A 119,174-nucleotide genomic window follows, 5' to 3' on the forward strand; every position below is an offset into this window, starting at 1 on the left:
TTTGCATGCATAACCTTCTTTTCAGCAATACAATCTTACCTGAATAGCCTTAGATTTTAGCAATTACTTTCTTTCAGCTTAAAAGCAACAAAGCTCTCAGAAAAAGAGGCAAAACCACTTTGCTATTCAACTGAATTTAAATAGCATCCAAAGTATTTACACACTTTAATAGAATCCAAAAGCAAATCTGTACTGTTCCAAAGTGATTATTTCATATTATATTTACTGCATATGACTTGCTGTTCCATAGGAATGGCCACACTGAGCCAGGCTGTCCGTGAAAACAGCAAGTGGTAAAGAGCACAAGAACAGGGCAAGCATGAAGCAATACACCAGCACAGTAATCTGTTTTTCAGGCACTTTTGAAGCCATAGAGGACATCTTTGCCTTCAAAAGGCCCTTGTGAGCTTTCATTTGCTTCATCACTTCTGAGCCCAAGCCTACCCAAGCATAACTACCGCATGGCAACAGGTTTCCCAGAATTATCTTTCCTTCTTGTGCATTTCTAGCCTGCCACCTCCAATCCTTGTGTTATGATAAAGTGTGGTTACTTGCTCCTTAGTCTCCTTTTCCACCCAGGATTTTACAGTCTTCTGTCATGTCCTCTTCACAGTCTCATTTTCCCCAGCCTTAAGGAGGCCAGGTTAACCAACTGGGGTTTGTGCGGAAGCCATTCCACATCTCTGAGTATCTCTGCCACTTGCCACTGTGCCTTTTGCAATGTGAAATTAGGAAGTGAACATCAGAAGTGCGCTGAGTTTCAGATGGGAGGCGCAGAGGTGTTTTAAATAGGCATAAGCCCATTAACTCAGTTTCTCAGTCAAGGCTAGAAACTTGGCAATCTCAGCCTGGAACTGGCTAATTCTAAATGAACTAGCCCAAAGACAGGGAGCAATTCAGCAAATTAGAGCAGCATTTTGCAAGTGCTAATTAACCTAGTTTAAATTTTTTAAGAAGCAGTCTGAGCTAAGTAAAACAAACATGTTTCACACACATTCTTCTGGCCATCTTTTCTCCTAGTTTCCACTCTCCCAGAAAGCTGTCATAAAAGGCTCCCTCCCAGGAGTCGTGCCCTGTTTTAGCTCCACTTGTCTTTCCTCCCCCATACTACAACACACAGAGAAACAACTTCTGCAATTCCTCTTCTCCACCTCTCATGCACCTGGCTTCTGCCCAATACTTTTATAGCAAGGAAAAACCCCACTTAACTCTTTTCTGAGCTTTGAACTTCCAGATTTCTTCCTATTTCTCTCTGACCTACAGTTGTTTTCAAATCTTAAAAATGAAGAATATCATGAGAGATAGAAAATAAAATTGAAGGTGGTAGGAGAGATATTTATATACAAAAGTTATTAAGCAACTATTTTTATGACCCCATAAATCAAAAATAACTGAAAAAAATTCAAGGTCTATATCATATGGAGATACTCTGAAGTACATAAATCACTCCCAAGTAGCGTGGAAAAATGGGAATTGTGCCTGAAGCAAGTTAATGAGATCAATACTGCCCATTCCTAGGTTCAGGAACTAGAATTCAAGACTAGAAAAATTATCCTTATCCGTCAGGAGTCAAGAACTTCTAAATAAAGTAGTAGAGGCCATAAAATTGCTTCTCGGTTGCACTCCTAACATACAACTTGCTTTATATTGAAAGAAGAACAAATTTCACAGTCAAATTTTCCAGTCAATATTTCATGGCACAAAGAAGGAAGATTACAGTGTAAAGTGCACAAATCTCCATCAGATATATTCTGAAGGTATGACTTCTTCCAGAACAGTAACTGTAAAATGCTAGCAAAAGTATGTCATGGGTTTATAACTTTGTGACCTTAAACCAGAACTTATGAAAGGGCTTCTGAAATGGTCATCTCATTTCATTAGTAAGGAAATTATTCAGTTGTCTCTCTTCTTCTCCTCAGTTCTTAAATTCACCTTGCAGTGCCTCCACAGGAAGACACACACATACACAGTTGAAACAGAAAAACTAGGCAGGTTTTTGAGCTCCTTCACAGCAACTAAATGTACAAAACCAAACCTCAACTCTGTTCATATGTTGGAATTCTCTATTAAAAGCCCTGAAGATCCATTACTGGAGTTGTCTCACTTGCTATTGACTGTGCATCACTTAAACGTGTTTCTCGCCCTTACACACACAGCTAGTGAGAAGTGGGGATATTCCATATTGCAGTTGTAAGCTACACACACTGGGCATGAACAGGATGACCAGAAATCTTTCAGGATTTAATTTACAATGTTGTATGTTGTAAGCCCCTCAGGACAGGAAACTCTCATGTTTAAATATCTATAACACAAAATGCATACATACCTATGACACTGTATAAACAACAGGATCAGATTAAAACCATCTGCAGACACTCTGGTTGATCTATTGCCTTGCTGCCTGCTGTCTCTTCATAATTTTTGATGGCAGACAAGCCATTTCATACAACAGGAATGCTAGTGGTGCTATTGCAGCTACATATTAATCTGTAGCAACATGTTAACAAGAGCTCTGATGAACAGAGAAACTAAAAAATAATAATAATCTGTCCTTCAGGAATGACCTCCTGACAGTTTTCTATTTGATTTTTGTTTACTTTTGGCCAAGAAAATACAGGAAACATGGATAACTTGAACAAAATAGTTTTGGAAATGTGGTAGGAGGCAGTAAGGACATTTCTTTGATCCTAAGACTGTTGTGATACAACTTTGGCTACCCAGAACTGTCAACATCTGTCCATCTACTGTAAATTGCTTCTGTGAAAGCAAAAATAATGTATGTCCCCAAAATGGTGATAGTCACAGATGATATAAAGAGATTCACACACTGTGCAAGTACTGAGTTCAGAAATAATGCTAAAAGGGAGGCAGACTGTTATTGATACCAAGCAGGGAAGAGAACAACTACCTTTCCAAGAGAAAGGCAAAGAGGAATCCTAAATTTAGAACAAAATTCAGAACCAAAGCCAAGATACTATCACCACCAGAGCTGCATGAACATCTCACAGAAAATCCTTCAACAGTGTTAAACTCAGCTCACTTAGGTATAGAAGAGGGGAAAAAAAATCAATTCCCTTCATGTGAATTGTCTCTGTGTTCTTCAAATCACCATCTAAAAACTAAAACTGAAACACTTCTCTTTCTGCCCAGCTATATGCTTTTCTAAATTGATTACAAGCCTTTTCCTGTGACTCCATAGTCCAGCTTCTAGCAGCTGGTCACACGGTAGGTCTGCTGAATTGAATCGGTCTGCTGAATTGAATCAGTCTGCTATAACTATATACCCACCTCAGGCTGCTTTCACCAAAGACAAGCATTAATTAAAAGTCACTCCACCTAATAAGAAACTTCTCTTTTGTAGTGAGGAACTAAGAACAGTTTGAAAGATAGAGGAAAATGTCAGAATTGTGAAACTGTATGACAAATGTTTTCTTCAAAAATGAGATATTGTCTGTTTCACATACAAGTACCTCCTTCCACCTTTCCATGTTATTCTTTCAGATCTATCCATATTTAATATCGTCCATTTTCCTATCTCCTTCTACAGTTGTATGCAAAAGTGTGGTATTTCCTATTCAACTTCTACCACTGTTTTCAAACACTTTGAAGTCTAACAGGAAAAAATTATTCTGGAGCAGAACACTTCTCCCCTTACTCTCCTGGGAAGAGAGAGCTGGGCATATAGGCACATGTATGAAGACGTACATATAGAATCCGCATAGCTTCCAAATGTAGAATATGTGAAGCGTTTACGTTGGTAATGGTTTTTGTCTTTCATGTCACAAGTCTGGATACCAGAGACTTTTGTTCTGCAAAGAAGACAGGATGATCGGTTCAATCAGGACATTCACTCAGTAAACATTTTTCATAAAAACTGAGATTAGAGTGTGTTTAAACTGTAATCCTGCCTGCTTTTCAACCAGAGGGTGCCAGGCCAGCTTGCTAGCAAGGGTTTAGCAGGTGTAACGCACATCTGTTGCAGTTGGCAGCATTTTATATACTGCTGCGTGACTGCAGGTGTACTTAAATGCTTCTTCCTCAACCTCCTCCTTGTGCCCAAGAATGGACTGACAAGGAAAGTAAGTTAGAAGCTTAGACAGTATATTGCTTAATCTAAGAGATTTTTATTAAAACACATGAACTGCAACAATAAAGCACCTTAGTGATTAAGGACAGAATCAGGTTACTACTTGCACCAGCAAAAACAAGAGAGACTCTGTCATGTTCCTGCTGCTGTTGCAGAAGCAATTGGAAAAGGAAAGAGCTAATGAAAGCAACTGAGTAGCTTTGAAAACATCAACACTGAAAAGAATCCTAAATTAAAATCCCACAGCACAATACAACCTCTCCTGCTACACACAGTACTGTAGCATTTACTAAAATCAGACTGTGCTTTTCAAATTTATTCCACGTTGGGAGTTCTATTTATTTGGAAGAATTGCAGACCATTAACTCTGGGTCTACTAGTCTCTTTGGATCCATCCCAGACATGTTGCAGGTTTGTCCATATACCTTTTTTTTTCTTTTTCAAACCCTAGAGAAAAGAAAGCTCACAATTTAGAGTTAAATTCTCAAGAATACCAGAAACAGTTCACAAGGACAGCTGAGCATAATAAAGCCTTATTTATAAAACACATAAGTTTCTCTTTGGAAGTCATGAATTTAAACAAATATATTTTGAATTGTCCCTTTTTTAGGGCTTTGAGATTAATTTCAATGAGGAGCACAAGCATGTGTTCATTCATTCATTCAGACTGAGATGGTGATCAAAGAGACTTTATTCAAACTCGGCGCTCTTTTTATCCCTTAAAACCATGTGACCTTGTGACCAATGGGGTTGTCTATTCTGCCGAATGTCCTTTGGGCTTCCCTGCCCTTGGTGTATCTCCTGCACCCCTGGACACGCCTCCTACATTACCCCCTTCTTAATTATTTAAGACAGTCACGAAAACAGTGCAAAAACAACAGTGCAAACAACAGAACAGTACATTAAACTACCAAAGCTTGCAATGACCCAGCACATCACTTGCTTTGGCTTCTTATACATCTATTGTAAACCTTTTAAAACCTTCTTATATTTCTAAGGAGTAGTGCAACTTGGAAGAATAACTTTATTAACCTAGGGGCCTTAGCCCAACCGTACATAGACTTATAACTTTTATTAATCTGGGGGTTCAATTTCAAAAACAGGGTAAGCTTAGCAAACTAAATTCTCTTAAAGTGACCATGTGGTGGAGGTAGTGTTATTTTTGTGAGGTGTTTGGTGTTTAAGGCACTTGTCCAGTCAAACAATTCTCTTATTCATTCACTCACACATTCACTGACGGCTGTCACACTCATGGGTTTGGTATAGACTCTGCTTTTGCCACACTGGTCATCCTTAAATGTAAACCTGAAACTTAAACATTATTACTAAAACATAACCATTTTATAACTTCTGCGTTACTCTGGTTCTTGCTGCTGTGGTTGTGTACTTAGGGAGGGTCTAACACACCTGGAAGGAATCCATTTCAGCTCCTTTCCTGTAGCCACACAGGTGTAGCCTCGCCCCCAAGTCATAAGATCTAATGGTCCCATCCAGTGCCCTGAAATCAGATCTCTTACTATGACTGGTGGTTTTGGAGAGGCAAAAGCCTGAGGCCTGTGCTGCCTTTCGTGCCTGCTTCTTTCAGCACTGTCACAATTTAAAAAGTTTATAACATATGTGGCTTTCTACAGATGCTCTTGCGGGCTACAGACTGATTCCCCCCTTTTTTGTTTAGTTAACATGTCTTTCAGTGTGCGATGTGCCCTTTCAACAATTGCTTGACCACTAGGTGAGTGTGGAATAACTGTGGTGTGTGAGATTATCCAATCTGATAGGAAGTTTCTTACCTTTTCTAAGATGAAAGCTGGCCCATTGTCAGTCTTGATCTGTTTTGGGGTACCAAGGGTAGCAAAACAACTAAGCCAGTATCTTATTACATCCTTGGCCTTTTCCCCAGTGTGTGCTGTGGCAGTTATGTATTGTGAATGGGTATCTACTGTTACATGTACGTATTTTAATGTGCCAAATTTGGGGATGTGTGTGATATCTGTTTGCCAAATCTCATTTGCCATTAACCCTCTGGGGTTAACGCCTTCCTGAGATGGCATGGGTGTGATTTGCTGGCAGTCTGGGCATGATATGATTATGTCTCGAGCTTGATTGAGTGTCATTTGAAATTGTCTCTTCAGTGAACGTGCATTCTGGTGGAAAACTGAATGAAACAATTTCGCTTGCTCTAAGACTCTAGGTACAGTGTTAAACATTGCTGCTTTGTCAGCCTCTCGGTTCCCGTCAGCTATTGGTCCTGGCATTTCAGTGTGTGACCTTGTGTGCATTATGTAAAAATCAAACTTTCTGTGATTGACAATAAACCATACAGAATGCATTTCAAGCAACAGGTGAGGGTTAGCGACATCTCGAAGAAATGAACTTTCAAGACGGAACACTAACCCTGCAGCATAACAGGAGTCGGTAACAATATTAACAGGTTGTTCAGAAAATTTTCCCAAGGCAATACCTATGACAGCCAGTTCCAGAACCTGCACAGAACCTCTCGTTCCCATTGTCCTGTGTCAGGGTTTACCCATGTCACTGCAGCTTTTCGTGTCCTCCCAGATGCATCTGTGAAGACTGTAAGGCCTTTCACTGGTTCATGTTTGCATCTGGTTGTGGCTTTTAAAAGTAAACTACCGACTTCTGCCCACAATCTGTTTAGGGAGATGAACTGAAATGTAACCATCAAAACCTGCCAAGGCAGCCTGGAATCCTGCGTCCTCAGCTAGCATCCAGTCAAGGTTGTCCTTTGTAGCTGGGATGTAGATGGTTGCAGGATCTCTCCCATCCAGCTCCCGCAGCCGTCCTCTGCCTTTAATGACAAGCTTGGCAAACATTTCATTAGTAGTCCACACAGAAACAGCCACTCTAGAATTTGCAGTGGGTCTTTTTCAGTCTGATCCCACTGAAACAAAACTGCAAATAGCTGGTACCTGCTGGGTACGAGGGCAAGGTAGATTTGCAGTTCAGGATTTCTCCTTCTGCCTTGCCTTGGCACAAATGTCTAACGCCTGCTTTGCCTCTGCTGTCAGAGACCTGCTAGATGTAGGTCTGAGTCCCCCTTAAGCAGCTCAAATAGAGGGTGCAGCTCCTCTGTGGTTATGCCTAAAATAGGCCTTAACCAACTGATGGCTCCCAGAAGTTTTTGCAACTTGTGTAAAGTTAAATTGTCTTTTACCTCAAGCTGCAGTGGCTGTGGAGAAATTTCCTGCTGTGTGATTTTCCATCCAAGGTATGTGATTGCTGGATCTTCTCTGAAGCAACCTGTAACCCTGCATCTTGGACAGCACAAATTAGGGCAGTAAAAACAATTTGCAGTTCATTTTCTGTGGCCATGGTAATTAAAATGTCATTCATATAATTATATATGATGACTGAAAGAAAATGCCTTCTGATGGGATGAACAGCATTTGTCACTACTGTTTGACATATTGTAGGACAATTTTTCATCCCCTGAGGAAGGACAACCCAGTGATACCTTTGCATGGGCTGTGCGTTGTTCAAGGCGGGGATGGAGAAAGCAAACCTTGGTGCATCCTCAGGGTGTAGGAAAATGGTAAAAAACCAGTCCCTTAAATCAATTACCATTAGTGGCCATTTTATTGGAAGCATAGCAGGTGAGGGTAGTCCAGGCTGCAATGCTCCCATGAGTTTTATGACTGCGTTTACTGCCCTCAAGTCCTGCAGCATCCTCCACTTCCCATTTTTCTTGGGGATGCAAAACACAAGAGTATTCCAGGGACTAGTTGTTGGTACAATGTGACCTGCTTCTAGCTGTTCCCTTGCAAGCTCTCTTAAATGTTCGGGCTGTTGTCTTTTGACGGACCATTGATTCACCCAAACTGGCTGCTCGCTTTTCCAGACCAGCTTAATCGGTCCTTGGGATGGCTGGTCAATGGCCCCTATTGAAAAACCTGGCTGCTTGCAGGAGGAATTTGCATGACTGTGCTGAACTGTCCAAGAATATCCCTTCCCCATAGTGTACACGGAATGGGAGCAACAAAGAGAGCTATCTTGGCTAATTGTCCCTCTGGCCCCAAGACAGTGAGTATCTGAGCACTCTGTCTGGGCCTTTGTGTGCCTCCCACCCCTTGAATGGTTGCAGCTGGGCAAAAGTGGGCCAATTAAGTGGCCATTCGAAGTCCTTTATGATGGTAACATTGGCTCCTGAGTCCACAAGGCCTGTGATTCTGTGCCCATCGATCATGAATGGCTGTGTGGCTGTGATGGCTGTTGCCCAGCAAATTTGTGGTTGTCCTGTGCTCCCAAAGGCCTCTGAACCCCACTCCCCCTCCCCCGCAGGCGAGGCACTGTAGAAGGGGATTAGTTGGGCAATTTTTTGTCTCTTAGGGATGAAACAAGGGGGTAAAGGGGTCCAGGCCATTATTTGAATTTCACTATGAGAGTTCGAGTCTATTACTCCAGGCAGCATGAATAAACCCATTTTGGTTGTGGAAGATCTCCCAGTCAGTAGTGCATGCACCCCTGGGCTAAAGGGACCCCAAAGCCCGGTTGGGATTAGTACTACTTCTGTGGAAGTTATGATGATTGATTCTCGGTTGGATAAGTCCAACCCAGTGCTGGCTGAGGTGGAGGGGCACAAATCGCAAGCCTGTTCCCGTGTGTCACATTTATTTGTTGTACTGGGGCGCACGACAACAACGCCCCTCGCTTCCAGTTTTTTGGCCCCCCGCATTTGGGTGCTTGCGGGGTGCTGCTGCTAAGGGTCTCCTTGGGCAATCCTTTTGAAAGTGGTCAGGGGCACCACTTATGTAGTAACCACTTTTGGGTCTGGCTCCTTCCTGCACTCTTAGCTGGGCACTCAGTGCTGTTGCTAAAGAGGTAGACTGATGTCCTAAGGAGCCAACCCCTTGGCAAGCGTGAATCGGTTCAGCAATGCTGCAGCTCTCCCTTTTAGGAAGGGCCTGCAAAGCTCTTTTACAGTCTGGATTCGCGTTTTCAAAAGCCAGTTGCCTGTAGAGCATCTCTCTGGCTTCGTCATGCTCAACCTGCCTGTTTAAGACAGATTGCAGCCGATCCAGGAATTGTGAATAAGGTTCAGTAGGACCTTGTAATATTTTTGTGAATGATAGGTTGCTATCCCAGTCTGAAGTGGGCAATTTCCTCATGGCTCTCAGGGCATGTTTAGCTATCACTTCATATATTTCTCTACGGTGCCCAGACTGAGCATCTATTGAGCTGTAATTTCCCTCTCCAGTTGGTGCGCTGTTATGCCTGCTTGTGGGTCGTTAGCATACGCAGAGCAATTCTCCTGAAAATCGGTTAACCACACGTTGTACTGAGCATTCGTAAGAGTTATTTTCAGTAAGGTTTTCCAATCACGTGGTATAAAGACATAGGTGGAACTTAGTGTCTCTAAATACGCAAGGGTATTAGCTGAGGACATGCCAGTTTCCCTTACCAGTTGCCTCAATTCCGTTGTCAGCTCATGTGGCAGAGGATGGAATTGAGGGGGCTGATGTTGGCAAAAAACGACTGGGCATGCTTGTATAACTTGCAAATCTTCCACCCAAATTGCCTCCTCCCAACATAGTTCCCACCTATCAACCGACCTTCCCCCGTTTGCCTCCTCGCTTCCTCCCGGTGGAACCATCCCTGGTCCCTCCTCCTCATCCCCCCATGCCTCCCCCCCTGTGGCCACAGTAAACCCAGTTCCCTGTGGGGGGGTGGTGGTGGGTGATGGATGCAGCGTGGGGGAGGGGCCTTCCCCCCCCCATGGCGGCGGTTGGAGCAGGGCGGCGCTGGGGTCAGAAGAGACGGATTGACTTCCGGTCCGTTTGGCGGGCAAGAAGGCGGTGCCCACGCGGGTACATGTGGTTGCTGATCATCTACAGCGTGGGGTGGCAAATTGGCTGGGTTACCTCCCTCATCGCTGCAACAGAGCCCCCTGTGTTGATCCGATGGGTCAGGATCCCACGTTACAGGCTCCATTCCCTCCCGACGACCTGTGTTCCTGTGGGTATCAGCTCCTGATCCATAACTTAACTCCCGAGCAGATCCCTTCCCTCCTGGTAAACTCCGTGTGTTTGTGTTTCTATGCCTAGGAGTTGGGTTATGGTTAGCAGTGTGGGTGGGGGGTTGTGAGTTGGTGTTGGATGCTTGTACCGTCCACTCGTGGGCTCTGTGTAGTGCAGACATTACAATTTGCCAGGCTGAAATGGTGTTTTTAGCTTGGGGGTCTCCCCCTTGAGCTTTCAGTTTCATGAGGTCTCCTATCCTGTCCCATATTTCTATGTGCAGAGCTTCCACCAATGGCAGCTTAGGGACTGTTGCTTTAATGAAACGCATAAACTCTGTTAGTTCAGCCCTTGTGATTTGTATGTGGTAAGGTCTTAGCAGGATAGTTAATGCATCTGTGTTTTGTGAAATCTCAGTGGAGACAAAACTTCCCATGTTTTTACCTTACTCTCACCACTGTAGATGCACGTGTACAGAGGGGTTCTTTGTTCTGCGGCTGTTGAGTTTTACTTTTGGTTTCTGGATCGGTTGTTCCTCGCGGCTTTTTTCCTTTTGGTGTCTCTGTCGGCGTACGTTGCTGTCCAGGTGTCGGCTGCTGCTCCGGTGGCTTGAGGGCAGCAACAGAAGGGGGGGGGGGGCTCCCGGCATGGTGTGACAGTCGCAGCAGCAGCGGCAGCGTTTGCGTTGGCGTCGGTGCATGAAGTTCCCTGACGGTCTGCAGCGCTTCCGCGGGCTGGTTCAGCGGTGTGGATGCTGCACGCAGTGGCTACAGGCACATGTGGACCAGTAGAAGGTGGCTGCGGGGTCCCGCGATCTGCTGGGCGGGGCCTCCAGTGTGCCGGCGGGGTTTCATGGTATGGTTTCTACGGGTTCTGCGCGGCTTCTAGCATGGACATGGGGCCAGTAGAAGCGGCAGGTGAATGCGGGCGGGCAGCAGGCTGCACGGAGCTGTGGCGCTTCTCCGATTGGCGGAAAGGTGCGCCGGTGGGGGGTTCGCGGAGTCTCATGGTGGGGCTGGGAGTGTTTGGGCAGCAGCAGTACCGCTTTTGCATGCATGGCTTAGCAGTGGCAAGTGGCAGGGCGGCAGGGGCTTCCCAGCGGTTTCGGTGTGCTCTGCCGCTCGAGTTTCCGAGCTGTGGGTTTGCAGCTGCTCAGGGAGCAGCCCTGGCTGCAGTGTTGAATGCAGGCGCTGCGTTTCAGCCTCACTCACCGCTGAGATGGATGGTCAACCCCACTCCGTTTTCTCCGGTGTTGCCGTCCCGGTTTCTCAGCTTCTTCTTTTTCTTTTCTTCTCTCTTTCTTCTTCTCTGTTCCTGTGCTCTTTTCCCTAATATTTTTGAGCCCTCTATACTAACTGCGTTTCTCAGATTTGGCTGAGACAACGGTTTAAAGATGTCTAGGGTTTTTTTGGTGAAAAATTCCCATATTATAAAAATTAATACAATAGCTGGAATTTACCAATATTCCTCTGATTCAGGGTATTCTAATCTACCTAATTTAGGTTCTAAGCCCCAGTTCGGTTTGCCACGTGTCGTGTGGTGTCTTTATATGATAAAGAAATGCAGTCAGCTCTCCGATGAGATGGTAATCAAAGAGACTTTATTCAAACAGACTTTATTCAAACTCGGTGCTCTTTTTATCCCTTAAAACCATGTGACCTCGTGACCAATGGGGTTGTCTATTCTGCCGATTGTCCCTTGGGCTTCCCTGCCCTTGGTGCATCTCCTGCACCCCTGGACACGCCTCCTACATTCCCTATTGCTCATTTAGAAAAATCGTCTCAACCAGCTCTTCAAGTAACTAAGACCAGTTAACCACATGCAGTTATTCATCCATTCATCCATCCAATCACTACTGGAGCTACAGTCACTTAAAACAGTTGAAAAATCTGACTCCCTGTGCCTCTTGCCTTGGAAGTTCTTAATAAAGGAATCCTTTTAATACATGAAGGACTTGAGGTGTGGAGTTACTGCTAAATCAATTCCCTTCTGCTGTGGTGCTTCAGCAAACTAGCTCTGCCCTGCACTGTGCCAGTACTTTCTGTCATCCTGATATTCTTCACATGACATGTGGTGGGTTGATCCTAGTTGCCGCTCTGTCATTCCCTTCCTCAGCTGGGCAGGGAAGAAAAAAATGTAAGGAAAGGCTCATGGGTTGGGGTACAGGCAGGGAGAGATCACTCACCAATTACTGTCATGGGCAAAACAGACTCTACTTGGGAAAATTAGCTTAATCCACTACCCACCAAAATCAGAGTAGAATAATGAGAAATAAAACCAAATGTTCTTCCTCTGTTCCAATTCACTCCTGAATTCTCTACCTCTTCCCCCCAGCAGAACAGGGGATGGAGAAGAGGGCCTGCAGTCAGTTCATCATAGGTTGTTTCTGCCACTCCTCCTCCTCAGCGGGAAAACCCCTCACACTCTTCCCTTGTTCCAGTGTGGGGTCCCTCCCATGGGAGACAGTTCTCCACTAACTTCTTCAACATAAGTTCTTCCACAGTTCCTCATGAACTGCTCCAGTTGGGTCCCTCCCACGAAGTGCAGTCCTTTAGGAATAGGCTGCTCCAGCATGGGTCCCCCACAGTGTCACAAGTCCTGACAGCAAACCTGCTCTGGCGTGGGCTGCTCTCTCCATGGGGCCACAGGTCCTGCCAGGAGCCTGTTCCAGTGCAGGCTTCCCATGGGGTCACAACTACCTTCAGATACCCACCTGCTCCAGCATGGAGTCCTTCACAGGTTGCAGGTGGATTTCTGCTCCACTGTGGACCCCCATAGGCTGCAGGGGCACAGCTGCCTTACCATGGGCTGCACCATGGGCTGCAGGGGAATCTCAGCTCTGGCACCTGGAGCATCTCCTCCTCCTCCTTCTCCACTGACCTTGGTGTCTGCAGAGCTGTTCCACTCACATATTTCCTCCTCCTCCTCTGTCCAGCTGCAGTTGCTGTTGCAAATTTTTCCCCTTCCTTGAATCCCAGAGGCACTACCACCATCACTGATGGGCTCAGTCTTAGCTTGTGGTGGGTCCTTCTTGGCTGGTATTGGCTGTCGGACAGCAGAGAAGCTTCCAGCAGCTTTTCACAGAAGCCATCCCTGTAACTCCCTGCTAACAAAACCTTGGCATACAAACCCGCTTGACATATACGCTTGACGTGTATCTTCTGTTTGCATTATTAATCCAGGAATGCACGGCAAAAGTTTTAGCTGGTGAAAGGTTTCTGCCTTTTCCTAAAACAGCAAAAGACTGTTGTATAAGCAGAGAAAACAAACTAAAAAGTATCCCAAGGATGAGTTTCATTTCCCTCAGACAAAATACATAATCATCCCCATTCTACATTTGCAAAGTTTAAACATACAAAATGCCACAAAAATCCATAGAAAACTTTAACACATACTCACTATTAGCAATAAATGATGAAAAACATCTGCATGTGAGCACATATGACGGGAAACACAACGAGTCAGGTTTGCTCTATGATTGATTCTAATATTGGGAATTGCAGGATGGAGGCTTTTAATCAGATGGTTTCTAGCTACTGTGCTGCTGCTTGGGAAGTAAACACATGCCCAAATGTTTTTTATTAAGGCATGTGCTATAAGATGAGCCTTCTTTTTGCATCTCTTTATGTCACAAAATAAGTTGACATTCATCACAGCTATATGCATGTAAAGTTACAAAGGCTTTGATAGTTTCAGTCCTGCTTGCACTGGTAATGTACCTGACCCATTTGTGTGTGTAAATTTAGATACCAGCTTCCAGAACACAGAGAAAGGCAGACACCAAAACTTTAGTGAAGGTATAAGGATTTCCCAATTAATTGTTTCTGCAGAAGGAGCATAATAAGCTCTTTGAGATACAAATCTGTCTTTATTTTCATGTGATATGTAGCATGAAGCTGTCAATGATAAATCCTAAGAGGGGAAAATGAGTAAATATAGCAATTGATTCCATCTCAGCTTTCCTCTATACTTTTAGCAAAGTGAGAGGAAACCCTTGGATACAGAGTTCGAGGGAGTTTGGATACATTTGAGGGAGACATAACTACTACAAAGTAATGACAGAATAAATAAGAGGAAAAGCTTGATGCCACCCAGTTCCTTCATACTTCACAGTTTGGGAGACTGGAACTGCTCAATTGCAATTCGGTCATAGAGCAGAGGCCATAGTGCTTGTTGGCTCGTACAAAGAGATAATCACTGGGATCTTTAATGACACACTGCCACATTAAACAGGACAACACAAACTGAAATATCACAAAGACTAACACAGAAGTACTGAAGATGAGCAGCCCAATCTGCTAGTGTGAAAAATAATTGGCAAGATGAAAAAATATTTTCATGTGTTGTACATATAGGAAGGAGAGGTGAATACAACTGTCCAGGTTTATGGCTTCCTGTTGGAAATACAGCACCCTGTAATAAGCAGTACCGGAAAATAGTCTGCGATGTGTCACATTGTTTAAATGCTAGTTCAAGTACAAATTCTGACCTTCTAGATCCCAAAACAGTTTTAAGTAAGGAAGATGCTCCAACTTCAGCGAATTCTCTTCCATTGCCATTTCAATCACAGGTTCTCAGGATTTCTAAGCATATTTGTTCTCCTTGAATATAGTACCACAAAAATCCAGAGGCATTCTGAAGAATTTTCTTTTGTTCATCCAACTATAACCTCTAAACTAGCCCCTATTCAGCAGTTTAGGCACTCTAAATGTGTTCTGCACATTATCAGGCTAGATACACAATCAGTGACTGATGAGCCCAGTGCAAGCCTTTCACTAACCAAGCTATTTTTTCCTTACCAAAAAAAATTGCCATGTTTTATAACAGGGTCCCAAATTCCTCTGTACAAACTACTATCCTCCAGTATCAATTACAGTTTTTTATCTGAGAACCACCATACCCTTCAGCTGCAGTAATGTAGGTTACTCATACCATGTCCTCTGCACAGTCACAAATTATAAAGGAAACACTGTGTAGTCTCTTCGACTAAAAAAGGTGTCTGTACCTTACGTGACAAACCAGGACTATCTAGAGCACCATCACTAGATTTCTCTGCCTAAATGCTTAGGAATCTCAGCTAAATTCACTGTCATACACTAACTAATTTGTACAACAATAAAGTTGTATTTCTGTCTTTTTAATAATAGGATGCAGATTCAATAATAAACTCAATATTTAAAATAACAGAAAACTGATTACAAAACCACAGAATCACAGAATCAGCTAGGTTGGAAAAGACCTCTGAGGCCATCAAGTCCATCCTATGACCCAACACCACCTTGTCAACTAGACCATAGCACTGAGTGCCACATCCAGTCTTTTCTTAAACACCTCCAGGGACAGTGACTCCATCACCTCCCTGGGGAGCCCATTCCAATGCCCAATCACTCTTTCTTGTGAAGAACTTCATAATGATTAATCAACCACTGCCAAAACTACTCAGACCACAGTGTCCATGTAGGTCAAGACCTGCTATTTCTTACTTCTCTTTTCAAGTACAAAGGCAAAGACTGGTACTTCTGCTGGGTTCCTTTACCAGATAGTTGGTGGTTGCCTAGAACTGAGACAATCTACATTCACAAAGGGAGGTGCTATTGAGTTCTAAGTGTGGATGAGTTTCTACCAGAGATCCATCTGGAAGGAAACAGCTCATTTACTGACCCATTCTGGTCAAGAACAAACGGATTGTTAAAATGGGTGTTATTTTCCTATTGTCACCACTGGGGGGAGAATGGTGGCAGGGGAGATGAAATTGCAGAAGCTGAAGAAGGGACTCCCCAAGAATGAGGGCGGAGGGAGAGTTCCACAACATCTGGTAGGGATAAAAAGCGCTGTCATTTCGCCATTACTCTCTCTCAGTTTGCCTGTGTACTTGGGGGTTGCCTGCTGCTGCAACCCACCCACCTCGGACCACAATCTGCAATGATCCCGGCAGCACTGGTTCCTGCAGTCCCTGCGTTTCTGCCCTTGCTTCTCAACTGCTCCAGCTCAGCACCAGCTAAAGTGGTGCCACTTTTCTCCAGAGCCCAGTGACTCCGTGGCTGGTCCCAAGCCGCTGTAGTCAGAGCCCCTGTGTTTCCAGCCCCTGTGTTCCCAGGCCCCGCAGCAGCCACAGGCCAGTGGGAATTCCTGTTGTGTGAGGTGAGTCTGCCACCACTGCAGCTGTGATGAGGGGACTCAGCTGAGAGCTCCCTTTGTTGAACTTTCCATGTGCCATTTGCCCAGGCTCCATTGTGGTTTCATCGGCCACGGAGAGAGAGCCCACCAGCGCCGCCTTCTGGACACGGCTGTGACTGCACCGCAGGAAACTCCCAACAGCCGGTTTCAAGAGACTCTCTCTGAGTGATATTCTTCCCCTATACTGTGTGTTTGTAGTTTATTTTTTGTCTGGGGTTTTTTTGCCTTTTGGTTTTCAGTAAAACTGTTAATTATGTTTCTACTTCATCTCCTCGTAAGTTGAAATTAATTTTTGAATTCACATTAAATTTGGGAGGTAGGAGTCCCTATTCCATCTAAGGTCCCATTTCCCTGGTAAAATCTGTCTTAAAACTGCTTATGTGCTGTGTTGAAGAAAGTCAGACTTGGCACATTTTTCTCATTAAATGTGCTAAAGCAGCTCAGTTTTTCTAGAAATTCCTAGATTCTCCTTTGCAATAGGGTAATCTGAAAGGCCCTTAACTTTAGCTCTTCAGTCTGAAAGGGTAGCACATACATAAGCAGTGCTGAGTAAATGCTGCTGAAATGTCTATGATTATGTGGAATGCTAAAGAAAATTGGCTTTCTTGACATATACAATGTCATTAAAATCTTCAAAATAACATCTAAAAGCAAGGAAGTCTCATAGATATTTGTGTAATGCATTTCACACATGAAGCATTCGCATTGCCATCTTATACACCTGTCAGTGCAGCCAAGTGACACCAGGATCCAGGATCCTAGTCACACAACTTATTGCAAAATGGTCACAGCTAAAAGCTGGCCCGTCTGCAACACAGTATGTTGTCTATGCCCAAATTTTGGGCCTACGTTAGAACATTTGCAGGATAACCCTAGAACCCGGACATGCACAATTTTTTTTCAATTTGTTACTACTTCTGAACAGGGAGAAGCAGTGTGGGCCAAATACATGACATAGTTTATCTAGCACTCATTATAACAAAAGTGCTGTGTGCTTTCATCTGACTTTCTCATTAGCAGGCAGATTAAATCACTTTTGAACTGTTTGCTTATTTGTTGAGAACAGCTTTCAAGATGAGGTAATTGAAGGAAACATATCAATTTAGTATATATTTTCAAGTTAGTAATGTTGACATACTGTTCAAATAAACCTCCAATTTACCATAATCTGTTTTTAGACAAGCCCTCCATTTCAACCTCCAAATGGAAGAAAAACTAAGTGACTTCCTCATCTCACTTAATAGACAACATATACTCAAAGATACTACTGTGGGCTTGTTCTGAGAAGCTGTTCCTCCTCTGATAGAGATGCAGGGAGCTCACGGAGTAACACCAATACATAATGAATGGACACATTGCCATAAATCTCATGCCCAGCAGAGGTCACTTCAGAAAAAAAGAGATCACTGATTGGAGAAACACACACACACAAACAAATGCACCCTGGCCACAGTGAAAAAAGAAGCTGGTGTAGCCCATGTAAGCTGGAAGGATCAGAACTGTCACCTCAATCCTAGTTTTTTGGGGGAGGTTGAGGTGTAGTAATGAAGAGACAGAGAGGTTGGAAAGAAGAAAGGGATCTCTATCACCACAAAGCAAAAGAAGCATCTCTAACATAGAACTGTTTTAAATCTTTGCAGCACAAATTGTCTGGAATAATTTGAGATGGAAATGCTATGGTAATATCAATGATAATTTTCATTTATTTTATAAATATTTATGTAGCTCAAAATTATTTTTATAACTTACAGAAAGGATGTAATTATCACTTGCTCCTCCAAGTCTCAACTTTTCAATCTACAAAAAAAGGACAATTCATCTGCCAAGGCCATTGTACTTGATGCTGGAAAAGCCACTAATAAAATTCACATTCCTTGTATCCCAGATAATTAATTGATTCATCAGACTGTGCCCATAAACAAGCCAACATTTTACTTGTATCAGGAAACAAATCAAATCCCCTTCATTCTATTGTGCTCAGCGCCATGTCCTCATGTCGCTAAGGTGGGGGCCATGTACAATCACTTACAACTAGTAATAAAAGAAAAAGTAAGATTCATCACCAGACATAATTAACATTTAGTTGTAGATTTATCAGATCCTACACAGCCATCAAACCTTTCAAGTTCATCCCCACTAAATCAAACAATGAAGTTGTCTTAGCAAAAAAGAAGCAATAAAACTGTATGGTTAGAAACCGGTCATGTGAGAAACCTGAAAGCTACATTCTCTGCTCATTCTGTGCAAATCATCACTCACAAAAACACATTCAGAAGTTGTTTTTTAGATTAGACGAATCCGACCTGGTACGACACAGCTAACATAGCCTAGACCATGCTGTCAAAGTCACCATTTAGAGCCAACCTTATCAGTTCAGGATCAGTCCTTGTACCTCCAGCTGACAGGCAGCACCCAACTGCACAGTATCCCAAAGCCTGAACACCTGGAACAAGGAAGGGTAAGCAGATAACGACAGAGTCACAGATTGAACAATGTAACATTCACTTACGCATTCAGAAGGACAAAAACAACAAAGCAAATAAACAATCCACACACACCCCCATCACAAACAAAAGCCTGTACACAGATTTTGCAAATAAGCCTTTAATAGTGAAAAATGAAGCTATTCTTACATCTTGGGATTCCTAGGCAGAAACATACTCAATAGCTCAGTAATTTAGACATTCATATAGGCTCAAAACTTTTCTTGGCCCAAGATCTGAACGCCAAGCCACTGTTCTTCTGTTGCTGCTGTTGCTGTCCATGTCCTAAATATTTATCAAGACACAAAGAACAACAAGTTGACCCCTCAGCATGGATGCCAGAAGAAGAGGAACAATTTAAATGCATTTAACTTGTGTTTGAAACACAGACCCGAGACAGAGCCTGAATTTTCTACAGTATTTATACACAATCTCTTGCTCCAATACAGACTCAGAGCTCACTGCAGATCACATTGAAAGGGAAAGTTTAACCTTATGCCAACCCCTGATGCAGTGATAACCAAAGCTGCTGTCTGTATGAACACTACCTATTCAGACCAATTTCTCAACCACATAAATTTTGATGCTTCAAGTCCCAGCATATGATAGATACGCAATCCTGAGCTACCTTTATGTAAAACAGAGGTTCAAAAATGAAGTAGGTGGAATGTTGCACTCCACATTCCTAGGTAAACGTTCCATACATATTCCTGAAAGGTTACAACCTAAAACGTAGAAATTGGACCACAGAAACAAAAGATTGATGAAGAGCAGTTCACACACACACACACACACACACACACAGAGCAAGCAAGCTCATTTGCATATTCCAAAAGGTATTTGCAGTTTTGCAGTTTTTAAAGTCTTGCAATATTTTTATGTCATGTTCCTTTTTTTTCCACCATGTCCTTGGTCCAGTCAGGACAGGGTTAATTTTTTGCAAGACCAGGATTTTTGTGAATTGTTTCTTTTCTCATACTTTTTGTTATTAATACTGTTGCTGTTCCTGTTTGTTTTCTTGTCTCATTGCTGTTTTCAGTAATCTTATCTCAGCCCATGATCTTTGCCTTTTGTGCCTGCAAGTGGAGGGCAGGGTGGTTTTTAGTGGGGGTACTAAATTGGAGAATACCATTCCTAAGCCACGACACACGGGCAGGAATATTACAAAATAATTTGAAATGTAAAGTGGTTTACTCTGCGTTATTGCTTGGAAATCCTCACCGATTACACACAATGAGGTGCCTGACCTTAAAAACAAAGTTTGGTATATCAGGGTGAGGAGATTACCTGTAGCATCAGAACATAAGCAGAAATTTCTCCAACCAGGATGAGTTACTGAAGAACCAATCCATAAGCTCCAGCTGGTTTGTCACAGACATTTCTTCAAATATACAGAATTATGTACCATTAAGCCACAGCCCATTCTTCAACAAACATAAAACCTTGATAAATGCAAAAGTTATTGACACCAAAAAATGACACCAAAATGACACCAAAAAAAGGGCAAATTAGTTTGAAATGAAATTGCCATAAAACACACTCTAGGTTTTTATAACTCAAAAGACAAAAGACTTTTTTCAACCATTTGGGAGACATTTTTGTTTTAGCAGAACAATTTGCAGTATGCCCCTATAAAAGGGATCAGTCTGTCCCAGTAGATTTTACTCAGCAAAAGGCAAACAAAGTTAGGAGTAAGAGAGAAATTTAGCCAACTTCAGCTGCCACTGCATGCATATTGAAAAGCTATTTATTCTATTGCTCCAGTTCTGAAGTAGTATTTTAAGGTTTGTAGAGAATAATGTCCTGGGAATTCAGTAGTTTAGCTGCAGATGCTTAATGTAGTACTCCTTGTCAATATTCTACCCCCAACATAAAGTGAGCAACAGAAAACACACAGTGAATTGTAGGCAAACAGTAAATCTGACTGCAGAAGCCATGCACCACCTTCATTATCAGGAGGACTGAAAGGTATTTTGGAATCCTTTTTATTCATAGAGAGGTTCCAGGTCACTCTTATTGCCAGAATCAAATACTCCCAGGATTCAGGAGCTTCCCACTCTAGAGTATACTCTCCTTAGCTCCTGGTCATATACTCAGTCGAGTAAGTTTCAGACCACTGTTCAAAACAGTTTTTAAAAAATGGTACAATGTAACTTCAGAGAGCGGAAGACTAAATAGTGCTGATGTTTCACAAATCATTCTTTCCACTGTTTTCTGTGTGTTTGAACATAATCATAATTACTATCTGAAGTTTAGGTAAGTCAATAAATGAGACAATAAGAATGTTTATTACTATTTATAACAGTATAAATTGTGAAATTAAAAAAAATAAAAGTCTTTGAAGATCTGGAGCCCAATGCTTACAATACCATCTTTTATATCTGGTACTTTAAATAGAAATTAAGATAATCCAGAAGAGAAATGGTAGTCAGATCTAGTTTTTTTAAAAGGGTTAGTATAATGTGAAGCAACACATTTTCCAAATGCTGTATGCATCTAAATATCATAAACTTTTAGCTGACCATTAGGAAATACTCAGACACATTAAAGTTTGCAATACCCTTTTCAAAGATGATTCATGGCCACTATTAGGAATTATCCATATAGTTAATTCCCACATTTGCCAAAAAATTTTAACAACATTTTCTTTTTAAAAACTAACAACATCAGGAATCAATTATAAGCTATAGCTCAAGTGACCTTATTTTTCCTTGTTGCGTGATACCAAAATGGGCCTGATTTTCCCTCCTCATCTGCACAGTTTCCCTTCTACACTGTCTATTAAAGCCAAGCTGCTGGACCAGCCAGCTGCAGGCTCCTCTGACTTAGAGACCTAGCAAAAACTCACTTCCTTTTTGGAATGAGTCCCTCTCACCTCTCTCATTTTAACAGTCCCAATGTAACCATGAGGTTATTCTCCACTCTCAAAACAAGATTTGGCCCTTTGACATTTGAGTCAGGCTAAGTAGTCCATTTGTCTTCAACAAGATTACCCCTTGATTATTTCCTTGGAAGGCAATTGATCAGTCAATACCAATGAATTCATTTAGCCAAAGGATCTTGTATCCAAATGCATATATTTAAAACTGAATGTTACATTTACCTTCAAGTTCTTAAATATTTTTAGTAATTAGTCCACAGAAGCGGATAGCTTATTAGGTGCCAATAGTTTCGTTACAAAATATTAATCACCTTTATGGTTTCTTCATATTAGTGCCTGAAGTGAAACTGCTTTGAAATATGGACAGCAGAATTAAGAAAGACTGATTTCCTACAGCTTTAGCTTTCACACTGGATTCTGCCAGGTCTACAAAAGCACTGAACTGACAGAAGCAATCAGGGCACTTCATACCATTGCTGCCACCTACAGATAATCTGGTAACTGATGACGGTTGAGCTGACACGCGCTTTCCTAATGAGAACACTGATAGATAGGTGGGAAGGAGAGATGGAATGTATTTTCATGAAGCTCACAGAAATCAAGTAGCTTAAAGATTGTCAGCTTCTGTTGAAATTAATGAATGGCATCAAAAGTTGTTAGGGGATGGATGAACACCAAGAGATTACACTCTTACTCTCCTTTCCTAAAGAAACAAGGCTTGTAATGTTTAGTTTATTACCACATATTACCTTTCAAATAGGTTCCACCTGTTTGATTATTATACATCATACTGCATTTCAAATTTTTCAAATTGTATTTACTTTAGGAGAAACTGAGAACCTTGTCAAATAAGTCTGACCTAGTAACTGAAGGAACCTCACTGGGCCCTATTCAGCAAAAACAGCCAACTGTTGAATTCCTTACTCTGAGGAGTTTAATTCCCCTCAGTAAAAATACTCAAAACGCTGCAGACTCACTGTCCTGCAAATACTTGCAGTTTCCCCCTCAGCTCACAGAAACCTCAAAGATTACCACTTGGTTGTCATCCCAGTGGAAATCTTATTCCAGGCTGGCAAACTGACTTTTTCAGATGCCTCAACTTCAAACACCATTAAAAAAAAAAACAAACAACAAAAAACCCAAAAAACAACAAAACCCCAAAAAAACCCCCCCAAACCACTAAATAATAAAGAAAACTACAAGTTGTGTGAAAGTGCTACGTAGTATGAAAGCAGCACATGCCTAATTAACCAAAGTAAAATGAACCAGGCTCTCACTATAGCTGGCACTGCTGCAGAAACAATGGTAGAAGTCAGGCAGTGGTGACACATGATTTCACAGACCCTTCTCAGGTGTTGAACATAGTTCTTCAAGAGAGAGTAAAAAGTCCTTTTCCAGAGTTTCTGGTCTTAATCTCCTCTCTTTAGAATCTCCTCTCTTTACTGAACACATCAGTAAGTGTTTTTTTCTAATCTAAGCCCAGATTCCTCTGGTTTGTTATACTTGGAACCATTACATTCCTGTATCAGGGATATTATCCCCTTTCTGAAGACCATCCACATCCACTTAGTACAGTTTTAAATTAATAAACACAAGAATCAAGTATCAACTATGCAAAACTTCCTTTTTCATTTAATTTAGAACTCTTAGTTATACTATTCCCTTATACCTTTATACTTGATTTCCTCCTTTTAAACATATTCATGGTATTCCTCTGAGTCAGGCAGCTTTCAGTAAAGCAGTGGTTTCCAGTGTCCCCAGGCATTACTTGGAGCCAGACTATCCCATGCCCTGAAGCACAAGGCCAATGAGTCTCAGAAAGCCTTTTCACCAAGTTTCCCCTCCATTATTCTGAAGGGTGTGACCAGACCCATTTTAGGACATTTCTGAGGACTGTTTGGGAAGCCTGACATTTACTAAGCTCCTGGTACACTGAGATTTCAATTAGTTTATTTCCCTTTCTTCAGCAGACAGCAGCTAATCTTCCTCTAAACTTCACTGAGCCCTGTCCTGAAGGAGCTCCTTCATGTCTTTGCCATTAAAGGAAACCTCAAAAGACTAGGATTCCAATTTTGTCCTGCTACTGATTTACTGTAGTCATTTGTTAGTGATGTATTTAAAGAGGTCAGCATAATGTACTCCTAAATATATTAGTATTGATTTCCTCCTCTTCAATAGCAAAGTAACGTTGGACAGACTGTTAAAATATTAATTTGTTTTCTCTGCATTTTTCCCTTCCTAAGCTTGATTCCAACAGAAAGAGTTCGAAAATTTCATCTGTCGTCTCCAAAAATGTATTCTGCATCTAGGTGTCTTACTGTTTCTGCTTCCTGGTATCTTTTCCTTCCTCAAACCTGGCTTTGAGCTCCTGATAGCTATTTGCTTCAGCACTAAACTCTCTATTCAGCGCTTGCCTTTCCTTTCAGGTGTTGCCAGTGAAGAATCTACTTCTCCTCGGTGACAGGCCAGATCAGTCCTCATCCAACTGACTGCAAAGACATTTTAAGCTCAAAGTGCTTTCGTCAAATACTCACAGAAGTGTTTTTCCCAGGAAACCTTATCATTAATGTCATAGTTTTTGGCTAAAACATGTCAGCTAGCATCTGTTCACAAGCCTACAAAAACACATTCCCTGTTTTATACAGATGGCATTATATTCTTTTTATCAGCCTTGGTATAAGATAACACATTTTCATCCAGTTTGAAGTAGGTAAAGTGACCAATGTATTTCCACATCTCGCAGACACAACAGCAGCTAACCGGGAAGAATCTTCCCTTCAAAGCATCATGATCCACATGTGTCCCTTACAAGCCAGCTTAAGGTTTGCTAAGTTTTCCATGAGGCTACATTAAACAGTACAAAAAAAAGAAAAACAAATGAAAACTCCAAACAAGAAACCAATCCACAAGTACATCTTTTCTCTTTCCTCCCACAGGAGAACTCCAAAATGGAAAAGGATCATTTGGAAACAGCAATACTAGCATGCAGAATTTTCTTTAAATATAATCACAACCATTATTTATTTGTGAGTACTAAAGATAAAATTCTAAGAATTCAGGAAACCCAGAGGATACCACACCAACAGTAATTTCAGTTTTGATGCTCTACACGCATGTAATGTTTTCTGTACCATTTGGTGTGTTAACCTAAAACATAAATTAGAAATACACAGTCAGGGCAACCCAGTCAGCCATCTGAAACATCTATTTTCTCAAGTATGCATCACTAATTCCATGTTAAATTTTATATTTTTAACATAAGCTAGGAATTTTCTCTCCTAGTTTACTAATTCTAGTGTATTTAATTAGCTGCATTGATAGACATTTCCTTCCAAAGGATCTGTTCTTAATGAGAGTGGAATAAGCCTCCAAAGCTCTGTGATAAATTGTTCTGAAAGCAGTCTGCTTTTCCCAGCCTCTTTTAACTGCCCTCTCCTTCCATCTTGTAGCTTACTCTTAAATATTTCTAAACTGATCTTGTAGTAAAAAAGCACAGTCTAATATTTCACAGGTGCACTTGTGCTCTTGAGGGTAAATATATCACCCTGTCACCACCACGGTCAGCACATTCCTCACAATCACATTATCAGCTGCTTGTGTTCTTTCTGTCCTTATGGGGTGGTTGGAAACACACAGAACTTCCATGTGAAAGACTTCCAGGTGCAAGGTTATAGCTTTGCATCTGTTTTTCTTCTCATGAGAGGGATTTTTTTCCCTCCAATCTTTATAAGATTTCCATGTGGCCTTATGTTATCACTAGCACATGAAATATACACAGCCTTTAAAAGAAGAGTAAATACTATGCTGAGTGAGCAACCCTGAATTACAAGATTAGGGTGATTTTGCCAGGGTTTCATTAACAGAAACACTTTAAATAAATTAGTCCAGTCCTATATTTCACTACGATTATGCTATCCAGCATTCTCAGCTATCCTTCATTGTCTTTTTAACTTTCAGTTATGTATCTCCAAACCTTCTTTTAACTAAAACTCAAGAGCTATCTTTCTCACAGAACTTCAGGCTAAAAGGCAATCACTTAGACAACTTGATATGTGAATTGCCAAATAATTTCTAACACCACTGCCAATTCTCCATTTAATTTTAAGAAAAAAAAACATCCCTCTAGGATTTTAGTGGCAGTTGGGTCCACATCTGGACTTTGCACCCTTATAAAAGATGGGAAACAAAAGATATATTCATCTTCTGGAAGGTGCATCTGCATTCAAAAGTGTAGTGCCTCACAGACGTCAGACTGAAAGTCTGGAAACACGCTGGAAATACTGTAATGCTCTCATGGAAGACATGACCTTGAAAGCGGTGATGCATATTTTCCATAGCTACAATGCTGGGTATGACAGGGTTTTTGCTTCGGCTACCAAATTGGTGAGGACTTTCACATTAATTTTTCTGACAATATATAAACTTTATCATCTCACTGTGCCCATGGACACCATGCCCAAAAAGACATCCTTTGGTCCCCTCATGTATGCAGATGCACAGTCCTTCTACATCTGAATCCAAGTTCCCTGGAAGTTGAGAAGAGTCTGAATCAGCCCAAAGCACATTACCAGCAGCAGATTCTAGATTATATATCCTAGATTACAACTGAATAAGGGAGAATATTACTGCAAGTACAGAAGCAACGCACAGTTAAATCTGTTTATACATTAAGGGCAGTTGTCACAGAAGGTTACAACTGAAATCTTGAAGCTTTTAAAAGAGAAAAAAAATTATTCTAAATTAAGAGAAATATATTTACATAACTCTTTCATTTTCAAGCCCTATGCAATTCATTTGTTGCAAATGGAAGGGATTTTTGTTTCATCTGAACTTACTTTTAAAGGGTTCCTTCCCATCAACTTCATTAGCACCTCAACAGCATTAACTGCAGGTTTTCACGGCTAAACAGATAAATGGAAATTTCATGACAAATCATAAGGTTTTGTCAGTGAGCTTTTATAGAACACCACAGACTGTCCCTTACTTGTCCCACCTATAACACAGTTTGTTTAATGCAATTCTCTTCATTCTTCACCACATGAGGTAGGCAAGTACAGTGCATTGGCCTTCTTTAACCTCTTCAAGTACCTTCATTCTCTAGAATTCATTCACATATTGAAGTTGAAAGGTGAAGATTCTGAAATTATCTCATAAGCAGACCAGAACTTCTACTACATATCAGAAAAAAAATCAAGCTCTTTTTAAAAAGTCAGTGTATATTTTAAACTCTCTCCAGTGAATATAGCAAAGATCCCTAAAATTCATTTGTAGGTAGAAGTCCTCGCACCTCGTCACTCAACTAAACTGCACATGCAGTTTTAGAAGCTGTTACGTTAGAAAACACGACTCAGAATTAAATTATGCCATAATTGGAGTCCAAGAGATTTACAGTCTGCCAGATTGCATACAATACTCTTGTTACAGCTAAACTACAAGCCAAGATCCAATGAATATATTCTTATAAAATGGCTTGAAACTCTATAACATTAACCCTGCTTTGGATTTCAGACTCTGCTAGTGCTCCCTGACAAATAGCTTACGCTTACAATATCAATTTTGCTGCTTGTAGATCAGACTATATAGTGATATTTTCACTACAATTTAGAGGAAAACTTGTAGGAACAGAAGAGAGATGCTCGGAGAGACCTGTTTTCTCTCAGGGCTTATACAGTTTGACCAATACTCAGTATGACTGAAGAAGCTATTTTTACTTATGAGAAATAATAGGATAAAATAGCCACCAACATAAAAAATAATTTTCTGAAAGTTATATACTTTGAGTTTTAACTACAAAGGAATTTTGAAGATTCCTCAATATTAGAGTCATTTGAATAAAAGAATTAAAAGGGACTACATTCTTAAAATAAATATTTTTTAATAATAAAATCTTCTAATTCAGTTGAAAATTAAGAAAATGTGAAATAAAAGTATTATAAATTTAGGTAGAATATGTTCCATGTATACGAGCAATATTAGCATAAAATAGTTGAACATTTATATGCAAAATCGAAACCAACTTCAACAAGGGACTTCTGAACAGCTTTAAAAAGCATGTGTAACTAGCACTAAAATCCTTCTATCTTTTGTGGATACAAGCCATTAAAGAACAACTTCTTGTCATATACTTACAAACACATCTTTTGGAAAACAATTTTATTCATTTTGCCTACATTTCACCATCACTGTAACAATACTGAGATCTAAAAGAAGCACAGTAACAGGTAGGTATAAATACTACTCTAGTTCTCCTTTTTAAAGAGGCCAATCACGTAACACGTTGCTTTCATGTAACAAGTTACTTTCATACATAAAATAATTTACCACCATCTGAATTAAAAAAATGGCACTGTTTTGCATTGAACCATCTTACAATGATTTTTTAACTTGTTCAGGGAAGACTCACATGGCACTGTTTTGCATTGAACCATCTTACAATGATTTTTTAACTTGTTCAGGGAAGACTCTTACCTCTGTAATTCATCCTTTAGAGGGCCCATTGAGTAGCTCAGGAATTCTGAAATACAACTAAGACCAAGCCTCTCCTCAACAAAACATTAAACAAACCCAGCCACTACACTAATCATAGAGGGAGGAAAGGAAGGAGCGTGAGTTGAGCAGCCTCTGAAGCCAACCAGTAACACAAGGCACAGCAGGAGCTGTGTTGAGCTGGGAGTATTCTCTGAGAAAGGCTGTAGATTTAGGGAAAAGTCTAGGGTAGGTTAGAAGTAGCTTCTAGATAAAGCATCCTGAAATGAGGTCCGGTGTGGCTGAGAGCAGGTTGTGGTTTAGTGAACAGGCTCCTGGGATTAATTAGATTGGAAGGGGACAAGTTCTCTGAAGGGTGGGACAGGGCCTCTGCAGGCAGCTATTCTCCCCGATGGAAGTTTTGATCTGGGTTCTGACCTTTTGGGACCCTGAAAATTCAGGAAATCAAAATATCCATTGTAAACTTTGAGCTAGTCCTCATGGAGAGCACGGTCTGGAAGTACTCAAGCTCTTTCTGGGTTAAATAAAGGGTTTGAGGCCATAACATGATGTTGTACTTGCATCTCTACTTGCACTATGATCTTTTTATGAAAGCTCTTCTGTTATCAGGGTCTCCTACTCCATTATCTGTTGCCCCCGATAACAGAAACAAACATGCCTAGTTAATTCTGTGAGGGCTCACAGCTCATTTCTCATTCCAGTGAGCTTAATAAAACTTGTTGGATAAACTATATACAAAGTTGAGAAAAAGTAATATTTACATTTATTTCAATCCAGTTTGACCATAATTTTTTAATGTTAATTTCTGTAAAGTTTACTTGGATGGATAAAGTTAACTATTCACTCAATTATACACTTTAAAATTTATTTTATTATAGATACCACTATATTTGCTAACAAAAATCACATACATCATATACACCAGGGACAGAAGTTGGTTAGAGACTGGAACATTCCCAAATACCTAAGAAGGGTCATTCTAGATCCCTAGCAAGGTACTTTAGTAGACAGTGGGAAAACTTTTGTTGCTGCTAATAATGAGGTAACTACATTGTGACTAACAAATTAAAATACCTTCAGGGTTGTAAGTTTGTTATCTGTAACCCTTTTGTAATGGAAGTTCTTATAATCTTGGAAGAAATACAAACAAGATGTCATTTCTATGGATCAGGTTCTTGCCCTATCATGTGAAAATCAGAAAATGTTTGTTACTGCAAAAATCAGATGATGTTAGCAAAATTATTTCATACTATGCTTGTCATTGTCAGTAAACAGCATTTCTATCAATAATTTAAATTAATCATAAACTAGTATAAATTCATAATCTCATGGGTATGTAGCCCATTACAGTTTAGTGATTAACAGATAATTTACACAAGCTTCTAAAACTACATTCTTGACATAGGTAAGCTGTACAAATCATAGCAGAATCTCTATGACAATGAGAAAAACAAAATGAAAGCTCCTTCACATTGCACTGAAAAGAAATGCCAAAAGATTTTTTGGGGTACTACAAAACCTAGTAATGATTCAGACCTCTGAATATACAATATCCCTTAATGGCACACAATAGCAGCAATCAATCTCTGATGCTATGGCCCAGTAGTTAAAGCTAAGACCTTAAAGAAATCACAAAGCTTCTTCATCCATGACACAATGCAAAGGGCAAAATAACAGTTTATCTTCTGTGGCCATTTTTTTTTCTGCTGAGAGGAAAATTAATGCTTCAAGGAAAAATAGAAGGGAAACTGCTTCCTGGGGAAAATAAGCATTCTTCTTTCATCTTTAGACTACATTTTATAGTTGTAAGAAAATAAAATCCTAATCCTGTAGGAGTTTATCTGGTTTTGGTACCTGCAAAATATTTGAATTACAATGTTCTTATTTGGGATTTTAAACTCATTCCATTATGTGGGATATTAAGAAATAAAATTTCTCATGGCTTTAAATTGGAGATTCATATATTCATACAGAGCCATACTACTCTGTATTACACTGATTATTATTTAGTACCAGGTTTTCATATGCAAATCCAAAGTCAGGTGAATCCCTCCCCATACCTTTCACATGACAAGCTTTTACAAAGTAAAATAGTATTGCATGCTACCTGTAAATCTAAATTATAAATCTAAGCCTACCCTGTGCTTAAGCACTTCAGCCAAAAGAAAATATGGCCTTTGGCATATCTGCATTTCAGAATCTGTATTTCTTAACTGGAAATACTTGACTATGTCCCAAGTTCATTTGCTTAGTTGTACCAGTCTGGCCTAATGCAAGAAAACAGGTTAGTTGCCAAGAAAAGAATCTCAGTGTAGAACATCCAATTCTGAAAGTTATGATTGACAGGAAAAGACTCTCACAACCAAAAGGAACAGAAAATGAGCTGCTACATCTTTTAAGAAAATCTATTTCTACTAAAATTTTACACATTACTGAAGAGATTGCTGGGAAGGATTCATTGTTGGTCTTCTAGAAGTAGAGAAAATTTTTTCTCCTGCTTCTTTTTTTTTAAACTATAAAATTTCTTATCTACCAATTACAAGAGAAAGTTATTCCGTGGTCTCAGTATACTTAGCTTAGATTGTAAGTAACTTCAATATAATCTTAAACAGTTACCCAAGAGGCAGAACTCACAAAAGTTAGAAAGTTTTTTGCTCTAATCAGTGGGAATGGACATTTATCTTCTAAATTATATGTCTTTCATATGGATTACAAAACAAGTAGCAGATTCCTCCTTCTTGGCATAATTCAAGAAGTTTGGGTTCTGCTGTTAGAATCATACAAAATGTAATTTAACACTGAAAACCACCAACATGTCTAAAATGCTGCTTATTTCAGGCAGTCTATTAAAGATGTTGACAGCTATTACCTGACAGTGAAAATAACAGACCTACAATTAACTAAGCATTCCAGAATTCAGACTGTTAAGGAAAAATTGAAGACATTTGAATAGAAAAAGCTTTTCCTGAATCTTTAAAAAATCCCATCTAATATACCAAACAGTAAGGTGTCTGAAACACCAAGCTGGATAGATCTTCACTTTTTGATGCCCCACACTAAACAGGATGATATACATGCTAATTCTATTTAAGTTTGTGCAAACATATGAGAGGAAGACTATTGTTTTGTGAGCAAATGTAACTCCAGCAATGCAGCATTCCAAGTATCTGACCAGAATATATTGACACTGGATGTGACTAACCACACAGTAATGCTCCAGGGGTGAGGGGAGAAAACTGGGGGAAAGCATACACAAAACCATCCGTGATTCTCTCACAAACTGTTTGTCAGAGACAGCAAGACCTCCACACAAGAAAGGAGTTCTAAATTCATTGCTCTTTTATGGGTGCTCTGAGATCAGAGCCTCAGTATGTGGAGACCTGCTCTAGAGATCAGGGCCCTCAGTAGTGGACTCCATATGTCCAATCATACCAAAGATGTGGGGGGGTTGTGGGTGTGGTAAGAAAACTAACTCTCTTTTAAGCTGTTTTATCAAATTGCTGTTCATATCTATTTCCAGCCATTGCAGAACTCCCAGCTTCCTTCTTTCAGGATTTCTGCTTCATCCTTCCCATACCTATAGCCCCTCTGAGAAACTCATGCTGTGCTATGCAAAGGCTATTGAAGCAATCTTTATTGACATAAAGTACCTTGGACCAAAAGAAATTTTTGATGGGCACAGGCAGGAGACGGTCACGTTGAAACAGCCAGAGGCTGGGGTTTTTTAGCAAGGATTTTAAAAGCATTATAGACATGCAAAATCATATTGCAATGATCCCACGTAACTCATAAACTGGGGGATACCCAAGACATCTGCCTTTGCACAATGCAGAAGGGCTCGCAACAGGCATGATCTCTGCAACCTCAGAGAGCAGAGACTTGACCACAGACTGCAAGTCACCAATAAAAGGAAGTAGAAGGCATCATGATCATAATTCAGTCAGCCTCCAGTTGAAGAAGGAGAAGGAGAAGAAATCTACTACCTCCTTACTACATGATAGAGTACGCCTCAGAGAAGTGTAGACACTTCTACAGATGTACCAAGGAACAGTCTCTTTGATACAGAGATTTCCTTTTCAAGGGAGTGCAGCTCTTCACTGCCTCCTGTGAAATATTATTAGAAGAAATGTCCAGGATGGATCATAAAACTTTTCACAAAAGAAAAATCATTAGGTGAAAGCACAGAGCTTCTTCATTTGTCAAGTATTTGTTTGTAACAGAAACAACACCAACCACTGTGTGGTAAAATTAGCTGTAATGAAGAAGTATATGAAATTGCATCCCTTAGAAATTGATATCTGGCATTTTTATTGAAATAAGCCATGTCACCTGTAAATTTGCAATTACATATACTAGTGGCAAAATGATGTCAGACCTGTAAAAGAGAAAACCCTTAACATTTGGAATAAGTCATGTTTTATTCTCATGATTTACAAGTCATACGTACAGGCAAGCAGATACATTGTATCTGGGAGTATATCTGTAGTGGTTTTGAAAGTTAGGATGAACTTTAATGGTGAGATTTCCATAGGAATACACAATGCCAAATCTCTGTTCCCTCAAAAGTCCTGAAGTACATGTTCAAAATCAAATATGAGATTTGTACAGTGGAATATATATAAAAAAACCCCTAACTCCTAATCCCAACCGTAATCCTAATCTCTATCCCTACCCCCTAACTCTAATTCCTAACCCTGCCCCTACCCTTACCCCTAATCCTAAACCCAACAATATTATTGCAGTTTTATTCAGACTCACAACAGTGCAGATGTATGTGACTGCAATCTTTAGAGACTGCTATCCTGGACAGAGTTTTTAATTATGTCCTTATTTAAAAGAGGTGTCACAAATAAAAATGACCAATAACCCCACACTCAACCACAAGAGTAGAAACCAATATCCTCAGAAATTGACAACTTCCAGTATGATACAAAAAGCCAGCAATATCCATTCATTCCAACAGATACTTAACACATAGGATTGTTTTTCTTCTGTGAAAAAGATCCACATCTTTCATTCTTCTGAAGTCAATAGGAATTTTGAATAAAAATACCCAGGCCTTTTCAGATTGCATTTACTACTTCCCTATATGAATTACTGAATTTCACTTAACTTCCTATTCACATGTAAGATTTACATACAACTCTTGTTCTAGGGAGAAGAGGAAAAATGCCAATTCTGAAAATTTCCAAAGGTCCTACTCTCTGTAAATAGGAATTGAAGGGGAACAGACACTACTTTGCTCTGTCAGGCAACAGGAGACTAAACTAGCATATTTACCTTACCAATTTAAATCATGAAGTACTTAAAGTGACCACTCACCTCTCAGGGGTTATAATTTTTTTTAGGAGTACCTGTTGCAACAGGACACGGGGTAATAATTTTACACTAAAAGAGGATAGATTCAGACTAGATATAAGGAAGAAATTTCTCATGATAAGGATGGTGATACAGTGGCACAGATTTCACAGGGAGGTGGTGGATGCCTTACTCCTGGAAACATTCAAGATCAGGCTGAACGGGGCTTTGAGCAACCTGATCTGGTTGAAGATGTCCCTGCTGTTGGACTAGATGACCTTTAAATGTCCCTTCCAAACCAAATCATTCTATGATAACACTTTTGTGGGAAAATGGGGACACTGGGGATTTTCAGACAGCTAAGAAGCAGACTTGGGTTCTTTCAATAACCGCTCTTTCTCCTCCATTTCCTTGTAATCTTACATCCCTGCAGCCAGGAAAAGAATGTTTATATGAGGATTCCCCAAGATACAGGATGTATTTTCAGTTTGGTGACAAAATTTTTGCAAAGTTGTTCTTCTTTCTCAGAAGCCAGGGATTACTTTGACTGCTGCATGGGACTCTTATGGTTATATTTTCAAAGCTATGCTTGTGTTGGAAACACAAATCCCATTACTGTTACAGGATTAGTGCGCATAACTTTCCAAATGCTGCCTTAAAAATGAAGCCAAGGAATATTAGTTGTGTGCTTTCTGGAATTAATGTAGGCTGTGATTATTGGGCAGTCTTTACAACAGCATTGTTATATATGCATTTTTGATGTGCTGTCTCTAGACACTCATTCAGACCTGTCTGTATTTCTTTAGTAGTTGGATATTTATTAAAAAAAAGGAATGACATCAGTTTCAACATACCTCTAACTCTCCAGATGAACACAATTTGTCTTGACTTTGTTAACACTATTTCTTGGTGCCTTTTTAATGTCTCTTAGGAAAAAAGAAAAAAAAGTTAACAAAATTATTAACATAATCTTTGTTTTCCTTAGTTCCACTAGAAGCTTCAAACCTGTGTTGCAGTGATGGAATCGACATGGTGCCGACATTACCAATTCCCCAGTTTCTTGAGTCTGATTAAACTTTTTCTGCTGTTCTGAACTAAAACAGATTTTGTATCTTATTACATTGTACAATTGCCTCAGGTGAGAACTAGTTTTTTCCTTCTATTACTATGCAGCATCTATTGCAATCACAGTGTTAATTTTTCACACTGTTAAATGCTTAAAATGTCCCTATGCTTGTATTATCAACTTTCAAATGAGATCGGGCCTTTTAACCATTGTTTTAACCACTAAAATCATTAATAATGGTCTTGACACGGAAAGAGATGAAAGGAAAAGAATGTGTCTTATAATAGAGAGAACATCTAGTTTCTGTATGCGGACTATGAGGTATGGCATATGTTGTCTCTCCAGCACTATGAAATCTCAAGCAGTTCCAGACATGCCCGTTGACATATCAACAGGCACAGTTTGAGAAAGCCTAGAAATTGGTACCACATAAGCAGGCATATTCAGGTTTCTAATTTTTGGCTTTAAGTGCCTCATTTTACATTCAGCATACTATATATACTATACTATATATATACTTATCCTGATTTGGTTTTTATTCCTGACATTGCCATTTTTTTGTTCTGTTTATACAATAAAGTAGGAAGTTGGATGCTGTTGGTTTCCTGTGTATCAGCAGGGTGAGAAGGCCTCTTCAGGAGAGTAATTCATTCATTCATTCAGTAATTCAGTAATTCAGTGAATCCTTCCTCTGAATTGCCCTCTGGGTGGTAGAAATCTCTTTCTCCTAACAAATTTTGAGGATTCTAGGAAGGCTAACCAACCAACACAGGCACTTGCCATGGAGTGCCTTGAATCAGGCTGTGTGAAAACCACCCAAATTACAAAATAACACCACCCTTGCACGGGTAACCCGGCAATATCTGGTTTTTATAAAAGTAGGTAAATTATGGTAGTTGTCTTCTCTGCTATTGTCGTGCTCACATCTAATATAGAGCTGACATGCAGTCAATATAAAAAAACATTTATCCCACAAGACGCATTTCAACTATTTCCAGACTGAATCTATCACTGACTTCAGCTTTCATCTTCCTCTTTTGTCAAAATTTTCTAGGCTTTAAATATAATCCAACTAGAAAGAACAGAGATTATTTCTTCAGTAACAATAATTTCTCTTCTGACGATGTGGTATAAATACAGACAGCATCCAAAAGTCTTACAGCCACTCATATAATAAAGTTCTTTTTCAGTGTGATTAAACATCAAATAGTTTTTAAAGTACCCATTTATAAAATTTGAATTTCAAATATTTATTTCACTGCCAAAAAATCTTATCTTGTGTTCAGACAACTGAACCATAAATCCTCCCAATCCTTAAACTGCACTGGCCAAAGTACTATCATTCATTAGATAAGGATAGTGACTACCTCATTTAAAATGAATCCTAGTAGATGACAGGCAGTGGAGGGAATATATTCTAGTGTGATATGAGACAGAAATACAGTTAACTAAAGGAAAGAGCATTGAGGGGTGGTAAAACAGGGAAAATGCCTGCATGATGATGTTTGTGAAGGAGGCCATTCAGAGCTTCTACACACACAATATTTCTTACATAGTCTTGGCTACAGTCCAAGACTATATACTCAAACACACATATATATGTATAAAAAATGCACAGTCCATCCTGGCATATAATTTAAAACATGTATTATAAATACTTACATATATTAACCCAATAGTTGTGGGCTACTTACTATCAAAGTCCACTGTTATATGTAACAGGGAACAATATTTTACTGTATTGTTTAAATAGATTTGGTCTTGTGATATATAGAAAACTGATGGTGTAAATCAGGATCTTACGTCTCATTTGGCAAATAGTAGACATTTCAAATGGTTTTAATCCTCTGAGGACAAAGTAATAATTCTGTTCTGATTTTTACAAGTTATACACGTGCCTATTGCACACAATATAAAAAAGAAATCAATGCGAATGTTCACATTAATAGATTTTAGGCATATCCATAAAGTTGGAATAACTATGGCCTTAGTATTTACATGGATAGAAGTAGTTTACAACAAAGTGAAGAATGGTCTGTAATGACTAGACATGTTCTCCACAGAACCTGGAATAAAAAGCAAGGACTTAAAATTGAACAAATGCTTCAAAGTGATACCAAAGTATAAATAATAACCTTCAGGTTTTACTTTCTCTATATTTGCAGTTGACAATATGTTCCTGTAGAGAAAACAGTGAAGTCTTCAGACTTTTTTAAAATAAAAGCTTGAAGGTTGGGGGTTTTTCATTAAAAAAAAAAAAAAGCCAATCTTAATACAAAGCAGTACAGGATTGAAAATGGGAAAATGAGAGCGACTTCTATCACACTAACCTAAAGTGACTTGAGTGGTATGATATGTTCTTCCAGGGCATGGCTAAAGCAGGAATGAACAGCTTAGTTCACATTCAGTCTGGAAACAAGAAAAATGCTTTCAGTTACATTTTGGTCTTGTCCAGAAGAGTTCTGTTGGCATTCAGTAAGCATCCACAATTACAAGATCTGGGGTACATCCCGTCAGTTGTTCACATGCAGTTCAGCCCAGAGCACAGCAATAAGGTCAACAGAAGTTTAGAATTTATTACAAAGAAAAGATTGCTGCTGTGGGACCTCTCTGGCATCAAGCCTCAGAGAGCCAAGAGCAGCCCCCTGTAACTGCTTGTCTACACAATCTCCATTGTTCTCTCAGGTTTCACAGCTGCAGAGGTTACTTTCTCTTCCAGAAAGTAAGAGCTCTCCTCCCTGCAAAGTTGCAGAGCAGATCCACAACAGGAAGGATTTTGCTCTTTCTGTCTCATTTTGGAGAGGGAGGGATGCTGATCTTGCAGGCTCTTCACTGCTTATATCACCCTGCCTGAACCAATTAACTTGGCCTTAATAAATAGCCCAGTGGGTCTCAGGTGGCTGGGGCTTGACAAGGCATTTCCTCTCTGTGTGCTAGTCTGGATAAAAGTTACTCGAAGGACACACCTCCTAAATTGTGTAACCTTTTTATATTTAATCAAAAAACAACCTTTGCCTTATATATTAGAATCTGAAGATAAGCCAAGAACATATGAATTGAATATTTTAAAGTCCTTTGTAACTGATTAACTGTGTTCCTCAGAGACATTCTTGCTAGTTCCAAAGAGGAGCCTTCACCTAACAGTTTAATAGAGGGAGCTCAGGGTAAACATTTTTCCCAAACTTTTTAGTAAATTGATCCCTTTCTACACTGGAATTCTCCTACGTCCCCTAGCAGGAATCACCCGCAATTCCCAACTGATGACAGTCTGAAAGGTAGGATATTTGTGGCATAAGGAAACTAGAATTTGAACAAATCTCTAGAGTTTAAAAAGGGATCTATCCATGCTATAAAGTTGGAGCTGTAGAGCTGATGTCCCAACACCCTGCTATGGCGTACTGCCATCTCATGGACTCCAGCAGCTCCTGGCAGAAAGCAGAGGAGACAGGGAAGGCGGAAAGGACGATGGAGAGAGAACAGGTGTTTCAGAAAAAAAACTAACCCCCGCTTCATCTGCTCTGTTCCTGATGTAGTAGAGCATTCAAAGCAATGTAGAGGCATCTGATTACTTAATTACCATTGCATATGTTTATCCTTGAGTGTCTTAATGGTCTTTTCACGCAACATGGATATGAAATGGGGCTGTGACCACTCCAGAAAGCTCAGACATAAAACATGTGAAGACTGGGCCCAAAACTTGAAGTTAAATCATGAGTAATTCTAAATAACAAAGGCATTAAAAAAACCCTACTAAAATAAAAGAGATCTAAGGGGTTAATATAGTCCTTCCATGTAATTACTATTGGGTATTATTAACTATTTGTGCATAATTGTTCATATTTAATGCAGTTAAAAATTATTAATTTACCCACAAAACAGCTATGTAAACTAGGTACCAGGGAAACCTAGAAAAAACTTGTTTTACTTCACAAATTTGGCAGTCTAAGAAAGACAATATGTCCTTGGTTTGTTTCTGATGAAGTGATTTCACCGTATTTCCAAATGAACCTATTCTACTCCAATGGGAAGTGAAACAATGTTTGTTTAAAATGATTTAAAATCACAGACTTTCATTGGAAATCTAATCTGCCAGGCTTCTGAATTCCCACTTTGACTGTGCACAGACCCTACTTTGTCAGTCTGGTAAGCTTTTAATTACTTCCCATAATAACGCATCACTAATCAGCAACTACTAAAACAACACTCAGTCTGAATCTAACCTTTTACAACAAAGTAATAATATATTATCCAGATTAAGAACTACTTTGTTTTCCTAGGTAGATCATAATCTCCTTCACTGCTTCATTTAATTTGTTTTCTGACATGACTGGAAACTATTTCGTTAAAGGAAATATATCTGCCTTGATTAGATTAGGATTTGGCAGCAAACTCTGCAATAATATAGTCTGCCATATCAGATGACACCAGGGCTTAAAACTTTTTCACATTCCTTTAGTTTGTAGCAGAGCTCTGCACAAATTCTCACATCTGAACTTTTAAAATGCCTCATTTTTGCTTTCTGCCTGATGCTGAATGAGTACAAAGAACACTGGCATTTTATTTTGCTGAAAAAACTCAAGTTGCTTCTAGAGTAGAAAAACATTAACTTGGCTTACTTCCATCATGGATGTGTGTGTTGCAATAAAATTCACTTTCTTGAGAGAAGGTACCCAGAGTCTCCATAAAACACAGGAAATTCAGGCATACAAACCAGTAAACTTAACAGACAAAGCTACCAGTAAAAGATGACCAAAAAAAAGGAGAGGATCTAATGTATGTCCCCCCAGAGACAATTAGGGGCTTATTCAGGATTCTCAGCTACTGGCTCTCCTCTAGAACTGCTGTCCCATCAGCCCCTCCTCATAAAAAATAAGACAGAGGATTTCACAGTGTTTCCCAATTTGCAATACTTGGTAACTTAATAGTTAAAGCATTTATTAAGATTAATAAATAAGATTAAGAAAGTACTCACCTCCCTTTGGCATCCAGATCTTATTCCAGCAGGAAATCACACCTTAATGTAACCGATCCTGCCAGATACTTCATTGTTTTCCATTAACAGTGAAAGTGGCAGGCATGTTCCATCACAGATCTTCCCAAATGTGTTGAAATGAAAGAGAAAAAAAAGAGGTGTGTTCATCTACACTTGTGAGTATCTTCTGTTGTTATAATTAGTATCCTTTATTTTTAGATGCTACACATGTAAGAATTTGCTCTGCTCTGAACTTTTTAGGAGTTTCTTTTTGTATGCTTATTCTGTATTCCTGCAGTCAAAAAACTTAAATTATTTCACCAAGATCTATATTTTAAAATATCATCCTAATATATATGATGAAATACTATACACAGATAAGTTTCTGGGCATTATTATTCCATACAGTATAGTGCACTTCTCTGAAATGTGCCTAATTCCAAAAATATTATTAACATAGTGTTTTTTAAAAGCAACCTAGTGGGGGGGGGGAAAGCCCAAGTGTAGAAAGATTTTACTAGAGATAAGCCAAAGTGTTTGAGGGTTCTCTTCTTATCAGGCTGGACCCAGTGACAGGACTGTGTCCAATGCCATGTGGGACTGCCAATTTTAAGCACAGTATCACAATGCATTGTGTTCAGTCAAGTTTTTGCATTAATCTGGAAAGCAATATCAAATCAGTATTTTGTAGGCTTTTTTCCTTTTTCAAACTAACATTTCCTGGATATAACTGATTTATTGTTCTATTCTGTGAGTTACCATTCAAGATTTCCAAGGGGAAAGGAATGATATTTTTGCCTTCAGGACTGCTGTAAGAAAACACCTGCATTTATAATAAGAAACTTTATTAAACTATGAGAAATTTTATAGAACTATTGTCTAGGGTACAAGTGGAAATATTAAAAGTTATATCCCATCTGAGGCTGAAATGTTTCTCTTTTGCACACATGGAATATGTTCAATATAATTCTCAATGCCTGTAGACTTCCTAAAAGCCTGAGATAAATTTAGTGTCAGAAGAAGGAATTGTGTAGTCACACAGAAGTAATTACTTTCAGTACTAATCCACATTTTAGCCTGAAATCTAGTGAGTATTTTTGTTGCCACCACAGAGAATCTGACATAAACAAAACATCTCAAATTATCCCACAACCTCTAGTTTATTCCATGTACACCTGAAAATCACAGCTGAGCCACAGTGCCTCTGATTTTTGCCAGGGCACTATATTTTAGTAACAGTATTACAAAATATTTTGTAATTTCTCGGAACTTTATAAAGGCTAGGGAAGAATGGTGGTACAGGATAACCAGGTCCTCATAATGGTAGTTATCTTTATTTAATTTTTCAGATTTGAGGTAGAAACATGTTATGGGATTTTGATAGATTATTGTATTATTTAAAATAAATATTCTCTGATAAGACACACCTTGCATTTTAGCAATGCCACAAAAGTAATTCAGCCTAGAGGTCTTCACTCTTTCATAGACTGACTGGCTTTTGATCCAGGCAGACACTGAGGTTTTGGTCTAGACCTTTAACCTCTGAAACAAATTATGCTGTTTACAAGCCTAAAGCTCCTTCAGACTAACTATAGGAAATACGCAACATCTTTCAAAATGATCACAACTGATTTATTATGATTACTATGCTGCACAATGTGAAAAATAGATATTTCTAGAGAAACAAGGTTATTATTTGCTGTGACTGAATTTAAGCCTGAAAGCTTTGACCCATACACAGGACATGCTGTTATTTTGTATTTTTCATTCAGACCACAACTCTTCCTTCTCTGAGTCAGAAGCAAATACAGTTGGGCATTGCCACACTGATTCTGCCTACAGGTTTCAGAGTAATCTGCACTTTGCAAAATCTGGCAGTTTGCAAAATATATCATTTTTTATTACTGAAGCCTATGGATAATTTTTCAGGAACAAAGTTCAGTTTCTTTTTTTCTGAATATCATTTACTGAGATTATTCCTTCTTGGTTACCACTGATCGTATGAAAATCTTAGATTCTTAGTCTTTAGAATTACTTTGTGTTGCACTGCCATGAAAATAGATAATCCTGTTATTCTTTATTACATAATATGTATTCATTATATTCCTAACCTGCCTGCTTAAATCTGTACTGTACTAACGTGTTTTCTGGTTTTATACTTCAATTTCTACACCAACGGTATTTTAAAGTCCAAGACTGTTCTTTTTAATATCCACTTGCAACAGCATTACAGCCAGTAAATGAAATGGATTATATTGAATAGGTTCAGAATTCCCGTTTTAGCTACATCCATGGGACACAATTTTAAGAATCTGTCTGTGGCCACGACAGAACAGGACATCCTGTAAATGTTTATGGTTATCATTTAAGTGTCTAAGTTTGATTTCTCCATTAAATACCATTGGCTTTCTCTTCTCTTTATAAAGGAGCCCTGCTTCACAGGGAATAGAAAAACAGCAAAACAAAGCAGGACACTAAATTCATCTCAGGGTTGTGCTGACATCAGAAACCACTCAATCTTTGCTCAAGAGACTCTTCATGTATTTATAACCCTGTAATTTACAGTTTCCTTCCATTTACTCTCTACATGGGTGACCTACTGAACGAATGCACAACAGCCAATATGGATCCCTTGTATGCTGACAAGGAGCTGCCTATGCTAGCACCCACACTCCAGTCAGGTTTGAGAATGTCCTGGACAAAAACATTTGTCATGTAGCAAAAACTACAGGAGCTGCCTGCTAAATACTACCCATAAAAACAAAACTATTGAAAAGTGAGGGGACCCCTGGTGGTCTAGTGGTTAGGATGCAGCACTCTCACCGCTGCAGCTCGGGTTTGATTCCCGGTCAGGGAAACTCCCCCGGGCAGATGGAGCTCATCAACCCTGTAAGGTCATCCGTCTAAGAGAAGGTCACTCTAAACAAACCTACAACCTGACCTCACTGCCACTGTCCAAGCTCGCTCGGCCCCGGCAGATGAACCTTAGGATTAAAGGGTGGGCTCAGCTCAGCGCACGCTGTGTCTCACCTAAAAAATCCACTGCGCAGCTCGAAGGGTAAAGACCTTTCCCAAATCTTCGTTCGCGAAGACTGGCCACACACATATTGAAAAGTGAGGCTGACAAGATACAAGTAACTTGAGAGTCACCTCAGAGATGAGAAGAACATTTCGTTTGTGCACAAACAGTGCTGGTTTTCTTTATTAATTTATTTCTCTCACATAAAAATAGAATAATTTTCTAATCTTATTCATAAAAGAGTTCAGTATTATTCATGTTGAATAAAAGCTTGTTATTAAATGGGCTTGACAGAACAGTTTCTCTTAACACCTCTTCAGAGGTAAACTGGGGCTTATAACAGGAATAAATTAAATGCCACTGGACTGTTTTTGTAATTTGTTAGGAATAAGATTTTTCTAGATTGTTCACTATAGTAAAACACTGCTTAGTTAAAATAATCCCACTCCTCTCCATTGCAATCAGCCCTTCTGCTTCAAAGCTAGCTTAGTTCCTTGTGTTTCTAGCTGTATCCAGGTGCTCTTTGAAAGGCACAAAGTTACCCACAAAAAAGACTACTAAAGCATTACGATAAGGTGCGTCCCGGTGCCAGAATTCAGGTTCTGAAAATCCTGTGCCAAGAAAGGAGCTACAGGGCAATTTTTCAAAAAAATTTTTTATATTTTTTTAAGTTGTAGTTTTTGTGGTGTGAAGAATGAAGTAGCATTCACTATAAGTGGGAATTGGGATGACTGAGCCTACACCACTCTTGATGTGTGCCCTGAATCAAGTAATTGCTCTTTGCTACACTTCCTTCAACTGTAAAATGAGCATATTATGCTACCGTCCTCAGAGCAGGGATGCAAAAATAACCAGTTATGTAAACATGCAAAACATTTTGTGATCCTAAACTACACACTTCTAAAATGAGAAGAGTGACATGATTGGCAGTCTTTGCTATATGGATTTTTATTACTACAGTAAAATTAAGAAACTGTATAGAAATTACAAGAACTGAAAATCACCTGTTGTTTAATCTTTCACCAAACAGTTGTCAGTTATCAATTTCTGAAGGCAGGATTACGGGAGAATAAACAGTTCTTAGGACTGGGTGGGTACCCAAAAGTCTTACAGTTTTGTCAAAAGATTAATTCAAGGGAAGACTAGAACCATACAGGACCAAACACACCACTTGGTACTGCCTCCAAACTGCAATAATTAAGAACCAGTTTATGACTCATCTGTGCTATGCTGTCTCTTCAGTCTGTGCTTTGCTCATAAACAGATGGACTGTAAATATTCTTGAAACAAATTTTTCAAAACTAACTTCTAACCTCATAACAAAACATTCAGCTCCGTGAAAATATAATTGAAACAGATCTCTGGGAATATGGAACATAACATCATAAACCCTGACTAGACTTCTTAAAAATTATTTTAGAATTTGAAAGACACTACTAAATGACATAATGGTTTTGCAATATGGTTTTTGCATAACAGTTTTGCAATGCCATTTGACAATCCTTACTAAATTGGGCACTATTGTGCACAGCAGAAGATACAAAAGATTAGGAGTGCTCGGTTTAGAAAAGATGAAAGAAAATCCGGCCAAAGAAATATAAATGGCATATTTTATATTTATTCATAAGGGAAGAACAAATCAACAATCATAATTATGACAGACTAACATATGCCTAGAATGTTTGTGCTGACCTGTAAACTCAATTCTGTGACCACTATATTGTCTGAAAAGCTTCTAAATTTGTTTGTTCTTTCCTTTTGCATTTTTCCACTTTGAATTAAATACACATCAAATGGTGAAATCTTTCCATGCAGCAAGAACTACGAGAAATATGCCAAAAAATGGCAATTCTAATAATTTGGTTATGTTCACCCTAGAAAAAGAGGGTGCCTGCAACCCCACCAGGTTGCAGAAAACTGCTTTGCCTTGTTTGCAGTTGTTGGGAAAGGGCAGAGTTGAGGTAGGCAATGGATCTCATAACTTCTGGAACTGCTAGAGACGTCTGAAAGAGAAACTAGAACAGGACAGATTTTTTCCATACTGATGTGTCTGTAACAACCTATCAGCTGAGTACAGGATTGAGGATGTTCTGCAAAACCTGCTAATGGGCTTTGTAAATATTGTGAACTCTGACAGGAAGTGTTTGGTATGCAGGTATTCATCAATCTTGTTTTGTTTAGCTAAAAAACTATAGCTGATTTGGAAATAATTTTCTAAATTTGTAAATTCCACAGTTTTATTTGTAATCTCCTCATTGAGGGTGTTTATTGATCTGTCACATCACAGGACATGGTAAAATGCAGGGCCATGATTAACAGAAGAATGCTGCAGTATTAATATTGCTCAGACAAAAAGCATGGAAGCTGGTAGGGTTAAAAAGTGGGCTCTACTATGGCCTCAAGAAAGGTACATCACCTTTACAGTTCTTTTCCTATCTCCAGTAAAGAGCTCAGAACAAATCAGAAATACATTATATTTATTCTTTGTCTTCTCATGAAGAATAATAATTCACTAGAGGAAAATAGTTTCCTATATATTTAATGGAATGAACAAAACCAAAATAATTTACTGGATGCCTCTGGAAAGATTTGTAGCTATTGTAATGTACTAAGAAGCGGAGTCTTTTTGGTTCTGGTAAATGATATAGTCATAACTGACACATGAATAATGAAACCCTAACACTGGCAAATGCAAGTAAAATAAAATAACCAAGTGATCCTCTGGTTGTACTCAGAGGAAGGAGAGGACAAAGGCAGTGTTATAACAACAGCTTTTGTGGACTGATCAAGCACACAGTAGGGAAACCTATGTTGTGCTCCAACTAAATTATGCTGAGACTCACAGCTTACAGAGAAAGGAGAGCTAGGAGTTCATTCAGTGGTTCTATATCATCCAGCTCTATACTCTTACAGAGGAAAGTGAATTCATAAGATACCAGCCAACTTCGTAAAGTGAGAACCATGCAAAAAACTGCTAGAGTGGGTTCCAGAGATGAGTCGAATGTTTTCTGCATTCATTTTCCAAAGCCATCTCATTTTAACTTAAAGTTCCATGAAGGCCCTATGTTTTCAGGTCTGGGGAGTACTTAGGCTAACAAAGAAGGTATATATTTATTGCGGCCCTAGTTAAAAACAAACAAACAAAAGAAAACCAAACCTGAAAGCAGAGTTTCTGTAGCAGATCAAGTTGCATTATATTCACAACACACTGACATTATCTATTTTATAATAATCATTGCAGTAAGAAGGAATTGTAATATTCTAATTCAAAACTCTGTTACTAAAACCAGATATCTTGTTGGAGAGAAACTGCTAGAGTTTACAACCATAGTAACCTCAGTAGTGGCAATTCTAGACCAAAAATAATGAAGATTTGAAATGTATAAAACACTGGAAAGAATTATAAAGGCAACTGTTGTACCACAGCAGGCAATAGGTACTACGTGGTTGTTTTAACAAGCACAAGTACCTGCCATGACAGTATCTTACACACACTTCTGCAACTTTCTAGGGTAAAATTTATTTATAAAGATAGAAAAATGAAGCTCTTAATTTTTTTAAAAGCACTAGATTTAGGCTGGTGTTACAAAAGTCATTCTGTATGCCTTTTTATGCCTCCACAACCTACGCACTAACTGAAGCAGGGCTGGACAAATTATATGCTACCATGTAATTGTAAGCTATATCATAATGTATTCACTCTAGAAGGCAAAATTAAAGATTCGTTTACTTTCATGGGAAGAAAAAAGGTAGTAATGATGGTGAACATTTTAGAAGCCTTTATTTGCCAAGAACAGAGAATTAAAAGGCTTTTAGCAAATGGGCTTTTTCTAACTGGTAAAAGTATTCCACTGATATTCTCTACAGTTACAACTTCAGCGCTGGTAACAATAATGGAAATGATGTTAGAATTAGGGCTCAAGGCACTGAGGCTCAAATTGCTGTCATCATCAAGGGGAAATGCTACATCTAATGATAGATTCTCAAACAATCAGCTGGCCTGATTTAGTCTGATGATCCATCAAGATTCAGTACTGAACGTAAGCAGGATTTTCTGGAAATAGTCTGTATAGAAATTCTTAATGTGACTTCTGGTACACACTGTTCAGATCTTGTCCTCTTTACATTCAGTTTTTTAATGACTTTTTGTAGTATCTCATGCCATTTAACAAAAACACATACTTAATAATTAGAAGATGTAACTTCACGGAGGTTTGCTTTAGTATGAACACACACATGAGATCTAAGAGGATGATTCACAAGAGCTAGCCTAGCATTCACAATGACCTCAGTTGTCTCAGGTTCAGAATGAAAATAAGCTAAAACTTTTCACTCAGAAGGTTTCTGTTCCTCACTCTAGGAGGTAATTAATTTAAATACAAATAAATAATCATCAGCTTTTATCTTGTCCCTGTTGCTGGAACAACAAATCAATTCCCAGTATTACTCAAAGGGTACTTTAGAGATATAGATCTTCTTATCAGCAAAGGTTGGGAGTATTCCAGTTGTACATTTCCGTTTACATTTATTTCCAGTAATAACATTAACTACACTACTTAATAAGCTAATTTGTACAAAATTGAAATTTACCCTCAAAAATATGCAATTCCCATATGCAGCCACTGGATGGACTTACAGAGCCAGTGAAACTTTCTGATTGTAGACAAGATGCACAATTAGGTGAGCAACTGGGAAGAAATTTTCCTTCTGGGCAGTAGGAGAAGCTTTCTGTAAAAAAAGGTTTGAGCCTAAAAAGCAAGGTACAAGAAGGGATTTTAGCTTCTCTTAAATCAAGTCCTTATTTTTCAATACAATTAGTTTAAGAACAACTAGATTGCTGAAATGAACCAGAGTGATAAGAAAATTAGTTTGTAGAACACACAGATCAGTTCCAAATGTGATTATTTGGCATTAGGGTTTTAGGGTAAAAGCACTAAAAATTGTATTGAAAAGAAGCTAGGGGGTTTTTGATAGCTCATTTGCAAACAGAAGCAGATCACAGTTATTTAAAGTTCTGCTTATTTAAACTTATGCTACTTAAAAATGACCATATTCTTTAAGAATAAGTTAGAACAGTATTTGCTTAAGCTCCCTTACCTTTTCATAGAATAGGAACCTACTACTCTGCATAGTAAGTGTAAAACAAGCCCTGCATTAAACAAGAGTATGATCATCCATGAATAATAAAAATTTATTACAGCTGGCTGTTGCAATCACTTCTGAGTATTTTGTGTGGATTATATTTAACTATATCACAATTTCTTTAATGTACTTCTTTAGACCAGTTACTATTTCACTGTATCATGGCTAGGCTTTGCAAACGAAGATTTGGGGAAGGCTCTACCCACATTTGTCACAAGCGCGCTTGGTGGCTAAAAAGGCCAATACAAGATAGGCACATCTGGTGAAGAATCGTTAGGGTTCTCCTTCAAGAAGAACAAGGACTGGTTTGATGAAAACAATCAAGAGATCCAGGAATTGTTGAGGAAGAAGAGAACTGCTCACCAAGCACATTACACTGTATACAAAAGTGATAAAATACATATGTGATTCACTGTGTTTTGATGTTGTATAGATAAGACTAGTGGTAGGTATCAGTTGTAGCAGGAAAAGTCAGTAAATTTATCTCAAAGAAAGTAAATAGGGTTGCTGTGGGGAGAACCAGGTGAAGTTGGAGAACGAAAGTATAGATGTATAAGCCTAGGAGAATGAAGAGCTGTCGCATGGATCTCCCCATACTTGCTGTTCTCAATCAGTGACAGTGACAGGCACGGTCCCTTCGCTCCCCCTCTGCAGGTACACTCAGTTACAGAATCTAAATGTGGGTCATGTGATTTTGTCACTGCGTCAGTCTGCCCTCACAATTTAGAATGGCACCAAACCTAGCTATAGTTGAGGCTACTCTGCATGCCTGGATTTCTTTTGTCTTTGTAGTGTGAAGGTCATATGCAGAGTCTGTGTAGTGAGTGAATGTCCTCTGACTCTTTATGTAATTGCATGGGATAGTCTTACTGGCTACCTATTATAGCCAGGATGAAGGAGAAACAGTGAGAAAAAAGCCTGTGAGCAGGGAAGGAAGGCTGTGTCAAGTTCAGTGCTTCCGTCTATTGCTTTCAGTCCTCTTCTGAAACAAATCAAGGGACTACAAGACGATTCTCAGCTAACAACCCCTTTCCCAGCCTAATTCACTTCTGAACTGTGTGTAACAGTAACTCTGTGGATAAAAACAACACCTGCAGAAAAATCATTCTGGATCTCACTGATATTTTGCTGCTTTCCACCGTATACTTTAAATTTCTGATATTTTTTAGAAAAGCAAACAAAGCCTGTCATAGGGCCCAAAGAAATTAACTGAGTAGCCACATTTAAAGTTATGCATGCATTTTAACACCATTCTAAATCAGGAGCTGATATCCATGAATTAATTGCCTGCAATGATCACACAGACCATAGAACAGGATGGAATGACACCTCACAATAATCATGGTGCCCATCATGGGACACAAAATGCATGCGATGTGTCTCTGGCACGCCAGGACTGCTGAATCCCACATGCTGTCCTGACCTCAGATGGGGAAATACCATCTGGCATAGAAGCCCCACAGTTGGCACTGCAGACTGCAGGCTCCAGGCTCCTCTCTCTCCCTCCCCACTTCTCATCCTACCCCTCTGACAATTACAGAAACAGCAATCTTGCAGGAATGAAGTCAAGCTACAAGAATATTGAATGACTGAGTCAGAGACTAGGAATGAGGCTGGCAACTTCAGAGGCTGCTTGACATATACCATTGCCTAAAAGGAAAACTGTGACAAATCAGGTTCTCCTGTACCACTCACTAGAAAATGAGATCCCTTCCCTGTTCTTCCCACTACATGCAGCATCATGTCACAGGTGTGCACTTCCCTGCTAAAATCCTCCCAGAAAACACCACACCTCAGGCAAGAATGCTTCCCCCTGCAAAGCCCCTGAGCACAACTTACTATTCTTGGCTTGTTCTGACCTCCTTTAATTTCCTGACGTTGTTCTGGAACTAGGTGTTGGTTACGCCAGACCAGCCAAGCAGCAATCTTCTCATACCAGTGCTGATTTAGAAAGCCTTTGCTAAGCTCCAACACTGGGAATCTTTTACCATACAGAGATTAAGTCACAGACTTCCTTCCAGGGTAGGTGGCACCAGGAGCTGTCAGCTCCAAGCTAGGACAGTAAACTGGGTGGGGCAGCACCCTAATATTACATAGGGCAACATAGACAGAGCCAATGGAATTACTAGTACCAATAATCTAATCATCTATAAAAGCAAATCAAGTGAATCATCTCCATATAATGATGGACTGCCTCACACGAATTAGATTTTTAAAGTGCTTCTAAATTACATGTTACAATTCAAGTTGCTTAGAGACATAAGCTCCGTTTGGGAGTGGTCCTCCTTCAGACCAATTTCATATTCTAGATGAACTACTGAATACCAAACTGTTTATTCCTACAAATAGAATATTTATCTATAGTTTTAAAACCAAATAATTGCAGAATAACACCATTATTCTGCTGCTCTGACAAATTTTTCAAACTAGATAGGAAATATGAAGTAAATATCTATACCTATAATGTTGCTTTTAAATAGAGCTCTGCCAAGCAATTAGATCCACAAATGACAAAGCTGATGCAAAGCTCTGAATCTTTTTACTCACAGATTGTTTGGTAAATTGCTTTATTTGCATTGGATGCACCACTAAAATCATTCAAACTGGTAACCAATCTGTTCCTGTTACTGTACACCTGAAAGCGTTACAGCAAATCTATCCTACTACAGCCAAATGACAAATACCAGGAAAACTGTTGCCAAGACTGCCTGATTTGTCTGTATTGAGGCCTGTGGATCCCACCTGCTCTGTGCAGTGCCACTGTGTATATTATGTTGCAGCACAGGCTAAGCACAGCTTGGAACACTGACAGGCAACATATGACATCCAATATGAATTCCCCTCACTTAATTAACATCATGTATGTTCTTTGACACACAATAAATTATATTTTTAAAATTTAGAAATTTAGCTTTGATTTCTTTTTGGCCATTCATGTGTGCCATTCTGAAGAAGTAACAAGATTATAGTACAGTGCTCAAGCCTGACATTTGAAATGTCTAAACCTCACGCCAAATTATTTTCTGCATATCCAAAGTGCTTACATATCCTCATGCTGATGGTGTTTCTTATCTCCTGACATTTCAGTGTTCATTTCAGATTAGCTTTTTAAAGGCATAAAGACTACAAGGACATGTTTCTGTGTGTTCTGTAACATATTTCTATTCAGTTCAGAGTTTTATTTCTGATACCATACACATAGCCTTTGCTTACTGAAAGCAAATAGCCATGCAAATGTGAAGGAAGAAAAAATCTGAAAGGAAAAATAGTAATTTGCAACTCTTGAACAGATGAAAACATTGATAAACCATCTATCTTGGGGAACACCTGCTTTTATTTATGCATAATCAAATTCCAAAGCCAAAAGTTGGTAACAACAGATCTCTCTCCCCACTAGCAAATGTGTATCCAGAGGTGACCAGTGACATTCACAGGCACATGCAAGGAAGCAGGTCATGATCCAGGGTAACCCTACCTTTATTTTACTGGTCTCAGTACTTTAAGACTCCTTGCCCTGTGTCCCAGCTATCCGTGCCTGACTTTGATCCACAATGCTTTACAATGAGGTATGTCTTTTTATTAATTGGTTCTTTATTTAAACCTATGAAAATGAGATGTGAAAGTGTGTTGCAAGTGTGCTTTCCCCTCAAAAATGTGAGTCTCACAGCACTTGGTAATGTGCAGATTGCATGCTGTAAATCCACCATCATTAACCGTCCAACCCAATCCCAATGAGGGAACAGATTCCTTGAAAAGGAGTGAGCAGGACAATGCAGGGTATTAATTTTATGCACCAGTATGCATTGGTATCTACCAATATGCATTCTAACTTCATGCACCATTATGCATTTCCTTATCTGTGATTCAGAGCCTCTGGATGAGCTCAGAGCTAATGGTGACTGAAAATCAGTGGAATAGTCTTTATAGGTCCACTTGAGACAAATATAGATGGAAATGGAGGCCACAATTACATAGTGAAGATGTACATTCATGTGTGTCGTGATTAAAGAGGAATAAAGTGGTCTAGCACAAAACTCACAGTACGAACAGAATGGAGAAGTGTAACGTGACCTTTCTTATAAGATATTGTTCTTGTATTAAGGAGATGAGTGACTTCTAAATATAGCTGTGTTTTGTAGCAAGACTACTTAACTGGAGTGACAATGCTATTTCATCTAAATATAGAGCAATGGTTCTCCCTCAAAATACCTAAAGCCTGTACCTGTGGTTTCACAAGCACCTGAAGGCAATCTAAGTTTGCACAGTCATGAAAAGCAGCTGTCCTCTCCTCTCCTCTCCTCCCTCTCTGTCTGTAAGGATCTGCTCTTCCCTTGCCAGGCACTAATGCTGTAACACACCATGCCATCACATAGATGTTCCCTGACATCTGGCCAGCTCAGACAACACTCAAACTCAGTGACCATTTGTACAGAGATAGAATTTAGGTTTGATATGAATGAGGTTTGAGTGAGTCTGGAATTCAGAAATCCATTTTCATGCTCAAGTTCCTAACACAGTGCATGCTGCACACCTCAAAATGAAATTCAAAGCAACTAGTGAGCTGATCAGGAAGTTACTTGAAGCCACTGTCTTGTCTTAAGAAGTACTTCCCTACAGAGGGAATTGCCAGTGCTCTGTTCCATCTACTTGTGTGTCACCCTGCAGAATTTGCAGAAGGAAGTCAGGACAGGTCATTGTCCTCTGCTTGAGTGACCTAACAGGGAAGAACACCAAGGTGATAGTGCTCTGATTTACAAAATGGTATTAATCCTTGGTCAGAGGTAGGAAATTTGGCCTAATTCCTTCCTTGGCCAAATCAGCTAAACGCAGACCTCTCTGAGGTGTGCTCTGATCATTAGGCTAACATTTTGCTCTTGGATGAGGGCTGCAGTAAAGGTCAGGCACTTGTGGTACTTGAAGTTGTGCCACTTGAAGAGAAAAGGGAAAAACAGGCTCATTGGGCAAGACAGGAAACATGACACTAATCCTTTAATCTAAAAAGAAACAAAGAAGGAACTCATCTTCATGACATGATGACCAACTGTAAGAATGGGAAACACAGCTCTAGAGCTGAACTAGGGAAGAAAGTAGCTTTCTTACATGTGAGCTAATTACTTTCAATTAAAATAAAAAAACAAAACAAAACAAAAATACCAACCCCAAATTTGTCTTATAAAATCTTAAGAGTCCAATCTTTTTTCACGCACTCAGGTGGAACCTGCATGTTTATTATTAATTTAGTTTACTTTATCCAGTATTATAATTACTAATTTAATGTAATTTAATTACATTAATTTACTTTATCAAGCCTACAGTTCCTAGTGCAAGATAGCACTCACATAGCAGCCCCTACTTTCATCTCTGCAAAGTTATGTGACTAATGACAGGTATTTCTAAAATGTAGCTTATATTCTTCACAAAAATTGGATTTGTTACCTGATGTGCAACAAGCCAGTAATTACACATTTGAAAGAGACATTGATTATTTCAGAGTTGAACGAGCCTGGGTACTCAGTAGTATTCCACAAACCAAGCACACCAACTATCAAAACTCTTTACTACTTATGCACTTTAGCAAACAAAGGAATTAGTGTTTATTGGCTACAAGTTACATAGTTCTCTATTAATTAGTATTCTATCTTCTATTGGTTAATGATTCTCTCACTTCTCATGCTAATTAGTCTGCACATTCAGTCTTTCAGTAGGTTTCTTGAATCAATGGTCACCATCTCCCCCCACCAGAATTACCTTTTCCCCAACTGGAGCTGATTTCAGCACAATTGCTGAGTTGGCTTTATTAGTTTCTTCCTTATCTTGGGAGTTCTGTCAGACGTCCTTGTGGTCCATAAATTCTGCATTCTTTGTGTCCACTGTCAGTGAGCATTCTTCTTCCCAAACTTTGTTAACCTCTCCCTAGGTCTGAGATCACTGAAGCACGTTCAGCCCTAAACCTTAACAAGGCAATTCTATCAACAAGTAATTTGCTTTCTAACATCTGGACATCACTTAGAGATTGTTAGCTACTGTTTCATGGACTAAATCTCCTCCTTTCTGATTGTTTAGCCTTGAAAGTATACAAGGATCAAACATCAAAGAACATCCTTTCTTAAGAAAATTTTACATATTTCACATTTTTCAACAATCTGACTGTGTTTTCACTGTCTCAATCAGAACGCCTCCAGGTCAGATAGCAGAGATGCACTGCCATAGCACCAGCTGTCAGACTTTTGAAAAGGTACAGACATCACCACTCCTATTTTTGAGTTCCTCTTCCCTGAATAGCACAAAAGAGTGATGAGGCTAGAGAGCAATTTCTGCTTCTTTCCCTTCTTTTGAGCTGTAGTGATTGCCTTTCATTTTTAAGATGCTTCAAAATGTAAAGACCAAGGAAAATAGATTTGCTGTTATAAAGACTGTAAACAAGGAGACTGTTTGAAAACCTGTGTCACGGGTCTTCTGACATCTTTCCACAGACATCATGCACAGAATTTTCATACTCAGCCTTTAAATCAGTCAAAGCCACCTGAAGACTATTTCAGAATGGACAGTCCTGCTAAACCAGTATCACTGCTGCTCTTTTCCTAAGAGCCTTCCTATGAGTTGCCAGTCAGGTCACCCAAATTTTCAGTTCAAAGAGCAGGAGAATCAGCTACCATGTCCTCTGATTTCCACAGGAGCTCTCACACCAAGGCAGAACATCTCACTTAGATGAATTTCCGAGTGCAAATCAACAGAGAGGATACAGAGGAAAAGATCAAGTATTACCCACAAACTCTGCTGATCACCAGCTTTGTCTTCAAAGACAATCATAAACTGCCCATTCTAGTTAACGTCTGCATTCAGTAATAGAGCTTTGTTTCCTTTTTTCCTGGGTAATGAAGAGGAGTTGCAATGTTATTTCTAACCCACTTTCACAACATGGAGTAAGAAAGTATTTAAACAGGGAGACAAGGCTATATCAGCTGCTCTTTGAAGCAGTTTATAAAGAAGGAATTGCAGCTGCAATAACGAGGCAATATCTGTATTCCTGGCTGTAAAATGCCTGGAATTCAATCATATTTGAACTTTGCAAAATGTCTCCATATGTGCGTCAGTTAACAAGGCAGGACACTGCAAGCTGTTTGTCATATGTAAGAGACGTTTTACAAGTTTAAGTGAAAGAAACAGAGTTCTGATGGTGGCCAGGTGGCTACTGGTTGCTGGGAAATGCTGGCTGAGCATGTCAGAACACAGGGAAGTGTTTTTTTAAATAATCGGATTTAGCTGAGCAGGAGGAAGGAAAGGGAGCTGTTTGCTTCTGAATCTGCTGCTCTAGCAAGAGTCTCATTCTGCTTGTGCACTTTTAACTGTTACCTACTTCAGAGCAGAGAAAGAGGAGATATAATCAGCTATAGATGGGGCTCCTGCAGTTCAGAAATCTGATATTGCCTGCAGCACAGCTGGAGGCATAGAAAATTTAGCTGAGATGTGAGATTTTACGATTGTACTAGCAAATATAGAAGTACCACTGAAAACACACATTACACATATAGGCTGGAATGGAACTACTCACAACTGATTATAGGAGCAGCAGAAGGGAGGAGCACAGGTACAAATTACAACAAACACAGCTATACTGATGTGTAGAGGACTGCATCTTGTCCGACCAGCAGACGATTATTCCCCTTCCTCATCTCATTTTGTACAGAGGGAGAAACAGAGTGTAGGTACCCCTGCTGACATATCTCCAACTAGGCTTCTTCTGATAGCAGAAACAGAATTCCTGATTTCTCTTAGGCAAGAATAATTTTTAAATGTTCTTGCACTGAACAACCTTTTTATAAAAAATATGTATTTATTAAATCAAAATAAGAGAATGCAGGGGTACCACAATGAAAGAATTTAAGAACTCTAGCTGTGCTTCAGTCTAAGATTAACTATAAAAAACTTCTAGGATCCTATAAAAGGAACAGAACTTTTTTTTTAATACCAGATCAAATTTTCTTTCTTAATAATTCTTTTCCTTAAGAGAAGACGTTTTTTTCAATTCTTCTCATATGTGCAGCCTTTAATTAGTCTGTTGGGCAAAAGCAGTATTAGCTAGACTCTGCCACAATAACCCATATTTGGTAGCTAATTACTCCTTGAATAGTCTTAAGGCAACCAGCAATTTCAGTACAATTGGCAGCCTGGGGCCCCCAGGAGCTGTTCCAGCATCCAAGAATAGCTGGAACAGGGACACAGGCAAGCCGTGACCCTTTCTCCTCAGCCACAACCTAACATATCTACTATGCCAAAGGCAAGAGCAACACTGAAATGAAAATATTCCCAAGTGGCTAAATGTGCTCTCTTTATGGCCTTTTTAAACTAATGAAGTAGCATAAAGGGACTATAGGGAAATGGAAAATAGGACCTTTTAAATGCTAAAGCAGTGGCAGGACTACTAATCATTTTTCAGTTTTGCAATGTTCTATTAAAACAACAGTACAAAACACTTATATGGGATCAAATCTGACACAAGACTTTTATTCTAGTATAATTTTATCCACTTATGCCTCATATTGCAGCAATTTACATCACTGCAATATGGGTGTCAAGTCAGTGTAAAATGCTGACTTGATTTAGTAGCATTTCATAGGTATTTTACACAGGTAGAAATTACTTCACGAGGGACACAGCAGTATCTGTGATTTCAGTAAAATGATTCCTGCTGTCACTTGCGTGACATCAGTGGCAAACTAAAATTAACATAAAAATTTAAATGAGAACTTCAAGTTTAAATACACTGTTGATTCAGATTCTATTCCACAACTCCAAAGAGGGTTGCTCTGCAAATTCAGCAGTACTTCTGCTTGCAAAGAGCAAGGAATTCCTTCTAAAAAACTTCAAAAGTTTATGAGGGATCCCTTTCTACTACATTCTTTTAACTTAATCTTTAGCTTATCACTGCTGTTGAGCAAACTGATACAAGTATAGCTATGAAAGTGCCAGCATTGTTGATGCTGACTGTGAGATGGACACTGGACTCTGGACAACAGTGATATCTTAGCTCAGGTCTTAGCAGCAGCACCATGAGGCTGTAGGTTTGAAGAGAAGTTGCCTTTGGCAGTGGTATTGATTTACAGTACTTCCTACAATTTTTTCTTCCTTCCTGCCTGTTTCTTCCTTCCTTCCTTGTTCTCTTAAGAGCCATATGACTCTTATCAACACAACTGTCTAAAAGGCCACCTTGTGAATCAGGCCATGGGAATTTAATAGGTATTGAAGAAAAAATTCTGCAAAAAAAGCTTTGCTAGGCAGTTTAACCTGAATCAGTCTCATGATTCTGTTCCCAAACACACACATATACAGTCATTTTGGCACAGCTGAAACAGAGCCAGGAACAAGCAGCTTACAGCTGAGGTGAGTCCTGAGAATGCCTCAAAACAGGCTGCTGCTGGCAAAAGTGTGCACGGAACAATACCTTTATTGTGTCCCTTGCTTACCTGCATGTGCATCAGCCTGTTCCAGGGCTATGGTCCATGACTTTAAGTATTGCAGTAATTCAGGGCACCAGTAATCCTTTCCCAGTGTTTGTGAGGGAATTTGCCTGCCCATCTGAGAGCAGAGTGGGGATTGGAGAAACAGCAGTGTTCTTAGCACCTGATTGCAAATCACCAGCCTAAAGGAAAACAAAAGTAAGACATGCTAAATTTGGGTTCCACTGAAGTACAAACCTTGACCCTCTTGACTACCTATAGCAAAAGGTACTGTTCAGCTCAGTTCCTCTCAGTGGGAGTTATACTAAGATCATGTCCAAAGAACTGAAAAAAATCCTCTCTGGCTTTAAGATCCAGAAGGATTCCAAGCTAACTGCATGTCCTGACTCAAGATTTCCTGCCAGTTGTGCTTCCCTAACATCAGAGTCCAAGACTTGAAGAATAAACAAGTGCAGCAGATTCTGAAGAAGAGACAAAATTATCTCCTAAAATGGCCTTGGTCATGGATCGGATAGTGGGACAGATGGACTGCAGGACAGACAGAAAGCTGTTGTGAAGAAAAAAAAAAGATCAAAATAAAGGTAGTCCAACACAGGAGTAGATTGTCCAAGGGTACCTCTTGACTCTTCATCCTTGGAGATATTCAGAACTCAGCAGGACAATGCCCTGATCAATCTGATCTAAAGTGGCCCTGCTTTGATCTGAGATTGATCAAGTGACCTCTAGGATCCCTTCAAAGTAAATTATTCTGCTATTCTGTGACCAAAGAGTGTCATGTATAGGACTGATGAGGCTCCAAGGATTTAAACTGGGTAATGCTCAGGAAAAATCTGAAATAGCAGTCAAATAAAGCAAACTCTCTTTATCACTTATCGATTCTCCCAAGCCCTTTTTTCTTTCTCTCTTAAGGTCATGAAAAAAATTCTTTTTTTTAATTCCCCATGAAAATATGACATGCAAGCACTTGATAACACAGGTAGTTTGGAGGACCTCAGAGTCTAGAAGCAATACCTGAAAGGTGAAGAGTTACTGTTCAACTTTCAATTTTCACAGTAGCAAAGGTTTTCATCTTGAGTTTTGAGTCTCTTTCCAGATAGTGAAGATCATATGTCTTTTCTCACCTCTTATTTCAAATGCTCTGGAAATTAAGGAAATGTCCATAGTTCTGAAACTGTTAGTACTTGTGTCAGAGCAGTGAGAGAAATGAGGGCTTGTCTGAGGCACAGGAAATGCTCTCACTCTTTCTTATTATCACTTAGTATAGAGACCAGGTGAAACCTTGACATAGGGAAAGCAAGGCCTTAACTAAGTGCAATTCAGGAAACATTGAGAGGGATAGGGATAGGTAAAAGGCCTTAATTTATGTTTCCAAAATGAAAAAGAAAATAAATCCTTATATACATTAACAATATTATACTAATGTTCTGTAAGGCTGGAAGGCCTTACAGACCTACTCAGGAAATCAGAAAGTGGTTTTGTCTTGCATCAGAGCCTTTCCAAGCATTTTTCATTTTGAGGAATTTCTTTTTCTATCATATGTGGGCAAATCCTAAGTTAGGTGTGTAAGTATTATTGTTGTACAATGAGATTTAACCATATTGGGAGTTAACATATATTATAATCATATACAATTCATAACAATTGCATATAATTATAAATTGTGTAAAATGTTTCTGTCCATATTGCCTTAGTAGTGCAATGTGAGAGTTGTAGGGTTTTTAAAGATTTATATCTAAAAAAGTTTAATTAGATTTTTACTGAATAAAAAAATACATTGGTAAGGTTTTATAGACATTGTTGTATAACCATGAATTATTTCTTGTGTGATCAAAATGTTCTTACTCATATGCGTTGTGATTATAGGGTATGTTCTCTGGAGGCTGATATGATTTGCATGGGAGCATAAGGAATGATGGCTAGTTCACTGCAGAAACTACCAGCATATAAAGCTGTGGTTTCCTGACTTACTACTGGGAAAGATACTGTCATTTGGAGCATGTAAGGATGACAGTAACTTAAACAGAGGTAAGCAGCATTTCCAAGAGCTAAACCACAACACAAAACCTCTACACATGACATGTTCAGACCTCCAAACTACAGCAATGAAAATAAATAAATACTATGTGTACACAACATCATAATTACACCAATATGTTACAATGGCAAGAGAAATAGTTTTTAATAAATTCTTCTACAGTGCAACTTACAGCCAGAGTATTTCTTTGACAGAAGGCTGGACAGCAATAGGGATGTTGGGAGGAAGGGAAGCAGGAAGGTGGAGAAACACAGGACTACATCCACTCCTGAGAAATCAAGTCTCTGCATACCAAAGATCCCTTGGTATATTCCTCAATCACACCCCACTAACTATTCCCTTCCACATTGTCCATGTCCAAAACAGAAAAATAATTTGTCAATGTCTTTTTAAAATATCCTGCCTTAGTTTGAATTCTGATAAAGGCCCAGCACACGAGTTTTCTTTTTGATTATCTTCTCATCTTTTGCTCATGAGGGCCTGTGACCCAGCTCAATTCACAGGTGCCCTCGAAAGATTGAATTCTAGTCTTCCTTGTACTTTTTTGCCTTTTCCATGCAAAGAGCAAGAACACTTAGGACCTCAGCACAGCATTTATGGGAAGGACACAGGAGAGCTATAGGAAAATGCTGACTCCTAGGGCATGGTATTACAAAAAATTTGCCATTATTTTATAAGACACTTGATTAGGAGAAATCACATGCATCGTTTTGTTGGGGTTTTTTTCACATGACTCTCATTCCCATCTGGTTTACCACAAATTAACAGGCCCTATCATTCAATGAGATTGAATGTTCGGGTTATTCCTCCACAGGAAACTGTATTAAAAATAACTCTTTCAGTACAATCTGGTCCCATTTGGAGAACACACATAACCTTTTAAGAGTGATAGTGGTAGAAGAATGCTAAAAACATAAGCTCTTAAAAGGTGACAGCGGTAGAAGAAACAGTAGTAGAATGTTAAAGATGCTTCAGCTGTGCCAAGACTGATTTTGGAAAGTTCCCCAAAACGTATCAAGAGAAATAAAATGGCACTTCAACTTCTAAAAAGCAACTTCTGCATTCTCCCACAGTGCTAGCTTAGTAGAATTACGGCTCTACAAACTCAGACTTGCATAATAGGAATTCTTGCTGAATTTGGGGTGTGCAATGTTAACACTAGTTGTGTATGTTATTTATTGATTATTCCAATTTTTAGGGGTCTTGTACACATAAAAGTTTTATTAGCATCACTCTGTCAGTTAGGAGAACATTTTTACTAACTTTATTAAGAACCAGTGGTATAGATGTAGTCATACCATAACAAAGCTGATTTACAGTCCCCGGTATGTGCTAACTTTTAAAAAGAATTCTTGTGTTCATATGACTGCATCCACTTCAGGATACCCTTTTCTACTTTAACTTATTTCCTGGTATGGAGGTACAAGTATGCTCTTATCTTGAGAAGAATCATCCTTCTTTCAGTTTATTCCAAACCACAATCATACCCTTTTGCCAGGTCTGCTCCAAATTCCCAGCTTCATTTGTTTTCATACACTATGCAGTTTGGAGGGAAAAAAACTCAGTGGCAATGACAGCTTTCATAATCCCTGCTATTCTTCAGTTGAATCAGTTCCATAGGCTACTCTAGCATGCACCCAAAAGAATTGCTGTGCAGGTGCAGGTGGAAACAAATAGCCAGGGTGGCCTGCACGATGTTAAGCAGTACTGCCATGGAAAGTTGCATTGCAGTCACAATCCCTGGCCAAAGACAGACAATGCTGCAGTGACAAAAGTAAGTTCATAAACTCTAATGAAATTTCAGTGAAAATTAACAAAATCCCAACAAAAATTGTACATGACCCCAGCTGATTTTATATCAAAGACAGTAAAACCTGCATACACTTACTGATGGATTCAGCCCTCTGACTTAGGAAATCTCAAAAATCACTGGGTTTACACTGCAATGTTCTGGTTTACAATCTTCACCTCTCATAACTACTGTCATGACAATTCAGCTTCAGAATGAAACATCACAGATCTGTAACACGACACAGCAGTTGCATACTTAAAAGAAGAAATATGGTGGGAAACACAAAATCGAATCCTTTTTCTTTCACAATATGGGCTCAAACCTAACCCAGCAATTTCAAGAATTATGTTTCTATTTATCATTACGACTCATTTTTTCCCATCTCATTAATTACATTTACACATGAGTACACTTGAGATTTCTACACAAATCATATTCTTGAACATTTCTGTACTTGCCTAAGGTGAAAAATATAATTTGAATTTGTGTCTCTCCCCTTCTTTCCCTCTGAGGAAAAAATTGTCAGTCTATTTACAGCTAATCAGATATAGACATGCTCTGACTTGAAACAGATTTGTCTAAGGACTATGTACGGTTTATAGCTTATTAGGGTGGTAGGTTATCATTCCATGTGGTAGTAAATAGCTTGAAGAAATAATTTTGTCCGAGGAGAGGTCCTATCAGATGAGATATTTTCTGTTCGTACCACTCTAACTCTGTGCTGGTTCGGGCATAATTTATCCTGCTCAACTGACAGAAAGCTGGCACAAACCCTGAATAAACACTGTAACATATGCTTTGCGTGATTTAGTAAAAATGCAGTTGTGCTCACACCAATAACAGATCAAATTTTCACTGCCAGGAAATCCAGCATACACAGATTTTATATGACTTAATGCAGAATCACAGCCTTATATCGCTTCATTTTTTCTCCATATTAATTGAGTTTTAATTACTGTATGATGGGCAAAAATAAAAAGTACAGGTTTGTTTGAAATCTCCCTGACAAATACTTGTGTCAAATGAGTCTATTGTACTATAATGGTTCTTCAAGTAGGGACAAATACGATCTACAGAGACTACTAATGTCTCTTTCATAACACTAGTGTGCATGATTTTGTACCTATATGGTCCGTACAGAAATTAACTCATGCAAGGCAAAAGAGGTGGTAACATCCCTCTGTAAAATAGATGTTGAACTGGCAGTGTATCTGCACCACTGGAGATAAACTCATGTGTAACCTGGGTATTTTTGAGCTACTTTTCACCTCTTTGCACCCACTAACAGCACTGGAATAGAGAAAACAGGCTACTTCAATTTTCAACAGCTCATAGTCCTGCATGGGCTTTATGCTGTGTCTGAACTCTCATATGCACCTTGCTCTGTCTGCATAGTTCAATCTCTATTCAGCACAAATCAGGAGAAATACATGGTTGCTGTTACCATTGGAGGAAAAGTTTCAGCTCTAAAACTGCTTCTGCAAGATTGCATTGGCCATAGATTTTAACAGGAAAGTTGCCAAAAACTTACTTGTGTTAAATTCAACCTCTCTTTCTGACTCTCTCCAGGCTGCTTCTATCTAACATCCACTCAGCTTTCAATTCTAACAAACTGATTTTTAAACTATAATATCGCATTGCTTCTTTGGAACATGGATTTCTCATTCAGTTTCAGCCTAGTCCTGATCATTATTCAGAATGAAAAGGAGGAGATAGGGGTACAGAGATAACATATGGACATGCACACACTAAGCTTGGTTTTCCAGTGTCTTGTGTTTTAGTCATATGCAGGCCTGCTAGGTGAGTGCAAAACAAAGGTCAAGGGCTCCTAATTTGATTTGTTAGTATTACTGATTTATTTGCAAAAAGGTTTTAATAACCAAAGATCTGCACAGTGTCTAGATTTGCCCCACTTGTTGATACGGTATCTAAAAACTTGACAGGAATGTGCTGAGGAAGGTGTGTATCAATCCCTTCCCACTCCACCTCCCTCTCCTTGCCAGTGCAAGTCTAGCATGGCAGGCATGATCCTGCTCATATGATACAGGAGCAGTCATGTGACTGAGCAGCTCTGTCATGTCAGTGTAGCCACTCCTGACACCTGAGTAATTATCTACCATGAGTTTGGTGATCTTTATATCCATCCCTTCTAAGGAGAGGGACTTAAACACAGGCACTGGAATGTTTTGCTTACACAGCATTTTGTTTTGTTTGGTGCTTTCTCTTCTGGCAGTTGAGAATAAAGGTTTGCATCTTTATAAGACATAAATAAAAGATGAATTGGAATGAGAGAACTAGTTAGTATTACCCTTCATGAAAATATTCCCTGTAAAATATAAAAGATTGTGTTCACCTGTTCTAGAGTACTTCACAAACAATTCAACCTGTCTGATTAAGAGGTTTACAGCTGCTTCTTTACATGAACTAGAAAGTACCTATTACATGCACAACAATTACATGCCTCTCATCACAGGATCTAGATTACTCCCAGAAGTCTACATAATCTAGCATAGGGAGTACTCCTCTAAAAAAAGTTGGCCCATAATTTGTTCTCCCACAAGTTTTAACACCTGCATTAACCAGAAGAAATATTACTCTAATCAGAATGTCTTGGGAGTTTTGTCACGCCTACATCAAAACCACTATATACCAGTGTCAGGCACTGGTAAGAGGCTAGACAAACAGGAACCTTATTCAGAACCAGGGGCCATCGCTTGCAATGGCTTAAAGTTGTTAACATACTTGGGTAAACTTCATTTAACTTTTCCTGACTTTTTTTTAGAAGCAAGTCCCAGACAATGTGGGAGCTGCAGAGAAAAATCAGCTACTGTTCTTAGCCACTGCTAAAGCAGAACATGGATTTGGAAGGCAAGACACCACTTCCTTAGTTTACACTAATTTGTGGCATACTTCATTTTGCACCTTTACTTGAGGAGGCTGAAAGTGAGTATTCTGACAATGTCTGGATCCTGTAAACTTACCCTAGGAGTTGTTTTGAGCTGACTCACACTTCTGGGAGCATTCATGCCTTTGACAAGAAATCAGGAAGACTAAAATTAGAAAAACTACAAGTATTCAGATTAAACCATTTTAGGGAGCAGTTTATTGTTGATATATAGGGTGGCTTGTGCTAGAAAAATGCTTTGGAACCCCCATGTTTCTATGTTATGAGGCTTTATAGAGGCCTGTGGTGCTAATTCTTCAACAAGCTTTAGGTTAGGTGATCATAAATTTGTACAGTTGTACAGGCCAGAATAATTGTAAGGTTTCCATGGGGTAACAATTGATTTCTTTTTCAAAATACATGTCAAATTAAACATAAATCTTGGCGTGTGCTTTTCTGTGAGCATGGGTATCTGATTTTACAGATTAGCTGCTTTACTCTTCCTTAAAACATTCTTGCATAATGGCCATCTTTATAACTAAGTGAACAACAAATGTCTAAATAAAAAACTTCATTAATAATGGAAACATATGAAAGGAAATGTTTAAGAGTAAGGCCATCAAACCTTCTGTCAGCTAACAAAAAATGGTTTTAATTACCTAGTACACTTTGGAAGTGTACCAAATCTGAAGTGAAATCTGTGAAAATAAAGTCTACAAATGCACTGTCATAAGTTATGCACTTATGTGTTAAGTTATTGCTCAGAGAGCTTGTCATTAGTCTTTATAGAATTTGTATCTGCACATAAACTTTAGACACCGGAAAGCATTTGTTGCCCTTCTAGCAAGTGCCTTCTTTCCTTTTTCCTCATGCCATTACATTGTCAGAGTTTCTTATCCCTTGTTCCTGTTGTACCTGCAGCAAGTCTTGGAATTTGGTGTTCCTCTTCTGCATCTTCACAGCAATGTCATCGGGAGTGAGATGCATTTCTTTGCTATCTGTAGCAATGGCTTTGCTCAGCCTCCTAACTGGCCCTTCCGTCCTCAGAGTACACACAAAACTAGAGAAAGAGAACGCGTTAATTTGAGATTCCAAAGAAGAATGTTGTCTAGCTGCCTTCTGATAAAGGCCTCAGTTTACAAATTTTAACACAATGACTATACTGTCTGTCTAAGCAACAAAAAGGTGCTCTGTTCCAGTAGAGGAATTTCTTCAGCCAATGAAAAGATTTTTCTGTACTCTGGTGACAATAACACGTATTGGTGAATGTGTTAATAACAGAAGAGATCCAGCAAAATTCACCTTATTAAACAAATTAACCAAAATCATGCTTGTGCAATAAGTCTGTAAGTATTATTTATTAGAAAGAGGCAAAGGCTACTGATGTGTTGCTGATGCATATGCTGCTACCTGATAAGCATAATCTGGCTGTATTCTGCAACTTCCTCCCCTTTTCTCATAAAAAACAGAAACACAAGGCAAAACCTAAAAAAACATGGACTTTGCCACAGAGGACTTCAGCAATTACTCCTTGCTATGACTGCTTGCCAAAGAACAGGAGCTGCATGTGTACACAGTTTTCATACATCCCCCTCCATAAAAAAAAAAAGAAAAAGACTTACGAGGACAGATTGATCTTTGGCGACATTGAATCCTGACAAACTTTGTCCAATGAAGAGGTCTAAAATCAGTAATCCAAGTCACAACAGCTGTATCGCAATCTGTATCCCGTTATGTGTGAATTGATGCAGTTCTACAGATTACGACAACGCACTAAAGAAAAGGCATCTAATGGTATGAATGGTGCCTATTTAAAATATATAGGTCACTACTATGACATGTTTACACTTGGCTGTGTATTTACCATTCTCCCCCTCAACAATTAGGTGGACTTTGGGATGGAAGAGCAGTAATAAACTTCTGCGTAAGCTTCCTAAATGGCTTTTGACCTCTACAGAAGCCAATCTCTCTAGGAAAAGCCAACACTGTAACAGATAAGGCTAAAAACTGTATATTGGCTTGAAACATTGGTTCCTTCACTTTGATCCTGCAGGGGACATCTGTGAATTTGTTGCTTAAATCTCCTAGGATAGCTAGTGGCCATTTTTGAAATGAACCCAAAAACTGAGGCATGTTATCAAACCCAGAAGCAGATCTACTCCTCTGGTCAGCTACTATGAATCACTGGCTTGTCAAAACAGGGATTTGTTGGCTGTCTCTCTGAAGAGTAGTCTGGAACAGTCCATAAAAATATCGTGATTTAAGACTAAATGGAATAAAAAATACCTCATAGACTTAATGGAACTGAGATGGAAAGGCAGGTAAGCAGGACGAAAAGATACAGGAACTTGGACCTGTGATCAACTTCTCTTTGTGATCTTTAACGTACAGTTAATGCAGTTGACAACAGTATATCAACACTAACACAGTGAGAACAGCTGCTGAGGCAGACACCTGTGGACAACATAGAAGATGATGACTGTGGTGAACCAAGGAAAATACCACAGGAATTTTTACATAAGTGATATCATGTTACAAAACAATATGTACATGTAAACACAACAGCATTTCATAAAGATAATCCCAAGAGAGTTTAAATTAAAAAGAAAAGCATCAACTGAAATCGGGCTAAATCAATATTGTTTTAATACTAAAACTATCTATGTTAGTGATGATTCCTATGGGGGAAGCGAACAAACAAACCTAGTTTTTTTAAAAACCAATACAAGGTTACTACTATTACTAAATTTGTGAAATTAAAACCACTGGAAAGGCTCTCACTGACTTAATGGAATTTAACTATAATAACTGCACAGATAAATATAATCTGATTACTCAAGTGCTTGTTTTGCCAGTGTTGTAGTAAAATACACATAGCACAACTCTGCCAGGGGCTGGGGTAGGCTCCGAGGCCGGGTTGGAGAGCACGCTGCGTGCCAGATAGGTAGAGGGGTTGGGGGGGACGGGCTGGGGGCTGGGGTAGGCTCCGAGGCCGGGCCTCCGTACAATCTTAAACATCCACTGGTCAGATTTTGTGACCAATACATCTGTTCTTGAGCAAGCAGCAGTCACAAGTGTAGAGGCCATGCTGATGAGAACACAGCTGCGATGGGCAGAGCACGTCTCCAGGATGAAGGACCACCGCCTCCCTAAGATCTTGCTCTATGGTGAACTTGCCACTGGCTGCCGCAAGAGAGGAGCCCCGAAGAAAAGATTCAAGGACTCCCTGAAACAACATCTCAGCCTTGGCCTTATTGATCACCATAATTGGTCCACTCTGGCCTCAAATCGGGAGGCCTGGAGACACAGCATCTATAACGCTGCGGAAGCCTTTGAGAACACACGCAGGATCACTCTCGAGGAGAAAAGGCAACGCAGGAAGAACCGTGTCTTGCGGAATACACCATCTAAGGAGTCTTTCTGTTGTGCCTTTTGCAACCGGATATGTCTGTCACGTATTGGCCTCATAAGTCACCAACGTGCCTGTAACAAATGTGGATAAAGCCTTCCCAAATCTTCGTTCGCGAAGCTCAGCCATGACAACTCTGCCCAGTATGCAAAGGGGCGTACCTGTATGGTCAAGGACTGAGTTGGAATAATGGGTTGGAAATACTAAAATTATTTGCAGGACTTCAAATTATTATGCCCAAAGGCCTGCCTGGATACTTGCACTGCTGTTTCACTACAGTCTAATTACTGCAGTTCTCAAGTCACCATTGAAAACAGAGCCACACACATACAGCTGAAAATATCCCAAACAACCTGTTTTGATAAAAATCTGCCTATGCAAATGCATTGGCATATGGATTTTGAAGATGTGTCTCTAGCATACAAGTCAGTGCTTGACAGATGCTCGGAGATTCCTGCTCGTCCCAGTGTGGACTAGAGACTTCTCTGTGAAACACTCCCTTAGACAGGGAACTTTATAAGGGATGAACAAAATCACACTGTTACGTTAGAGACGAGCCGAATCTACTTCTATGACATTATGACCAAGCACTTCAGACATCACAGTTTCTAAAGACTAAGAAAAAACAGCAGACTTTGTACCAATGCAAAATCGAGCCCCATACCAGCCACTGTGAATATTAACTCTATCCTAGCCAAAACTAGCACAATGGGTCAACATAAATTTTGCAAGATGACTGTTCACACTATATTTTGAATTCTGAATGAAATTTCTCAATAATTCAGCAGCCCTTCATTAAAAGACCCTGTGACGTGACATTAAAAAAAATTGTAGCATTTAAAATAAATGTGAAATAAATATGTGTAAAGGAATACAGGCAGATACTATTTTGAAATAAGACATCAAGCACTGCACTGACTTCATCAGTAAGCATTTCCAAGCTGCATCAGCTTAAAACACAATCGTCAGGGCATCCCATACATTAAGCTGGGTTTAAAAATACCCAAAATCAATGGAGCTGATTGACTGTTCTGTTATTTCAAATTTACTCAGAAATCCCTACATTCCTTGACACACACTCCACCTCCTAATCTATACTGAATGTAGCCTGTCCTTGTGTGATAAGAGATGTTTCTTCAGCTTCAAAATCCATAGAAAATAAGCCTCAGCCATGAGGTTTGTGTCAGAGTTAGATTTCTGCTTGTAAAGCTGTGCTCTCGTTGTGCTTTTCCCTGAGTTGTCTTCTTTCCAGAGCCTGCAATAAACAATGTTTGAAAAGAAAAAGTGAACAGTATAACTTTGAGTTGGGGCATTCACCTCCTAATGGAAAAGTTATCCAAAAGATGAAGAAGTAGAACAAGATGAAATTGCATATGACTATAGTGATGAGCTATTAATTTTCAAGGTATTCTTCAAATTTTCTCAGGTAAAAAAACCCTATAAAACTAAATAATTACTCAGGAACAACCAAACCCATAACATCTGTAATTAGAAACGTGGTAATGTTCTTTCATACATGTTTTTTCCAGGGCTTACCAAGCTCTTTATGGGAAACTGTGATATGTAAACATTATTACTACTTTGTTTGCTCTTCAGATCAAATCCGTATGAATGAGGTTTGGATTGATTTCAGAATTTGGAAAATTCTGAGGTATTTTTCCCCACAGGTAACCCACAGTGTCTGATTTTCCTTTCACTCCTTTAATCATATTGCTGTAATTACCCCACTGACACTCACAATTATGTACATTAGCTATATGTGGGCTTCCCAATCATGGATCAGGATCTATGACAGCTGGCTAGATCAAAATAAGGCTTGTTCATACCTAAAGAACCACTAAGAAGTGCACAAAAAGAACAGCAGAAGCAGCACAACAACGCTAAGAGACTTCTGTATACCCTTTATCAGTTGTGTGACTTTTGTCTTGGCAAACCAGAGACAGGTGCGGAAGAAACACTGAAGTGGTCATAATGGAGAAACTGTTTTCTGGCATTTCTTTGGCAGGCGAAGCTAACCAGCACAGTAACAAAATCTGACTGAAGTTGAAACTTGTCTACCCCTAATCAGGATGACGGGTTTGGAAATGGTCTAATCCAGGTATACTTAGTATTGGTATTACACTGTTTCTAATATATTTGTCTATTTTCTAGTGTTTAAATTCTTTCAAGTACAATTCTTCTAAACTTGATCTTTTAAATGAATTAATTTCCTTAGGGTAGGTTCCTGGAGCTCTTCTTGGTTTTCAGCTATTATGTGGGGATCAAAAATAGCCACCATTTTGCTATACTAGATCCAAGGCTCACAGAACTAAGTCAAGGTGTCCCAGCCAAGCTCAGGTACCAATATATTCTCTTAAGAAAGGATCCAGAACAGAAAAAGGAAGCTTAGAATGCTTAGAGTTGCCTGTTTTCTGAAATTATTCCTGCCAGGATTTAGCACAGTTTGGCACACCACCACATTCATGCAGCAGGAAGCCACATGTTCTCAAAGAAACGTGAAGAATGTATGAATTTAGAGATAAGATCTTAGTAGGAAGACAGGTAAAAGTATTTCACATCTCTTAGTATTTGTTTGTGTTTTCTGAACCCATCTTTGAAATACAAAGGAAGTTAAGAGAACACATTAAGACGATGGGGAAAAATCTAAATTAAACTCATGAGGAAAGGAAATCTTTTTCTGATCTGCACCACAGCTGTGCACAGACAATCCAAACGTGTTATGATTCTGTAATAAAAACTATTGTTAACCACAATCAAGCTGTGACTTGTTGAGATAAAAGCACTTTCTTAATAGCATTTACTTATACATATATTAAATAGAGCCTGCTTGGATAAGGAGAACAGTAGTAGTAGTTTAATTGCAGGTCTTTAAGTGGGAAGAACTTTATCCTGTTTCATCACAGAAGTAGTCATTACTGAACCGGCTCAGAGGACAGAAGATTAAACACCTAATCATTACACAGGATGTTGAAAACCCAAGGCTTTATGTAAATGCCAAGTATCATGTTATTTTCCACTGGGTTGAGTTTCTTGCACTGTTTTCCCAGTTTTCTGGTGAAAACACTTGTTTTCCAACTTTTGTAAGCGAGTTATATGATTGTGAATTACTCCTATGGCTGGTATAAGGCAGGGATGCTTCAGCACCAAGCAGTTACATGGAATAACAGCGTTTCTCAAGTCTGAAGTACTTCTTGTACCACATTCCAGCCACAGGGAGAGTTGTTGAGCCAGGCTTATATTCCCTGGGCCCAGTTACATATTCATAGAGTGGCTCTTCCGAATCATCCCATGAGACGGTCAGTGCTGCTTTGGGAACACAAAGTGAGAGGCACAGAAGGGCTACATTCTGCCCCGGTCTTCGTGTTCTAGGTGTCATCCTATTGAGACGATCTACACAAACCCTATCTCTCCGTGAAAATAATAAAACCTTTACGAAGTCTTTCTCCTCACATTATTGAGTAAACTCACTACCGAGCATCAGTTGTACTTAAAAAGGTATACGAGAGCCACCTATGTGCTCTGCTACATTTCATAGCACAAGGGGTAATCCTATTAGATCAGCTTTCTGTTACGAATCACTCCGCTTTCTAACAGCAGAAAACGAAAAGTCTGCATCTACCCTAAGTAGCGAAGTGCAGCCCCCCAGCGCCACCTCCAAAGGCTTCCCTCCCTTCCAAGACCAGCCCCGTGCCACCCGAGTGGGCAGCGCCGCTGCCTCAGAGCTCTGCGCAGACGTGTCGCTCACTCAGCAGCTGCCCTGCGGGCGCTGTAGAACGTGGCTCTACCGCGGAGGCCACACACTGCCGGCCTTTAACCCTTTCTTTCCTCGGTGCCGGGGGGGCTGGCGCCTCCCTCGACCCACCCCGCGGGTCTAACGCGGTGCCCTCAGAGGCGGAGAGACTCAGCCTGCCGCCCTCAGCCCCGTCAACCCTCAGTCCTCACCCTTCACCCCTCAGTCCCCTCACGCCTCTCCCGGAGGTTCCCGCCCGCTGCCGTGAGGCGGCGGCGCGAGCGACTCCGCACAAGACGCACCCTCAACCCGCCGCCACGCTTTCGCCAACACCGCCCGGGCGAGCGGCCGCGCGGAGGCGGAAAGGGAATGCGGGACTTCCTGCGCGCGCACGCGCGCTGGAGGCTGCGGCACCTCTCGCGGGAGCGGAGCGCGTGCGCGCGCCGTTGAGACTCGTCGCGGGGCTGGCCCGCGCCCCGATTCGCCGGCGGGGCGCGAGCCGGGGTGGGGGCGGGGCCGCCTTAGGCCGGCAGCCAATGGGAAGCGGGCGGGACGGCGGGCAGGGGGGCGTGTCCGGCGGCGGGCAGGGAGGCGTGTCCGGCGGCGGGCGTGTCCCGGGCGGGCGCGCGCTGTCCGGGCAGCGATGGCGGACGATGGGCAGGGGCGGCTCGGGACTGAAGGCGGTCGGGGTGGCGGCGTGGCTGCGGTGGGCGGCCAGATGCTGCTGAGCATTGGGCTGCTGGCGCTAGCGCTGCTGGCGGCCTACCGGCTGTACTTGCGCTGGGGGACACGAAGCGGGCCGGGAGGCTCGGCCCGGAGGGGTGAGGCCGCCCCGCTGCCGCGCATGAAGCGCCGGGATTTCTCCCTGGAGCAGCTGCGCGAGTTCGACGGCGCCCGCAACCCTCGCATCCTCTTGGCTGTCAACGGCAAAGTCTTCGACGTGACCAAAGGCAGCAAGTTCTACGGGCCCGGTGAGACGGCGGGGGGCGGGGGGCAGTCCTGGCCTGGCCGCCTGGGACCCACCGGCGGTGTTAGATTGGTGATGCACACCGGGTCTGGGTTCTCCTCAAGCATCCGTCGTTTTTCCAGGTGCCTTGATTTGGATGTGCGATGTTTAATGTTATTTTTTTTTCCTTTTGTCTTTTTTAGTAGGTTTCCCCAGCGCAGCTGAGCAATGCTTTCTTCTAGCGCTTATGGCCTAGGAGAGAAAAACAACCAGCTGGTTATTTATTTATGCCACATTGAGGATGAATTTTAATCAGGATACAGGCAGGGCAGAGAGATCAGGAACTGCTATGTTGCTGCCATTGGGAAGAGTGCAGAAATCAACCCGATCTCTTAAACAAAAGACAGACGATACTCCTCTTTGGAGAGGAAATGTGTATTTTGAAGGTTCAGAAAAGTAAGCTTCAAAGGCAATGTTATGTTTTCATACCCACCTTGTAGCTTGTGAAACTGTAGCGTGTTGTCTCGTAACAAACTGTTTTTAATAATGAGGTGGGTAAACTTACCAGTGAGCACTGTGTTCTCATCTGATGCCAAAGGAAATGAGGGTTATGACTTCTGATAATTTTCTTCCTTAAACAATGGTGGTTTGGAAAACTTGATTTATTCAAACTATGCTGGAGTTTTCATAGTAGGCATGGGAAGTGTCCTTGTAGGAACGGTGGAGGGGAGAGAGGATAACTTCCCTCTACCTCAGGAAATAGTTGAAGTTAAGTAATCATCATTATTATTATTATTTAATAATAGAGGTCAAAAAACATAAAACACAGCACTGGCATGTTACAAGTCTTTGGTTCTTAGTTGGGAAAGGACAAGCAGTTGTATGCTTGAACTGGGCTAGAATTTTGTAACTCTTGTTATCCTTGAAGTTTGTGACACCAGTTGCACAAACTGAAGCTGCTGTAATTGAATCAAAATGCTTTTTTGACTGGATACTGTCAAAGTTAACAATGGGATCTGAAGTACCCTGCCATGTGCTATGTTGTTTATTGACCAGTAAAGCTGAAAAAATGCAGTCTGTTGAGCTGCAGCTTTCATGACATTTAATCAGGTTAGTTCTTTTGTCTCTTTCATTGAAGGGTTTTTAAACTGAGACCTGTGTGCTGACATAAAATGCAGGTAATACATATGCTGCATGAACCTTAAAACACCAGTAAGTTGACAGATTACTCCATGAAACAATACTGGACCATGATCTAAACATTCACTTTATCTCTTTTGTGCATCAAACAGCAATTAAATACTAGGCTTTCCACTGAAGATATCATTGGTGGTTCACACTGTCAACCTCTGCAGGTCTGTTATTGTGAGGAAGCTAAAACTTAATGTTCTGGGACATCAGTCTGCTTTTTTGATAACTGTTGGCAGCTGGTTTCCTTAAAACAGTGCTTCCAGGCTTTTCGAGGAAAGAGACAAATGCATTTGTTTTTTTTTCTCCCCTGTAGTGAAAGCTTGTCTGTTTCTAACAACTGACATCATCTTTGTCTATCAGATCTGTAACTTGGGACATGGCACGGTAGGATAGTGAAGCTCAACCTGTGCATCATCAGCTGTGTGTTCTCTGCCAAACATGTTGATGTTTGAATCGTGCTGATGTGGTTTTCCTCTTTGGATACATGTCGGAATTTTTTCTTGCAACTGTTTTGTGGCTGAAAAGGAAAATGCTAGTAGGTGGTTTGCTGGCCTGAAAAGATCTGAGAAGAGTCAGGTGGAAGAGTCTCCTACAGCTGGTTGAGACCTTTTCAGAAAGGCTTCAGTCAGAGTAGGCAGATGTCCACAGCAATTCTCAGGGTAATTTTATGTCTCATAGCTGGAGTGTGGCAAGGGAAATGCAAAGCATACCGACAAAGCATGACCAGATGTTAACAGAAGAAAGAGCTGAGGGCACTGGCTTTGCTGATATTTCAGGCTTTGACCGTGAGCCTTTGGTATTTTGTTGAGGTACTGATGTGAAATAGAGCATCAGCTTTGAAGACAGCAGAAAGCATTGGCTGAGGGCTCACTGTCAATTTTAAGTATATCTGGAGTGCTGGGTTAGTGTTGAATAATGTGGCTGTCTCAGGTGGCTTCTGATGCCATGAAAATAAGGTCTGGTTTTTCTCCTTCAGTGTAGTTTGGATACAAAGGTGTTTCTCATTTTTCTGCTTACAGCAGAAAGTTAAAAAATGCACAAAGTTGTCATTAGTCTAGATTTTTGTCCAACAGTTGAGATTCCATTAAAGTTCCCACCAAACTTCTGACTTTACTCAAAACTCTCATGGTTTTAAGTCACATCCAGTGATTCCTGTTATACTTTGGCCTGTTTCATTGAAGAGCCCTTTACATACATACAGTTAAGGTATTTTTAGATATTGATAGACTGTTGAAGTCATCCTTTCAAACAGCTATGACTGAAAACTTCACCTTCTTGAACATTTAATCGAAATGTTTTTCAGATTTTTTTAGCTTTTCTCATGTTGTCTTCTTTAAGCCTTACACAGTTTATCTCATCAGTATTCTCTTAGTCTTTGGTATGTCTTAGGCTTTTTAGCTAAGAGCAAGAGAAGGTTACAATGCACATTTACCTGTCTGTGCCTCCAAAACCCACTTTGCTTACACTGTACTCTTAATTTAAAACTTTACTTGCAAGTTCTTTTCTGAAATGCCGCTCTGTCCTGCAAAGATGCCCTTTGTTTCAACACCTCACTTAGGTGTATGAAATGCCACCTCTGCTTGTGCTCAAATGAGTAAGTGTCCTAGAATGCTTTGATTGGTTATTAATTTTAATTAATTGCCTTTTCCTTAATCATACACAAAATTTGAAAGAAATAAAGCAGAAAATTAGTGGTTAACTATTAAAAATATCACATAACCAGGCTTTCAGAGAAGCTGTTTTGGGATGATTTCCCATCTGTAATCACATCTCATGACTTAGGGTCTAATGATTAGTACCTTTTGTGTATGCTGTGTTGATTTTGTACCTTTATAACAAGACACAGTATCTACTATTTCATTTATTGCAACATTTAATTTCATGTTTGTTTTTATCAATATTTCTGGTTGTATATTTGTCAATAGATGGGCATTGTAAGATTTAAAGTACTTTATGTCAGCAAGTCTTAATATTTAGCATTTAAATTGGCATACCAAGGTAATGCTGTAAACAGGTTTTGATTAACTTAGCAAATACTTTGTGCATTTATGAAAAATATATGTCTTTGAGCATGACAAAGCAAGATTATATGCAATCCTGTGCATGCACCTGTTCACGTCACTTCTTGGTACTTAATGTTTTGTGATCTTAAAAAAATCAATTTCCCGACTTCCCTTCGCTGCAGTACATTGTCACTGTCAGCTCATTTCTCATCCCACTCTTGTCTTTCAAGTTGTCATGAAGATTTCTGATTTTCCAAGTTTGCCAGGAGGAATAGATAAGATAGTAGTTGTTCCTTCCTATAAAAATAATCCAGTGCTGTTAGACTTCCTTTGGAATTGAATGCTGTGAACTTCATTGTGTCTTTATTGACCACATGATAACAGTGCTTTTCCATACATCCTTTACGAGGGTACGGTTAGAGTGAAATGTTGCAGGAGGGACATTATATACGATGTATTTGGACAATTCTGCTAAGGGTGACCTTATCTTAAGAACACAACAGGCTGAGGGCTTACAGATAATTTGGGAGGATAAGACTGGGGGAAAGAAGTGCTTTCTCTAAGGTGTGTGTCTTCTCTGCATTTTTGATGTTTGTCAGCTCTTTGGTGTCTGTGTAATGAGGTGTTTCTCCCCCTGGGATTCAGCTTTTCAGAGAAACAGCATTTCTGGATAAAATGGAGTTCCAACCAGAAGAAGTAAAACTAAAAGGTGTATACATGCTATTGGTCAGAGATTGTTTCCATACTTCTGGTTAAAGGGAGTACTGCCTTTGCCACCAGGATGGAAGGGTTGTTCTGAGCCTCCAGGCCATATTCATGGAGAGCAGCGGCCAGTAAAGTGCTTTTGAGCAGGAAAATCAGTACTCGTCTCCTCCTCTGCTTCTGCTCCTTGTGTCTGTCAGCATTTTCCTTATCTTTTTTTAAATTTCTTTTTCCTTTTTTTATAACATCAATATGTTCCTTAAAACTAGAATAACTGTGTTTAATAAAAGGTCTCTGTAAATTCCTAGTTCCTGTTTAAACCAATCGTGTCCCAGTCACAGAATTGACTGGGTTGGAAAAAACCTCTGAGATCATTGAGTCACCTAAGGTTTGAGGGGCCTAATCAAGCAGGTATGCTAAGAGCAAGATATATTAGAATGTGATAGTGACATCATTGTTAGTGACATCTGGATGTTAAATCCAGTACACAGCAGCATCACTTTCATTTAATCAAAACACCTGGCCAGCATTGCTTGTCTTATTATGAGATAAACTAGTGGCCAGAGCATTTGTCACTAACACAAGATGTAGAATCTAGGTCCTTCTCAAGAATGGAACTATCTTCCAGGAATCTCTTGACTGCTCAACTACAAGCTCTCTTTGCAGTGCTTGTTGTCTGCCCCTTAAGTTGAAATTGGGTCATTGATTCTTGCACTTTTTTTTCCTAGAGAGTTAAAAAGGAAATAAGTGAGAGTGAGGCCCTCTGGCCTTATGCCTGAGGAGTCTGTTTCTAAACAGTTTCCATCTCAGCATGTAGGCTTTGTGGATTGGTCTCCTAAGAACACATACTTTCATGCAAATTGTAACTTAAAATTAACCCACATCTTTCCTTTCGTGTAAATCTGGAGCAGTAAAGTATGTCACCTTGAATTCCCAGTGATAAACGTTATTAGAAAGCTTCTGCTTTCAAGCTGCGTCTCAAAATGGCTTTGTCTAATTTGTAGCTTTTTCATTCCCTCATGAAAGATGCAACACCAAACAAACACGTTAGGATTCAGATGGAAAATGTGGGACAGCCAGTGGAGTTTTTGCTTTGAGCTGGAGTGGAAAAAGTAAGCAAAGTGATGGAATAACGCAGTTGTTAATAATTTTGTCTGCAGATGAACAAATGTCATCCGTGAATATCTAAGCTTCAGACAAAACTGGGGTTTATTTCCAGTGGCTGCATGGAGTCAACAGATGCAAAGAACATCTGGTACACTTTGCCTATTTGGTGATTGCACTTCCTACTTGAAGAAACCAAAGCTGCTGGTTTAAAACTAAACATTGTTAACCTGTGTGGCTTCTTCAGAGAAATCACATGATGGGCCTTGTGAAAATGAATACAATTTTTAGATTACATATCACTTCATTAGATATAAAGTCCACGTGGCTGTCTGTGGTGTGATCCCTGCACTGCCCGTTGGAACAATCCAAAGTTCAGTGTACAGTGTTCACTTCTTTACTAGTCTTGTAGCAATGGTCTGGGATGTTCCACAAAGCTGGTACAGAACTGAAATAAATGGTCAGGTAGCTTCTTTGGTAACCAAGAATATCTACTCCAAAGTTGAATATGAGTATAGGTTTTGCTGGGGGAACTATTGGCCAGACTGGCTGAAAATTGAAATGCATGCTATTCCAAGATCCAGTTTAGCCTGTTTTGGAGAAAGTGACTCGAAGCAGTGTTTCCAAATAAAAACTTCATACTTCAAAATTTTTACTATGGTGCTTTAGCCTAAATATATTCTTCCTTGCCTGCTGTTGTCTTAAAGTGTCTGCAAAGAGAAATTAAATCTTCATCTGAGAACCAGAACAGGGCTAGGAGGTGCAGAAATCCTGAGTGCAGGAATTGCAAAGGTATTTTTACTGTCTGAAGGGATTTTGATTTTACCAATTGTGAATTGTTTATTGTGAATAAAGACAAATATCAGGCTGGAACACAATGTCAAGTTCATCAAGGCTGCCAGATTCTTAACTGGATTCTAAAAGGAAGTGAGGATCTGCAGGTGGTGGGTACCAATGTTCTGTATGTGTTGTAGCTTAGGGAAGGGTGTACTTATACAAGGTGGAGTTGTAAGGTAGATGAGGACTTTATACAGGGGAAAATGCAGTGTATGAACATAGTGATAAAGACGTGGAGTTATGTAGGCAAATATGTGGTCTGGATAATTGGTCTCAGGGCTAAAATAAACAAAGGCTCTGAACAGAGTGCTTTAATATTGAAAGCCATGATGGGAAGAAAAGCATTCTTCAAGGAACAGCATTTTCCTTCATGTAAGGCTCATAGCACCTTGTAGCCAAGTAACATGTAGCAGACGTATTTTAATTCGTTTTGACACTTCCCTGACTTCCACTGTTGTGAGATGCCAAATAGGAGTGGGAGAGGAATTTATTTTAAAGTCGTAGTTGACTATGAAATAGCTAATTTGGGGATACAGCAAAAGAAAACTGAGATTTTTGTGATAGGGTCTCGAAAAATCACTTTGGTTTACATACCTATGCTACAAGCCTCTGTTTTTGCCCTCTCTTCAGTGTGTCTGTCATGTCATGCTGCAATCAATTATTTACAGCAGGAGCCAGTCTAAATAGGTGGGCAGACAAAAGGAAAGAAGGACTATGGGTAGGGCTTGCAGAGTAAATTGCATCTGGTCATGAAAAAACTCTGTGGGAGCGTGTCTAGGATTGCACTAATGTCTCTAACTCAAAATCATGTTCCTGAAGGATATTTTCTCCCTGGGGTTCTCTGTGCTGGCACCTTCCTAGGTACTTCTCCAAATGCAATGAAATCTGATACACAAAATACCTTTTTAAGACTGTTGCACTGGTATTTTATATAAAAGTGAATAATAGACATGGGCTAATAGCAGAACCCCAGACCTCTTTGTTCTATATTAATATGAAATACTGTACTTAAACCCTGTGTAGAAGTACCTGAATGGAACCTTTAAATGTTGAAGTAGATTGCTCATACCAAGTACTCTGAACTTCGCTTTAGCAACCGTGCAACTAAGGTGAAGCCAAGCTTGCACCATTTTTTAATAATCATAATTCAATATTTTAATAATCATAATTCAATATTTACCTTTTAGTAAAGGATGGGACACATTTCTAAGTTACATTTGCAGAGCTGGAATTTGAGATGCTGTCTACCGAATCCAAAGGCTGATTTTTACAAGTTAGCATTCCATTGAGTGCTTGGACATGGCTCGATGGTTTCTCTGTGACTTCTGAATACTTCTCTAGTAACAATCTGGAACGTTTAGATTCAGTTTCAGAAAAGAAAAAAAAGTTGGTGTAATAGCATATGAGATATTTAAAAGATATTAAAAGATATTTGCAGAAATTTTGCCTCCATTAATCTTAATGCAAGCTGATACATTCTAAAAGCTTTCATGCTTTCAGTTAAGTATATTATTGAGATGTAAGGGTGTTTAGTGCTGATAACTATGATACTGATAAATATGTCATTCTCTTTTTAATAGAAATAATTGTAATCAAGCTGGTGGACCAAGAGGTGGCATCTCAGCAGGTGCTGTAAAACTCCACAAACCACTAAATGCAGGGTAGAAGAGAAGGGTAGCAGTGTGCTACTCTCTGGTTAGTCAGAATTTAGATAACACATTATCCAAATAGTAGGATTTATGGCAATATTTGCTTGAAACACTTCAGAGAAAGGAAAAACTGGGGACAAAATACTGTTGGTGGGGACATTATGTAACATACAATTGCTCTTAAAGATTTACTGATTGTGGTGTTTGTAAGAGCTGTTTATAGCTCCAGTTCTTCATGCAGAACATAAAAAACTAGATCACTTGAATGATTGCTATTTTGAGTGAAGCAAGACTTCTTGTTTGAAGAAACTGTTGTGTTGCAGATGATGGGCAACACTGCGTTTTAGCCTGTTCTGTGGGAAGTGACTGAGTATGCAGATTGCATTTGTACAGGGTTGATGTCAGTCTCTAAATCCTGTTTTGCATATAAACATCTAATTCAGGATGCCAATAGGAAAGACAGAGTTCACTAGCCCTCTTGCCTTTTTTTCTCTTTAGTACTCTAAATGTAGTTTCTGATCCCAAAGGTAGTTTTTGTGAAAGTCATTCCTGGAGCTAAATATCTAAAAGGATGAGCACATCATGCTGTTAATCATTATGATTGTCTCTTATGGCCAGATTGGTACAGTGCAAACTTCCAGTTGATAATTCATTCTCCAATACCTCCTTCTTGTGGAATTTTGCTTTTAAATCAGTTGGTTTATTTCCAGAGAGACAAGGGAATTGTCTTTGGCACACAAGACACCCTTCTGTTCTCAGGTCTGACTGTAAGCAGCTTACAATGCCAAGCACTCCGGGGTGGAGAGACGACACCAGTTCTGGTGAGGACGTAGTTTCTTCTAATCCATATGGTACTCGGGTTCCTTGCCTCAGGAATTCTTCCTGCTGCATTCAGCCTCTGTCTGAACCCTGAAGTCAATGCCCTGCAAGAGCAGATAGGTGTGGTGGCTGGAGCAAGCGGCCTGGGAGGAAACCAGCCTCTTGGATTGATTTCCCGTGGCTCGTCCTGGTGCAGAAGAGGTCTGAGGTGCTCCAGCAGGCAATAGAGGGGGTGAAGGACAGTGTGTTGCCACTTGCTTGTGTTCATTCTTGCCCGTGGGTGCTGCCTTTTCTTCAGGCTGACGGCCACTGTCGAGAGGTAAGCCAGAGAAGGGTCCTGGCCTATTTATCTTCAAGTAGCAACCACTCTGTAGCAAGCCTTGGGCATCTCCCTGGTGCTCAGCTGCTGCAGTTAGTGCAGAAAACTTTAAAGTGGGTGGGGTTTTTTGGTTTGCTTTTTGGTTGTGGGGTTTTTTTGTTTGTTTGTTTGTTTGAACTGATCTGAATTAAGGTATTTGGTTTTAGGACAAGAAAATTTAACATATGCTTAAAGTCTTTTCCATTAATTAAAATTTGGGAAAGCTATCCTTATCCTGAAAGTTGTTAGTTTGCAAATCATCCAGTTCTCTTAGTAATAATACTTATTTTAGTCATAGCTTGAAATTTTATTGGCATATTTGTGCTGCTTTGCATTAGTCAAAAAGTACAGAGGAAGTAGTTGCTTTATATTCTTAACGTGACAATCCGTGCTGTTTTCAAAGAGTAGTACAGGAGAGGGATATGGAGGATCTGCTGCCCAAAGTAAGTGAGGAGATTTCCACAGAAGTAAGAAATGTCCCAAAAGATGTAGAAAGTTCTTGTGGTTCTATAAGTGAAGTGAAATTATTAACTAGCAGTCTTAAGTTATATTTATTTATAATAATGACTTTCTAATTAAGATGTCTATACAGTTTGGTTCTGCTAATGCCTGACTTGTAAATACCCAATGTTTTGTTTAATAGAAGTGCATTTCTTTTGAATTCCAGCCTCTGGTCCCTTTGGAATTTGCATCCACTGACGTGCATCAACTGACAGGGATTTTTCCAGATATCCCTTCAAAGTTATTTTCCTGGTTCTGCTTCTCTCAGCAGACTTTATCTCCCAGTGACATTAAAGATTGAATTGCAGTGCTGTTGAATGTCGAACAGCCGTGGCATTGAAACTGCTGCTGTTCCAATCACTGCAGAATTTTAATTTATGGCTTGGGCAGACAATGTAAAGAACAGAGATTTGGTTACCATAAACAAAGACTTGAAGGCATCAATTTTGTCTTTTTGTTTTCAGAGGGTCCGTATGGAATATTTGCTGGCAGAGATGCCTCCAGGGGACTAGCAACTTTCTGTCTAGATAAAGATGCACTCAGAGATGAATACGATGACCTATCGGACTTAAATGCTGTACAGATGGAGAGTGTAAGAGAGTGGGAAATGCAATTTAAAGGTAAATTCTCAAATTAGCAGCACATCTTTAGCTTAAGGAAATGCTTTTAATAAAAATGACTGACTTGGGCTTGGGAAGCTTTTAAAGAAATGTTGACAATAATATCATTAATGCAATGTAACTTCGTTAAGAAAAGACCAGGGAATTCAGGCCTTTCTTCCATAGAGAGCCTTTCACTATATCTTACTAAATCTCTTTCAACCTTTTAGTTTTATACAAGAAAACTGTTCTCTTATCTCTTCAGAACAGAATTTTACTCTCAAATCTCATCAGCTTAGCTGATGGAACTCCTGCTCGCAGGTTGTTGGCTTTGGGTGCCATGGAATTATAATTAGGACTAAAGATTGTTTTAGCATAAAGGGTTGAACAAGTTTGTCTTGAAATAATTTCTGACAACTATGCCTCAGGAGGGAGGAAGAGTCATTTTTCACACTGACTGAAATCAAAACAGGCTGAGGGACTGAAGAGCAGCAGTTTTCAGCCCTTGAGTGACAAAGCTTTGCCTGATCAGCTGCAGGAGAACAAAAACGAAGTACTCACAGTTAGAGAAGGAAGGGAGCAGCAGTAGTAGAAAGAATGGTTTGGGAGGCTGATCTTGCTGCTAAATTACCACCAATTCCAGTGATTCAGGTTAAGAACTGTAGTGTGTAAGAGAGAAAGTGAATTTGCAGTAGTCCAGGCTAACAAGCAAATGCAGCTGTATTTGATTGTAATGGAATCATAACTCTCTTTCAGAAAAATATGACTACGTAGGTAGACTCCTAAAACCAGGGGAAGAACCATCAGAATACACAGATGAGGAAGATACCAAGGATCACACTAAACAGGAATGAACTTTGTAAACAACCAAAGTCAGGGGCCTTTGGAACTGCAACCTCTTATCCCCATCACAGAATGTCCTGCATCTTTGGGTACAGTTCATCTGCTGCGAAAAACATTCAACAGGTTTTGTACAAGGAAAATAATATACTCACAAGTGAAGATTTGAATACTAGACATTCTTTGTGCTGCCAAATTTTTTGTTGCAGTTTATTTGTAATGTCTGGTTAGGCTTCGTTAGGGAAGAGGGGCCAGGGATTTAAAGGCAAAAATGCTATTCCTTTTTATCAGTAAGCTGAAGCCTTCAAGTAGTATATCTTACAAGTTCTCTAAAAGATGTGAGTCTTCAAGCTCAGAGGAAGGTTTGAATCTTGTTTCGTGTGTTTCTCCTCTAGCATTAAAGATGTACTCATGCACATCAGCAGCAGTAGGTTAGACTACTGAAGCTGGTGCTAAAATGTGAATTTCCAATTTTGTTTTGTATGTGGGTGTTAGTGGCCTCAGCAGAATACTTCAGTTCTCTAAGAGAAGTCCATGTAGATTAGGATGGGGATAAAGTTCATCCTTTTCTCAGAAGGATTGGATAAAACCGTTTCCTCTGCAACAACTATTATCTGAAGCCTGCCTCTCCCCCCTTTTCCCATCCTCTAAATCAAATCAAATATTAATTGTGCCTTATTTAGCTTACATAGACTTGAATTGTTTTAAGGGACAGCCCCCAAATTGCGGTTTCATAGTCACTACAAGCAGCATTGAGACTGAAGTTGGAATGTTCTGTTGACTGGAAAGCCTTGATGTCATTCTGTGTATAGAATGTAAAAGAGGAATACTCAGTGTTACTGCCATATGTTAATACTACATATACTTAAATTAGCATTGTGATGGCCAAATGCATACTCCCATGCTTCTTTTTAATGAATTACAAACACAAAAAAAGTCACCCTTCCTCCTTTTCCAGAAGCTGCCTAACTTTTGGGAGCATAGCCTTCACACCCCTGTAGAATGAAGGGGCGTTGCGCGCGTGTGTCTGTGTGTGTGTCGTCTGAATGCAAGATGTGGGAGGGATTGTTTCTGCAGATATTGTAAATACAAGTACCATTTTAATAAAGCATGTACAATACCACATGTGCTGTCAGACTTTATATAGTAGCTGTTAAGCAGAGCTGGAAATGATGGAATACAAAGGGGAAGAAGTCTTGGATATGTGAAGCATCCGTCACTATTAATACTGCTCCTTGTCTAGCTGTTTTCCCTTTCAAGTCCCAGCTGTTGAGGAATCTTGAGGACTTACTCAGGTAAGCTGTATTTAAGAGAGTAAACCTATGCCAATGCATTTATGGTGGGGAAAAAGAAGTAATGTAAATAAAGCATTTTAGAAACTCACTGTAATGTACAGTAGGAGGAATATGTCTCATGGCATTAATAGGACAACAACAGCAGCCTTGTGGCTTATGTCCGTGTACCTCTGCAGATTTCACCTGTAATAAGTCTACAGTAACAATTTATATATATACACATTCTGTGGAACTGTAAACTGTGAAATTCCAGAGTTGACTACTTTTTTATTCCTGTTTGACTGAAAGAGATTTATATTGATGTAAATGAAACAAATAAACAAAAACTCTGTTGAATCATGTGTAACTCAAGTGTCCTAGAAGGCAGATTGAATGCTGTTGCTTGCATATCCAGCCTTGGAATAGAATAGTTTTAGCATGGAAGAAGTAACAGAAGTAGAGCTGTTTCTCCATAAAGTTATGGCTGCAGCGTCCCGTTCAGGCTGGACAGTTCTGAGAGGTGTGAATTCAGTAAGCACTGGCTTCTGCTTGGGTAACATCGTTATAAGCTGAGCAACAGTACAATATCCAGGCTTGGACTGAGTGTCTGCTAATCATCTAACTCTGCTGAAATGCTGGGCATGCTGCTGTAACTAACCACAGAAATATGTGGTTTAGATGGAACAGTGGAAGCTAACAATATAAATAAAAGCTTCCTTCCATAGGACAGGGGCTAGGAGTAATGAAATACCAGTTCTATATCTGGATGCTTCACTAGGAAGTTTTTTTCTTTTAACTAAATCTCACTATAAAAGGTTTTACCCTACAATTACAGTATGCCTTTCACTTTTAGCTGTTGCATTTCATCATGGCATCCAGATTGTCTACTTGTGGAGCAGGAAAAGGCAGCTTACCCAACTATCTCATAGGACAATCAGCTAAATACTTTTTTTCTGCATTGTATTTGGTAAAACATGCATGAAAATACACATACACGTTACAGCTTCTACCATACAAAGTCATGGCTGGAGGTTCTTAACACTGTCAGTTTCTCTGCTCTTCACTCATTACAGCCATTAGTGTTGCTACATCTGGCATAGCATTAGCTGTTCATCATGCTTATATCTGCTTGATGTACTAGCTTCCTACTAGAGAAAGAAAGGTAGTTACATGCACTTCTGTTGTTTTTTAAAAAATGTTTTAAAAGCACAATGCTTAAAATTTAACTTTTAGGATTGGCTGAACAACAAGATGGGTAAAGCATGAGTTTTGTTTTAAAACATCTTAATGGTAACTATCAGGAATACAAAACTTATCCCATGGCAGCAGAATGTTGTATTTTGCTGTCTAGTGGATTTAAATTACCATCATCCGTCGTACATACAAAGTCAGTAGTGATCTAAAGCTGATAATCTAAAAAAAAAAAAAAAAGTGCTTTAAAGCACAGAGTAATATATATAAAAAGTTGACATATACAAAGCATAATTGAGAATAACATCAGATCTATCTAACCTTCTGTGCAGCTGCTAAAATAATTTGATGGAGGCATTCATCCTTGGAACATTTGTGTCAATCACTTGGTCAAAATTCACTGTTAAAGTAAAATGATGGGCAGGTTGATACTGACTCTGTTAAATTTTGTTTAAGCAACATGAGGGTCTTGAAGGGAGAATTTCTCATCATCCATAGGAACAAAATACATTTTCAGTTAAATATATGACTTGTTTTCCTAGGCTAGACTTAGTGTTAAACTAGTTTGAACCATCGTTTGTTTTGACACTTCTGCCTCATTTGTACGCTGCTTCCCAAAAACACTGCATTATGGCAGGAAATATATTTTTAAACCTTCTTGATTTTAAATAAAAATTTACCATGTTGTTACTTGATCTGAACATCTTGAATTTCCAGTAAGGACTACAGAATTATCTTTTCACATGTTTGTACCTGTTTGTATCTTTTTACTGAGCTAGATCTACTTTTCCTTGACTGAGGTTTTAAGTTTTCTATCCTTCAGGGTTGGACACAGAATCTAAAATCAGTTTGGCACTCTGATTTTGCAGGAAGAAAAGTAAGATTAGAATATAGCTTAGAACTAAGATATTTAAAGTGAAGCAAGATCAGCAGTTTGATTTTACTGTCTTCATTGCAAAGGTCAGGGAGCAGTTAAACCTTGCATAGGCTTTGTTTGAGTATCTTTGATAATACAGTAAGAGTTTGTGGGGTTTTATTTCCTCTAGGAAAAGATACTATTCCTCTGTGTAGAACAGTACAAAAGATTTGGCTTTTTATTGCTTTCCTCAACACAGGTTAAGGAAGCCTTGAAGGCTTACTTATATATGGAAAGCAAATAAATAATTAGGTATGAATGTTACTGCTAAATCTTTCTGCTGGCTTCTAATTTACAGTTAAAGGTGAATGTTTCCTAAGAGGTGCTCACAGACTGTGTTTAAGGTTGCTTTGATAGAACCTGTGTGCCAGGGTTGGCTCAAATACAGGTGAAGGGTTGTTTCCCTGAAACCCCAAAAGCACAGAGGCTGAAGACAGCAGAGAAGAAAGCTCTTAAGACAACAGGTCAAGCAAGCCTAATGTAGCTGTGGGATTTATCAGGAAAAGATCATTGGCTATGCTCAGTCTCCTCTACCTGGAGCCAAGGGATTGTCATTTGTCACCTTGGCAGTGCCTGAAGCAAAGGCTGCACAGCAGAGGCTGCTGTGAATACAAACTGTTTTCCATTCATTCTAATGCTTTATCTCCCCCAAAAATCCAAATCCCTGTTGCACTTCAGGAGCATCAGTCACACAGACCAGGCTACTGCTGCTCATTACAGGAAAATATCTAGTCTTCATCAGGAACAAGAGCCAGCTTGAGTTTTCCCTTCCCTTTTAAAAAGCCTCTAGAATCCAATATTTTGAGCATGACAGGAATCTTCCTGAATTTAGGCAGGATAGTGTTTTGAAGTATTGGTATGGTCATTTCTCAACAGAAGAAATGAAGACAAATCTAGAAAGTCTTCAAGAAGCACACGGGAGAATTTTTAGACAAGGAAAGGTCCAAGATTTGCTGAGTGTTCAGTAATAGACCACTGATAGAATACAACCACTCAAGTCAAGGTTGGATTAAATGGACCTAAAAGGCATCAGAAGGGATGTTGGATACACACGCAGGTTCAGAGACAAATTTATGGCCCTGCAACAAGGTACATCAGTTAGTGAGAGGGGATTAACCATGTGAAGCCAGATAGAGAAACAAGCAGCAATGTAAGTATTGTATTTCCCACCTCTCTGCAAGGAAAGAGGGGGAAGATTCAAGCCCATGGGAATTGAAAGGGGCATCCTGGAAGGCAGCCAGAGTTGTGAATGGACTTGGATGGCGTTTTTGTCCACCCCACTAAAGGGACACTATCTAAGCAATTCTAGAGGGCAGCAGGTAAAGTATTCATTCTCTCAGGTAAAGTATTCACTCTCTCTGCTTTCCACCATACTTATCACTCACCTGTAGTGGTTTTTTTGAAAATACCCAGTCATGTGGCAAAAACAAATCAATATTGAACTTGAAGAAAGCTGGCTCACATCCCAAGAACCACTTCAGCCCTTAACAGGCTGGGTTTCCACAATACCTCAGTGCACCAGAAATTCCCATGCAAATCTACACCCTTACACTCTTTCAAGTTGTTTTTCTTCATACTTTTGGGGGGGGGGGGAAGTTGATATACAACACAATTAGGATTTTTTTGTTGTTTTTATAAAATATTTGAGGATAATCACAAAATTACACACACTAAAAGCTTAATGTGCACATTTTCCAATGAAAAAGTGAAAGGAAATATCTTAAATTTATTACTTGTATATACAATTTCAATCCAAATTTACATTTGCATCATTTTCATGGATAGCAAAAGGCATGGATCAAACATAGGATTGAGATGTGTCACTTCAGCATATTTATAGGATATTTACTTATAATCTTGGTATGTGTTTATTTAAATTTATTTAGAAACAGGCCACTGACAAAAGGCTGGATTTTGTATTGAAATGTAGAAACTGTAGGAAGGTCACTGCTACCAGTACCCATTCCTTTCAATGCAAACATCCGTCACTTGTTTCAGTGAGATTCACAAGACAAAGACCAAAAAATTAACAGTCTTGTTATAATAAAACCCCGTACATAGCTGTGCAGTCAGATTAAGGCATCTGTGCTAGACACAACTTTTTAACTTTAAAGTTAACTGGAGTGATTTCTGCAGTTAACTAACCAAAAGCTGGAATTCCTCTCACCTACCCCTGGAAGAGGTAAGTTATCCACTTCGTTCTTTCTGAGTCTTTAAAAACAAAGCAATGAAGTTAGTAAGACATGTAAACATCCCCATCTTTCAGCTATAAAAATGGATTTGTATGAGTAACTTATATTCAGTGAATTGTCTTTAGACCTGTTTGAAATCATTTAGGTTTACCTAGCACAATTTAAGCAGAACTTAATTCAGATATTGCAAAATAAAGCAAATAAAATTTACAAGAAATACTTTGTTTCCCTCCAAACTAATTATTACTTGAAATATGGAGAAAAAAAATTTAAAAATTATGCCTCTCCTATTGGAGTTCATAAGAGAATTCAAATGAAGACACCTCTCAAGCCCAGAATAATCTGAATAGTTTGCTATTTTAACAACCTGCACAAAATGTAGGTGAATGTTAATTTAAGACACTATGAAATCAAAAGCTCAATTTTCTCCTGTAGTTTTTTGTTCCTTGAGTTATTAAAGAACTAGTACTGAAGGAAATATCTGCAAAACTATCCCAGTTATGTCCACTCAAACTCCATAATTAATAAAAGGCCAACTATGGAGACCCTGAAAAAAACAGAAACTATATCTTTAAACAGAATCCAGAAATGCAGTTTCATATATAGCTGCGTGTTCTCGAGTGCTTTTGCACAAAAACATCCTTTTTGATAGTTAGGTTCAAGAGTAAACCAATCACAGAGATGCCCTCCTTTCCATTTAATATTCTACATATAATGTAATCTTTTTTGCTTTGGTAAAATACAAATGATGGGGAAATCTGAGTAAGGAAAGCACAGTAAATAACATGGTTGTTACCTTTTTTAAGAAATCTGAGCTGAAATGTAAGGCATCCCCCAAAGTATTTTTTGCATATGCAAGGAATGCAGTTCTTTGTAAACAAAAGCTTGAGAAAAGCAATACTGAAGCCAAAGAATCTTCCCCTAGGATCCTTCCAATGATCCCATAACCAAGAGCAGCGCTCCTAGGGTAAGTGTTTTGGAACTACATCCTGTGAAAAAGAGAATCCAATTCTTTGTCATTCCATATGTTTTTAATCATGTAGTAGATTGGCTCGTCTTGAAGATCTCCAAATTAAGAGAGTGATGTCAAGGTTGATTCTCAAGAGCATGGGCTTATCCAAAGTCTATTTTTCTGGTATATCACTTTCTACGGATTTCGTGGCAGCATTGCTATAGCTCGTGGATGCTCGCACAGTATTCCCACTGGTAATGCTTCCCAGTGCCTGGGACTGACAGGGAGTGGTGGGTTTAGTGGCAGGAAGTATTTTAGAAGAATTAGCCTGATGTCTGCGATGACCTGAATCCTCACCTGTTGTAGCAACTGGTCTCTTTCTGCCAGATTCTTCACTAATAGGAGGCTGAAAATAAACATGGGCAGCCCGTTAGGTGTTTTGCTGTAAAGCCATTTTGCCTTTCCATACACTTAAAGGACTAAAAGGATTAGGCCCTTACGATTTGTCAAGCTGCCTTTTGGTGAAGTCACGGACTGCTTTCAGATTACTTTGCAGTAAAAATATTAGTACACCAAATATTTATTTAAAATAGGTATTGAAACTTACCTCCACCCTGAAGTCCTCCAGTCTCTTAAATTTCGTCAGGTATTCTTGCAGTTTAGGGTCAACGGTTGGAGTCTTGTACTGAGAGTATTTTAGGTAAGCCCAAAATTTTTCCAGTCCATACAGCTGACCTAGTAATGGAAGAAGATAATTTTAGCAATTTACAAATACCAAATTTAATTAAAATCTTAATTATTCACTGGGAACTATATGTTTAGAGAGAACTGAAGACAAAAGAAATACAAACAAAAGCTGCACTTGGGTTAGTTAACAAGTCAGTGCCAAGGAACTGGGATTATCTCCAACTAACATTACCCCAGTGTGAGCAGTGACAGGCCTGTGATAATTACCAGCTTCATAGTCCTTCTTTGTTTCTTCTTGGAAATCCTCAAATATTTCTTGTCTGAATTTTTTTTCCAGGCCATAGCTGTAAAATCTAAACAAGCATTCCAAGCCGTACCTGGAACAGAACAGAGAAGTACAAAAATGTACCTTGTCTCTTTGGCTCAGAGAAACAGAGGTGGAGGAACTGGGAGAAAGGAAGGGAATAATATCCAAGAGCTAATGGGCAGCAGCAATTTCCTTTGTGGTCATTTTTTCCAGTATTTTTGTAAGGCAAGAACTAGTTTGAACAAGTTGAATGAGGTTAAGAATGTCTTCACCTACAGAAGGAAGAATCTTAAGAGTGTTAGTACAGAGCTGACTTGTCACAGTCAACAAGTTACAGGATTTTGTGGCATTCAGGACTGACTGCAAGTCAGGAAATGTTGCACATTTAGCTATCCATCTGCAAAACACAAATATATACTGATTTTTGTTATTAAAATAACTTATACACGCTGCTATTTTAAAAGATTTACAAAGAGTCAAAGGCAATACTAAAAACAATCACTTCAGATACACGTAAACTTCAGTCATTAAAAGGAATGGTAAGGCCTCAACAGTTTTTAATTTCCAGGAAAAAAATACCTGCAGTGTTCTTTTGCATCCTCTAGAGCAAGTTGTTTGAATTCTTCATACATTTTCTTGTTGAAGTGATCTCTCAAAAAAAAGGACCAGAAACGAAAAAGTGTGTTCATTTCTTGGGACTGGCCAATTCCCAACCGTTTCCTCTCTGGATGAAAAAAGAAAAGGGAAACCAAAAGTACTATTTTAAATCTTCAGCAGAATATTTTTAAGTGCTTTTCCTTTAGTAAACACACACAAGACCTTCTGGAAACTGCAGTTCAAATTGGAGGGTATTGTTTTGGTCAGGGAATGTAAATTCAGATGGAAAGCAGAGTTTCTAAAATAGAGGCATCAAATAAATTTTGCTTTCCTTTCCCAAGAAAAATTAAGGATGAGGAACAATGTGAAGAAAACTGGTATCAAATGACACGCGTTACCTCCTACCTAAACTTTTAGGAAGTACATGGAGCAGCTTACCCATTAAGCACCTTCGCCGGTATTTGTGGTACACCTGTTGAGTAAAGCCATTTTCCTTTAACAGTTCATGAGAAGGGTGCTGAAATTTTGGAAGAGAATTTGGGGTACAGCCGTAACCTGCTAGTGGAGCTCCTTCTGAAGGTGAGGCATTGGAACTGCTGAAGAAAAAAGCCAACACATTTCTGACCCACAAACAGCTTTTCTACAGAATCAGTTTTCACCCATCCTGACCTATGCAAGGACTGTCAGAGTAGTGCAGTCACCTGATGACTGCTACAGTGCCTGCTGGGGGCCCAGTCATCTGATCTTGGATGCACGTCAAGAAAATTAGATTTTGTGCTAATATGTCAAAAAAAGAGGCAGTTTTGGACAAGGATAATTAAACATTACTGTCATGCTTTATTTTAAATGACCACTTAAAAATAAAGTCACTGATGTGAACATCAGTGCCTCAAGTAATGTTACTGCTGCTATATCATGGATCAAACAACATGAACACCAGTCTGTCTAGCTTGCTTCCAGACAGTCTTGTATTCCATGTTTTTGTCCTTGATTACTTTTTCCTAGCTTCCACTATATTTATAAATTGTCTTTTATCACATCCTGTTTATCTATGAGAACTGAGAACTAACTGCAAACAAATTTTCCACAACAACAACAAAAAAAATTACCTCAGAGAGGAAGTTCTAGGCCTGTGGTCCTTGGAATCCATCACCCAACCAACGTGGCATTCTAAGGGAGGATTTGTACTGTGGCGTGTTTTTCTTTTTCTAGGAGTCTAAGGAAGTAAACGAAGGATTTATTTCCCTAATTTGACTTCACTCATTCTCTCCCTCTTAAGACAGAGATCTAAAAATTTTATATTCTATTATCTAACATATTATAAAGTCAAAAAACTCCAGTTTCATAACCTAAAGGTTAGTCTTATATAACAAATCAAAAATTTTTAGGCACTAAACTTTCAGCAAGGACTTTTAAAAAAGAAAACTCAGAAAAAATTTAATAGAAATAAAAAAAATTGAATATGGTAAATATTTTGGAGATAAAACTATAAAAGAGTACGAGCATTTAATTTTTTGCCTTTTAATTCTTGTTAAACTGTATGCACTAACATGAGTTTTATAGGCTTTTTCTGTTTGGTTTTTTTTAGTATGTTTTTCCATTTACCTTTATATCAAAGGATCGTGCTTCTTTAACAACAGGGTAGAACCTGGGTGTTTTTTTGGGATCCTGTAGCCTTGGGGTGCGAGGTGTTCGCGGGATCAAGCCAGGGTGAAAATGGTGGGAATCTGGAACTGCTGTTGGCAATGATCGAGCTATTCCTGCTCTTGGAGGTACTTCAAAACTTAGGATGTTACAAGTCAGTTCTTTTGCTAAATATGAAGGCAGGAAGGAGAAAGTGAGGTGGTTTTATTAAACTACTTCAAAGATGCTATTAGTATGTAAGCTAGTAAATGTTAATACTACCACTAAGAGGTAAGATTTGGACATTGTGACTGCTCAGTAAGGTTATGACACAGGTAGAAAATTCTTCTAATCTCACTTCCTTCCATCCCTGTGTCCCAGAAAATTGCTAGTTTCTATAAAATGTTTCACAACATCAGTTTACATATTGTAATTTCCAAATTACACAAAAAGCACCTGGTGCTGGTAAATAGTGACAACAAAACAGACCACTGCCTTCAGATAGTCATAGGTATCCTGAGAAGTACAAATATCAGCATCGTGTCATTCAATGGAAACAATGCTACCAAAGAACAGCTGATAGTTTGAAAAGTGAGCAAAGAAAAAGCCCCTCAGAGACTGCTGACTGAACCAAAATTAAAATATTATACAGGCAGAAAAACTTAAAACACTTAAAGAGTTGTTATTTATTCCAAAGATTCTAAAAACCAAATACTTTTACTTACCTTTCTGTAATCCTGGAGGTCCAGGAGGAACTTCTTGGGTTGGACCAGCCATTTCTGGTGCAAGAATAACAAATTCTTCCTTACTAATGAGGTTTAGCTTCTTAAAGTTCTCAATCTCTTGCTGAATTAGAGAAAGCAAATTGTAAACACAAAGCAGGGTAACAGAGATCATCCTGAGAAACAAGTGCATTTCATAAAGAGAAAGTAAGCCAGAATTAACACCTAAGTACCCATGCACCTGCCTCAGGTGGAACATGTGTGCGTGTGCATGCTGTGCGTGAAAAATCTCGTTAAAACATTGCCAAGACCATAACAACAAAAAAAATATTCCCTCTTGTTGTTTGCTATTTCTCACTGTCCTGTTCATGTTTGCTGGTTTTCTTGGTCCATTTCCTTTGTAATAAAAAAAAATAAATTAAAAAATCCATATTCTGAATTCTATGTTTATTTCTTGCTCTTATTCTCAACATTCATTTCTGTCTTTGTCAGCTTGTTTTTGCACCGACATGCTCCATTTGTCCATTAAGCTACTTCCCCTCTTTGTGCACAGATAAAGCCCCTTCCCCTCACCACTTAGCGTTTAGGTAACTCCATTCTAACTATCATTCTAAAAAACTACAAAGCAAACAGAACTTTATTATAAAATTACCTTAAAATTACTGTATTACTTTCTTATCATTATCTCAGACCAGTACTCCCTTCCCCGCTAGGTAGGGGTTTGCAGTTGTTATGAAACAAAATATTCAAAGAACAAGAAAATATTGGAAAACTTGAACCATGTCCAAAATGTTAAAAATAGTTCTAGAAAATATTCATTCATTGTTTTTGGTCAAGTCTGTGACAAGGAAAACTTGAGTTTGCTTTCAACTGTAAAGATAATTCAATAGATCTGCAAATTACTGACACTCTTCTGTAGCATTTTACAACTACATAGCAGATGGCTGAAATTAATTTGGGAACTGTTTGGTTTTCAGGTCAAAAATTAAGAGAATTACCTTCATCATGGCATCATTTTCACTCTGATCCATCCACAAATCCTGTTCATAATAGTACAAGCCGTCATTAATGACTTTAGCAAGTTCTGATGTAATTTTTGCACGGCACACGTGGTTTCCAGTATGGTCTCCACAAGGATGTTTTTTCACATATGGTGGTGTCTGTGTTACAATCAAAATCTTGTTTACGTCCTGATCATCAATTTCATAATCAGAATCGCTATCTGACCAATCGGTAAATTTATTCTTCTGACCCTGAATTTGTTCCATCTCTTCATCAAACAAAAACTCAAGTTCTTCTTGTTCTTGTTCTTCTGGAGGTGAGGGTAGTTTGTGTTGATCTGCTGTTTGATCAGGTATAGGAACAGTTTCCTAAATTGGAAAAGGTTTTATATTTGAATTGGATAATGATTATCCAAACTGTATTGCATTATCAAGTATCACATATGTTGATGTGAAAAATCTCAGTTTCCAGTATAATCTCAAAGTTGGCATTTGTTTATTTAAAAATAACTTAAAGGGCTTTAATTTTACCTTTAGTTTGACTGTGGATGCCCGATGCCTCTTCTTCACTTCTATCCAAGGTTCCGAGTCCAAATCAGGCAAACTTGTAGACAGTCCTTTAGACATTGTCGGAAAATTACTTGTTTCAGTGTTTTCCTTTGGACTCAGTGGGCTTCCCATTCTTGGAGAACTCGGTGCAGACTCTAGTAGTGGAAAACAGTAGTTCAGTTCCTGTCGAGGATTGTTTTGGCTTTGTTTTGCTGTTTTTTTAATTCTTTCACTGCTCTTTCTTTTAACCACAGCTACCATTTTATTAACTCTCTGGTTAACAATGATCAAAGAATTTCTTCTCACTTTCAGGAGACAGCTTTCCACAGTTCACGCAACATTTCAGGATCAAATCAATTCTAAGTACTTATTTACATGGAGAGTTTCTAACAGTCTGTGAGAAATTACATGTTATTCAGAAACAAGAGCAGCATCATTAGGGATATGTTTTCTCCATGCCATTCTCTATCTCCATGCATGGGTGCATAACTCCATCTTCATTCTTCCCATTTAATTCCAGCCAACATTTTAGTAAAAAATTTTCTTGCCAATGGTTGTCAGCAAACAAAGCCATCTCTCTATTAATAATGTGAATGAGTTTCCCATCCAAAACAAGGATGCACCAAATAAAGAGTCAACTTTCAGCTGCTACGAAAATGAAGCAGATTTTATGACTAACTTAAGATTAATATTAGTAATTCTACAGGACTGTAGTCCGTCATTCTATATTCTGGCAAATGGTCACAGCCATAACACATAAGAGACATTTTGATCTACTTCACATCAGCCATGTGACTTTGCATGTGCAAGGCTGGCAGGTGGATCAGCTGAATAAACCATTAACAAATTACAACTTCTACTGTGAAATCAGTATCAGGAGGCAAATTTCCTAAGCCAGACAGACACTTCTAAAATTATGTTTCTATATAGTAAATCCTTTACCAGTATGTGAGCCAAAAATTTGTCCCGGTATGAATTCTGGACAATTGATGAGCTGAGAAAAGTCAGTTGGAGGCAGGCTGCATGAAGGAGGACCTGGAATTGGCCACTTTTCTGGATCAACCCTTTTTCTTAGTCTCTGATCCACAGTTTCAACTTCTGTGCTGTCCTTTAGGGCCTGTGTGACAAACATACTTTAAAACCATCCAAAAAAGAAAAAACCCAACAACTTGGCCATTTATAGCCTCTTTATAAATCCTTGTCATTACAAACAGAAATTTTTCTTAACTCATAGCACTAACTTTAAATGGCAGCATAGAATTAACCAAGCAACTTCCCACATACATACTTCTGAATGATTTTTACCTCCAAAATGAGTGCAGCATTTGTAGTCAGAGCTTGCATCCGACGGAAGCTGGCAATCAATGAAACAGGCAGAAATCCTTGTTGGTCCATCTTTCTCCTCAGAAAGAAGTCTCTTTCCAAATTTTCTGTGCTGAAATAATACTCACTGCAGAACGAAACATACAAATCTAAACTTATTATAGGTTAAAGAAAATCCCAAAATAGCAACTCAGATTCCTTAATAAAGTCTTCCATTAAAAAACAGACACAATCATTCTTCAACAGTTGTATCTTTTCAGCAAGACTTACAGAGCAGCAAGGATGCTTGACAGAGTAAGACAGACTTTTGACCCAGCACAGCACAGAAGGGTACAAATCAAAGCCTTGTTACATTTGCATATATGAACTACATAACCAAAACCTACGCTCCATTTTTCTTTCACCCACCCCCTCCCTCATTACTTACATGAAAAGAAGGAAACAACATTCTCTTAGCCTCCATAGAGATGAAGGACAAGTACTGCTTACAGTCAGGGCACAAGTTATTCCCCACACAGCAGTATCAGTGCGCCTTCATCCTGAACTGCATCTTTTATTGTCTCACTTTCCAGTGCATTAGAATGTTTAAGCATCTTATCTGAGTGTTGAGGCACATACACATACTCTGAATCATCAAGCATGCTTGTGGGAAGATGAGAAAACAAAAATAGTAATGCTGTACTTGTCATGAAACTGTACCAAAAGGCATAACAGTTCATGGAGAAAAAAAGTCTAAAAGAAGAGATGATGATTAGTGTATGAAGAGGGATAGGACATTTCAGGAATCTGACAATACCACAGAACAAAAGAGACGAGCGACAAACAGCAGAAAGACACATCTTCAACAATGAAGCTGCTCTAGGAAATGATCAGGGTGTCAAGATGTTTTACACTTAGTGAAGAGAAAAAGTAAGGAATTCAAATCATGATCTGTCACACAGAGCAAGAGAATGAGAAAACATTCTAGGAAAAAGAATGGAGAAAACCCCCAATTTAATCATGACAACTAAAATCTAGGCCTTTCACAGAGCTTACACATCATATCATGATTTTGCACGTTACATCCAAGGAATACTACTCCTCATTGCGTTCAGGAAAACGCAGGTAGGAAATAATTAACAGAAAGCAATTAAAATTCTATGACATAAAAATAGAGGTAGTGCAAAAAGAAAACAAGAGGGTATTAAAATGCTGAGGAAAAAGCAACACATGCAAATGAAGATAATTCTAATTTCAACAAAGTGTAAAACTAAGTCTCTTCACTGAAGTTTGGATCAAGGTAAAAGTTACCAACAGTAGGGCATTTTGAAGCCATCATTGACCTAAGGAGCACCTTGATACTATTTCTTTCTCTAATTTTTTGTAGTTAAAGAAATTTGAAGCAAAAGCTGGCTATATGAAACACACAGAATCACACACAGAATATTCTGAGTTGGAAGGGACCCACAAGGATCATCGAGTCCAACTCTAAAGTGAATGGCCAGTGACCTTGGTGTTACTAGCACCAACCAACACTCAGCTCCAAGACAGAATGAATATAAAGTCTCAAAGTTGAACAACAAGACAGGACAAATGAAAACACTGCTATTAAATTAAAGCAAACAGAGAAGAGAATAAGGCTTTTGGAGAATTAAGCTCTTACTCAGAGCTAAGTATGATCAGTGAAGCAACTGTGCACAAAGAGTAAGTTGCCTTCAAGAATATCCTATTTACTGTTCTGAGCTGCTACATTCCTTTTCCCCTCCCAGTCTAGAAGATAAGCAAGCACAAATGCCATATACCAACATTTCACTAATGTTACCTTTACAGTCATACAGTAAAGGTAAAATCTTGTAACGATTCACCTAGTTAAAAATTCCACAAGCAGAAATGGACAATGACTGAACTTGACTCAAACTGCCTCACTTGATGTCCATCACTCTAGAAAAAGGAATGTGAAAGACCATTAATAATAAATGAAGACAATGCACAAGTTTGCTCCAAGTAGAGGGACAAACCTAAACACACATACACACACCCTCCAGCTTTTTTCTTCTTCCTTTTTCTCAGAGTCCATTTGCTTATTCTTTAATTAATATTTGAACTTTTACTTATTTCTTTATTTTCTAAAGCAAGAGGACTTTAAATAGAGTTCTGCATTTTGCAGACTGAGGAGCTGCTAAGCACTGAAACTTTTCAGGCTGACAACTTCAGCCTGTAATTAAGAACACAGAAGATATTTTTGTATGCAATACAAATATTACTCTCTTGTACATCAAGCTGGTTCCTGGCACAAGCATAAGCTGCTTGATAGCAGTGTGCTTTTTCCTGTAATTACACATCAACTCAGCTGGACACAGTCTCTAAGATTTTTCCACGTTAAGCAGGTAAACTTTTAAAATTTATCCATTCACTAGGATTCAATCTCAATTCGTTAATATATCCTAATTTATCTTGGACTCCATTAGGAACTCTGAGACCTAACAGTTTTGTGTGGCTTTATTCTGTAAATACTTCCTTCTTTGGCATAGTCACTTTAATATTCTATAGCTAAATTATGAAAGGTAGACAAAGCCACCTTCATTTAGAGGTTAATAAAAGGTAACTGATGAATAAAGTCTGTTTCCCATAATTTTTCATGAGATAAAAGAAGTGAATAGATTAAAAGAACTTTTTTCTTAAGGAGCATAAAAATAGTGAAATTATGTTCTAAACCTGCTCAAGAATATCTCTCTCTCTCTCTCATGGAAAGCACACTCCATAACCAAATTGCCTTAGGAGTTCATATTAGGCAAGCTACCAATGGCTGTGGTTAGTCAGCCATGCCAAGTCTTCTATTAACACCTGCCAACCTCTTGGTGCTAAAATAAAATACAAATATACCCAGAAGTCAGATGTGACCAATGCCGTAACTGACATTTTTCTCAGCAGAGGGGGACATCGTCATGTCCTACCTTAGAAGGTCTGGATTCTACACTGCATGCCCAGAAATCTGGCCAACAGTGGAGTGGCTGTGCTCCTCCCCCACTTGTCTGAGGACAGTGCAGGCCGATTATCCTGACATGGGAGTACATGTCCACTGTCAGGTCTCATAGGGGGGCCTGGCAGCAAGAATAACAAAAAAGACTGCAATAGAAGTTTTGAAGTTGAGAGCCACATGTCAGATACTTTCTGCCCTTAAAGAGGCTTTTTTTCTTCCTTTTTGCGTCAACTGCAACAAAAGAAGCGAGAATAAAATAAGCAAGTTGCTGTATGGAATACAAGGGCAATCAAAAACCACCACAGAGGCATCGCAGAGAAATGCTGTTGCAAGTACTGAGGATGAAATATCTGCCAGTGGTGGAAACTGTCTCTTTAAAATGAACTAGTGGCTTCCATGCCCTTTTTGACTTGTCTCCTGGTGATAATCAGTCTTCCAGATGGTTTCTCATTGCCTAATGGTGTACATGAGAAAGTAAACATTTCAGATTATTGAAAAATCAAGTATCATTGCAAAACTACTCTCTTTCAGTTACATGTTTCAGGTGAAACACACTGAAAACATAAAACTAATGAGACTTCTCAAAGTGAAATTGAGAGCAAATAAGGGAAACGTCACCCAAGAAGAGCTTTATAGGCAAACAGACCAACAGTACTCAAAAGCACAAGCTCAGACATCCATATCTCAATTACATGACAACATAAAAAGGGCTGTGTACCATAAATAAAACAGGTATACAAGTTAAAGCCAGACTATAGCACAAGATGCAGAACAGCTTCCTTAAAATTCCTCCCCATTACTCATGTTTTTCCACCCCAATAATGAATAAATTTGAGCTGACACTGCTAATGGTCAAAGTTAACTCAAAAAGTTCAAATGAGATGGTTAATATCCATCTTGATATGGATAAGGATTCAACACTGTTTGAAATTAATTATTTTATCTTAACTAGATCTCTAAAAATATTTATACATTAAGCAGTCGACTTACATTTGGTGTTTTATATATTCCTTGAGAAGTGCTTCATCCACAGAATACATCTGCACTCCTGTTCCATCACCATAGTAATACATCACACCACTGCTAAGCTCAGGCTGAAATACTTGGTCAATTTCTTCACCATACAGCTCTTGATAACCAACTGAATACTCAAAGTTCACTTCAAAATAAAGGAGAACATAAAAGAATAACATTAGAAAAAGAAAACAATAACATTATAAACATAGTTTTAAATTTTTGTCTAAGTATCTATTTCTTTGCATACTGCTAGGGTTTCCTCTGCCTCTCCCTCTTCCTCTGCCTCTCCCTTTTCCTCTGCCTCTGGAGAATCCTCGGATGCTGCCACCTTCACTCCTCACGCTGCACACATCATCGTGGTCATCTCTCTTTTCTCTATCACGACGCCAATCTTGAAGAGAAAAAAAGCACATCACAATTAAACATCATGGTGCCAAGAAGACCCTTGTAACAGAAGAGTTCTCAGCTTGCACCCAGGCAATCCATAGACCCAGTTGTGCTGGCTGAGACAGGTGGTCAGAGCTTGAGCTGCAAGAGAGAAAGGGGAAGGTTTGCCAGCTATGCCTGAGGGTGAGTCAGGCAGGAGGTGTTAGCAATAAGGAGGAATAAATGGGCTGACTGGCAGTCAATCCAAAACGCTTCTGAAGCAACTGGACACTGGTGCCAGCTCAGGAATCACAGAACCTGTGATCAACATGGGACAGGAAGGAACGATCATGAGAATACAGTCTCCTCCTGCAGACAACTCCCAGCTGGAAATCACAGAACTGTAGAATGGTTTGTGTTGGAAAAGACCGTAAAGACCATCCAGTTCCAACTCCCCCTACCGTGGGCAGGGACACTTTTTGCTAGACCAGTTTGCTCAGAGCTTCATCCAACCTGGTCATGAACACATCCAGGGATGGGGCATCCACAGCTTCTCTGGGCAACCTGTTCCAGTGCCTCATCACCCTCACAGTAAGGAATTTTCTCCTAATATCTAATCTAAACCTACTTGCTTTCTGTTTAAAACCATTTGCTCTTGTCCTGTCACGACATGCTCTTGTATAATAGTCCCTCTCTGTCTTTCTTACAGGTTCTCTTCAGGTACCGGAAGGCCACAATTAGCTCACCCTGAAGCCTTCTCTTTTCCTGTTTGAACAAACCCAATTCTCTCAGCCTTTTCTCACAGCAGAGTTACTCCATCCTTCTAATAAACTTGGTGGCCTCCTCTGGACTTGCTCCAACAGGTCAATGTCCTTTCTGTGCTGGGGACCGCAGGGCTGGATGCAGCACTGCAGGTGGGGTCTCACCAGAGCAGAGCAAGGGGGCAGAATCACATTCCTCGACCTGCTGCCCACAGCGGGCCAGGATACAGTTGGCTTTCTGTGCTGCCAGCACACATGGCTGGCTCACGTCCAGCCTCTCATCCACCTGCACCCCCAAGTCCTTCTTGGCAGGGCTGCTCTCAATCTAGTCATCCCTCAGCCTGTGTTGATACTCAAGGCTCTCCTGATGCAGATGCAGCACTTTGCCCTTGGCCTTTGAGGTTCCCATGGGCTCACTTCTTGATCTTGTCCAGGTCACTCTGGATGGCATCCCATCCTTCAGGTGTGGCAACCACACCACTCAACTTGGTGTCACCTACAAACTGCTGAGGGTGAACTGATCCCTTTGTCCAGCTCTTGATGATCCTACTGGGGATGGGATTCCCATGGCAATGATTTTCTGGAGTCTCCTTTCTGTTCCTAGAAGCCGCTGCCTAACACTCGCCTGACTCTGCCCATCTAACAGTCTGTTCTCTGCTGGTAGTACTCCAAACCAAGACTTTTACTTAAAGAGGCCTTTTTGATAACACACACAAATCTAAGACAAGTCTATAAGAACACATGTAAGGTTTTCATATAAATACATGGTCTGCACATAGCAAGGGAGGGCAAGGGAGAAGCAGAAGAAAGGAAAACAAGCAGGTCCAAACCAGACCCCAGGAACCTTGGCTCCACTCACCATAAAACTTAGGGACAGGTGTAATTCTCACTTCACTCATTAGAGAAAAGGAAGCCCCTCTCGCACAATTTCTTTCTCTTCTCCTAACACTGTCAGAGACTTCCATGTTCAGTTAGTGACCTTTGCTTAAAGTTTCTTTAAGTTGTAATTGGTAGTCTTCCAGATGCCAAGGGACCACTTTGTCTGAGGAATGCTGAGGATACAGCCCCTACTTGATCAAAATGAGAATTGCTAAATTTAAGAAAGGACTGACTAAAGATATGGTTCTTTGTATTAAAAATCTTGTTTTACTATTTTTAATGAACCCTACAACATATGTATGCTCATGTATTCAAGTCATGTATTTTCTGTCAAATAAGACTCTGAATTTACAAATATCATAATCTGTATGTGTGTGTCTCACTGGAAATTTGGACCTTTGCACTTGTTGCCCTCAACCTTAGGGATTCCAAATGCGTATGTATTACTTGAACTATTTTCCCAAATCAGTTTAATTTTTGCACCCTGAGAGCACCTGTGGCTCAGACACATATTACACCTTCATGAGCAAGTGTTGTATTTAGCCTGAAATGTTTTCGTTTTTTTTATTTCAACACAATGTTTCTGAAAAGAGCAAGAGATGTTCTACATTCTCTCACACTGAAACTGGTCTCGAATCACTAGAGCCTTGAGGTAGAGTTCACACTACATGTTTTTAGTCATTTGACCATCCTGAGAAAAAACTACTCAAGAAAGTGATAACTGGTAAAAATCCTTCCCCTGTCCATCCCTCAGACATCCAAATCAAACCCTTACATCCACATTCCTAAAATGACTTCATAAATTCCAGCTCAGTAGCATGCAGTACTCATTATAATGAGTAAACATTTAAACTGTTAACATATATTGCCATTTTAAAACTTAAACCAAATACTTACATTCAGCCTAAGATTTCTGCCACCTGACAAGCTATATTCACAACACCTGACGACCTGAAACAGTACTAGCTGTGGTGTTAGTGCAACTTTTCACATGGCCATGCTGAGAAACAGGTCATGGAACTGAGGTCCAGCTTAAAGGTAAAAACGACATCACTAGAATTGCCAAAGCAGAGTTCAAAGTGTAGCTCCACAAGCAGTTGCTCTGGTAGCAACAAGCTGCGGGAACAGCAGCAGAGCAGGACAGAGCAGATGCCTTCTAAGGCTATTTCCAAACATTCTGCATTGTAAAACTGTGGGACAAGATTCTGTAGGGAGCCTTGAAGAGGAAAATATATGCTGCTGGTTATTGGGAAATAGAAACACTAGGTTTTACTAGGCACTAGGCAAAGCTAAGTTTCAACATAAACTGCCAGCTCATGTGGTATTATACTTTATTTGCCACCAATAGCAAGACCCAGAGATTGAGAAGTACTCACTTCTTGCTTCATTCCGTCTGTTGTTATGAGGTATTGACTTGTTTGTTTCCAGCAGAAATCTGGAGCTCATTCGAGAGCCTGGTCTTTCTTGGCTGCCTGACCTTACATCGTCCAAATGAAGTGGCACCCATTTCTGCTTGTTACCTTGAAAAGTTAATATATTACTCTTAATTATACTAATACTTGAGGTTTCAGCTCCTGAAAAGATTCTATAGAATTCTTCATGTGAAATTAGTAACAGTTTAAAAGTTTAAAAACCAGAAGAAGCTTAACACTGAAATTTTAAGATATTATGAATGATTAAATAATAAATTCAGTGTATAAGAATTTCTCAAACTGAAATGTAACCTTACCTAACCTTTAAATACACAAAATAAAGGTGAACCTTTTTATTTAACAAACTTTCAGACGTAAGCTCCATTACCAAGAATTTATAGTATATGTAAGTGTATACAGTAAATATGTTACTATATAATTTCACAACTTGCATATGAAATTTAGAGGTAATAAAATAACATCTAAAGTTAACCAGTGCAATAAAGATTTCAATCACAAATAAAAATTTTCCTGAGAATTTAGCTGTGGTACTGTATTTTTACCTCAAAATATTCAGACTAAGTTCATTCACATGCATCAAAAATCATAAGCAAAGCTTTATTTTGTTGTAGGCTGGCCTAAAATGTCCACTACCCATTTTTTCTTTAACTATAATATTGATTATAGTTAAATTTATTTAACTATAATATTGGGCTTCATATTTTTGTAGCCAAGAAATAAGTAAATATATAAAATGCACTTTCCACACAGAGGGAAAAAGAAAAATAGGCTGTACCTGTGGAATGCTTTGCTTTAGATTTCCACTTAGACTGAAAAAATCAAAAGCAGTAGAGGATTTGCTTTTCAATATATACAGGAAGTTTAACAAGTCTAAACAGCACAGGTCTTTAGGATCTGAAAAAACACCATCCGGGAAGCAAGATAAAAAAGCAGCTGATGGCAGCAAGATCTTGAAACTCTCTCCACTGTTCCTCCAGCCTACTCCAGTCTCCTAACTAAATGAGATACAGGTTTGTTTCCCATTTTTAATGTAACAGATTAGATCAAAAGGAAATAAATAACCTGGTTTAGTTTTCAAATGATAACTTCAACATGTAAACTAATAGTAGAATATGAAAACCAAAGTGTTAGTATATATAGTAACACACACACACACACATATATATATATATAAAGTTAAATTAACATAGTGCTACCTATTTAGGAAAATAAACATATGAGAGATAGTAATGGACTGTACAGCCACACTAAAATCTTCAAGAAATTGTCAGAACTTCAAGGACCACCAACAGGACACAAGCTGCTTTTCCCCCAGAACTCCTACTTGACTAAACAGAACACTCCAAAACCTGAGAAAGGAAGCCTTGTTTAAGCTTTCTAGTGGAAAGCAGAAAATATTCTGTTATCACCTAGAAAATGCAAAACATGAAAAGTTTCATCAAGTCATTCAACTGGAATCAATGTAACTGTATCAACAGCGACTTACTGCATTATACACAGTGCCCACACTGACCTTTTTTCCTTTGGTTGTTAGTTTGAGTTTCATCTTCACTAGTGTTATCTGCCAGACTATCTGGCTTTGCCTCTGGATTGTCCTTGATTCCATTATTGCTTTTTTGATCAGATTTTTCCTCCTTTTCTCTTCTATTTGTTGACTTCTTACTGTGACTTACAGTCTTACACTGCAAGAGACACAGGTAAATATTTCTGACAGTACAGCTGCTGATAGCAAGAGGCACACATTTCCTTTAGCTATTAAAATTCCTTTATTATTACCTGTTCTCAACCTCTTCAGCAGGGCGAGTTTTAAAAACTGTTTTGCGAAGTCTCCCTTTAAATAGTTTTATCTTCTGCTAATTTGGCAAGACTGTAAAATTAATTTTTAGACTAAGAAAGTTTTTAACAGAAGATGTAAAACTACAGAGTGCACAATCATGTTTCAATCCTTTAGACATGAAAATTTATTTCATAGGAAAGAAAGAAATATTCTGATCAGTCCCCACTATTCCAGACTGATTATCTTTAAAAAGCTCTGCTCACAGAATACTGAATGGTAAATCAGAAATCCCCATGATGCCATACAATCTCAACAGCCCAATGTTCATGTAAACTATAAGCCATTATGTCTTAACTCCTACAATTCTGTTCTACTAAAACAGAACATGAACCAGAACATGAACCTCCAGATCAGAGGATGTGGAGGTGTACAGTTACAGATTTATTTTTTCCCACATTAGAATATGGCATTTACTGGGAACTGTGTGCCTTTGAGTAGTGCCAGCATACTGCGGATCATCACTTCCCGGAGATCCCACAGAATAAGAGGTTTCAAAGAAGGCAAAATGACCAGCACTTTACCAAAGAGTGGGAAGTTTAATTTATCCCTGGTATCCATTCAGGCTGGGGCATGATGGGAATGTGAGCAGATCTGCCGAGAAGGACTTGGGGGTGGTGGTGGATGAGAGGCTGGACATGAGCCAGCAACATGTGTTTGCAGCCCAGAAACCAAATGCATTTGGCAGCAGGTCAAGGCCAGGGATGCTGCTCTTTTGCTCCAGTCTGGTGAGACCCCATCTGCAGTGCTGCATCCAGCTCTGAGATCCCCAACATAAGGACATGGGGACCTACTGAAGCAAGTCCAGAGGAGGCCACAAAGATGGTAAGAGAGCTGAAGCACCTCACCAATGAAGACAAGCTGAGAGCTGGGGTTGTTCAGCCTGGAGAAGAGAAGGCTTCAAAGAGACCTTACTGTGGCCTTTCCATCCTTAAAGGAGGATTATAAGATGGAGACAGACTTTTTAGCAGGGCCTGTAGCAACAGGGCAAGGATAATGGTTTAGTAATAGTTTTAAACTAAGAGAGAGTAGATTCAGACAAGATAGACTAAGAAATTTTACATGATGAGGGTGGTAAAACAGTGGCACAGGTTGCCCAGAGAGGTGGTGGATGACCCATCTCAGGACACCTTCAAGGTCAAGTTGGATGAGGTTCCATGCCTCTTGCTTTAGTGGAAAATGTCCCTGTTCATGGCAGAGGGGTTGGACTAGAAGACCTTTAAAGGTTCCTTCCAATCCAAACCATTCTATAATATTTACCTGCAAAACGAAGTGTTGCAGAGGCTTCCGCCAAAGAGAAAGAATTTTCCTGTGTTGTGGAGACAGTTTTGAACCTGCTGGAGTACATACAGTAGATGCTGCAGCACTACGCTGTACTACACTGTACTACACTGTATTTAATTCGAACACAAAGCCTTCCCTTAGACACAATTAAGTTTAAATACAAATGAAGGGTTATTTTGTTTTACAGAAACTGTATGAATTTGGACACTTCCAATTACAAAATGCACGTTGAACCCAAACCCATGAACCCAAATATTCTGGTTTCCCTCACCAAGAAAACAGTAAAAGCATCACAGGGACGCTGATGCAGAACTACAGCAGAGTGAAATGTCGCCACTCACAATGATCTCTGCTCTCTTCTTGTTTCAAATAGCATCAAAGAGATCTAAAATATATTATGCATTTATCACTTGAGATAAAGGGAAAGGAAGATAATTTGATGGAATAGATGTTAATTTAAAATCCAAAAGGGAGGGAAAAATATACAAGAGGAATAGGATAACTAAGCTGTCTTAAGACAATAGGCACAAAGCATTCTGAGTCGTAAGAGAGGGCAGCATGTTCACAACTCCAAAGGCCTTCTCATCTATACATAAACAGATGAAAATAGCAGAAAAGGTAAATAAAAGTTTTAAAACAGTGGAGTAAATAATATGGCACACTGCACGTCCATGGTACACCACTAATGAGTGTATGGTATGAGCTTGTGAAGGGTTTAGAAGTTTCAGTATCAGTGCTGATAGTCAAGCACACAACAGTATCCTGAATTATTGGCAAAACTTCTGCTGAAACCCTACAACACCAAAAGCACACTCTGGGGAGAACAGTATTAAACAGGTAAGTCAACATGGCTTTAAAAAAAAATAAATACTGAAGATAACAAAGGATACTCACTTCATTGTTTGCTATTTCGCTTGGTGTCGGCCAGTCCATGATATCACCAAAATCATCAGCCTGCAAAGACGAGAAACAGTTTATATTACTTCCTCGATTTAGTCCTTTTTAACACATGAAAAACATCAGTTGTGACTCAGATGGCCAGACTACCCCTTGGAGTAGAAAGGTTAGAAGTAGCAGTTTTAAAAAACAAGAAATACAACAGAAGACAAATGTACAAATTTTGAAAGAGGTCTTATGACTTTTGAGCACACATAAACAATTGCCAGATTAAATGTGGTCTTACACATAGCTTCCTATTTGATTTAAAGGTATCTGCTGCTTAAGGCTTTTAGTTTTTGGAAGACCTTTGAGGACCAACCTAAAAAGGGGTGGCTGTACAAAATTTTAGAAACTTAATTTTTCAATAAAAAGATTCAGTGTTTCCTTGTTGTCATAATGGTAATTTTATGCACATAAAGGATGCAAATCACTTAATATGCAAAAAGGATTTCCAAAACCAATCTAGCACCACTTGTGCTCTAATGATGCTGTTTCTTTGCAGCCCCTTCACGTTTTTATGTAATCCTATTAATTTTTTAAACAAAAGTGCTTTTCTTTATTCCTCATACATACATCAATTTAGCATCCCTCCTAATTTTAAATTTCCCTTCCTTTTTTTACTTGTCTCTGTCTTCAAAATTATCTATTACCAAAGTAGAACATAACACTTCCAGTTGTAACTTCAAAATATCTTTTTATTACACTACTATCAGCTATTTACAATATTGAATATTTACAGCCAGAAATACAAACCTCGCTGCATTTCCTTGTCCGGAGTTTTGCCGCTTTTATAACTATAGTGGAATTTTTTAGTTCTGAAAAGGAAGAAATATATTTTCAGGTGAAGAATTAGACTGCACTTTAAACGAGTAAGGAAGATATATGTTAACAACTCTATTTAACTATCTATCATACTACACCAAAGGTTTTTTTGAGGCCTTGATATCAAAGTCAATGAACATTTCCATAAAGTCACTAATTACACTGAAAAAGTCACATTTATAAAAAGTGCAAATACTCTTGAAAAGCAGGTGTACAAGATACTGCTAACACTGTATTTAAGTATTTGTTCAGCTAATAAGGTCAAGACTATCTCAAAATGCTCGTATTTTAACTTAAGTAGCAAAGACACTAAGCCCCTGAAGCACATTTAAGAAGTGCTCTTAGTAGAAGGTATATTTATAAGATAGAATTTATGAAATCTATACGTATGCAAGCATGCATGAAAAAACCCACAGAAGCAATTACATATTCCCAAATTCCTAGTAATTTCCTTTTGTAAGTAATTACTCAAATGCCAAATAAAGTTTAGCCATATAGCTCAAAATCAAACTAAGGCAATTAAAAAAAAAATTAAAAGAGAAAATTACTATAAAACTACATTAAGACTGATAAATTTGAATGCCTAAATTCCACAAAGGATATGTTTATGATAAATATATTTGGCCTAACAATGTGGGATCAATAACTTACATTGGGGAAAAAAGCCTATTTAAACTTTCTATGTCTTAACACATGTGCAATTACCCTTTTGTATATGACTCTGATTTTCTTATTCTGTCCAATTTTTCCCTACCCTTCTCAATTGCATTCTACTTTTTGCATTGGGAATTCAGGGGAAGAAAACCCATTAGTACCTTGCAATTTTTCTTGAAGATTAGAACTGACAGAGAAGAGGAAACCATTTCCTTTCTCTTAAGGCCTGCTTATCTCAATGCGTGTTTTGCCATACAGAAGTGGTCACAACCATTCCTTGAAACTTCTTCAGTATTTTATTGCAAGACAAGCTTGAAACATTGAACATGACTAATATCACGAGTGGATTATTTTATACAGGGATAACATCACCTCCTCAACCTTTATCTCTTTCACATCCAGTGACTAATCTTCCTTATCACAGCTTCACACTGGGACCCCACCCTCATGCCTCAGTGACTCTGCAAAACCTCTCTGCCTGCTTCCTGGAATATACTGCGAATGTTAGAAGCACAAACTAATGAGTACTCCATATTCTGCAGTAAATTTTAATATAATTTATAGTTATATAAATTATATTTCATGTATATACTACATGCGACTTGCACATCTCACAGGACGTGAACTCAGTGAATCCTGTTCACCTTGGCCACATCATTTACCAGCAGGATTTGCCTTTTCTACAGATCTACTTTTTAAAACAAAGACAAAACACACACCCCCAAACTGCCTCTTTTGTGTCATTCAGCCTCAATTAACTTTAGACTGAGAGCTTTCAGAAACATACACTGATAGTGTAATCCTAATTTTCACTTGTCATTCAAGAGTAAACTAATTGCCCTTAACAAAACAAGACAAACGGCTGTGGAGGTGGAGCAGCAAACAAATTTGTAATTTTCTTCAACAGAACTGCCACTTACCTGTACAGGTAAACCAACTGGCCATAGCACGGCTGTAAACACACATCTCTGCCCAATTACCTTACTGAAGTCCTTTTTCCATCTCACAGCACTTTTACTTAAAATTGCTGTTGCAGAGCTGCTCTGTCAGAACTTCTACTCTGTGTGTCATTAGGGCGTAGCAAGGGATTCAAAAATTTAAGACTCAATGTTGCTGCACTATCTTAGTCATTAGATATTAGATATTACGCCAGGCAACAGAAGAGGCTGTCTGAATAGAGTAGAATGAGACTCAACTCGTTTTAAGGAATCTCTTCTATCTGAATGGAGTAATCTAAGACTTGGAAGATGTACTTGCAAACTAAACAAAAAGAAAATTAATACTAGGCAACACACTGCCTGGTTGATGATGCCCTTTCTGAATTCAAAGGTTTGATATCTCATCACACTCTATACTTCCCTACCTGACAACAAATCCACAGAGTTCCTTGTCCTCCCAAAAGAGCCATGCTCAAAAATAAATTGAACAGATCTTTCCTGGCTGGTTTTCTAGGACTTATCACGTGGGAGTTGGATTTTAGCGTGAAGCATGAAAGGGAAGATAAAGGGGCAGGAAAAACAAAAAAGGAGGGTGGGAGAGCAAAAGAACATAACAACTGATCACTTAAAGGTTTTACCCAGGTCACATCTGTTCTGTTGTCATGAACAACCTAAAGCCACTGTTCAGGCAAAACTTACTCTAGGCCATGTTCAGATAAAAGCTCTGTGCTTAACATCACTCCAGGTTTGGTTTCAACATCACATAACAGCGCTGAGTACTCGGAAATGGTACCTTTAGTACATGGCTCCAGCAGAATTCAATAAGTCCTTCCAAATAAACTATTTCACTAATTATTCCAACCTAACTGTATCAAAATGATTCATTCTGTCATATGCTACAAGGAATTTGTTCACTAGTGGCATGCTGTGTTAATAAAAGAATTCAGTTATCTTCAATGACTTTAATTCCTGGGTTTCAGCTTTGTTTTGAGGGTGTGGGAGAAATTAAATAAAGTCAAGGATGAGGCAGTTTAATTGCCAATGATCTCCTTTCAATCACTGAACTCCATCCAGTAAAGATGCCATCCACATGAAAACAGAAATCAGCTTTCAAAGCCATTTTTATTATGGTTCTTCCAAGTCTCTTAGTAGACCATCCTAATACAAAGTATTTTCTGTAGAAAGATGCGGCTGTGCAAACATGACAAGTGCAGTATGTAAAGACACATGGAATGACGGGTCTGAAAAATGAAAAATAAATTTTGGAACCACCAAAACTGCAGCAATCCTCCAGGACAATGACAATTGAGAAGGAAAAGCAGACTGGATGGCTGTGCAGAGATAAGAGGAGTAAAGTTTGTGCTTAAGACGTATCCCCAAAGTACTACTGATCACAAGGCAAACTACACTTACAGTAGTAGGACTTCAGAATGGATGGTTTGAAGCTCTGCAAATAACTTGTCAGCAAGTAATTTTTCCTGATGAATAGGGAGGTATGATATTGCAAATTTATTCTGAAAACAAAGTCTATTCATAATAGGTGGAACACATTCTAATTTAGATACAAGCACAGTTTATGCTGTAAGACTTTCTAGACAATATTCAAGTTTTATTTTTACTTGGACTGCACGTGGGCTTCCTTTTGTGAAGGAACAACATCACATAAATACCAGAAGTGCTTCAGGGAGCAGCTGAAATCACCCAGCAAAACAACCCTTCAAAACTTAAGTGGAACATGCTTGTTTAACTTGTATAACATTTTCTTTTCGATGCTCAGTTTGAAACTTGACAGTGTATTCCATTTTTAAACAAGGTAAGCTATGCTTAAATCTACCATTTTAACAGATAAATGTTAAAGTATTGCCAGTGTGGCAAAATAATCCCTTGGAGAATTTAATAATTTAAATCTAGAACATGGATTTAGAGCCAAGAGTCTGAAAAATAATAAAAAAAGAATCCCAGTTATTATGCTAACGTCCTGTTCTACAATAGTTCTAGCACTTTATAGCAAAAACTACATTAAGATTGACCTTCTCCACACCACTTGAACAACTAATCAAGGCAGTGAGTTATGACACCTGCATCCTTCCACTGCTCAAAACCAGTCAGTTTTTCAATACAACAAGGAATAGGGAAAAAAAATCCACAATACATGACTGTTTCACCACTATATTATTTATTTTCCTCATATTTCATTTCTCAACGTGTTTTTTTCTTGGTTTCTTCACAGAAAGCTGCAACTTCTGACTCAATTTCTACCAAAGTTTCACAGTCTAAAAGGAGCACATGTTAGAGCACAGAGAGGTGGGTTTCTGTCTCATAAGGTCTCCAGTTTAAAAACAAAAAAACCCCAAAACCTACCATACAAAATCACACATGCCGTTATATACAACTAAAATACAGACAGCAGCTTTGTAAAGATCATGTTTTCAATCCCTTCAGGGTTGGGGTAACTGTCTATGTTGTACCTTCTGATAATTCTTGGAATAATTTTTAGAAGCTGCTGTTAAAACATTCAGTGTATTCATAAGAACTAATGAGAATACCTGTCTTAGATACACTCAAAAAATCTGATAATCAGATAATTTACAAATTTATTAATCCAAAGCTTGCCATTCCTAGCAACTCATATATCTTTACTAAACTGTACTTTTACAACCTGTTTTGCTATCAGACTAAAGCAAATTAATTTATACAACAGCACTGCAGTGAACTGCTTCTGTTACCAAAATATCAAACAGATAAAACGTATTCTTTGATGCCCAGAAATAAATGCAATGAAGAAAGACAAACTGAGTACAAAATAAAGGAATGAAGTGTGTGCTTATTTTAATTAACTACATCATTCAGGCACATTAGGAAGTAAACCCACTTTAACTACTTCAGCAGCACAAGTATTTTGTTTCACTGAATATTTTCATAAATTTCACAAACAATTTTTGAATAATTATCTAGTAAGTCATTAGAGACCCACATCAGCTACACAAATCACAGACTAGAGAAGTTGTCATTCAGATCCCCTTCTGCAACCTTACAAAAAGGGCAATGCTTGAGGTTTCATCAAACAAAGAGGTGGGAGAACTTTTGAAATAAAATTATTTCAAGAACTTCATCCTGGGCAAATTATTTATGTGGCATATACGTAATTCACAGTTTCAGCCTGAAGGACTTAAAACTTACTGCAATATATTGGCTGGACACTATGATGGGAGACAAGGGAAGAAAGGCACAGCACAGAAGGAACTTTCATCATTTGACAGCCTATGCTAAATCTAACTCCCTCTGTCCACAGTCACCAGGACTAGAACCATAGAATTATTAAGGTTGGAAAAGACCTTCAAGTCATCAAGTCCAACCTTTGACTGAATACCACCTTGTCAGCTAAACCATGGCACTAAGCGCCACAACCAGTCATTTCCTGAACACTTCCAGGGATTGACACTCCACCACCTCCCTGAGCTGCCTGTTCCAATGCTTAACAACCCTTTCAATGAAACAATTCCTCCTGAATTAGACAGAAACCTATTAATTTCACTACCAGTTTTATACTTTCTCCAGGAGTTAAATGCAAATTAGGATGTAATAGTAGCTGTATAATTCTGAAATTGTTCTGCTTAAAAGAGAAGTTTAACAAGAGGCCTAGTCAGAAACACTGTGGTAACAAACATCCCATGAACAATTTAGATATGTTTGCATTGGATGTTTGGTTTACTATAACTATTAGAACCTACTAATGTATCTGAGACAAAAATACGACAGGTTGTAGTAACAACACCAAATTCTTCTGCCAAAATTTTAAGTCTTTTATATTACATTTTCCTTCTAGAGTCAGGCAGCAGTACAGTTTACTTCAGGAACAAGAAACAGGTTTGCCTCTATTACAAACTAATCCCATCCTAAATTGAAAGTCCAAAGATGACAGACTGGGGTCAGTTTTCTCAAGTGTGTAACGATCACTGAACATACCATATGTGCATTTCTCAGGAAACTTTCAACAAATTAAGCCAGGATCAACAAGTCAAACAGGATTCAGTCACTGCTTTGATGTGAGATTCTTTTACATTTTATTATCCTCTTTATGGATAGTTTTACATTCCATCCCAGTAGTATTTCTGCTCATCTAACTTATTATTTCACATGACTAATTTCCATACTACAACATTCATAAGGGCCTGGTGTGACAGATTTTGCTTTGCCAACATGCAATTAGTTACTTCAAAATACATCCCTTATTGCAGGTGAAGGCACATGGCAATTCCTTCCTTCAAATAGCCAGGAAAGATCAGCTGCTTTGTCTTTTACCTCATTGTTCTTTCAGTGGTGGTCAAACCAAAACACACACCCTGGTATATGTTTTTCACGGATGCCAGTACCAGCAACACTGACTCCCTTATTTGCTCAATTACACACCTGGTCACTGAAAAGTATGTTCTAGTGCAAATACTCAGTTTAATATTAATTTCATAAATGGTAAGCACAACATTTTGCAGAAGAAAAATAACTTGAAGTTCTCCAAAATCAACAAATTAACTACACAATATGAGTGTATGAACTCACTGCCTCCTGCCTTCTCCTTCCTTTGACAACTATTTGTGTACTTTAATGGAAAAGTAAACTTTACAGAGGTGAAACATAAGGCGCTAATGCAACAAAAGCAGCTTTCCCAATGCTTCTGATGTCTCATTATTATAACATGAGTGACAAGTCTTCTTTCATGAATGGACCAGACCACAAGCTGCTGCCCAGCAAGCTGGATTGTAGAAGCTCTGCATAAATAGGTACTTATGAGTGTACACACAAACAAAAACAGTCAATATCATAAAGATGAGTATATATGTTGCCAAAAGGTTTGCTTCTCAGGTATGTAGAGATTTTGTGATCTGGAATGTGGTCTCTGTCTGACCTGTATACTTGCAACTATAAATTATATATTTCTCTTTGTGAAGAAGTATGTGTTTAATTCAAGGATAAAAGTGTGAGATCACAAAAAGGTTTGTCAGGTGTCTTCAGGAACAAGTGCTGAGATTGAAATTCTCAGGAAGCACAGGTTGAAATACTTATTTTGAGGTCAGGACTTTACTTGCAGCCAAGAACAATACTCCAAGAAGCTGCTAACTTCTAGGAACTCTAAGCATAAAGCCCGACAATTTCAAGTCGGGTCTTTGACGACCAACTCTATAAAGCCATATGCCTGTTCAGTCAGTGTGGTGCCTATAAAGCAGCTTTATCTTACATGTAGTGATTAAAGGCCAGAAAATTATACCGTGGCTACTCTCGCTCTTTCCACATAAACGTGCTGAATCCCGAGAGCAAGCAAACCGCCTGCTTTTGCCAAAAGTTAAAGCCTCCACAATCCAAATCTTCTGGAAACCAAGTAACGGATCGTTCCGAGGGCCTTGCTATATAATTAGCAAAAAAAGCGCTGCGGCAAAGCAATATTTCTAAACAGAAGCAAAACGAGACGAGTAAGTGACCAGCTCTATCTGCCAGCATCAGGGGCCAGCCGGAGGTCACCGCCAGACCATTCGCAACCCCCAGGACCCGCAACCAGCACGGCGCTCCCTCTCCCTGGCCGTGTCCCCGCGTCCACCCGCCCCGTCCGCCTCCCTCCTCTGCCCATGTATGTCAAACACAGCGCGCCCGGCCCGGCTCCCGCCGCGCTGCGTCCGGGCCCGGCTCCACTGCCCACAAACATGCGCCTTTCGTTCCTAAAAAAATCAAAAAGCAACCAAAAGCAAAACCACTCCGATTCAATAAAGGCACCGCACGACCCCCGGCGCCGCACCTGGTTCCTGCGGTCCGAGCCGCCCGTCTGCCCCCGCGGGAGGGGACGGGCTGTCCCGCCGGGCTCTGCGCCGCGTCCACGCGTTCTCCTTGGGCGCCAGGGCTTCCCTGCTCCGGCCGCCCTCCTCCGCCGCCTCCTCCCCGCGGGGCGAGCCCGGCTCGGGCCGCCGGGGCTCCTCCGCCGCTCTCCAGCCCCGCTGTTCCGACACCTGCGCCGCGGACATGCCCGCCCGCCGCAGGGGCCGCAGCCGGGGCGGCCGAGGCGGGGAGCCCAAAGCGGAGTAAGGGGGACCCGCCTCCTCCCCGGGCCGCCCCGCCCCGGAGCCGCAGTCAGCGCCCCCGGCCCGGCCGAGCGCCGGTAGCTCCACCTTCCCTGCGGCCGCAGGGGGCGAGCGACGGTGAGAGTAAGAGGCACCGCGACCTGCCGGGGCCCTGCCGAGGAACAGGCGGCACTCCGGTCGCGCTGCCTCGGCCGCGCCGGCCCCGCCCGCCCGGGGGAGGGACCCGGGGCTCTCCGGTGCGCTGTGACCTCATGGGCCGGGCGGTTTTCCAGGGCCTTTCGGACATTTCGGTTCGCTAGGCCTGGCCCGTACCTGTACAACGCGACAAGGGTCTCAATATGCACCAGAAGGATGAACACATTTCGTTGATGCGAAGGGGACTTCTCTGGTTCAGCACTTCGAGTGGCACAGCCTAGAGAACATGTTCACTGGCACCTGAGAACATACTGGAGTCCCAACAGCAAGGGAATCTCACATTATTTAAACATTCCAGCAGAAAGGTACCTTCACCATCACAGCGTCTCTCTTCTACCTTTCTACTTTCTGCCAAAAGTCTCCCAGAAATTATCTCATAGTAGCATATGTACTTATACCAAGCTTGCTGGATTCGTTTGGAGGTTATTCCCACACTTCTGCCGCTGCATTATCCCAGAAGCACTGTGATCAGAGGATGAGGAAAGCCACTGCAGCATGACACCTAATCACCCCCTTTCCCTCTTTGCCAGCTCCCAGTGCTCCCACAGTTCTCCTCGATTACACCTTAAGACACCCGTTCCTCTCCCATTTCTTTCATTCAGTCTCTTGGTTTAATCCCTTTCTCACAAAAGGGCTTTCAAAAAAAACAAAAAGGAGCCAACACTTCTTCAATGAACTAAGCAAATTCTCAAACAGGCTTTTATAAAGCGAGGCAAACATTTTGAAGTAGTGTCACAAGTAACTGAGTTTCCTAGTTTTTGTAGCAGCAAAATATGTTCTGTTTGGAGTAATATTAGTCATTGCTCTAATGAGATTATGTGCAGTTTTACCCCTTCATCAGAAAAATAAACAACAGGCCCACCAAAAACTCAACAAATGCCCATTATAGCTGACGCTTCAGGCACTGAGACAGTTTTAGGATTATTCTGTAACTGTGGGTACAGTAGCAGATTAGATCACCTGACAGAAGGCCAGGCCTACCTCAAAACCAAAAAAAACCCAGGTGCTTGCTGCTTTGTTCAAGATATTTGAAAATTAATGACCTTTTGCGGTAAAGGCTTGAAATTAAAACATCTACTACAATTGTTATGCTCCAAGGAGCAAACCACATAGAGGAAAGTATCACATTTCTGTAATTGCAGATTTAAGCTCCAAACATTAGAGGAATTTCTCTTCTCATAAATAGAGAAAAAATCACTAGTGCTTCTAAGCACTTATTGTATAGAAAGTGACACGTATTCTTTCTTTTTAAATTTATGTCAGTAAAGAAGAAAAAAGGTAGAATGACTAAAATTGCAGGTAGAATGATTAAAATTACAGCAAATCTTCAAACCCTTAGAAGCATTTTTCTTTGACACCAAGAACTTGCTTTTTTTCAGATGCCATAAGTTTACTAATTGGGGACATGCCAATTGCATACAGTCCTGACAGCAGAACTATCAATCACACTACCTGTTGAAAACAGTTTCTGTATCTTTTATTTGGTTTCCCAAACTCAGAAGTTAAGCAGAGGTTAGAGTGATATGAAAGTACAGAGGATCTACCTAAGTCACTGGTAAGAAGGGGAGTAACCTCCTGTTTCCTTTTTTCCCCATAGTGTTAGAAAATAAGGAAGCAGATGAGTAGGCCACCTGGGACTTTAGGAACACTGCAGTACTGCAGTGCAGGAACTTGAACAGAGCAGGAGAAAAGAAAACTGATTAAGGGGTAATTATATGGGGGCAAAAAAGCACTAAAGGTGACCAGTAACATGGCACTTGAGCCTTTGTCCATCCTTGTTTTGCTAACTCTGGGGCAGGACATGTCTTATTGTAACCTTTATGGGATGGGCTAGGCCTGAAGAAGATATAAAAAGCTTTTACAGTTGCTAAGACTCATCCTTAACACTTTGTCCACTGTGTATCATCACTCTTGTTACTTTCTAGCAGTTTAAGTCAAACTTCTTTGGCAAAACTCTTTTTCCTTTACCGGCACAGTACTTAAAATACTCATATTTGGAAAAGGGGCTAATTTACACCACAAGAGAATAACAATGCTTAATGACACACTTCACATTTTAACGCTTATGTTTTATCTTGTGTGGAAGTATCCAAGTGTACCAGGAAACACTGCAAATTACAGCATTCCATACAATAGCAGCATTTTACTCATGTAACGGTTCTTCACAAGGAATTACATGTGTATAGACCATACAGAACCTCCTTTCCATACTGTATAACTTATCATTACAGCCAAGCTGACAGAGAACCTGACAGTTTAAGATAAAGAAAATTCCCTGCCCAACCAAGTGTAATTAAGATCAACATTAAAAAAAAGGACAGAAACAATTAAGATAAATAAATAAATTTTAAAAATAGCTGCCTCAAAGTGTTAGCAACTACCAAGACAAAATAATATTCAGAGTGTCCAAGGATTTTCACTTTTCTACTCTTTAGAGAGTATATCTATACATGCATATGACATTCCCATAAGGAAAAGCAACAGAACTCCATTCTGTCCTATGTTACCTTTCTGCAGACTTTCTAGAGTAATAAAACACAAGTGTTTTATTATGTATCCTTGCTAAAAAAAATTCCTGAGCAGTCCCTTTTGAGTTGGTTGGTTTTTTGTTTGGTTTTTTTTGGATTCGGGGAAAGAAAGTACAAGAAGCTCCATTTGACAATTATTAGATGTGTTCTGTTCCACCACATGATCAGGTGCCAGAAGAGAAGCATGGGAACAAAACACCAAACAAGTGTACCTGGGTTACTCATGGATAACACACCAGATTCAACCTCTTGCTCTGCCCTAAGCCTGTCCTTTCCAATGCAGACAAAGCAAACTACCCACTCCAAGTTTCGTATGGTACCCTTGCTTGGAACACAGCAGCCAAAAGTTGTACATATTTTGGACCCTTTTAAAAGTAGAAAGGATTTTAAATTAGTCTGGGAAATTCGAGCACAATGAAGGCATTGGCAAGTATAAAACTGGAATTACGATGGTATCTTAATTAGCTGATACAAGCTTATTTTCTTTGCTAGGTACTGCATGTAGAAAAACATCAAAGCAGTACCAGTGTTTGTTATGGGAAGCTTTTATCACGTCCTGTAGATTAACTGCTCTCCTTGTGCTACAGCTCTAGTAGGAATAAAAAGGATTACTGGATGACAGCAAGATGCACTATGAACACCTGTTAACAAGAAAGAAAAAAACGCCTTCACAAGTAACTGTTTTTTTAGGACTTTTATTGAAAAACTTTAAAACCAAAAAATCAC

General features: G+C 39.3%; 2 protein-coding genes and 4 long non-coding RNA genes across 17 annotated transcripts; 1 reads left to right on the forward strand and 5 right to left on the reverse strand.

The window, feature by feature from the left end:
* Nucleotides 1–3,640: 3,640 nt before the first annotated feature.
* On the reverse strand, nucleotides 3,641–10,637 carry LOC116785411. The gene is made up of 3 exons (XR_004356527.1): nucleotides 10,504–10,637; nucleotides 7,260–7,359; nucleotides 3,641–3,809 (listed from the first exon to the last, which is right to left on the reverse strand). It is a non-coding gene; the product is annotated as an uncharacterized LOC116785411 (long non-coding RNA).
* Nucleotides 10,638–17,984: 7,347 nt separating this feature from the next.
* LOC116785410 lies at nucleotides 17,985–19,562 on the reverse strand. The gene is made up of 3 exons (XR_004356526.1): nucleotides 18,870–19,562; nucleotides 18,540–18,679; nucleotides 17,985–18,033 (listed from the first exon to the last, which is right to left on the reverse strand). It is a non-coding gene; the product is annotated as an uncharacterized LOC116785410 (long non-coding RNA).
* A 5,034-nt stretch (nucleotides 19,563–24,596) lies between these two features.
* LOC116785409 lies at nucleotides 24,597–47,189 on the reverse strand. Of its 2 annotated transcripts, none has more exons than XR_004356525.1 (7): nucleotides 47,078–47,189; nucleotides 39,423–39,542; nucleotides 36,781–36,859; nucleotides 34,239–34,310; nucleotides 26,436–26,501; nucleotides 26,037–26,126; nucleotides 24,597–24,747 (listed from the first exon to the last, which is right to left on the reverse strand). It is a non-coding gene; the product is annotated as an uncharacterized LOC116785409 (long non-coding RNA). The 2 variants fall into 2 exon arrangements; XR_004356524.1 differs by having other exon boundaries at nucleotides 47,032–47,165.
* A 9,863-nt stretch (nucleotides 47,190–57,052) lies between these two features.
* Nucleotides 57,053–66,620, reverse strand: LOC116785408. 3 transcript variants are annotated; one of them, XR_004356523.1, is made up of 5 exons: nucleotides 65,375–66,620; nucleotides 64,668–64,812; nucleotides 63,850–63,896; nucleotides 60,965–61,096; nucleotides 59,880–60,612 (listed from the first exon to the last, which is right to left on the reverse strand). It is a non-coding gene; the product is annotated as an uncharacterized LOC116785408 (long non-coding RNA). The 3 variants fall into 3 exon arrangements; XR_004356521.1 differs by having other exon boundaries at nucleotides 64,668–66,620; XR_004356522.1 differs by lacking the exons at nucleotides 59,880–60,612; nucleotides 60,965–61,096 and adding an exon at nucleotides 57,053–57,588 and having other exon boundaries at nucleotides 64,668–66,620.
* Nucleotides 66,621–71,487: 4,867 nt separating this feature from the next.
* PGRMC2 (progesterone receptor membrane component 2) lies at nucleotides 71,488–83,565 on the forward strand. The gene is made up of 3 exons (XM_032684853.1): nucleotides 71,488–71,862; nucleotides 81,466–81,621; nucleotides 82,357–83,565. Exons 1-3 carry the CDS (start codon nucleotides 71,535–71,537, stop codon nucleotides 82,452–82,454), a joined length of 582 nt encoding a protein of 193 aa, XP_032540744.1. The 5' UTR covers nucleotides 71,488–71,534; the 3' UTR covers nucleotides 82,455–83,565.
* On the reverse strand, nucleotides 80,633–116,101 carry LARP1B (La ribonucleoprotein 1B). 9 transcript variants are annotated; one of them, XR_004356518.1, is made up of 21 exons: nucleotides 115,446–115,867; nucleotides 108,000–108,061; nucleotides 107,202–107,261; nucleotides 104,703–104,871; nucleotides 103,133–103,276; nucleotides 99,998–100,141; nucleotides 99,724–99,892; nucleotides 95,757–95,901; nucleotides 95,394–95,568; nucleotides 94,434–94,606; nucleotides 93,900–94,271; nucleotides 92,905–93,025; nucleotides 92,162–92,367; nucleotides 91,666–91,772; nucleotides 90,995–91,152; nucleotides 90,539–90,683; nucleotides 89,920–90,029; nucleotides 89,573–89,700; nucleotides 89,323–89,371; nucleotides 82,162–82,259; nucleotides 80,633–81,007 (listed from the first exon to the last, which is right to left on the reverse strand). XR_004356518.1 is itself a non-coding variant. In XM_032684840.1 (20 exons), the coding sequence occupies exons 1-20, from the start codon at nucleotides 115,666–115,668 to the stop codon at nucleotides 82,228–82,230; spliced, it is 2,892 nt and encodes a 963-aa protein (XP_032540731.1). In that variant the 5' UTR covers nucleotides 115,669–115,867; the 3' UTR covers nucleotides 80,633–82,227. The 9 variants fall into 9 exon arrangements, 7 of the variants coding, with proteins under 7 accessions (XP_032540731.1, XP_032540730.1, XP_032540732.1 ...); XM_032684840.1 differs by having other exon boundaries at nucleotides 80,633–82,259; XM_032684839.1 differs by lacking the exons at nucleotides 80,633–81,007; nucleotides 82,162–82,259 and adding an exon at nucleotides 87,579–89,242.
* Between the last annotated feature and the right edge of the window lie 3,073 nt (nucleotides 116,102–119,174).

The sequence above is a fragment of the Chiroxiphia lanceolata genome, chromosome 4, assembly GCF_009829145.1.
Source record: "Chiroxiphia lanceolata isolate bChiLan1 chromosome 4, bChiLan1.pri, whole genome shotgun sequence".
NCBI classification, from domain to species: domain Eukaryota; kingdom Metazoa; phylum Chordata; class Aves; order Passeriformes; family Pipridae; genus Chiroxiphia; species Chiroxiphia lanceolata.

Excerpts from the sequence above, each read along its gene's own strand:
- PGRMC2 (XM_032684853.1), top strand. The coding sequence starts at position 71,535 with ATGGCGGACGATGGGCAGGGGCGGCTCGGGACTGAAGGCGGTCGGGGT. Across the intron at positions 71,863-81,465 it reads CAGCAAGTTCTACGGGCCCG|AGGGTCCGTATGGAATATTT; the intron begins GTGAGACGGCGG and ends TTTTGTTTTCAG. Across the intron at positions 81,622-82,356 it reads GTGGGAAATGCAATTTAAAG|AAAAATATGACTACGTAGGT; the intron begins GTAAATTCTCAA and ends ACTCTCTTTCAG.
- LARP1B (XM_032684837.1), bottom strand. The coding sequence starts at position 115,668 with ATGTCCGCGGCGCAGGTGTCGGAACAGCGGGGCTGGAGAGCGGCGGAG. Across the intron at positions 104,872-107,201 it reads GCGAAATAGCAAACAATGAA|TGTAAGACTGTAAGTCACAG; the intron begins GTGAGTATCCTT and ends TGTCTCTTGCAG. Across the intron at positions 89,372-89,572 it reads TGGAGGACTTCAGGGTGGAG|CCTCCTATTAGTGAAGAATC; the intron begins GTAAGTTTCAAT and ends GTTTATTTTCAG.